At 46.1% G+C, this 144,179-nt stretch overlaps 1 protein-coding gene and 2 pseudogenes across 4 annotated transcripts; 1 reads left to right on the top strand and 2 right to left on the bottom strand.

The window, feature by feature from the left end:
* Nucleotides 1-46,936: 46,936 nt before the first annotated feature.
* LOC142365606 (activated RNA polymerase II transcriptional coactivator p15-like) lies at nucleotides 46,937-111,811 on the bottom strand. Of its 4 annotated transcripts, none has more exons than XM_075446535.1 (5): nucleotides 111,807-111,811; nucleotides 58,526-58,598; nucleotides 56,669-56,788; nucleotides 50,757-50,865; nucleotides 46,937-47,270 (listed from the first exon to the last, which is right to left on the bottom strand). In XM_075446535.1, the coding sequence occupies exons 2-5, from the start codon at nucleotides 58,595-58,597 to the stop codon at nucleotides 47,191-47,193; spliced, it is 381 nt and encodes a 126-aa protein (XP_075302650.1). In that variant the 5' UTR covers nucleotide 58,598; nucleotides 111,807-111,811; the 3' UTR covers nucleotides 46,937-47,190. The 4 variants fall into 4 exon arrangements, with proteins under 4 accessions (XP_075302650.1, XP_075302646.1, XP_075302647.1 ...); XM_075446531.1 differs by lacking the exon at nucleotides 111,807-111,811 and adding an exon at nucleotides 60,434-60,508; XM_075446532.1 differs by lacking the exon at nucleotides 111,807-111,811 and adding an exon at nucleotides 60,316-60,426.
* LOC142365510 (endogenous retrovirus group V member 1 Env polyprotein-like) lies at nucleotides 64,566-82,057 on the bottom strand (annotated as a pseudogene).
* Nucleotides 111,812-119,907: 8,096 nt separating the features above from the next.
* On the top strand, nucleotides 119,908-121,915 carry LOC142365509 (uncharacterized; annotated as a pseudogene).
* The last annotated feature ends 22,264 nt before the right edge of the window (nucleotides 121,916-144,179 follow it).

The following is a 144,179-nucleotide window of genomic DNA, read 5'->3' as shown; positions in this document are numbered from 1 at the left end:
GGCATGACTTTAACTGAAACCGTGATTAGGCCGCAAAAGTTGACTGTACGTGCTGACAACGTCAAAACCCTTAATGATGTCCAAAAGTTGGTGGGAGACCTTCAATGGATTCGGAACGTTTGTGGAAAAATCCAATACGAATTTACAGCCCCTGTATGAACTATTGCAGGATGGAAAGGATCCTTACGAACCATGCCAATTAACACAACCAGCAGAGGCAGCACTCCAAGTTATCGCGCAGAAGATTTCACACGGTTCTATCTCCCAGATACTTGAAGGCTCCCCGATCCGGTTATATATCTATGACTCTCGGGAAGAGATCATTGGGATATTGGCTCAATGGCGGGAGCAACAATCAGACCCATTATGCATCCCGGAATGGATTTTCGGTCCTAGCCATTTCAGACGAACTGTGACCACAAGGATTGAGGCTATTGCGGCTATAATCCATAAAGGATGCCAACGAGCAAAAATTATTGCTGGAGCTGTACCACACCAAGTAATAATGCCACTCACATCCCAATTGGTCGCACAGTTTTGTCAAACCAGTGATGAATTTGCGGCGGCCGTATTGAACCAACCGTTTGTAATAGATAATCACTACCCGTGTCACCCATTGTTTAAGACATGTTTACGGTTGTTGCCACGGAATACTGTGACTGATTGCCTGCTAGACGCATTGACAGTGTTTACGGATGCGAGCAGCAAATCGAAGCGTGCTGGGTTTGTGTGGCAACTACATGGCTACTGGTACTCGCACAGCCTTGTGGCGGAAAGATCTGCTCAAATTTTAGAACTTTTAGCAGTAGTGGAAGTACTGAAATGGTGGCCTCAACAACCTCTTAATATTGTGATTGACTCGCTATATGTTGTTGGTATTGTCCAAAGGTTACATTTTGCATTTATCGGTAAGATACAAAACCCATTGCTGTTCATTGTGATCACAGAATCACAGAATCACAGAATGGTAGGGGTTGAAAGGGACCTCTGTGGGTCATCTAGTCCAACCCTTCTGTCAAAGCAGGGTCACCTACAGTAGACTGCACAGGACCTTGTCCAGGCGGGTCTTGAATATCTCCAGAGAAGGAGACTCCACAACCTCCCTGGGCAGCCTGTTCCAGTGCTCCGTCACTCTCAGAGGGAAGAAATTCTTCCTCATGTTCAGACGGAACTTCCTCTGCTTCAGTTTGTGCCCATTGCCCCTTGTCCTGTTGCTGGGCACTACTGAAAAGAGCTTGGCCCCATCCTCCTGACACCTACCTTTGAGATATTTGTAAGTATATATTAGGTCCCCTCGCAGCCTTCTCTTCTTCAGGCTGAACAAGCCCAGCTCGCTCAGCCTCTCCTCGTAGGAGAGATGTTCCAGTCCCCTCATCATCCTTGTAGCCCTCCGCTGGACTCTCTCCAGTAGCTCCTCATCTTTCTTGCAGTGGGGAGCCCAGAACTGGACGCAATACTCCAGATGAGGCCTCACTAGGGCAGTGTAGAGGGGAACTCAGTTATGGTACGTGCTTCAACAGCGGCAAGAACCACTATTTGTAGCTCATATTAGAAGTCATACTTCCATTCCTGGGGGTCTAACAGAAGGTAAATACCGTGCGGACCAACTAGTGATGGCCACTCCCATACAACTGTCCACAAACTTTGATGCTGCACGAGCAGCGCATGATTTTTTCCATCAGTCTGCGGCGGCGCTGCAACGACAGTATGCGCGTGCTGTTGTTGCAGCCTGCCCTGACTGTGCGAGACTCACTCCTATACAGGATGGTGGTGTAAATCCTCGGGGTCTACAGCCCAGAAAAATTTGGCAAACCGACGTGACCGAGTTCCCCCAATTTGAGCCTTTGAAGTACATCCATGTCTCTGTCGATACGTGTTCGGTGGCCACATGGGCAACGGCAGCTACTTCTACCAATGCCAAAGCAACCCAACGACATTGGGCGCAAGCCTTTGCTGTGTTGGGAGTACCTGAACAAATTAAAACTGATAATGGCCCAGCCTACAGGTCTCAGGTGGTGGCCCGTTTCCTTCAGCGGTGGGGTGTTAAGCATGTACGGGGCATCCCATACAACTCCACCGGTCAAGCTATTGTTGAGCATTCCCATCGCTTACTAAAGGATCATTTAAATATTTTAAAAAAGGGGGGAGAGCAATCCCCGACAGACTGTCTACACAAAACCCTTTTTGTCCTGAATTGGTTGAATGTCTGAGGAGGTCATAGTGACCCCCCAGCTGTTCGGCACAGGGGAACAAACAAAAATGTCCATGACAATGATGTGGTGTTAGTAATGGTATTCCGCCCGGATAAAGGGGTTTGGGAAGGTCCAGTACGACTACTCACTTGGGGGAGGGGATATGCTTGTGTTTCTACAGATAACGGACAGACGGAGTGGGTGCCGGCAAAATGGATCAAGCCCATCTTGAATGAACAAGGAAGAAGAAGGGGAGGTGATAAAGAGACGGTGGGCCTGGTTAACAAAGATGCTAACCCCATGGTTGAAGGCGCTACACCCTAACAACGTACAGCTGTTATCAGTACTACCTGACGACACCGCCTTTTTCATAGGGTTACAACATAGACAGTTCACGACGCAGCAACAGCAGCAGTTGGAGAGCGCTTGTCCACGTCACGGGTACCAATGTAGACCGTGGATACGACTATGGTGCCCGTGGTGTGACAGTGGACATCGGAGGGTAGTTTTTCTTAGCGATAAGGACAATCATTGGTTATGCCCGAGATGTAGTACATATATTGACCGGTATTCATATCAGGACGGTTTCAAAGAACTATTGGGTTGTCCCACTGAATCCTTACCTGGTGCACGATTGTTTGGGCTGGAGAGAACCCGACAGCAATACAACTTAGAATTGGCAATAGGGCTAATTGAAAATTTGGAATCCCGTTCGACTGCCGCATTAGTATTCCGATTGTTGAAACTTTACTGTAAGAAACATAACAGAGAGGTCACTCGAATAATAGGCGTTGAGTGTGGTCTGGGAGTATTAGTCCCGCGAAGCTGGCAGCTAACAGATAAAGAATGGGAGGGTCAAAAGAAACGATGGCAGTGCTCTTGGTGTTGCTAATGATAGCTGTAGTAGGGGTACAGAGTCACCTCCTAACACCTTGGGACACCACCAATATTTGGGTCACTCTAATGAGAACGCTGAATCGAACAACCTTTTGTGCCTCTATGGCTACTCCAAAACAACCATTTCACACGTGTCTCGTAGGTGTCCCACTGGAAAATGTCTCAGTTGTCCTGGAAAAAATTAAATCTCCATTAATAAGGGGCAAGTGTTCTAATCTTTTGGCATGTGTGGATAGCTGGGACATTTGGGACGATTGTCTGCCTGTAGCATCACATGAGCCACAAGAACTGAGTATATTGGGAAGTGTCAACATGAGTGCCTGCTTGTTCTTTAAATTCAAAAACACAGCAGAGCGCCCAGAGTATTTCAAAAAATGGTACCAACACCATCGACCCGATGGCCCGATCTGCCGACCGGACCCATCCCACAGGGAAGTCTGCTGCCTCCCTGGGGCCCGGGTTAGGGATGTTGCGAAGAAACTCCCTGGTCTGGTGCGGCCTTCTGATTACTACCCCCTCTTGGTAATGCAGGTTGGCGGGGACGAGGTAGCAGAAAGAAGTCCCAAGGCCATCAAAAGGGACTTCAGGGCACTAGGGCGACTGGTTGCGGGATCAGGGGCGCAGGTGGTGTTTTCCTCCATCCCATCAGTGGCAGGGGACAGCACTGAAAGGGGCAGGAAAACTCACCTGGTTAACAGGTGGCTCAGGGACTGGTGCCATCGGTCAAATTTTGGCTTTTTTGATCATGGGGAGGTATACACAGCACCGGGCCTGCTGGCAACAAGTGGAGCTCAGCTATCACAAAGGGGGAAAAGAATTCTTGGCCACGAGCTGGCGGGGCTCATTGAGAGGGCTTTAAACTAGGTTCGAAGGGGGAAGGGGATATTGCCCAGCTCACTAGGGATGAGCCCAGGCTTGGAGTGCCAAGGCCAGGGGTGAGATTGACAGCCCAGCTCAAGTGTGTTTACACCAATGCACGTAGTATGGCCAATAAACAGGAGGAGCTGGAAGCCATTATACAGCAGGACGGCTATGACTTGGTCGCCATCACAGAAACGTGGTGGGACAACTCGCATGACTGGCATGCTGTCATAGATGGCTACAGACTCTTTAGGAAAGACAGGTCAACAAGGAGAGGTGGGGGAGTTGCTCTATATGTGAGGGAGCAACTGGAATGCATTGAGCTTGGCCTGGGGGCAAGTGAAGAAGGAGTTGAAAGCTTGTGGGTTAGAATTAAGGGACAGGCTCACACGGGTGACATTACGGTGGGTGTATACTACAGGCCACCTGACCAGGAGGAGGAGGTTGATGAAGCCTTATACAGGCAGCTGCAAGCAGCCTCACAGTCACAGGCTCTGGTTCTCATGGGGGACTTCAACCACCCTGACATCAGCTGGGAGGACCATACAGCTAGGCAGGCGCAATCCAGGAGGTTCCTACAGAGCATCGATGATAACTTTCTGATGCAAGTGGTGGAGGAACCAACAAGGAAAGGCGCGCTGCTGGACCTCGTGTTAACAAACAAGGAGGGACTGGTGGAGGACGTGAAGGTTGGAGGTAGACTCGGCTGCAGTGACCATGAAATGGTCGAGTTCAGGATCCTGCGTGGAGGAAGCAGGGCGATAAGCAGGATCAAAACCCTGGACCTCAGGAGGGCTGACTTTGCCCTCTTCAAGGAGCTACTGGGAGGAATCCCGTGGGCCAGGGCTCTCGAAGGCAGGGGGGTCCATGAGTGCTGGTCGCTCTTTAAACAACACTTCTTCCATGCACAGGAGCAATGCATCCCCCTGAGAAAGAAATTTAGCAAAGGAGGCAGGAGACCTGCATGGTTAAACAAGGAGCTTCTAGCGGAGATCAGGCAGAAGAGAAAGGTGCATAGAATGTGGAAAGAGGGACAGGCCACTTGGGAAGAGTACAGAAACGTAGTGAGAGCATGCAGGGATGCGACGAAGAAGGCCAAGGCTCACCTGGAATTGAAGCTGGCAAGGGATGTCAAAAACAACAAGAAGGGCTTCTTCAACTACATCAGCAGCAAAAGGAAGGCTAGGGACAACGTGGGGCCGCTGCTGAATGAGGCGGGTGTCCTGGTGACGGAGGATGCGGAGAAGGCAGAGCTAATGAATGCCTTCTTTGCTTCAGTCTTCAGTGCTAAGACTGGCCCTCAGGAATCCCAGGCCCGGGAGGTAAGAGAAGAAGCCTACAGAGAGGACGACTTTCCCTTGGTCGAGGAGGACTGTGTGAGGGATCGCTTAAGCGATCTGGATGTCCACAAATCCATGGGCCCCGATGGAATGCACCCACGAGTGCTGAGGGAGCTGGCGGATGTCATTGCTGAGCCACTCTCCATCATCTTTGAGAGGTCCTGGAGGACTGGAGAGGTGCCCGAGGACTGGAGAAAGGCCAATGTCACTCCAATCTTCAAAAAGGGCAAGAAGGAGGACCCAGGGAACTACAGGCCGGTCAGCCTCACCTCCATCCCGGGAAAGGTGATGGAGCAGCTTATCCTGGAGGCCATCATCAAGCAAGTGGAAGAAAAGAAGGTTATCAGGAGTAGTCAGCATGGATTCACCAAGGGGAAATCATGCCTGACCAATCTGATAGCTTTCTACGACGACATGACTGGCTGGGTAGACGAAGGGAGAGCTGTGGATGTTATCTACCTTGACTTCAGCAAGGCTTTCGACACAGTCTCCCATGATATCCTCCTGGGGAAGCTGAGGAAGTGTGGGCTGGATGAGTGGTCGGTGAAGTGGATAGAGAACTGGCTGAATGGCAGAACTCAGAGGGTTGTCATCAGCGGCGCTGAGTCTAGTTGGAGGCTGGTGATAAGTGGTGTCCCTCAGGGGTCAGTACTGGGCCCAGTCTTGTTTAACTTCTTCATCAACGACCTGGATGAAGAGTTAGAATGTACCCTCAGCAAGTTTGCTGACAACACCAAACTGGGAGGTGTGGTAGATACACCAGAAGGCTGTGCTGCCATTCAGCGTGACCTGGATAGGCTGGAGAGCTGGGCAGAGAGGAACCTGATGAGGTTCAACAAGGGCAAGTGCAGGGTCCTGCACCTGGGGAGGAACAACCTCATGCACCAGTACAGGCTTGGGGTGGACCTGCTGGAGAGCAGCTCTGCGGAGAGGGACCTGGGTGTCCTGGTGGACGACAGGTTAACTATGAGCCAGCAGTGTGCCCTTGCTGCCAAGAAGGCCAATGGGATCCTGGGGTGCATCAAGAAGAGTGTGGCCAGCAGGACGAGGGAGGTTCTCCTTCCCCTCTACACTACCCTGGTGAGGCCTCATCTGGAGTACTGTGTCCAGTTCTGGGCTCCCCAGTTCAAGAAGGATGAAGAGCTACTGGAGAGAGTCCAGCGGAGGGCTACAAGGATGGTGAGGGGACTGGAACATCTCCACTACGAGGAGAGGCTGAGGGAACTGGGCTTGTTCAGCCTGAAGAAGAGAAGGCTGCGAGGGGACCTTATAAATGCCTACAAATATCTGAAGGGTGGGTGTCAGGAGGATGGGGCCAAGCTCTTTTCAGTGGTGTCCAGTGACAGGACAAGGGGCAATGGGCACAAACCGAGGCACAGGAAGTTCCGTCTGAACATGAGGAGGAACTTCTTCTCTCTGAGGGTGACGGAGCACTGGAACAGGCTGCCCAGGGAGGTTGTGGAGTCTCCTTCTCTGGAGATATTCAAGACCCGCCTGGACAAGGTCCTGTGCAGCCTGCTGTAGGTGACCCTGCTTCGGCGGGGGGGTTGGACTAGATGACCCACAGAGGTCCCTTCCAACCCCTACTATTCTGTGATTCTGTGATTCTGTGATCGACGTCACTCCTACTAGTTTAATATTTCGAAATGAAACGTTATGGTGTAATGAGACGAAGCAAAATAGGACACATGGTGCCCCTGGGGTAGCGTTACCGCGCCAGTTACCCTCGGGTGTCTTTTTAATATGTGGAGATAGGGCATGGCAAGGCATTCCTTCCGGAGTGGTGGGAGGTCCCTGTTCGATCGGCAGATTAACGATACTAACCCCGAACGTCACCATGATACTAAATCATACTCACATGAAAGGATTTCGGAAAAAACGCAGCGTGGTGGGGAGCGATTGCTCAGACAATATTGAGTTATGGAACAGAGGAGAGATTATAGCCGTCAGTTTGTTCCTGCCCCAAGTTGCTAGTGCAAAGGCATTGGCAGAATTAAACAAAATGGCTTGATGGCTTGGCAAACAGACCAACTTGACAACTATGGTGTTAAGATGGCCACGGATTTAGATTCAGTAAGACACGCAACCCTACAAAATAGGGCAGTGATAGATTTCCTGTTATTGGCACAAGGACACGGGTGTCAAGATTTTGATGGGATGTGTTGTATGAATTTGAGCGATAATTCACAATCAATCCATAAAAGTATAAAAGAGCTGATGGAGCGTACTAAGTTACAGATTGATAACGGGTAGGGTTGGCTGAATAACCTTCTTGGTGGATGGGGAATTTCTGTACGGGTTTGCAACTACTGGATGAATATCCTGAACAATTTGATTAATAGACCTTAAATCCTGGACCAATTGATAAGTTTTCCCATCTGCCTTTTTAACTAGCAAGATGGGGGTGTTATATTCTGATTCACATTATCTTAACAGACCACATTTTACAAATTTCTCAAAAATTGGCATTAACCTAATTCTAGCTTCTAGTTTCAAAGGATATTGGTTTTGCCTTACAGGCTTTGCTCTTGCTTTGAGTTCAGGTTTTACCGGTTCAGCATTCTTAGCTTTACCAGGGACTTCTGCAGCCCATACGAGGGGTATTACTGCATTTTCCACTTCTTTTGGAATACCGGTTCCTAAAGTTTTGTCTTCCTGCAATAGGGACACAGTTGCTTGTACAAGTTTAGATTCAGGAATTAATACATCGACCTCCCCGTCTTTAAATTGTATTACCGCCTCCAATTTTTCTAACAAATCTCGCCCTAGCAAGGGTTTCGGAGCCCCTGGTAAATAGAAGAATTTATGTGTTCCCCACTGTTATTTTAATTTTAAATGTTAAAGGCTTGAAGAATGGCCTAGTTTCAGCATTACCAGTCACACCAACAACTTTGATTTTCTTGTTACTAAGTTCAAAATCTTTTTCATTCAAAACTGAATAAGCAGCTCCCGTGTCTACTAAGAATTCTATTGTTAGGGATTGATTATAGAGAAGATTGATTATGGCTATAGAATAGAATAAAATCATAGAACTAGAACATAGACTCTATTGTGTGAATACAGGTGTGCTAAGAAACCATATGATCAGCTCTCAATTGTCCCCTGTATAGGCCTTATCATGGTTGGGTTAAAAACCAACTGACCTAGCATAAGATAAAAATAAGAAGGTGTAACAAGATTAATGTCATTGGTCAATAGGTTAAATTTTAGAAACAGGAGTAAGTGTAATAGAACATCTTGAAGTCTCTCAAAGTCTTTCTCAGGAATGTACCAAACAGAATTCACAGAAGAAGATGGACAGACGACGACCCCGAGATGACCCTGAAACCAAGCGGGACCTGAAACCAGCAAGGGAGAATTCTACTAAGACAGAAGAATAGAGAGAACTTAATAAATGATGTACTTAAAGAAACGGAATGGTTTGTTGGGGAACCACGGCCATGTGGTGAGCCCTCCAGATACTCTGGGCCTGACTCTTGATAGCCGGTAATGGAGCAGGCATCAAGGTCACAATGAGGAACAATGAGGCCTGCATTAACCGCGATTAGCAAGAAAAACAAGATCCTGAGGAGGGGTTTGATGCGCGTGACTGATAGCATCGCACGAATCAGAGACTGAGAAGTACATGTGAACAGCGCATGGACAGTGCATGCATCCAATCATGTTAGAGCTATCGCGTGGCAAGGAACTACATAAACATGGGTTTGTAGCGCAATAAACTGGCTTTGTCTGATCATATTGATCCTATGACGAGTCCTTAATCCCACCGCGACACGGAATGGTTGCTTAGAAACTTATGAGGATTCTAGACTTGATGTAATCAGTTTAAGAAATGTATATAAACTGGTCTAGCGAGTTGAGCTTTGCCACTCACTGAGGTGACGGCCCAACTCTGAGTTGTGAATAAAGCAATACCTAGTGTAACCCACTCGTGTGACAGTAAAATCTTTAACATCTATTTCAGTTTGATCTTCCCCCAGCTGCATTTTAACCAGAAGTTCTGCTGGGGAAGATTCCTCCGGTCCCCTTCATTCCTGTGTTAACTGCATTTATTGTTAAAACGGAGTCGGCTCTTTCTATTCCCTGTCGGGAAGGGTAGTTTGCTTTCCAGTGTCCCTCCTTTTTACAATAAGCGCATTGATTTCTCCCCACTATAGGATTAGGAAGACCTCTACCTTGTCCTCTTCCTCGGAAACCACTTCTGCCTCCTTGAAAACCTCCTCTACTTGCTTGCCCTTCTTTGCTGTGGAAGACTACTCTGTCTTCCCCCCCCCCCCCCCCCCTTTCATTCCATCTTTCTGTCTCTTGACTTCTAAGTACTCCTCTGCTTTTTCCATTCAAAGCAGCAGGTAGCAAAGCAGCTTGTAACTTGATACCTTTCTGTCCTAATCACTTTACACAACTGTTTGTAAAATCCAGAGGGATTTTCCTCTGTTTTTTTTTTCCAATACTGGGCTAAACTTTTTATCTCCTATACTTTTCTGTCTACAAAACAGCATCAATTGTAACAGCATATCATAATTCTTAGTTCCTTTTTTAGGCTATTTCTTGCCATCATTTAAATCATACATCATTCACCAAACATTACAGAACAAATCAACATATGGTACTTCATTGGCCACCAATGATTACAATATTCAATTAATTCCGAAGCCCATGTTATAATAAAACAACCTCTCAACTTCTCCACCAATCGGTTAACACAACACACACACACATCCTAGAGGGGACCTTTTTTTAAAATCCCTCTGTCTACTGATGCCGTGAAAAGCCGGAATTGAAGACTCAATAGTTGGCAGACTATTAAGCAGGTATTCTTTATTACGGCGCCGGGCACACGGGGGATCTCTCCTCCAAACGTGTGCACCGAAGAGACACAGTTACTAGGTATTTATGCTATGTTAACATACATATTAATTACATTTCCAAGAAATGTTTATCATAGTAATGGCTTTTCTGAGAACTCATTAATATATGGTAATGTCTGTCGCACATGTTTGTTTGGCGTCTTCAGATTATCCTGCAGCCTCCTTATCTCTGTAGTTTGCATACCTGTTCTCCCAAGACCCAGGCGCCTAAAGGGATTATTCAGGAGTCCCTTGTCTTGCAACCATCCCAATTATTCACAAAGAACCAAGACTTGTTTTGGTTGTGCAATGATTCTGACCACCTGAAGTGATAACATCCCCTACATGTAACATTTATTACATTTACAGTTATCAATCCCTCCTTTTCTTTTGAGGATTTGTACCTAGAAAGCTACGAATCCTCACTATTGTGTTTTGTAGGTATTATTTTCAAATTCCTTTAGTCTTTCACGCCAAGGCTCTGGGAAAAGTATTTTCCAGATTCTATTTGGTGCCTAATCTTGTTCCTTTTCCAGTCACTGTATGTCTCAACTGAGCCCTGACAACACCAAAGGAAACATTTGAGAGACATGCAAACAAGTATTCCCCAAACCACCAGTGTGATCATTCCCATGAATAATTGTTTCAACCATTCTAAATTGGGGAGCCAAGAGGTTAATTTATCCCATAAATCTTGAAATCCCAAGGAAGTATCATCCAAAGATACTTCATGGAATACTCGTGTTTTCTCCCAGAGTGTGTTCAAATCTGCTTCTATCTGTCTGTCTTTATTGATATACGCACAGCAACTGGTATTGATGATCATACACACTCCCCCTTCTTTGGCAGTCAATAAATCTAATGCCATTCGGTTCTGTAGCACAACTTTACTAAGGGATGATATTTCTGTCTGTAAATTTTCCATAGTATGTATTGTTAGATTTTTATCTTTTTTTAAAACCGTGGAAATGTTTATTATGGCTTTTTCCAGTTCTCTTACTCCTAGCCATGGTAAGAACCATCTGACAAAGCTATGAAACTTTGTTCCCCTACTTACAAGTGGGTTGTCTTCCCGTTTGGCTCGTCTCCATGATGTTCTTAATATGCCTCTAGGTATTTGGGACTGGTTATATGTTCAGTCCTGGCTGACTAGGTGACCTATGGTACACATTCCCTTCCAACCCGCAGGGAGTCGCTTTCTGCTAATGCCATCGCCACATAGCCACCAATACCCATCGGGTATATTTACAGGGCCCGTCAGTGGCTGTGAGATTAGCTCCGTAAAATGTTTCGCAGTTTACCCAGCCAATTGGCACATTCTTAAAATAATCCCAGTTCGAGGGGCTATAGGTTTCTAATTGGGTTCTGCTACAAAAATCCATATATATCATGCCTGTCCCTTTCAAATCCCAAGTTCCTACTTCTACTGTAGTTTTGTTGATCCAATAATCATTCCACCCGTCCCTGCAAGTACAATTTTTGTGTGTATGGAAGGGGGGTCAGCACGAACAAGTGTTGGATCTTGCTTTCCATAGGCAACTATTATTGCTGACCAATATCTGGGTGTTGTTATCTAATATCTGTAGGTCAAATCTTGGTCCAGTCATGTAGTCCGAGTTGTCGTGATCGCAATATCCTCCATTGTGTCTTCTCCAAAACTCGGGCCAAGTATTATTATCACAATTCCAATGAGTGGATCCTACCCCATATAAAGGGAGTCTCATGTCACCTTTTGGTAAGGCAGTACAAATCCAACAATCCTTAGCTCTCGTGGCATTCGCTATCATCTGAATTGCTTTGTAATATAAGTTCTCACTCCAAGTGTTCACTAAAAAGCCTAGGTTTAACAAAGTTACCGCTGCAATCGTAGTTTCAATCTGCCAGCCTTCTCGACCATCTATCCTGGTTTTGGAGCCTTCTTCACTCGAGAATAATGGATCCAGGCCGATTGTTCTCTAATCTTGATTACAGTGAAGGTGGTCAGGGATACCTGGTAAGGTCCATTCCACTTCTCTCTCAGTGGATCACCTGAAAAATTCTCTTAACATAAACCCAATCTCCAGGGCTAAATGGATGGATCGAGTGATCTAACCCTTTAGCCCTGGTACCCAAAACATTTTTACTAATTTTTTCTAATTGTTTTCCCAAGGATATAACATAATTCTGTAGATACTGATTTCCCAGCTGGTTCAAATCTCCCCCCTGATATTTAGCCTGGTATGGTCTCCCATATACTGTCTCAAAAGGGCTCAAATTTTCTTTGGTCCTAGGTTTTATACGTATCCAAAGTAGTGCAATAGGCAGTGCTTGGTACCAATATAGGTTCGCTTCTTGGCATATTTTTGCTGTCTGTTGTTTTATCACGTGGTTCATCTTTTCTACTTGCCCACTGGCTTGTGGTCTGTAGGGCGTATGTAACTGCCAATCGATTCCTAATAGTTTGCTGACCTGTTGCACTACTTCTGCACAAAAATGTGTCCCCCTATCTGAGGAGATAATTGTTGGTGCCCCAAATCGAGGTATTATTTCATTTAATAATACCTTAGTTACTTCCCTTGCTTTATTTGTTCTATAAGGGAATGCTTCTGGCCAACCTGAAAAGGTATCCGTAAGTACTAATAAGTACCTGTACCCTCCTTTTCTTGGAAGTTCAGAGAAATCAATTTGCCAGTGTTCTCCCGGTACACTTCCCTTCCCAATACTTCCTAATTGTACCCAGTTACCTGTATTTGGGTTATTTTTTAAACATGTTTCACACTGTTGGGTTACTTGTCAGACTGTAGTATACAAATTTTTCCCTATTAATTTCTGATTTAAAAATTTATAGAGGGAGTCCGCTCCCCAGTGTGTCCTATTGTGTTCTTCTTTAACCACCCCCTATATCTGTTTAGCAGGGATTATGATTCTGCCATCACTTGAGTAGGCCCATCCCTGGGATGGAACTTGGCCCCCTAATCCCTCTATTAATTCCTCATCAGCTTTAGAATACTCAACATTTTCTTGGTCACTCAGGTTTCTATTTCTGTTATCTGGAATTAAGGCCAAAATCCCTTGCATTCTCTCTGCTGCCTGTTTAGCTTCATAGTCAGCCAACCTGTTACCTCTTTCCTGGTCAGTGTTACCCTTCAGGTGTCCTCGACAGTGCATGATGGCAACTTTTGCTGGTAGTTGAACAGCTTCTAATAGTCGAAGAATTTCCTCAGCATATTTAATCTGCTTCCCTTGTGCAGTTAGTAGTCCTCGCTCCTTCCAAATTGCCCCATGAGCATGCACAACTCCAAAAACATATTTGGAATCTGTCCATATATTTATCTTTTTTCCTTTTGCTAACTCCAGAGCCCTAGTTAGGGCAATAATTTCAGCCTTTTGAGCTGATGTTTCAACCTCTACGGAGGGAATCAGCAGTGTCTCAAGTCTCCACCCAACAGCAGCTGGTAGCGCCGGATTGGACCTGGCAACCTCCCACACAGTAACGTTGCTCGATTCCTCGGTTCACTTATTGTTAACAAATGTTTCGGGGCCCCTACCCCCAAAAACTCAAGCGCTTTTGTTAGGAAGATCATCTACCACCTTGTCAGGACTTTTTGTACTACCAGAGGTTATTGATTCTGACAGTACTGATGAAATTAAAATCATGGCATGGACCCCGTTTCCTCCTTGCACGGTACCAGAAGGCAGCCGTATAGCACAATTGATATTGATTCCCACAGTGACGGACTCCCCAGTTCCTAACCAGCCTCAACAAAGGCAGAGAGGGTTTAAATCTACGGGGGACCCACAAATTTTATGGGTGCAGTCTATTTCCCAAAAACGACCTGTGTACCAATGTACCCTTATTCGTGGGGGGCAGCAAGTAATATTAAATGGGATTATTGATACTGGAGCTGATGTCACAGTAATATCCCAGGCCAAGTGGCCTCCACAATGGCCTCTGGCTAATGTTCCCAGACATTAGCTGGAATTGGGGGAACTGGTAAAAGCCACCAAAGCGTAGAATTAATCCAAATCCAAGGTCCGGAAGGGCATACAGCTTCTGTTAAGCCTTTTGTGTTGCCTGTTCCTATGGTCCTGTGGGGGCGCGACGTACTGTCTCAGTGGGGAATGTCCATTCGGACCCATTTTTAGGTGGGGCCATTGAAGTGTGCGACACCCTGAAATTAACTTGGAAAACCAATGACCCTATTTGGGTAGATCAATGGCCCCTCCCTCTGGAAAAGCTTCGCGCCCTCCAGGAATTAGTCACGGAGCAGTTAACAAAAGGGCACATCGTGCCCTCCACTAGCCCTTGGAATTCACCTGTCTTTGTCATCAAGAAACAAACTGGCAAGTGGCGCTTACTCCATGACCTTAGAAAAATTAATGACGCTATGGAAGATATGGGAGCCCTTCAACCAGGACTCCCGTCCCCTACTATGATCCCTCGAGATTGGCACTTGACTGTTATTGACCTCAAAGACTGCTTTTTTAATATCCCACTGCATCCAGACGATGCTCCTAAATTTGCCTTTTCAGTTCCAAGCGTCAACATGCAAGCCCCATTGCAAAGATACCAGTGGGTTGTGCTGCCACAGGGAATGAAGAATAGTCCTACGATTTGTCAGTGGTACCTAGCTAAAGTACTTACCCCTGTTAGAACTACAATGCCTAGTGTCTTGTTGTATCACTATATGGATGACATCCTGGTGGCTGCACAACTCCATGAGGTCATGGAGGAAGCCGTAGCTCTTGTCATGGCTGCCGTTAACTCGGCAGGCCTCTGTATTGCGCCGAAAAAGGTTCAAAAAATATCTCCATGGAAATACTTAGGTTGGCGCATCAGGGCCCAGACTATAATTCCCCAACCTCTGCAGATACAGACAGACATACAGAATTTACATGATGTACAGAAATTGTTGGGAACAATCAATTTGGTTCGATCACTGTTGGGGATTTCTAATGCGGACCTAAGTCCTTTATTTAGACTGCTAAAAGGGGACACTGACTTACGCTCCCCCCGCAGTCTTGACCCTGAAGCCACTACTTCCCTGCAAAAGGTTGCTACAGCAATTAGTCTTCGACAAGCACATCAATGGGCTCCCGAGCTACCCTTTTTTCTGATTATTTTGAACCCCGCTCGACAACCTCATGAGCTAATATTTCAGTGGGATTCTCAGAAATCAGACCCACTGCTGATTATTGAATGGGTTTTCTTACCGAATCAGTCTTCAAAGACTATTTCAACACAGCACGAGATGTTTGCATCTTTAATCATTAGAGCCCGGCAACGTTTACTGACACTATCAGGGATGGACTTTGCCTGCATCTGTTTGCCTGTGGCAAGTACTTACTTACAGTGGCTCCACCAACAATCCGATGCCTTCAGTGTAGCAATAGCTGGCTACACAGGACAACTTACTTCTCACCCACCATCTCATAAGCTACTCAATGCTGACTTTCGTCTTCTGTCCAGGCCAAAAAGAAGCGACCAACCCTTGCAGGCCTTCACCGTGTTTACGGACGGCTCTGGAAAGTCGCATAAATTGGTCATCTTATGGTGGGATGACCAGCGTGGACAATGGGACTCGGATATAGACACTGTGCCTGGTTCTCCTCAGATAGTAGAACTGAACGCGGTTGTTCGAGTTTTCTGAAAGTGGTCCACACCGCTTAACATAATTACTGACTCAGCTTATGTTGCAGGAATTGTTGAACGGGCTGAAGCATCTGTGTTACGTGATGTCTCACATTCTGAATTGTTTGCTTTATTGCAGGAACTTATTTTCCTCCTGGACTCGCGCCCTCATCCCTATTTTGTCATGCACGTCAGGGCACATACTGTTTTACCTGGTTTTATTGCAGAAGGGAATCGACGAGCTGATATGCTTACGTTACCAGTGCAAGTATTACCGGATCGCGTAGCACAGGCTAAACTCAGCCATTCTTTTTTTCACCAGAATGCTGGAGGTCTTAAATGACAATTCGGCCTCACTACCCAGCAAGCAACTAACATTATCGCCGTGTGTCCTGACTGTCAAAAACACTCCTTTCCGTCAGTAGCGGGAAGAGTTAATCCTAAGGGACTGCAGAGCTTACAACTGTGGTAAACCGATGTAACCCACTTTTCAGAATTTGGTCATCTAAAATGTATTCACTCTTCCATTGATACCTTTTCTGGTGCCCTATTTGCCTCCTGCCACACAGGAGAAAAGATACGTGATGTTCAAAAACATTTAATGCGTGCCTTTGCCACTTTAGGTATACCCTCTCAAATCAAGACGGACAACGGCCCTGCCTACGTGTCGGCCGCAACAAAAGCCTTTTTTAACTCCTGGGGGATTACTCACGTTACAGGCATTCCTCACTCCCCTACAGGCCAATCCTTAATTGAACGCTCTCATCAATCTCTGAAACGTTTATTACAACAACAAAAAGGGGGAGTAGGGACTGCTACCCCTGAGGAGCGTCTACAGAAAGCCTTATATGTTTTTAATTTTTTGAATTGTTCTCTGTTAGACAGCAACCCTCCGATAGTTCGTCATTTTAATACAAATGCTTCGTTTGAAGCAACAATCAAGGCCCCAGTATTGATTCGAGATCCTGAAACAGGTAAGATCATGGGACCCTACCCCCTTATCACGTGGGGCAGAGGTTATGCTTGTGTTTCCACAGAAAGAGGCCCCCGATGGATTCCAGCGAAAAGCGTGCGGCCTTTCCGTGAATCGTTGCCACAACCGTCTGAGGACGAATCGGATCGCACCCGGGACCAACCTTCAGAGCAGCAAGTTGGTGAACCTCCTCCAGAGGACCGGGACAATCAGGACGGTTGAATCATAAAAATAGAAGGACTGTATGAACCAGCATATAGAAACACCAGTCACGAAAGTTTCGTGTCTTTTCTGTAACACTTGCAAACCATGGATTTTGTGTACATGCTATAAAGACAGCAGTGTATGCTTTAGCTGTTTTTATTTTTCTGTTATTACTTCTTCCATGCCTGTTGCAGTGTTTGCAAAAACTAATAACACGCTCAGTAAAAGGAATTCTTATTGTACAACAGGAAGGGGGAGATGTGGGCCTCAGCAGGGCCCCCAGCGTGGTGCAATTGATGAGGGAGGATGTGTTGGAACTTGTGGGCCATAAACCCTGGGAAGAAGGGAGTTAGTGCCCAGCCATCCTGACCCTGAGAAGAAGAGAGATAGTGCCGAGCCATCCTGAGGGAGGAAGCAAGGCCTTGGATAAGATAAGAATGTGTCTGCATGGCCTTAGTTTAGATGAGCTTAGGAAAAGAATGTGTCTGTATTAGCAACTGTGTTAACCAATCAATAGGTGCCTAGTTTGAAACTTAACCAATCAGTTTAAAACATGCTGCCTTCTGATCTGTATAAATGTATGTGTGTAAGAACAATAAAACAATCATCCTGCTTGCATCAAGCGGTGTCCCGTCTCTCAATCGCGGCACTGTCGGACCACTCAAAATCGATCCACAAGCAGTTAAGCGAGATACGAGAGAATTTGAACGCTATTAAGGTAGAGTCGGGGTTGACGGACTGGCTTAGTCACCTGAGCATCCAAGGGTGGTTGTCGGATCTGGTCAAACAGGGAATAGCAATGCTAGTTACGATTCTGATCATGCTATGCATTTTTGGATGTTTGATAAGTTGTGCCATAAAGGTGGTTAAGAAAACGTTTAACGGTATCTGGGTTGCTCAAAACCAAAAAGGAGTGTTTGTGTGGGGTTTCTGGAAGAACAGGGACATATTGTGAGCAACCCAGACACTCTGAATATGGACTTGATCAGTTTTTAGCAGCACAGGCTTCAAGCAGCACAGGCCTCAAGGCCATTCTCAGGCCGGCTGCGGGTAAACAGACATTTCTCAGACCAGCTGCAGGTAAACAGTCATTCTATGAATAATGACCAATCATAGTTGAGTACTGCTTATGTAACCCGGGTGTTTTATTGATAGATGTTTTATGCATAGTGACCAATCATAACTGAGTGCTGTATAGAGTGTTTATGTGTAGTGACTAATCATAATCGAGTGCTGTCTATATAATCCAGATTCTCTGCTAATGAAGTTGACTGTTATGGATCATATTGGTTGAGTCGTTGATCCCGCCGCAACACACCAGCACATCTAACCCCTGTTGCATCAAATGCTTGCAGAGTCCTGATAAATCAGAGTCCAAACACAAAAGTCCAAAGTCAAAAAAAAAAGAAAACCAGAAAATAATCAATACCTGCAGAACTTACCAAACCGTAAGACACAAAACCTGTTACTTAGTCCAGACAAATCTGTTAGGTCACAGAAACCAAATAAATCCATCAGATCACAGAAATACAAACACTATAACATAAAACCACACGTTCATGGTCGCGACCACACACACACACACAGGCACACCAAGTTTTCAACATAAATCCAAATACTGACTTATGAACAGACAAGGACTTACAATATTATTCTACATTTAGAGGACAAATTCCCAAGCCTCAGTTTCAGGAAGAGTACTCTCTTTTCAGTTCTGGTTTAGGAAGGGCATTTTCCATTCTCCTCAGGAATATAGCCTAATGTTGAAGCTTTCACTACGACTAACAGGCAGGCAACAAAAGACAATACCGGAAGCATGCCTTCGTTTTATTAGTGGTCCGTGCTCAGAACTTTTGGGTCCAGGGATCAGAGGTTCTCCCCGAGAATCCCTCGGTGCCGGCTGGAGGTCCTGCGATCCCTCGGCCCATTGATGTTCAAGAGCAGGGTCTTACCTGGGTACCCAAAATCTATTACTAGAAAGCAGCAAAATAATTAACTTCCTAAAACTTAATGTTGGAGTTCTAGAAAGCAGGCATTCTTTACTGCATACTGAACGCACAGGGAACAGTTCTACCCAAATGTGTGTACTGAAAAGACACTCCTACTAGATATTTATGCTATGTTAACATACATAATCATTACATTTCCGAGAAGTGGTTAATGATTTCGTGGCCGTATGATACCAAAAGATCCATTCCAGAGTCTTCAACTCCTGCGACGTAAAAGAGCATAAGGGTGGGAGAAAAAAAAGCAACCCATAAATTATATACAAGTTTGTTGGTAAATTGACATTAATTCTGGAGGTAAAGGCGATTGCTTTTAGCGTCGATGTTCGGGAAATTAACAAATCTGAGTCCTTTTTAACAAAGTACATAAAGGGGACAACTCTTCAGTCGTAATGTCAATATTTTCACCTTTCAACAGAGTGAACAACGTCATTTAGATAGACCATCTGCAGTAATTGAATTATACACACTTTTTCCCAACGAAGGCGTTGAATGTCAGAAAGATGGTTCTCGTCGCGCCGCTTCTGGGTTAGACTGGGCCAGACCGGCGCGCTGGGATCAAGAGGGGGGTAAGGGGGGGGGTGGGGGGTGGGGGCCGGGGGCCAGGCCTCGCGGGGGAAGGGGGGGGGAAATGGGGCCAGGCCGCGCCGCCGGGTGCCCGGGGGGGCTGTGTGCCCCACCAGGTGTAAGGTTCGCTGACCGGTCCAATGCGGTGGCTGCTGGCGCTGCGGGCTGTCAGGGTCAGGATGGCTGGGCACTAACTCCCTTCTTCCCAGGGTTTATGGCCCACAAGTTCCAACACATCCTCCCTCATCAATTGCACCGCGCTGGGGGCCCTGCTGAGGCCCACACGACAGATTCATGCAACACATTCCTTCAAAATCTTCACACCCATGTCCTTGTGCTAAAAGTAAAAATCAGTTGCCACATGATTTTGTAAAGTTGCGTGTTTAACCAAATCAACATCTAAAGACAAACTACTCAAGGCCTAAGAAGTAGCATTAGTCTTCTTGGTTAACCCATATCCCAATTTCTTCGGGGTAGCTAGAGCCTGAAAGGCTGCAATCCTGGGAGCTAAAAATGATGCAGTGATTATTTCACCACTATTCCAGAATTCGTTATTGTCTTTGCAATCTGAGGTAAAAGCATGAATTGTTCTTTTCCCTCGGTATTGTGTATTTCGGTGGCCAATTATCATGATCTAATTTGATGCTAAAAGCGTTTATCTCCCTAGACTACAGGGACCTTCCTTTATATAGGATGGGATGGACGGCTAAGCATGGTCCCTACAAATGATAAATATTCTATGGGGTAATGTCGGGGCGAAGTTCTACCCCGAGGGTTGCTGTCCTGGAGAAGCGGCGGAAGAATGCAGCCGACTCAATGTGAGTGATAAGCAAGCTTCGTTTATTGCAGTTTGGTTACACAATTTATAGAGTGATTAATTAGCTACTACATATTGCAAAGTTAGAGCTCATTATTGGCTAGCCAGCTAATTGTCAACTCCGCCCATACTCCCTCATTCTTCTCCAGCTGCATCCTGTTTTTCACATTCTTGCTAACCGCAAAGTTGATTTGTTAAATTCCTTGTTCTGTCAAGGACACCGTGTGCTAAGCTTAAAATGGATTTTCTACAACAAGCAATTCGGTCGAGCCTTGCCATCCCCCCACACTTCCCCCTTTTTCTTTTTAAATTGCGACAGGGCTCCTAATAGATGAGAATTTGTTAAAAATACACAAAAGTCAATAGGGAGGTCGGGGTCACGACGGTGAACGAAACGTGAGGCAATCTGGTCAGCAATTTGAGAGAGGATACGCTGCTGTTCCGACGTAAGTTGCACCGGTGTGGTTGGGTCTGTCCCACGTAGTAACGGTCGAAGGCTGTCCAGCTGTGCGTTGGATATTCCGACGACAGGACGGATCCATTGGATGTCTCCCATCAGCCTCTGGGCGTCATGCAGTGTCTTGATTGACGTGTTGAGTTGCAGTTTTTGTGGGTGGATCTGAGAGTCAGCAATCTTCCAGCCTAGATATAGCCATGGCGCTTTCGTTTGAATTTTTTCAACAGCTATTATTAAGCCATTCTCTCTCAGTGTCGTATGTAATAGCTGAACTTGTTCGGCGCTGAACTCCGACTCCCGCGCGAGCAGGATATCATCCATATAATGATAAATTAACGTGTGTGGCCATAATTTCCTTAAGGGTTGTAGTGCATTGTCCACATACAACTGGCACAGCGTGGGACTATTTTTCATTCCTTGTGGTAATACTGTCCATTCAAAACGCTGTGCTGGCGCCTCTTTGTTAACAGAGGGCAAAGTAAACGCGAAGCGTTGCATATCTTGCTCGTGTAATGCAATAGTAAAAAAGCAATCTTTTAAATCCACTATCAACAGTCTCCAATGCTCTGGTAACATAGCGGGGTTAGGTAGTCCTGGCTGCAGCGCTCCCATCGATTGCATTTGAGTGTTAACTGCCCTTAAGTCATGTACTAGCCTAAATTTTCCAGATTTTTTCTTAATTACAAAGATTGGAGTATTCCAAGGGCTTGTCGATAAACGCAGATGTTTTTGGTCTAGTTGTTCTTGCACTATTTGATGAGCGGCGGCGAGGCTTTCCTGCTTTAACGGCCACTGCTCGACCCACACTGGTTCGTTCGTTATCCACTGCAATGGGATCGGGAAAGCCCAGGTTGCAGTGACCGTTACTGAAAAACCTTCTCGGTGGTTAGCACCACCCCCAATTGGTCAAGAACATCTCTTCCAATTAGACCATTCACTCCAGTCGGGAGGGGCATGACAGTGACTGGCACGGTCGCATGTCTGTTGTCTATGATTATCAAAATACGGTCCACGCTCCGTTGTACCGGAGTGTATCCTCCCACTCCTTCAACTCCTCGCTCCATTGGTTTCGTAGGCCATGTTTGAGGCCAGACCCCTTCTTCTATAATAGTTAAGTCAGCACCTGTATCCAACAGCAGCGAGAGGTGGATCTGTTGACCCCGGGCCTCTAGCATAGCCATCGTAGTCGGTCGATGGTTCATAGACATGGTCAGAAATACTCCTGCTCCCGTTGAGCCAAATCCTCGGTCCTCCCGGGGGGTGGTGATTCTCGGGGAAATACCCGCAGTCAGGTGCGGCAGCGGTATCAATTGGGCAATTTTGCTGCCTGTTGGAATATGTATTGGTGGAAACGATGTCTGGACAATGATGCTAATAGTCCCGGTAAAATCGGCGCCAATGAGTCTTGGGATGACCGTCAAACCTTTTAGGCTTGTTGACGAGCGGCCGAGTAATAACGATTCACATGCTTGTTTATTAATAATCACTGGTCCCTTTACATTGCTTGGTACTCGTTGGGGTCTTCGATCCAATAGGGTGACAGCTACTGCCGTTGCCACATCCATTCCGAGGCTGCCGGCTGCAGCTGGTTGTAACTGGCTGCTGATGTCGCTGTGGGCGTTTATAAGTTGGCAGTCACTTGCTGCACTGCTGGAGCTGCTACTTGTGTCGGGGCGCGACGGCTCGACGCGCTCATCCGTCCGTTTCCCGACTTGAGACATATCTCAGTATTGTGATTGTTCGTACGGCAGTTCTCACACCACACCCTGGTGGCTTGACAATTACGTCTCATATGTCCTTCTCGCCCACATCGGTAACACTTAAAGTTTCGTGGCGGCTTCGGTCGTGCCTCCGCAGCATTAACTCGAAGGGGTTGCAGAGCGGCGAACACTTGCTGTTGGATTTGCTGTTGGGCTGTGAAGGCCTGTTGTTGGGCTTGAAGGATATCGCTTCCTAACTGTTTCATAGCCTCGACCAACATAGCTTGTGGTCCTACCGGTACCCTACTCATTCTATCCAACATTAGCTCTACTGTGGCATCAGCGGGTAAAGAACTTATGATGTTTCTAGTTTGAGTATTCGAATTCTGAATAACACACTGCCTCAGCAAAGCTGCCCTCATCCACTCCGGTACATCTGACTGTTCTATGGCACTAGTGAGGCGATCAATAAAGCGAGCAAAAGTTTCCTCCCTTCCTTGCTTAATGCCCATATAGGACGGCGAGGGCTGTGCAGTTTTAACGTGTTCAAGAGCAGCCCTAGCTGTACGCATAGCCTCCAAGCATCGCTGCGGCCCCATCTGCAGTTGTGCCCTCACGGTAACAAACGGCCCCGTTCCCGTTAACTGTTCCACCGTCACCCCCAACAACGGATCGCCTTGCTCCCGCGGCGTCTGCGCGGACGCTTCACAATATCGCTGCCAATGAGCCTGCCACAACAACACCTGTGACTGAGTCATAATCATTCGCATAATAACCTTAATATCCTCAGGACAAAGCACAGCACCCCCCCATATATAATTCAACATCTGCTTAGATGGCTCGCCGTGCAAACCTGATTCATTCACCGTGTTCCGTAACTGTGACAACAATTTCCAGCCTAACGGAGCATGATTACCATGATAATCCCCATGCGCATCTTCTTCAAACGCTACCGGAAAGGCCAAGGGGAGAAATTCCCCTGCCTCAGACGCTTCGTCTGCCACCTTCCTCCAATTAATACCCATCGGTCTCCTACAGGTCCCACTATCCTTTCCCGTTTCTTTATTCCCTTGCTCCCCCTTTCCTTGCTCCATCCCTTGCTGCTCCACCTTCCGCCCTATCCCTAACTCCTTTTCTTCCTCAGCCTCTTGATTGTTACTAGACCCTTCCATCGTCACCTTCACTTTTTCCCAGCACGGAGGCTCTGGGACCTTACTTGTACTAAATAATAAGGCATTGTCTCCAGGGGGTGCCGTGGTTCCACTAGAAAACAAGGAACATCCCGCCTCCGGCGGGGGGGCTGACGGCTCTACCTTTTCCAACTTCTGAGTAACAACAGCCGCAAGGTTTTTCTCAACTTTATACCTCTTAATGCAATTGATAACCTCCCGCCACGGCTTCATTAACTTTTTACCTATCTTGTCATCATCAATCACCATATCCCATAACACGTCTCCAAAATCCCTCCACTCCTTCTCCTCAAATAACGAATCTGGAGTCTTAAAAAACCCCTTGAGCTTACCGGTTGCCACTAGTCCCGCTAGCTGTTTAATACAACCAAGCTCTACTCCCCGCTTTTCTAAAAAGCGCTGTAATAACTCTAGGGCTACTTCCTTATCCATACCTTTAACAATAAGCCTTTATCCTTTAACAACAATTAAAAACATATACCTGCCGAAGCGATATCCTTGCAGCCCTTAACCTGTAGCCCTTGCGGTGGCGAGCGTACGCAAAATCGCGTAGTCAGGCTCCTAAGTCGACACACCACAGCGCAGTGTTCGGTCGCTTCTGCCCCCTGGTCGCTGCTCCCAGTGCCCCGCTCCTTGCCGCTGCTCCAGGTCGCTGTTCGGGCGCCAAATGTCGGGGCGATCGGCTAAGTCCTGCCCCGAGGGTCGCGAACCTGGAAAAGCGGCGGAAGAATGCAGCCGACTCAATGTGAGTGATAAGCAAGCTTCGTTTATTGCAGTTTGGTTACACAATTTATAGAGTGATTAATTAGCTACTACATATTGCAAAGTTAGAGCTCATTATTGGCTAGCCAGCTAATTGTCAACTCCGCCCATACTCCCTCATTCTTCTCCAGCTGCATCCTGTTTTTCACATTCTTGCTAACCGCAAAGTTGATTTGTTAAATTCCTTGTTCTGTCAAGGACACCGTGTGCTAAGCTTAAAATGGATTTTCTACAACAAGCAATTCGGTCGAGCCTTGCCATCCCCCCACAGGGTAAAGCAAGTGGTTGATTAATCGATTTAGATATGCTCAATGTATTAACGCTCCATGCATGTGTTTGATTTCTCCCTGTATAGTTAAAAAAACAAACAAAAGTCCATTTGTATGGAGTCAAGTAACTCTTTCTCCTGAGGCTCTAACTGGGCCAATGACAGTTGAACCGTCCATAGGTCCCACATATCAGTGACTGTGCCATCGTTCGGGGGGACCACACTGGTCAGTGCCGGTGGTATGGGCCATGCATCTAAAAGGATACCAACAAGGCATGTTGAAAAGGGAGTTCACTGGAGGTGCAATGGACAGGCAAATCGAATCTGGTCCTGTCAGGTCTGCTAGCGTGACCTACACATTCGTTTTTGGTGTGGTGGTACCCATACTGCTTGCATACACCCAATCAAGTTTAAGAGGATCGTTATCATTTCCATCTTATATACCGGTCTGTGTTACAGCAAAACAGCAGATTGAATAGATCTTACTTACGATATCGATTCTTTTACAGCAAATGCACAATGGTGTTAAGGTACGATTCAGATAAATGTGCTGCTTACCATTAAAATAAATCAAATGCTTTTTACAAAATATACCACGTGCAATAATATATCCACAACAGCGCTTACAGACTAAACATATAGACACCTGCGGCCTAGTGAGGCCTGATACACCACTCCTTACAGTCTCAAACGAATCACTTGCTATCAAAGAGTGTGTTATCACTCAAAATGTCTTCTGATGCTTCAGCAGGTGCTTCAGGGTCTTTTGTGGTTGTTTGTTGCTTGTCTAGCGCCGGCTTAATGCACTTTGCTGGGAACCATTTAGGTTCTACATCTGTGGAAACACAAGCATACCCATGCCCCCACATTAATAGTTCCCATGGGCCTGTCCAAGCTCCCGATTGCAAATCCCATGCCAGCACCTTTGCCTTAGGCCGTATATCAGCATTCTGTAATGACAGAAAATGAGTTAGGATAGGAGGCGATACTCAAGACGCCGGAAGCGTTAGGTGGTTCCAGCTGAACACGGTTTTGTGCAAACAGTTATGTACCCGGACGTTAGTTCCTGGGAACTTTCTATCCCAATCAGGCAGCTACTTGCACGAGGGTCTCTATTCTACTTCTGTCCAATCTATAGCCATATCACACGCCAGGTCAAGCGATGAGGTTGCTGCTGCTGCTGCTGATGTTGCGCTGCCCGTGCACTGGCTGACACTACACAACCGCTGTTTTTTTTATGCCCTGGTCATGTACTCGGCTCCTTCAGCACATCCACAAGTCCTGATCACTTCAGCATTTTCCTCTTCTGTTTGTTACAGCAATCTGCTTTTATCCCCTTCCTCTACATCTCCCCTGTTTTTATTTAATGAATTTAAAACAAGCACTAAATTGACATGCGTAAGCATCATTATTGGCATTATGGTTCAGTAACAGCCCTGTTACGGTGTAATACTAAAAACAAACATAACACAAATGTTAATAAAAGGACGTGTGATATGGGTTAGACTGGGCCAGACCGGCACGCTGGGATCGAGAGGGGGGTAAGCGGGGGTTGGGGGGTGGGGGCCAGGCCTCGCGGGGGAAGGGAGGGGGAAATGGGGCCGGGCCGTGCCGCCGGGTGTCCGGGGGGGTTGTGTGCCCCACCAGGTGTAAGGTTCGCTGACCCGTCCGGTGCGGTGGCTGCTGGCGCTGTGGGCTGTGCTGTGTCTGAGGGACTGCGCGGTTTTATGCTGGAATTCACCTTGCTTTGATCTTAGGTCGGGTATGCCAATTGCTGTAGAGGGACCCTGTTGTACACGTTCGGGGTGCCGGGTTTTGCACCCCACTTCCCATTTCTCTGGATTTAAAGGATCATCAGGTTCTGGCGGATTTACCTCCCGCATTTCTCGTGATGGGTTAGGAATTTCGTCGTAGGTGGGGTTAAATTTTAAAAAACTGCGGCTCTGTCCTTGCTTTTGAGATAACGGTGGAGGAGTAGCAGCCACTTCTAAGATAGTTTCTGCGGGTTTTAGAGCATTTAAAGCAGTATACACTGATTTCCAAGTAATGATTTCCTCAGGGATTTTAAGCTGCAAGACTTTATTCTTACAAAATTCACTGTAAAATCTTTTGATGGAGCTTTTGCTCTTTCTAGGTGACTATCCCATCCTTCAGCGAGCTGGAGGGGGGGGGGGGCAGACCCGATTCCTGTTCAGGGCCTGTTGGACCCAGCCCCTGCTCACGGCTTTCCTCAGGTGGTACATTGCCGAGTTTCAGCATCCATGCAGGGACAGGAATGACTCTCACACATTGATACAATGCACAGCCGATTCGATTTATTGGTCTGCTTGCGTGGTTATATACATTTTTCATATCTGCACACGCGATCACGCTTATTCGGATAGGCTACAGACGTAAATCACACACTGTTCACGCACCCCATATTCCCTTACGATTAGTAACTATGCACTAACGCCAATAGCAACAGACCGCCTCCATGTCCTTGAACACATCTTGTTTTTGCTAACCCACATCATGTGAACTATCAGAACTTTCTCAATGGCTCTTCTTAGCTGTCCTTTCCAGCGGCCTGTTCAGTTATGCTGTTTTGCTTAAGCGGCCTAGTCATGCTAACTCTCAAGCTACATCGACCCCAACAACTCCCCCTTTTTCTTTTCAAAAAAAGCTAAGCTATCTTATCATTGCCTTATAAACATTTGCTCAATTGGTGTTAGTTGCATCACAAAATTTTTTTTTACAGTTGTCTCTAGTGCCTTTTGTGTTATGCGTATTATACACGGAACCAATATAATCACTGCTTCCTCTACATCTCCCCCTTTTTTATTTAATGAATTTAAAGCAAGTGCTACATTGACACACCTAAGCATCACTATTGGCTTTATAGTCCAGTAACAGCCCCGCTACAGTGCAATACTAAAAAAAAACAGAAGAACACAAATGCTAATAAAAAGATATATGGATGTGAAGTGCATACCATAACCTGTATTCATATTAATCACCTAGGTTAAAATCAATGTATCTAAGGGTATAACTCATTAACTATATACAATACCTGCAGAACTCACCAAACCAAAGATGCAACGGCAGTTATTTAGTCCAGACAAATCCGTTAGATCACAGAAACCAAATCAGTCCATCAGGTCACATAAATACAAACACCATAACATAAAATCACACATTTATGGTCGCGACCACATACACACACACACGCACACTAAGTTTTTAACATAAATCCAAATATTACAAAGACTTATGAACAGACAGCAGGCAGGCAACAAAAGTAATACTGGAAGAATGCCTTTGTCTTATTACAGAATCACAGAATCACAGAATAGTAGGGGTTGGAAGGGACCTCTGTGGGTCATCTAGTCCAACCCTCCTGCCAAAGCAGGGTCACCTACAGCAGGTTGCACAGGACCTTGTCCAGGTGGGTCTTGTATATCTCCAGAGAAGGAGACTCCACAACCTCCCTGGGCAACCTGTTTCAGTGCTCCGTCACCCTCAGAGGGAAGAAGTTCTTCCTCATGTTCAGACAGAACTTCCTGTGCCTCAGTTTGTGCCCATTGCCCCTTGTCCTGTCACTGGGCACCACTGAAAAGAGCTTGGCCCCATCCTCCTGACACCTACCCTTCAGATATTTATAAGCATTTATTAGGTCCTCTCGCAGCCTTCACTTCTTCAGGCTGAACAAGCCCAGCTCCCTCAGCCTCTCCTCATAGGAGAGATGTTCCAGTCCCCTCACCATCCTTGTAGCCCTCTGCTGGACTCTCTCCAGTAGCTCTTCATATTTCTTGAACTGGGGAGCCCAGAACTGGACAGAGTACTCCAGATGAGGCCTCACCAGGGCAGTGTAGAGGGGAAGGAGAACCTCCCTTGTCCTGCTGGCCACACTCTTCTTGATGCACCCCAGGATCCCATTGGCTTTCTTGGCAGCCAGGGCACACTGCTGGCTCATGGTTAACCTGTCGTCCACCAGGACACCCAGGTCCCTCTCCGCAGAGCTGCACTCCAGCAGGTCCATCCCAAGCCTGTACTGGTGCATGAGGTTGTTCCTCCCCATGTGCAGGACCCTGCATTTGCCTTTGTTGAACCTCATCAGGTTCCTCTCTGCCCAGTTTTCCAGCCTATCCAGGTCACGCTGAATGGCAGCACAGCCTTTCGGTGTGTCTACCACACCTCCCAGTTTGGTGTCATCAGCAAACTTGCTGAGGGTACATTCTAACTCTTCATCCAGGTCGTTGATGAAGAAGTTGAACAAGACTGGGCCCAGTACTGACCCCTGGGGGACACCACTTGTTACCAGCCTCCAACTAGACTCAGAGCCGCTGATGACAACCCTCTGAGTTCTGCCATTCAGCCAGTTCTTTATCCACTTCACCGACCACTCATCCAGCCCACACTTCCTCAGCTTCCCTAGGAGGATATCATGGGAGACTGTGTCGAAAGCCTTGCTGAAGTCGAGGTAGACAACATCCACGGCTCTCCCTTCATCTACCCAGCCAGTCATGCCATCATAGAAAGCTATCAGATTGGTCAGGCATGATTTCCCCTTGGTGAATCCATGCTGACTACTCCTGATAACCTTCTTTTCTTCCTCTTGCTTGATGATGGCCTCCAGGATAAGCTGCTCCATCACCTTTCCCGGGATGGAGGTGAGGCTGACCGGCCTGTAGTTCCCTGGGTCCTCCTTCTTGCCCTTTATGAAGATTGGAGTGACACTGGCCTTTCTCCAGTCCTCGGGCACCTCTCCTGTCCTCCAGGACCTTTCAAAGATGATGGAGAGTGGCTCAGCAATGACATCCGCCAGCTCTCTCAGCACTCGTGGGTGCATTCCATCGGGGCCCATGGATTTGTGGATGTCCAGATCGCTTAAGTGATCCCTCACACAGTCCTCCTCGACCAAGGGAAAGTCGTCCTCTTTGTAGGCTTCTTCTCTTACCTCCGGGGCCTGGGATTCCTGAGGGCCAGTCTTAGCACTGAAGACTGAAGCAAAGAAGGCATTCAGTAGCTCTGCCTTCTCCGCATCCTCCGTCACCAGGACACCCGCCTCATTCAGCAGCGGCCCCACATTGTCCCTAGCCTTCCGTTTGCTGCTGATGTAGTTGAAGAAGCCCTTCTTGTTGTTTTTGACATCCCTTGCCAGCTTCAATTCCAGGTGGGCCTTGGCCTTCCTCGTCGCATCCCTGCATGCTCTGACCACGTTTCTGTACTCTTCCCAAGTGGCCTGCCCCTCTTTCCACATTCCATGGACCTTTCTCTTCCACCTGAGCTCCGCTAGAAGCTCCTTGTTTAACCATACAGGTCTCCTGCCTCCTTTGCTCGATTTCTTTCTCAGGGGGATGCATTGCTCCTGCGCATGGAAGAAGTGTTGTTTAAAGAGTGACCAGCACTCATGGAACCCCCTGCCTTCGAGAGCCCTGGCCCACGGGATTCCTCCAAGTAGCTCCTTGAAGAGGCCAAAGTCAGCCCTCCTGAGGTCCAGGGTTTTGATCCTGCTTATCGCCCTGCTTCCTCCACGCAGGATCCTGAACTCCACCATTTCATGGTCACTGCAGCCGAGTCTACCTCCAACCTTCACATCCTCCACCAGTCCCTCCTTGTTTGTTAACACAAGGTCCAGCAGCGCGCCTTTCCTTGTTGGTTCCTCCACCACTTGCATCAGAAAGTTATCATCGATGCTCTGTAGGAACCTCCTGGATTGCGCCTGCCTGGCTGTATGGTCTTCCCAGCTGATGTCAGGGTGGTTGAAGTCCCCCATGAGAACCAGGGCCTGTGACTGGGAGGCTGCTTGCAGCTGCCTGTAGAAGGCCTCATCAACTTCCTCCTCCTGGTCAGGTGGCCTGTAGTACACACCCACCGTAATGTCACCCTTATGAGCCTGTCCCTTAATTCTAACCCACAAGCTTTCAACTTGTTCCTCATTTGCCCCCAGGCCAAGCTTAATGCATTCTACTTGCTCCCTCACATATAGAGCAACTCCCCCACCTCTCCTTGTTGGTCTGTCTTTCCTAAAGAGTCTGTAGCCATCTATGACAGCATGCCAGTCATGCGAGTTGTCCCATCACGTTTCTGTGATGGCGACCAAGTCGTAGCCGTCCTGCTGTATAATGGCTTCCAGCTCCTCCTGTTTATTGCCCATGCTACGTGCATTGGTGTAAACACACTTGAGCTGGGCTGTCAATCTCACCCCTGGCCTTGGCACGCCAAGCCTATGCTCATCCCTAGTGAGCTGGGCAATATCCCCTTCCCCCTTCGAACCTAGTTTAAAGCCCTCTCAATGAGCCCCGCCAGCTCGTGGCCAAGAATTCTTTTTCCCCTTTGTGATAGCTGAGTTCCACCTGTTGCCAGCAGGCCCGGTGCTGTGTACACCTCCCCATGATCAAAGAAGCCAAAATTGGACCGATGACACCAGTCTCTGAGCCACCTGTTAACCAGGTGAGTTTTCCTGCCCCTTTCAGTGCTGTTCCCTGCCACTGATGGGATGGAGGAAAACACCACCTGCGCCCCTGATCCCTCAACCAGTCGCCCCAGTGCCCTGAAGTCCCTTTTGATGGCCTTGGGACTTCTCTCTGCTATCTCGTCCCTGCCAACCTGCATTACCAAGATGGGGTAGTAATCAGTAGGCCGCACCAGACCAGGGAGTTCCTTAGCAACATCCCTAACCCGGGCCCCAGGGAGGCAGCAGACTTCCCTGTGGGATGGGTCCGGTCGGCAGATCGGGCCCTCTGTTCCCCTCAGAAGGGAATCACCTATGACAATGACCCTCCTTTTTTTCTTAGTTGAGGCAGTTGTAATACGTGGGGCTGTCTGCCTCGTTCTAGGCAACCCCCTGGATGGAGCCTCACCTTCACCCACATCCTCTGTGGCCGGTCCCTCACATTCCAGAGCCCCATATCTGTTGCTTAAGGGCAACTGGGCAGGTGAGGGAGGCCGGGGGGAGATTCGCTTGCCACCCTGAGCAGGGACCCGTTTCCATTCTCCCCATCTCTTAGGCCCCCTCTTTCTGCTCGGTGGCAAGAGGGTAGGGGGTTTTCTGCTTTCTGTCGAGCCGCCTCCTGCTGCCTCTGCCTCAGGGAGGGCAGGGTGCTGCTCCACCAGTCGATCTCCCTCTCACACTCCCGGATGCTCCTCAGCTTCTCCACTTCCTCCTTCAGCTCTGCCACCAGGCTGAGCAGGTCATTCACCTGCTCACACCGAACACAGCAGTTGTCTCTGCTGTCCTCCGGTAAGAGTGCCAGGCTCAGGCACTCCCTGCAGCCAGAGACCTGGACACCCGCGTTCTTGTGTGGGGCCTCCGTCTGGGTCCCCACACTCCTTCGAGCAACAGCTTTACCACGGGTGGTAACCATGACTAGAATATCTCCTGGAAGAGCGATGCCCACTACTTGATTTGCCAGAAGGGGCGGCTGTACCCTACCAGTCGCCTTCCCCGCTCGCCCTGCCTGCGCGAACTGCCGCGCAAACTGCTGCGCCGCTCCCGGGCTGCTGCGCCGCCTCTGTTTGCCGGCTCTGTTCGCCCACACTCCTAGTCACTCGCGCTCCCTGGGGGCTGCTCTTATCCGTGAGGGTGTTTGGCCGCTGTCACACTCGACTCCGCCCCCGCTGAGTCAGAGCTGCCGCTCGTTGGCACCTCCCGCTTTCCCGCTCGGGGTGGGGCTGGGGTCTCCTCCCTCTCTCTCGGCGCTTTTTGCCGCCTCGCCGCTGCGGTTTTGCCACTGGAGAAAGGGTCCCTCGGTGCGAGCCTCTGCTTCAGAACCCTTCACCTTCAGTAGCTTCGCCGAAAAAAATAGTCCCTGCTCAGAACTTTTTGGTCCGGTGATCAGAGGTTCTCCACGAGAATCCCTCGGTGCTGGCTGGAGGTACTGCGATCCCTGGGACCGTTGATGTTCAAGAGCAGGGTCCTACCTGGGTACCCAAACTCTACTACCAGAAAGGAGCAAAATAATTAACTCTCCAAAACTTAACCCCGGAGCCCTAGAAAGCAGGCACTCATATTGACACTCGTCAGACAGTAGAGATAACAGCTATACATCGTTAGGATGTAGCGCCTTCAACCATGTGGTTAGCATCTTTGTTAACCAGGCCCACTGTCTTTTTATCACCTCCCCTTCTTCTTCCGTGTTCATTCAAGATGGGTTTGATCCATTTTGCCGGCACCCACTCCGTCTGTCCATTATCTGTAGAAACACAAGCATATCCCCTCCCCCAAGTGAGTAGTCGTACTGGACCTTCCCAAACCCCTTTATCCGGGCAGAATACCATTACTAACACCACATCATTGTCATAGACATTTTTGTTTGTTCCCCTGTGCCGAACAGCTGGGGGGTCACTATGACCTCCTCTAACATTCAACCAATTCAGGACAAAAAGGGTTTTGTGTAGACAGTCTGTCGGGGATTGCTCTCCCCCCTTTTTTAAAATATTTCAATGATCTTTTAGTAAGCGATGGGAATGCTCAACAATAGCTTGACCGGTGGAGTTGTATGGGATGCCCCGTACATGCTTAACACCCCACCGCTGAAGGAAACGGGCCACCACCTGAGACCTGTAGGCTGGGCCATTATCAGTTTTAATTTGTTCAGGTACTCCCAACATAGCAAAGGCTTGTGCCCAATGTCGTTGGGTTGCTTTGGCATTGGTAGAAGTAGCTGCTGTTGCCCAGATGGCAGCCGAACACGTATCGACAGAGATGTGGATGTGCTTCAAACGCCCAAACTGGGGGAACTCAGTCACATCGGTTTGCCAAAGTTGTCTGGGCTGTAGACCTCGAGGATTTACACCACCATCCTGTATAGGAGTGAGTCTCGCACAGTCAGGGCAGGCTGCAACAATAGCACGCGCATCTGCTTTAGATAATGAAAACTGTCCTTGCAGCGCCGCCGCAGACTGATGGAAAAAATCATGCGCTGCTCGTGCAGCATCAAAGCTTGTGGACAGTTGTACGGGAGTGGCCGTCACTAGTTGGTCCGCACGGTGGTTACCTTCTGTTAGGCCCCCAGGAATGGAAGTATGACTTCTAATATGAGCTACAAATAGTGGTTCTTGCCGCTGTTGAAGCATGTGCCATAACTGAGTTATGGCACTGAACAGCAATGGGTTTTGTATCTTACCGATAACTGCAAAATGTAACCTTTGGACGATACCAACGACATATAGTGAGTCAACCACAATATTAAGAGGTTGTTGAGGCCACCGTTTCAACACTTCCACTACTGCTAGAAGTTCTAAAATTTGAGCAGATCCTTCCGCCACAAGGCTGTGCGAGTACCAGTAGCCATGTAGTTGCCACACAAACCCAGCACGCTTCGATTTGCTGCTCGCATCCGTAAACACTGTCAATGCGTCTAGCGGGCAATCAGTCACAGTATTCCGTGGCAACAACCGTAAACATGTCTTAAACAATGGGTGACACGGGTAGTGATTATCTATTACAAACGGTTGGTTCAGTACGGCCGCTGCAAATTCATCATTGGTTTGACAAAACTGTGTGACCAATTGGGATGTGAGTGGCATTATTACTTGGTGTGGTACAGCTCCAGCAATAATTTTTGCTCGTTGGCATCCTTTATGGATTATAGCAGCAATAGCCTCAATCCTTGTGGTCACAGTTCGTTTGAAATGGCTAGGACCGAAAATCCATTCCAGGATGCATAATGGGTCTGATTGTTGCTCCCGCCATTGAGCTAATATCCCAATGACCTCTTCCAGAGAGTCATAGATATATAACTGGATCGGGGAGCCTTCAAGTATCCGGGAGATAGAACCGTGTGAAATCTTCTGCACGATAATTTGAAGTGCTGCCTCTGCTGGTTGTGTTAATTGGCGTGGTTCGTAAGGATCCTTTCCATCCTGCAATAGTTCATACAAGGGCTGTAAATCCGTACCTTGTGGTAGCACTACCCATTGGTACCGCATTGTGGGTGATACTCTGTTAATGGCGGATACTGTAAATGCAAACTTTTCACAATCATCCGGATGTAACAGGATGGTTAAAAATCAATCCTTCAAATCTAGAATCAGGATATCCCATCATAGCTGGCGACGGTAGTCCGGGTTGTAGCAGCCCCATATCCTGCATTACTGCATTAAGTGCTCTTAGCTCTTGTAAGAGTCTCCATTTTCCGGACTTTTTCTGAATGGTAAACACAGGAGTATTCCAAGGACTAGTGGACGGGACCAAGTGCCCCAACTTCACTTGTTCATCCACCAATTCTTGGAGATGGGCGAGCTTTTCGATAGACAGCAGCTATTGGTCCACCCAGATTGGCTTTTTTGTCAACCACGTGAGCTTCAGTGTAGGCCTGGATGCGCTCGCTTCAATGGTCGCTGTCAAAAAGGCATCTGAATGACACAACCCCATTGTGATAATACGTCTCTGCCTCAAAGCCAAATAGTAGTATTCAAGACATAAGGGCGTGCTTGTGCCAGCAACTTACCATCTTGGTCTACAAAGGTAATCAACGCAGTACTCATTTGTGTCGCTGTTGCACCACCGATTCCTGCCACCATGCCCGACACTACCATCAATGGCCATGACTCTGGCCATTGGGCCCTCGGGATTATAGTAACATCTGCTCCAGAGTCTAACAACATTTTCTGGTCTTTTAGTACAATGCCGTTCGGTCCTTTAATAGTGATCTTTCTTATGGGCTGTTCTGTGGAAAGACGTTGTACGAATGCCACCAAGGGGGGTCCACTTGAGCCAAAGGTGTCACTTCCCCTATAGTTAGGGTCAGTTAGGGGGACCTGAGCAATAAAAAGGAATCAGTTGGGCAACCTTGCTGCCTCGTTTGATGGTTAATGTTGGCGTGAATACCTTTAACATAATCCCTATTGGGCCTGTGAAATCTGCATCAATTACCCTTGGTAGGACAAAAATTCCCTGACTAGATGCAGAGGATCGCCCCACCAACAATGCACTCAGCCCATGACCTAAAGGTCCTGTGGCTACCGAGGGGACGACATGCACCTTATCATCTTCTATAGTGATGTCTTGTCCCACGGCCAGATCGACTCCTGCGGAGCCGCTTGTGGCGGCTGGGAGCTCGTCGAGACAGCCATAGCTGTGGGGAACTTTCTTGTCCTCGCGCCCCCCATCCTGGCGCTGCTCTGCCCGTTTCCCGACAGGGGGGTACCATCCTTTTTAAACTGCGACCTGTATTGAGCTGCTTTATGCCCGAACTTGTCACATCTATGGCATGTCCCTACAAATTCGTCAGCCACCACCTTTTGCTTCTTGATCTGGGGACAGTTTCTTTTGTAATGGTCTTCCTCTCCGCAAATAAGACAACCAGTTTTTGCTTTAACACCTCGATCCCCTTTCCCCGTTTGCATGGCAGGTCGTAAAGCAGCGGCCATAGCAGCCGCATGTATTCTGGCCTTCTCTCTTTCCTCCGCTAAGCGAGGTAATCGGGAACAAGCCTCCACGTACTGACTAAGAGTAGACCCACTAGGTAGGGATGCAATTATCTGTTGACATTGAGTGTTGGCATTTTGAAAAGCTAAATCCTTTCCTACTGCACTTTTTGCTTCACTTGGCAGATTTGGTGCTGCATCTAATGCTTCCTTTAATTGGTCTATAAAGTGCATGTACGGCTCATCAGGACCCTGATGAATCTGCGTATAAGGTAATACAGGGTTCCCAATCTGTGGTAACTCAGTTAAAGCGGCCGGGGCTAAGCTCTGTGACTGTTGCAGTATTCGAGGGTGTAGCGCTGCTTGAGCCACCCCATCGCGGAAAGCGCCAGTACCCATGAGCTGGTCTAGTGTAACTACACGTAAAGGATCATCGTCACCTAGGTGAAGGTTTTGCATCATTGCAACCTCACATTTATCCCGCCACTTATCCTTCCACAACATAAAGGCAGTGGGGGGCAACACCAATTCTAACAAGGCTTGGGCATCAGATGGCACTAATATCTGATTTTTGAAAAAGGTGGTAACCAGCGTCATAACTTGCTTGTTATCCAAACCATAGTTCATTACGGTTTTTTGTAACTGACTCACTGTTTTCCAATCAAAAGGAGCCCATATCCGCTGATTCCCCTGCGTAAACACCGGGAATGCTGTTAAACTGTTTGGTAGCATTTGTCCTTCAATTACAGCATTTTCTATTACCCTCCTCCATCGTTGTCCCATATTAAAATTAGGGTCGCGTATGGGGGGCGTCCCGTCTCCACTCCGACCTCCAGTGGCCACACCACCACCCTCTGTACCGCCGGGTCCCTGCAAACCACACCCACCGCGTGCGCAATCAAGCTTTTGAACACCAGATGCCCCCCCTCCTTGCTCTCTCCACTTCACGCCCCTCTTCCACGCCCCACGTTCGTCATCCCCCACCCCCTTACCGTATTTACTGTGTAGACAGTGATCAGGGTCAGCTAAGCTCATTTCCCCATCTTCCAGCATCAGCCTAACCCAGTGCCATTGCGAATGCTGTGCCGGCGCACTTTTGTTAATGCTTCCATTATTTGACCCCCCTGAAATCACCTCCCCCATCCCGTCCGACTCCCTACATATGTGCTGCTCGACCGCTCGCAAACCGTCCGTTATGGCCTGGTGAGCCTTTCGATATGCCTGTTTAATCGTGGCGTTACGGGATCCTTTATCTAGTCGTTGCATCTCGTCCAGCAGCTTTGTCATTTGATCCTGTTGCTTTCTCAATGTGTCCATAAGTTCACTTTTATGAATCTTTGGGTATAATAGCGATGTTGCTCCTTCGGGCAAATCAGTATCCGTTTCTTGAAAATCAGAGTCCGGGAGCGGCACATTCTCCGGCAGTGGTGGGGCTGTAGGTGGCGCTGGTGCCCAGTCTCCCAATTCAATACTCGGTCCTCCCCAGGACTCAGTTTCATTAGGATAGACGAGATACGCGGAAGGTGCCGTACAGGGATCTTGACACTCTCCCGCGGGTTGACTGATTGCATAAACAGCTCTCGCGGCGGCTGCAGCCACAGTAGCATCGTCCTTCATATCAGCAATCATATTTTTAACAGTTCGGAAAACAGGGGCTAATTGTCGTGCCTCTTTGTTTCTGACCTGCACAGAGTCCCACAAGTCCATCCCAACTCTGTGCTGCGCATCCGGATCGAACAGCTGATCCACTGTTATCAGCTTTCGGCGGCAGCACCATAATAATAGTCCCGATACGTCTCCTTTAGTTAACTTCGCGTCGGTTCAATCCGCCAATTCCAACAGGCTTTTCAGCGCCGTGTTTTTCAACGCTGATACAGTGGAACCCATGCTGCCGATGTTCACGCCCCCCCCAGCGTGCCTCGGATCCGCTCCTGCCTTTCTCGGGCAGCCCGGCTTATCTCGCCAGCTGGCAGTCCCCTGCCTTTTTTTTCTGGCTGCGATAAATCCTTAGGGTCACCACAATGCCGAGTTTCAGCATCCGTGAAAGGACGGGAACGACTCTCACACGCATTGGTAAGATACACAGTCGGATTCTTTATTCTCCCGCTTGTGCGGTTATATACATTTACCATATCTGTACACGCGATTACACTTATAGGCTACAGACATAAATCACACGCTGTTCACACGCCCCACATTCCCTTATGATTGGTAACTATGCACTAACGCCAATAGCAACAGACTGCCTCCACGTCCTTGAACACATCTTGTTTTTGCTAACCCACACCATGTGCACTCTCAGAACTTTCTCAATGGCTATTCTTAGCTGTCTTTTCCAGCGGCCTGTTCAGTTATGCTGTTTTGCTTAAGCGGCCTAGTCGTGCTAATTCTCAAGCTACATCGACCCCAACACCTTATCAATGCCACCATCTCTGGCCAGGGATCCTAACTGCATGGCTTCTCTGCCGTCTAAGTCAAAATCATCAGCCCCGTTATCCCAGCATCGAACCAACCAGGTGATAAGTGACTCACCTTCATGATGGCTAAAATCTTTCTTTATACCTCACAACTCCTCCAGGGATAAAGAGCAGATAATTGTCTCTGGTTCTAAGGATGATGATGCACCGACTCCCTGGTCTGGTTTTCCTCTGTATTTCCTCTTTGCCACAGGGGCGACTGATACCGCTGGCACCTGACTAATCACAGTACCTGCCATGGGGGTTTGAATGGCTGCAGGGGCAATTGCTAAGGTTGGTGTAGCTGCAGTGCCAGTCGTCAGGGTCAAAGTAGCTGCAGAGCCTGTTACCGGAGGTGGAGTGGCTGCAGGGGCTGTTGTTGGAGGTGGAGTGGCTGTAGTATCTGTCACTGGAGTTGGAGTGGCTGCAGGGGCTATTACTGGAGGTGGAGAGGCTACAGGGGCTGTTGTCACAGGTGGAATAGCTGCAGGGGCTGTTACTGGAGGTGGAGTGGCTGCAGTGACTGTAGCAGGAGCAACAACACTGTCAGTGCTTGACACAAATTTACTCCAATTCTTCAGGATGCATCCTAAGGGAGAGCAAAGGGAAGTCTCCTGAGAAGTAGCACTGCCCATATTGCTACCGAATCCAAAGTTTCTTACACACAAATTCAAACACAAAATGAGGGATGTCTCCCATCATTAAAACAACCTGTAAGAAACAATATAAAACAAGGGACAACTCCTGTCATAAAAACGTGTAAGAAACAATTAATCACAAACAAGGGACATCTCCCATCATGTAAGAAACAATACAACTATGCTACTGCTGCGTATCTCTCCCACTACATCTTAAGCAGAGCCCAAATGGGACAAAAATGTCCCCAAATGCTTGCTACTTCCCAAAATACTTTTCCTTTTTTGCTTACTTATTTATCAGAAAATACCTTTTCCAATAGCATTCCACTCTTGTGTCGCTTACCGCCTGACTGCAGGAGAGGGGCCAATGGAGTCCCCAGTCAACAGGTCGGCGTGCGCTGGAGTCCAGTCAGGCCGCCTCTCCCCATTTGGTATGGCAAGACGATCTGGGTAAGGTGGTCAGCGCAGTCCCACCTGGGACCCAAAAGTGGGATCATTTACCCGGTGTGCAGTACGCCAATATACACACACAGCAGAGGTATTGACTTTATTGCATATTTGCACAGACATGGGTGCTAGGTGATAATTCCACAAAGCTAGCACACCGCTTAGCAGAGTCACAAGGACTCTTACAAAACCAAAGAAATTACTCATTACATTCTGATTGATTCATCGCGTTATACACTCATGTTATAGTTTGGCTGTGGCTGGCAACAAAAGCGACAAGCGGCCGCCCCTCCCCCCACTGGGGTGCGGAGGAGAATGGAAAGAAACAGGCAGAAACTGGTGGGTCGGGATAAGGGCAGTTTAACAGCACAGCAAACAAAGGGAACAGTAACAACAACGATACCAATAAGGAGAATACACAAAACAAAACAGCAGTACACAGAGAGCAACTCTCACCGCCCACCCCTGCACATTCCCGAGCCGCGAGTGAGTTCCCACCGCCCAGCTCCCCCCCAACCGGAACCCAGCATGACAGCACATGGTATGGAATACCCTGCTCTGGCCAGGTTGGGTCAGCCTGCCCAGCTGTGTCCCTTCCTGGATTCTGGTGAAAATTAACCCTGTGCTGGCCAAACCCAGGAGAACTCATCTTAAAGGTATATTTATTTAACTATGCATGCTCGCAAGCTGGGGGGTGTATTCTTCCTGGTTCTAAATTGAGTTGGTGGACACAGTCTCCCCCTGCCGCCTTTACCTTTTTCCTAGTTACCCTAGATCTTTGTTAACTTCGTGCTTCTTTGGTATCCTGGGGTGCATTAAGAAGAGTGTGGCCAACAGGTCGAGGGAGGTTCTCCTCCCCCTCTACACTGCCCTAGTGAGGCCTCCTCTGGAGTACTGTGTCCAGTTCTGGGCTCCCCAGTTCAAGAAAGATGAAGAGCTACTGGAGAGAGTCCAGCGGAGGGCTACAAAGATGATTAGGGGACTGGAGCATCTCTCCAATGAGGAAAGGCTGAGGGAGCTGGGCTTGTTAAGCCTGAAGAAGAGAAGGCTGAGAGGGGACCTTATAAATGCCCATAAATATCTTAAGGGCGGGTGTCAAGGGGATGGGGCCAGACTCTTTTCAGTGATGCCTAAAAAAAAAAAAAAAAAGACATATGACCTTTAATTTGCCTGTGCTAGCACAGCAGCTATATCTGCTAAGTATCATTAGGATTCAATATTCCTTGTCTTGTAATAACGTGACTGTAGCCAGAGATGCTTGTGTTCTAAGAGACAGGAAGTTGCCTCCAGTCAGAATGCAAATAACAGATGAAATGCAAAGGGAGCTGTAGGTCTGTATCGAGTTTGCATGGCACAGTTTTGATAGCAGGAGGGCTACAGGGGTGGCTTCTGTGAGAAGATGCCAGAAGCTTCCCCCATGTCCAGAAGAGCCAATACCAGCTGGCTCCAAGATGGACCCAGTCCTGGACAAAGCCAAGCCAATCAGCAAGTGGTAGCACCTCTGGGATAACATATTTAAGAAGGGGAAAAAAGTTACTGTACAACAGCAATTGCAGCCAGCAGAGAGGAGTGAAACTATGTTAAAGAAACAACTCTGCAGACACCAAGGGCAGTGAAGGAGGAGGGGGAAGGAGGTGCTCCACATGCCAGAGCAGATTTCCCTGCAGTCTGTGGTGAGGCAGGCTGTCCCCCTGCAGCCCGTGGAGGTCCACAGTGGAGCAGACATCCACCTGTAGCCCGTGGAAGGGACCCCACGCCTGAGCAGGTGGATGCACCCCAAGGAGGCTGTGATGCCATGCGGAGCTCGCTCTGGAGCGGGCTCCTGCCAGGACCTGTGGAGAGAGGAGCCTATGCTGGAGCAGTCTGTTCCTGAAAAACTGCATCCCATGGAAGGGACCCACACTGGGGCAGTTTGTGAAGAACTGCAGCCTGGGGGAAGGACTCACATTGGAGAAGTTTGTGGAGAACTGTCTCTCCTGGGAGGGACCCCACACTGGCACAGGGGAAGAGTGGGAGGAGTCCTCCCCCTGAAGAGGAAGGAGGGGCAGAGACAACGTGTGATGAACTGACCATAACCCCCATTCCCATCCCCCTGTGATGCTCAGGGGGGAAGGAAGTAGAGTTAAGCCTGGGAAGAAGGGAGGGGGGGGGGGTGTGTGTTTTAAGTTTTGTTTTTATTTTCTTATTATCCTACTCTGATTTGATTTGGAATAAATTAAACAAGGTTACCCAAGTCAAGTCTGTTTTGCCTGCAATGGTAATTGGTGAGCGATCTCTCTCTGTCCTTATCTCAACCCACGAGCCTTTCGTTATATTTTCTCTCCCCTATCCAGCTGAGGAAGGGATTGATAGAACAGCTTTGGGGTCCAACCCAGCCAGGGTTAACTCATCACATGGTCTCAGGGAAGGGATGTCAAATGGAAAGCAGAAAAAACAGCAAAGCTCCCCGAGACCATTTCACATTGAGACAGCTAGCAAAAAGCCTTAAAGATTTACATAAAGTCAACACCACAACCAGACTGCAAAGTTTTATTGCTATATACAACCTAAGTTTCAATTTCAAGTAGTTAATTGTTAGGGTTGCCTCACTCAAGTTTGTTCTTAATATATCCAACATCATTCATCTCTCCCTCAGATATATTGCGCAATGATATTTTAGTGAACAGAACAACTTGGGTCTCTTAATTCCTAAGATGAAATGGACTTTATTTTTAACAGCCTGAAAATTATTCTGACACACTAGCCTATTAGTGAAAGCAGAAAACTTAAATTCTTAAGGTACAAAATAGTTCTTTAGATATTCTCTACGCAACACAAGTAACAGGGTTATGTAAAAATCTTAACATTTCTTTACTTCAGCAGTTTTTACCTCATTAACTTCTGCCAAAGTGAACTGATATCTAACAGTAGTCTACTAGGCATGCTGGCCAAAGAGGCATAAAATGTTTTTCTTATTTAGCCTTAGCAAATACACCTAGATTTCTAAGAACATTGTGCATTACACCAACTTTTGCAGTTTTGCATCAAACTTTATTCACCTTCAGGATTATGGAGAGTCCACCTCCTTCCAAAGGACAATAATGTTTTTAAAAACTTGACTCTGCAACCCAACCTCAGTTCCTACCTCATTCGCCATCCCATGTTACAAGCATATGGATTCATTCAAAGCAAGAAGTACATTGAAAACTGAATTAACCCGATCTTATAATAAAATTATAACATTTTTGTTCAGTGAAGTGCCATACCAAGAGAACAGCCTTGTCACCAAGTTCTCAGACTTTAAGTTATCCCCATGACTAATGGCATGTCCCTCTGCTCGCAAGACAGCACAATTTAAGCTTCCCTGATAAACCACTACTGAGCCAAAGAACATTTATTTCTGTTCTTCAGCAGGTGTCTTCACATTTTACATAATATTAAGTTGAGAGCATGGGACAATAAGCTTGATTCACAACAAGGAAAACATTGCCTATCAGATTGCTCTTCCATATGTAGTCACCAGAGGTACAGTTAAAGATGAATCCTACTAGTAAGTGGATGGCAGTAAATGGGAAATCAGTAGGACACAATGACCCTCCATCAACCCCAAACTGCATTTCTTCCCTTTGAGCCAAGGTAATTTCTGATTCTGTGGCTATAAATTGCTAAACTAATTAAAATTACTTGAAGAAAAAAAAAAAAACAACTGTTTGGCTCAAGGCTACAATCAGTTAATCCACTCCCTCTCTGCCTTCCTGAAGAAGCCTACACTAATGTAACTATGACCAATGATAAACAGGTGAAAAGCTTTTTTTCTGTCTAATCTATGGTTACATTTATTGTCAGATCAAAAAGAAACTCCATTCAAAATATAATCAGACACTTCCTTAACAGTAGCAACTTATCAGGCACGGCACTTCTGTTTAATGTTTGAAAGTGTGTTTATATCTGCTGCTTCCATGTTCACATGACACTTGTTCTTTTATCATAATGAAAAACTTCTGTCCCTCTGGGCTAACACAAGCAACCACCCACCCACAAACATGGACCAAGAATAAGATGATTAAGTTTTCAAATTTCCAAATTACAACAGCTGAAAGAAACAAACCGTTATGAAAATTGCTATTTAAGAAAAAAAAAAATAAGTTTTAGTGCAGTTAAATTTCTATTAAAAATAACACTATGTCAACAGAAGTCTTCATTTATTTCCAAGTGTTCAAATTGTTATTACACCTATGCCATTTAACTACTTTTTATTTTAACATTAAGATAATTACAGTTGGAGGGCACATATTTCCAGTAGCCTCTCTGCAGTAGATACCACCAGAACATGAAACATTCCACATGGTCAACAATATGACATGTGAGTTACCAGAATCACAATCATCAATTTTTTTTGCTAACAGATCACATAAGTAGTATAACTTGGGCATTTCCTTTAACAGAAACATCAAACTTAGTACTGCATTTGTTTAACTTCAACATGAACATCTCTATGCAAGAGCAACATTGTACATGAAAGTTTAATTTAGCATACATATAGTACTTTGGCAGCTCTAACTGTGATGTATTTTTCCTCCTAAGCTCCATATTAGGTTTAATTTATAAAATATATTGCTAATATGCCCAGCATGTATATCAAGAATCAAATGCAGCATCTTTCTTTTGCCACTTAAATCAGAAAAGGAGCAGTGTTTTTATCTCATGTTACACAGTCTTCATATATGCACAATTTTCTTCCATGGACACATCCACGTGTACCCTAATGATCATTTTGTCTGCAAGAAAATAATCTTTATTAAAAAAAAATCTGAATTTTCTTCTCAAATTAGCAAGACTACAGCCACAGATTATTACATGACAAATCACTACCAACTATTTATTTCAAAATAACATTGAATGTGGCAAACTTTTATCAAGTAACCAGCACATCAGTTATCTGAGGTACAATGGATTCCCTCACAATTAAACACATCCCATTTTGAGTTCATTTGTGAAACCGACTAGTTTATTATTTATTATTATTAGACCTTTTTTGTAGGACAGTCATGCAAATGTTAAGACTGGCTCAGGTAAAATATATGATATTTTATTATTACAGGCAGAAATAACTAGCAGATGGAAAAATTTTAAACACACAAGCTAAGTAAAATCAAAGTGCCCCAAGTTTTCTCAAGTAAAATGCGATAAACGGCTCCAGTAATTATCACCACAAATTCAGCAAGGGTGTTATCTATAAGAGGAACTAACAGTTCTTGGTTAACAAATACTAATTTCTTTGAACATCTCTACCATAATTTTGCACAAGAGAACTAATGACTATACTAAAACTTTTTCACTTACTTACCCAAAATGAATGAATTTAATTCTCCACCTTCTTGAACACAATTATATCGTACTCATACACAACTGCCATCCAACCACCTACTACCACAATAGTCCAAGTGAGGACGATGTTCCCTCTACTATGATAATCACACACTTTAAAGTAGCCACATGAAAGTTTTGAGATAAAATGGGTGAAGTCTGGTTGCAAAATTTCAGATTTAAAGGAAAAAAAAAAATCATATATACATACCGCAAATAAAAAAACACCTAGAACCTGTTGATAACGATCTGAAGCAATTTCACTCATCTGTGAAAATTTTACCAGATTTCATTTCATATTTATTCTATTTGGTCCAAATACCCCTACATGCCATTAAGAGTCACTCAAAAAAGAACATTGTGTCCAAAAATGCAGCTGATACCACAAAACATATATTCACCCTCAAGCAGTTCTTAAAAAAACTCAGATTTCCTGAGCTATACAAAAACAGATCTTAACTTTCTTTGAAATATGTCAACAATGGATAATTTAAAAAGCAGGTGGAGGTATTCAACATAATATTTAAATTAAATAATATATATTTAATTTGATTAAGTCAACCACCATTCAATCCCATTTGTACTGAATTATAAACTCTGCAGCACAGGAACAGTCTGTGTATGGCACTTAGCAGAACAAGATTTCCATGCATGTCTGCAATATAAAAAATTATATTAAGATACTCCAAAATTAAACAAATAGTAAATCCTGTTTACGTATACAAAATTTAAAAAAACCCATTAAATTTAACATCAATGTGAAAATTACATACAGCTGAACCAATAAATTGTACATTCACTACATAATCTTGAAATCTCAATTTTCATGAAGTTGTTTCAATCTTCTTCCTTCGATTAACCGAATTAAGTCAGAAAATAAACTCTTCTCCAATTCTGCTAACATACATTTCTTCACTGTAGTTATTATGTATCAGCTAACTTTGACCTTTCACCGTTAACTTCTGTAATGGCACGCCCCTTATCTCTCAAAGTTCTACTCAAACATCATATTCTCCCTTCTTCATTCCATAGTTTGTGACATCTACCAAGAAGCCCTTCAACTGGGGCAGCATCTAGTCTCATAGAGCTTCCACTGGGCAGAAGCTTCTCTTACCAGAATAGTACACTGGTAGACAAGCAAAGTTCACCAGAGACATGATCCTCTACGTACCAGCACTCCATTTTAAGCACTAAGTATCTTTTGTGCAAAAGATAACACACTTGAGCGTATGTAAGCCACAAAAGGCAAGCCAAGTTAAATGGTTTGGGCAGGCAGTGTGAACAGGGCAAAAGCATGATAGCCAGACACTTTGGGCTGAAGCAATTTTAACCCTGTTTGACTGTTGAACCTGTGTTACAGTCTAGTTTAAGCATTGTTTACACAATACTCTCAAACGAACAAAAGCCCTAAAGACAGGTTAACTGTTCTTTTCCATAGACTAACTTGTCAGTATGTGTTCAAGAATGAATTTAATGCAAAGCTTCAAAATGGTACCTAACTAATAACCACATGTGAAACTTTTAAATACTATCTTACTCTGAGGTATACGTATTACTGTAAAAGTTTATGCATCACATTCTAAAATCTAGGGTCCAAGAATAAAGGCTAATTGTCAAGCAAGCTATAGAAAAACAAGAAGAAATAACGTGCGGCTTGTGTTCAAGTGCTGTTTAGCATAACACTTCATGCAAGTAACGCAAAAAAGTCTGTGTACTCAGGACTGTTTACATCTGAATAAATATGGTAAATTAGCAAACACAGTATTTAAAATGATCTACTAAAATGAGTTTTACCAGGTATTCACTGTTTGTATCAAGTTTTAAACCAGAAAGCTGTCAGGGCAATACCAAAGAGTATGAAATAAAAGAAAAAAAAAAATTAAATGGAGACATTTTAAGAAAACAAATTAATATTAACGGTTAACTAAAACTAAAACAAAGACTGAAGCTATTAGGTTGCCTCATCAGCAAGCACCTTCAATCAAAAGGCCATAAACACCTATGCTTTACATATTATTTGATTTGTTTATTTTATACCAGGAGGTGAAAGCAACACATTTCCTTTTAGTAAAGCATACACAAAGCGCCTCACTGAGAATACACTTTTAATACACATAAAAAAGTAATCATCTTACAAATCGTTTTACAATCCAAATATACAATAACTTGGAAAACAATATTCTAGAAAACAAAAGCCAATGTAAAAAGACCACTTAAAACAACTAAAACGATAAAGGTTTCTGTATGGCTCTATATTTACAGTTTTCTTACTGCATCGTCAATATCAGAAATCTGTTCCTTCAGCTGGTTCCACTGTTCTGGATTTAAAGAAATACCTGAAAAAGCATTAAAAATAAATACTTAAGACAAAAAGAAAAATTGTAGTGGAGGATCTTACATAATTAATGTCAAGGCTGGTTTCATACACAAAGTCTATGTCATGACTATTAATGCTTAATCTATCTGAAGTGTAACAACCATCTCAGTTACAGAGTTAAACTACTCATTTGGAACACTTCAGTTTAACTTTAGACCTTAGCTTATCTCTGGCCAAGTTAAATTTATGAAAAAAAAAATGAGTGCAGTATAACAAATTCATTCACAAGTGTTAAGCTAAACACAGAAAATGAAATACAGTTCTGGCCTTGACAGAAGGCAACACAAAAAAAATGTAGGAAATAATCATATTCCTGTTGGCTCCTAAAAGCCATACCTCTGTGGACTGAACTCCTATGCACTTTTAAAGTACCATAATTCGGGGGGGGGGGGGTGTGTGTCCTCCTGTTTCTTAAAGCACTGTGAATAACACATACTATAAGTAAATTTTGGAGAGATTCTTTTCTACACCCTAACACTCACAAACCAACATGGAAGTTCTTTTTTCCACTTCAAGTTCACCATAGCTTCTAGTGACATTCAGTCAATAATTATTTAGTGCCCCAACAACCCATCTCCTCAGTTCTAAATTTGTACTTCCTCAAGTTCAAGTCCAGGCATATGCTTCCTTTGTGCTTTAGTCTCCTCATTCTTCCCCTAAAATCTCTATGCCAACTCTATCCAAGGACAGACTCACAGGCCTACCTCCCTGTTATGGGTTTGCATGGCAAGGTTTTGGTAGCGGGAGGGGCTATAGGGGTGGCTTCTGTGATAAGCTGCTAGAAGCTTTCCCCATGTCTGACAGAGCCAGTGCTAGCTGGCTCTAAGACAGACCCACCACTAGCCAAGGCCAAGCCAATCAGCGACAGTGGTAGTGCCTCAGTGACAACATATTTTAGAACAGAAAGAAAAACCTGCAGTGAAACGACAGTGAAGAGAGATGAGTTGAGACGATGGGAAAGAAACAACTCTGCAGACACCAAGGTCAATGAAGGAGGGGAGGAGGTGCTTGAGACGCCAGAACAGAGAGTCTTCCCTTGCAGCTCATGATGAAAGACCATGGTGAGGCAGGATGTCCCCCTGCAGTCCATGGAGGTCCACGGTGGAGCAGATATCCACCTGTAGCCCGTGGAAGGTACCCCACACCAGAGCAGGTGGATGCACCCGAAGGAGGCTGTGACCCCATGGGGAGCACACGCTGCAGCAGGCTCCTGCCAGGACCTGCAGAGACAGAAGCCCACACCGGAGCAGGTTTGCTGGCAGGGCTTGTGACCCTGTGGGGGACCCAAGCTGGAGCAGCCTGTTCCTGAAGGACTGCACTCTGTGGGAAGGACCCACGCTGGGGCAGTTTGTGAAGAACTGCAGCCTGGGGGAAGGACTCACATTGGAGAAGTTAGTGGAGGACTGCCTCCTGTGAGAGGGACCTCACGCTGGAGCAGGGGAAGAGTGTGAGGAGTCCTCCCCCTGAGGAGGAAGGAGCGGCACAGACAATGTGTGATGAACTGACCCCCCATTCCCCATCCCCCTGTGCTGCTTGGGGGGAGGAGGTAGAAAAACAGGAGTGAAGCTGAGCCCAGGAAGAAGGGAGGAGTGGGGGGAAGGTGTTTTTAAGATCGGGTTTTAATTTCTCATTATCCTACTCTGATTTGATTGGTTATGAATTAAACTCCCTTTTCTCCCCAAGTTCAGTCTGTTTTGTCCGTGACAGTAATTGGTGAGTGATCTCTCCCTGTCCTTATCTCGACCCTTTCATCATATTTCCTCTCTCCTGTCCAGCTGAGGACAGGGAGTGATAGAGCAGTTTTGGTGGGCACCTGGCATTTATCCAGGCTAAACCTAAACACTCTCATACTCTCTCCAGCAAGGGTCTTCTGCCGTTTACCTCCACTCTCCCCCCTCAGTGATCAGGCTTCCTTCATTGCTTTCTCCCTATAGGTGAAGCAGGACCTCAAAACAGGTGAAATTTTGAATTCCATTTCGAGGGCTCATCACCTTTTAGTGCAGCTAAACCTGAAGTCTGCACAGAGCTGTTCTAAGCAGTTTTCCATCAGTCTTCAGAGGGCAGGTTTCTTTTGAAAACAGTTAGGTCAGGTGTGCTAACCATTATTAGGGAACTAAATATCAAGATGCCTCTGAACAACATATGAGATAAACTGCACACAGTTCAGACCTGCTGTTGGAAGCAATCTGACACAACTCTAAACTGTTGGATTTTTTTTCTATATTTTATTACACAATTTTAACTGTTCATAGTGGTTTTAGCATAACTAGATAAGGGGATCATAAGTGCATCAATGGAACATTAAATACTATATCAAATTATTAATTTTATCCTAATAAAATTCAGATCCTTTTGCCACATCGATAAACGTTTCTACCTACATCATGTAATTTTTGTCACTTGGCATACCCATCAAGTTTCATTGTAGTTTACCACTCAAACTGTATATGCTTTTGATTTCCATCTCAAAACACAGCAATTCAAATAAGTTGAAGTAATCTTTTTTGTTAAGTAGCAGCAACACATCCAAACCAAGAAATTTTCCTGTACAGTACCGGTACACCTGATCACACAAACCTACTCTCAGTGGTTATTTAAGAGCCTTTGAAAACATTTCTCAAGCTTTCCAAACATCTATTTGCTCCTGGACACACTAGGAGAATGTAACAAACCTTATGCTGATTCTACATTAAATGTCTTCAATCTCCACGACAGGATGTTTCATACTTACCTCTTTCCTTGGCACAATATGAAAAATTATTAAAAGTAAGCTTTTCTAACTGAAGCAATGTGACATTAAGGAAAGCACTATTACTGCAGTTATCCTCACATCCCCATCTTGCAGGTGGCAAAGTTCTGAAAATTGTTCAGTGAAGGCATGCCATAAAAAGCAAGTATGGGAACAGCAATTAAAGGTACAATGGTTTATGCTGTGTTGCAGATTAGAAGCACAGTACCAAAACTTGAACACTTGAGGTATTGTCACCTGAACTAAAATCTTGAAATATTTTTTACAGAATTAGTCACATTAAATTTTAATTAATTTATTCTAAAACTTGATATGAATAACAAATCTTTCAGTGACTTTTGAAATAAGAAATCCAGTTGTAATAAAAGCAAGAAATAGAGTTCATTAAGTTAATCAGTGGGAAAATGTATGGCTATGTATAATTCCCATACCAAATTTGCTTTTATTTGATGCTGTTTTCCATAAATCATGGGGGATCCATTTAGGAAAACAGACTCAGGCCAATGAAACCACTTTGCTTTTGTTTATAATCTACAGATAAAACTAACCATTTGTTAAAATACAAATTATAAAAAAAGTAAAAATATTACTCTAAAAATACCAAGTAGTAACAAAGTATAAAAATCTGATCCACAAAGTTGTCCAACAAACTGCAGACAATGTTTTAATACAAAATAGCATGAAGCAGAACAATACCTTTTCTGCCAGGCTTCATTTCACCCTCTTGATCCATCCAATATTCTCTAATATCAATTAAGACTTTCCCTTTAAAGTCACGAACACTGACATACCTCATTTTGCCAATCTGTCAAAACACATATAAGGATATATTTTAGATATTTTACGTATTACAGCATTTACTTTTCCCAGAAGTATCAGACTTGGACATGTGACACTGCAGCTTATTTTAGACACCAGAGAAACAACTAGATCAAGCTTAATCCAGTGTAGTCAGTATGCAAATAAGTAATGACAATACAAATGGATGAACGATTTAAAAATCAGTTGAGCATTCAATGCAAAAGTGGCTCTCCTAGAATAAAAATACCTATATTCTTAACAAGCTTGCCTCTTACAAAACCCACTAATTTCACGTTTTCTGAAATAAAATTTTGCCTCTAATAATCATCTTTGTCAGTAGCAGTTGTAAACAAACAGGGAAGGGGAAGCTCTACTCCCAAATCTAAATTAGTCCACTCCATATGTACAGAAATAAAATTAAAGACTCGCATGAGATAAGCACAATTTCTAGAGGGGCTTTTCTCCCCCCCCCCTTTTTTTTTAAAAAAAAACAAACACAACACAGTAAACACAGATGGAAACAAAAGTAAGTCACCAACTGTCCCATGCCTGCTCCGAAGTCCTCATGGCACTTCATTGGAACTGTGGTTAAAAGACTATCACACTGTACCAGATGTTCAGAAAAAAGTTTACCAGCATGTAGCACAGTATGAAATGACTTTGGAATTTCATAATTTCACACCACCGTGGCTTAACTGAATTGAGGGCTTCTTTTTTCTTAGGACAAGAAAAATAAAAAAGGGGAGGGAGAGGAAGGGAAGAGACACAACAGGCACACTGACAGCTATGCATTACACTACATATTTAGGTTTTATCAAATTTTTCCAGATTTGATAAAAATCTATTCATTCACATAAATTCAAAGTATAATGCGAATTTGAAAATCAGAAATTCGATAATAAAAACACAATCAAACATAATTCACGTAAGAAATTCTTAGTATTCTGTATGTACCTCCTGGATACACTTTATGAAGAAAGAGCACATTATAAAGTAACCAATTCTAAAAATAGACTATTCCTTCCTGATAAAACATTAGTTTTAGTTTTCAACTTCCTTAATTTATGCATCTTGCACTTTGACATAGTTTAATAGGGGGACAAACACATCTTACTAGCATTAAGTCTGGAGAGTTGCTCATGGTTTCTTGTCAATCAACTAAAATCATCCACAGATGTTTAGTCGTAAAAGCTGTTATAGACAAAATATATATAAACAAGTATGCTTTACGTTTACTTAAATAATTTTTTCTTCTTATGCAGATCATGTTAAATTAACTCTAAAATTTATTTTAAAACAATTGGGACATCTTTAGATACCATAAGCCTGAAGGAGTTGTTTTCCTACTTCAAAGCATCCTTTAAAATTAACAAGTTTATAAGATAGTATTTTGTGATTGATTTATTAAATACTTTCACAGTACTACAAATTTAACATTCAAAAATAAAGTATGATGTCACAGTAGCAGAGTTCTTTCAGACTGAACTTGGTACCATGCCCAAGTCCATCAGCACTGCTGGCAAAGCATATCCTAAACAGCCTACATGAACAACATTTCTTGGTTTTACCCTATAATGCTTCAGCGACTTTTAAGGTCACCTCTAAAACCAGCTTCAAGTAGCAGTACTCCATACCATGTTTTTTTTCCCAGGTCTATCAAAGAATATTAGTACATTGCCAAGTAATTCCACATTTATTCTAAGAAATAAAATCTGATACAAATTAGCAAATTATAGCTGCAAATACAATAAAAGGGTTTAGGATTTTATATTAAAGATAAGAGTATGTGTCTTAATTCAACTACAGTAAGGTGAGGGGCAACAATACAAAGTACACATCATTTACACAGTAAGCCTACCTTAAATGTAAACAGTTCCATATGAAAAGGCTGAAAGTTAGGTTTTACACCATCTAGATTTCAGCCGAATGCTCACATTAAATTTCAGATGTTTAGTTGAACTCTATACAAAACAGTTGCCACTGCTAAAAGCTTTAAAGAGGCTTCTAAAGTACAGTTTAAAAACCTCAACAAAAATCTAGATTTATTTAAGTAAATTGATGTTTCTTGAAGCTCAGTTACCTGCAATTCTGGCACTGAGTCATTTCTGAACAATTCTTTGTTCACGCAGCAGCTGATAGTCCTAGAATAATTTCACTGATCTAAGACACCTTTGTATCTCTAACCTCATTAGTGTACCAAGGGCTGCATTGATTTATAGCAGGGTAGTTACTGCAGTTCAACATTCATAGACAAGTTCATATGCTTTTTATTAAATATCACAGCTCTGTGATATACTATTCTATTGAATTAAATAAATCAGAAGACATTAAAAACATTATTTCCAGATTTCCATTACTTAGAATAAAATGCACTGAACTGTGTCTAGGTTTCCTTCACAGCTATGCAACTGCCTTCCTGTGCAAGTTTCAGCAACCACCTTCTTCACCATTTTTCCTCCTATTTTCACTTTGCCTTGATTTAACTGCATACACTCTGTGGAAGTAGAAACAGCAAAAAAAGCATCCTTCTTTCTTATAACTATATGTATAGCATTAGAAGAAGCACAATAAGCTAATATAAACTCCTAGAATAAATAGAGTGTTCTGTAAACAGCTAAGATCTGCAACACAACAAATTGGTTTAGCACATTAATTGTGAAACTTAGGTGGTCACCAATGCATTTCACAATCAATCACCTTCTAGAGCATCACAAACATATTTATCTACTTCCATGAGCCTATGATAGGTAAAGGCATTACACTGTCAAAAACAAGTCAAAAGCAAATTCAACCCAAACTTTAATAAATAAATAAGGGTGGAACCAGACAACAGGCAAACTACTTCTGAAGTAACAATTTCTGTGAAATGCCTGGATAGTCATTAATACCGTATCCTGACAGCATTAACAAACCTTATCCAAATCGGGTATAGGTAGATGACAGGATTTATCAAACTAACAGAATCACAGAATGTCAGGGGTTGGAAGGGACCTCTGTGGGTCATCTAGTCCAACCCTCCTGCTGAAGCAGGGTCACCAAAGCACATGATGCAGAACTCACGTTGGCTCGAAGCCACAGACAGGAATCTAATGTATCACCACTAAACCCTTCCACATTAAAATAAATAATGCTTTTCCTTAGGGCTTCTAGTAATACAACACAAATGGGAGTAAATAAAATTTCCACACTCCAACTGCACTCAAATCCTTTAAGAAATTCCAAAGTATACTAGGCTACCTATAAAACCTAAAAAGGCCAAAACATGTAAATAAATAGCCATAGGATAGAACCATAGGATGGGTTTGGGTTGGAAGGGACCTTAAAGATCATCTAGTTCCAACCCCAGTGCCATGGGTAGGAACACCTTCCACTAGACCAGGTTGCTCAAAGCCTCATCCAACCTGGCCTTGAAGATATCCAGGGAGGGGGCAGCCACAGCTTCTCTGGGCAACCTCTGCCAGTGCCTCACCACCCTCACGGTAAAGAATTTCTTTCTCATATCTAGTCTAAATCAACCCTCTTTCAGTTTGAAGCCATTACCCCTTGTCCTATCACTACATGCCCTTGTAAAAGGCCCCTCTCCAGCTTTCTTGTAGGCCCCCTCTTGTTTATTCCTCAAGCTGCGTGTGCTTGCATATAAATAATTGGTCTCTTACGCTGAATTAATTCCCTGCTAAGAGTATTCAATTCTTCATAATTAGTTTCAAGAATACCATTACATCAACATTAGTTTCAAACAAAAATAATAAAAATGCTGAATCTTCTGAATAGAGCAGTCACAATGACCTCAATATTAAGGGAAGCTGTATACTTTAAGAACACAGCCCAATGGCGTAGAACAGCAAACCACTAAGTTTCACATTATTTGCTGCCACTCCCACACACAATATGGATGCCACAGAACTTTTGACTATCCTATGAATGCTTTACAGCCTGATTTCCATCAATTGAAGCCACACTTTTAAGTTATACTGCAAAGTCACTTGCAGAGAGATCATTTTACTACCATGGGGAAACAGAAAGGAGTGTTTCTAGTATTACTAATAGTCCTAGAACAAACAAAACCATACCTAAAAAATTAACACGCAACTAGATCTTCTAACATGCTCTCCTGGGTAGGAGGGAGAGAAAGGAAGTATCCTCAGACCTACAGTGCTATTTCTACACTGAAACAGTTGCATCTTAGTTAACACACAAACTGATGTAGCACAAAAAAACCCACGATGCTTCACATAACACAATAAGCAATCTAAAAAACTTTTGTTGTTGAGTGACTAAAAGAGAGGTAGAGACTAAGGAACACTGATGGTTTAGGTCAAGGTGATATAGAAATATTTTTTGTGTATTATACTCAACACTAGAAGAATCCTGCTCTTAGACTGAGTCCTCTACTGTCTGTTTTTAGGAACTTTTTATTATCTTAGGTCAAAAAGGTTGAAAGAAATCAGAGCGCACAATTTTCCTTTTATTTGAAAGAGTCTGGGGGTTTTGTTTGCTTTGTGGGCCTTTTTGGTTTTGTTTTTTTGTTTGTTTGTTTTTGGTTGTTTTGGTTTTTTTCCTCCATCGGAAGAGCATTAAAAATTGTAGCCGTTTTCCCCAAGGCTGGAATTTCTGAACCTATTACAACATAGCATAAAGCCTATATGCAGCTTTTTTGAGATCTAACTGCAGTTCACCTTAACAGGTGTAGAAGATACTATCTCATTTGTCCTACACAGATCAAAGCATGCCCCAACAGAACTAAAAATATTATATTCTTCCTTTGATGAGGAAGTCCAGGCATTGATGCCCAGTGTCTTAAATTGAAGCTCTCCCTCCAACTATATATGAATAGGAAAGTGAGAATTGATACATTAAAAATAACTGTCCTGCATTACAGTATCAGTTAAGCAGGTCTTCTCTCTAGAAAAACAAATAATTTTTTTCCATATTACTTTGCACAGCTACAGCTCAAAACCATTTCTTTTGCCTTAGTCAGTGTTGGGACCATCTTATTATGCACCTCTCCCATACTCTTTTCACAAACTTAAGAATCAAAGCCTCTAAGAATTTAAGTTCCTTTCCTATCTCCTGTCCCTTTCAAGCCAGCTAGTCACAAACATTTAATAAGTCTTGATCCATGCCCCTAAAACAGCTAATTCTGAGCTACGTATATTCTTGCACAGCTTTCAGCACACATTGCTACTGCCTCAGCTATCCCCAGGAACTGCAATACCCTGAATCCACAAATGTTTCTTGGTACTGAAAAATGTACATTCATCCCATCTTAAAAATAAGGACAATATAAAATAAAGCAATCTTTTTGGATGCTCAGTGAGAAAAACCTACATCATAAAGGAACAAGCAAAACTTATTCCAAGACACTATCTTATAAGATAGAAGCCAAGTTGCCCTTGACCTAGTTAAATAGGAATGAAGAGTCCATACTTTGGTTTCCAAGAACCCTTCTTTCAAGAGCCCTGATTAAAAAACATTTCCATGTAGAGACTGTCCTGATCTAATATTTACAGTATACTCATGGTAAGTGCTGCATTTACAGACAAAATGACTATCCAGAGAGTTACCACAGGCAAAAACAAGAGGGTTAGAATCAATTGCCACAACTCAGATTCTTTTACTCTTCTGAAACATGACAATGCTTTTTCTGAGCATCTTATCTGCATGCTAGCATCATAATCCCCTTTGGCCAAGGCTTCAGAAGACCAAGCACTATGCTACCAAGATATTCAGATGGCCTCATAAATTTTATACTGAATATGATATAAACGGTTACCTTAACCAGGCTCTAAGAGAGTCATCAATTTTACCTGAAACATATTGTCATCTCTGTTGCTGCTTTGCTTAGAAGAAGCTGCTCCTTTTGAACTTTCACCAGTCTTTTGTTTCTTTACAGGCTTTTCTGAAGCTGCTTGCTTTTTCCGCTTTGCCTTGGAGAAAGAATAAAAAAACGAAACGCATGAACCACAACTCATTTTATAAGTTACAAAAAAGTTTACGTTAGAGGTCACAAACTACTACTATGCAATATGCATTATCACTTTCCTTCTGTGAAGGCAGGAATCCAATACTGTACATTTAGACCAGAATTAAAAAAAAAAATAATCTTCAAATGAGCCTATTTCTGTTCCCAGTGAAGTTTACCATAATACTTTGGCTTTAAAGAGAATTGAATTAGATCAAAATATATTTCAAAAAGCCTACTCTTTTTGTGCAGTAATATTGCTGGTTCAGTAGTTTTAATTAAAATTTTTAAGTCTGACAGAAGTTTCACCTTCCTTTCCACTGAGTGCAATGAAAAATGCAGGACAGCTAACAACTCTTCTAAAAAAAAGAAAAAAATAATAGATGAGATTATGAAGAAAGGATCTGGAAATAAAATCCAACATAGGATTTTTTTTTTTTTTTAAATCAGAGTCCAATCTCCGTCCACAGCATGATAATATGTTTTTAAAACATTCAGACGATATCACCTGTAAATGAGATTACATTGCTAGCAGATGCTACAAAGTTACTATTTCTACTAATGGTTATACAGTAATCATGCCCACCCCAAGGAAATAGTAATACAAAGATACCAAAAATTAGTCTCACCTGCTAGAATCATATTGCAGATAACCTCTTTTAAAGAAAAACAGTTGCAATAAATATGGGAGGTTGTCATAGAAAAAAAAAAAAAAACAAAAAACAAACAAAAAACCAAAAACAACCCTTACTGTCCACTGAAGCAAACTGTTAGAGTATGTCTTTTCAGGAATACATTTCCCTAACAACAACAAAATCACCTGACCATTTTCTCTTATATTAAGATTTGACAAAACACCTAATTTGCCAAGTGCAACCTAGTCACATTTGAACCAATTCAGTAAAGCAGACCAAGTCTCTTCTCATACTGCACTAAAAGACCTGATGTCTGCATTGCCACCTAACATTTCTTAAAAAGATAAATTCACTGTTGTATTCATTTTTTGTTCATAATGACTGGTACATCTATACAAACTTATAAATTAAATAACTACTAAAAATAAATGAGGACACTAAATTTATGCATTTAAAACAGTTAACATTAAAATTATCAACTCAAAGACATTCAGGTTCGCTCAGCTTTTAAGTGAGAAACTAGCAGATAGTATTACAGTAAATGTAAGAACCTGAAACAGAGAAAAAAAAAAATATGTGAACAAGATAAGCAAGTGGCACATGGATGACAGGGCAAGTGGAGGTTTTTGTTTTGGACTTGCAAGTAATCCATATATCAAAATGAAGGGGGGGGCAGGGGGAGTGTCCTCAAAATTAGTCCAAATCCTCGCCACCAGGGTCAGCTTATACAGAAGCCTCCTATCACTTGCCACAAAGCAGCAAAGAATTCCAGGAAGCTCGTGGCTAGATATACCATACGGAAAATCCTGAAGAAAGCAAAATGCAACTTAAGAAAAAAGTTTACTGCAAAGCAAAAAGCATCCACTCAAACCCTAATCTTGGGGGGTTTTGGTTTTTTTTTGTTGTTTTGGGGTTAGGAGGGGTGTTTTGGGTTTGAGGTTTTTTTTTTGTCTGATAAATCATATGGAGTGACATGCATTTTGTGACACAATGCTCACCTAATTCCTTAACCCCAGCCTGAAATACAAGAGTTAATACAGTAGTTATAAACCGCATATAATGTTCACCTTTTTGTCAACTTCACTATCTGAATCACTGGCAGACGAGCTTGAAGACACAAGTTCCTTTGACTTCGGCATTCTAGGAAGAGAAAGATAACATGAGAACACTATACAATGAATATGTCCCATTATGGCTAGAAAGCCACCTTCAAATCTGTTTGTAAAGGCTTATCTTATTCAAATCCCTCATGAAGACTTTCCTACCTTTTCATATAAGCTTTAATACTCGTTGCAGATGTGATCTGAAACACCCTTCCCTCATATCTCTTCCTCTTTTTGCTGCAACTGCCTTAAATGCAGGGGTTTAGATTCCGAACTGTTTACAAAGGGACAATTTTTCACCAGTTTCATATATCCCAGAGTATGGTAGAAACCACAGTGTAAAAAATACAATACTGTCCCCCAGTTGAATTCTCAATATTACATTCATAAACGATTAATGCCCCAGTATTATGTATATTCTTACATGGGCATTTTGTCCAGTTGAATTTACAAGCAACAGTTGCGTAATTGTCATATACAAAGATAAAGTTCCCATCAATAATACAGAAGTCTGAAAAAACATCTTAGTTAGTGAACTACCGTATTGCAATTAATATTTTCACTGCAGCTTTACCACATCAGTCACTAGAATCTATTCATTTGCCAGACAAGCAGGCATTCAACTTTCCTTGAATGCATGCTGTCAGGTGTGCTTCTACATCTCTTTAGTACGCAAACACGTGGTTAGATATAACATTTGAACATCTTGCCTGCTACTAGAAACTCTTTTTAACAAATAAATAGCTCATCTGTTCTTTCAGAATAAAAATAAGCATCACATGGAGAAACGGTATAAAATAAACTACAGATAGAAAAGACTAATAAAAGATTAAAGCAGCATATCTCAGGGAAGAAAAAGAAATAGTGGTGTTTTTAAACTGGCAATGAAATAAACCATGTGCAAAGGAAAAAACGGAGTCTGAATAATGCTAATGCATCAACGTGACTCCAAAGAAGGGCAAATTCTGTCGGAAGGCAAACAAGAAAAATCTGATACGAAGGGGCATCAGCAGAGGATAACCCCAGAGTCCGCATCAGGATGAGGGAGTAACAATATGGAGGAAGGTAGGGGCGGAAACCGGAGGAAAAAGAAACGGCTTTTGGCCACGGCTCTAGATGAGAAATATGGGGTGGTGGGTGCCCCTCGAGAGAAGCTTGCAGGCAGAACGTAAGGAGGCACCGAAGCACCGGGGAGAGAGAGGGTGGAACGAGACGGGCTAAGCGAGGACAAGGGAAAGAAAGTTGAGAAAGACAAGCGAGTACGAGCTAGGAATACCAGGTAGGCAGATCGCAGCCGCCATTTTCCTCCCCTCTTCCTCTTTTATACAGCTCGCGTTGCCCCCCCAGGGGAAAGGAGCGAGGTACCGATAGGGGGGCGCGGGCAAGGACGCTCAGCTCCTCCTGGGGGAGGGCGGCAGCAAGAGAGGTGCAGGTAACCGGCGGCGAAGGAGAGAAAAGACAACACACACAAAAAAATAGGGGTCCGGGATCGTCAGCGGACAGGGTCAGATCCTGGCGTGGGGTGAACGGAGCTGGGCGGTTGGTTCCCCACCACCATTTTCTTCCTCGCTCAAATTCTCTTTGTCGTGTGTTGTTATCCCGTCGTGTCCGTATGTGTCGTCGTCCCGTCCCCCGTCCCCCCCCCCCCCCCGGCAACGACTCCTCCCGCCCCAGGCCCGCTCCACGGCGGGGCATTCCTCTCGCAGGGCACAGCGAACTCTCGAGGAAAAGGGGAAGCCTCGTCACACGATTACCCAGCGCGCCATTCCTGTGCCAGGCCGAGAGGTGCCGAGCCCCCGACAGGTGAGAGCGGGGAACGAAGAAAATAGCAGCAGCCCCAACTAAACACAAGATGGAACCCCCGATACTCACGTTCTACTCCTCTACGCTACGAGAGAAACAGAAATGACGCATCGCGGAATCCCCGCCCTTGCCCTGCACCACGTGGGAGGGGGCGGGGGGAGGTGCTTAAAGGGGACGCGTCGCTTTATTACTCGCTCCTACTTCTCTCGCCCTGACTGGGGTAGCAGCAAAAAAAAGTCTTTCATAGGGCTAGTTTCAGCATCTGCAACGCCATGCCAGTTGAGAGAGGCCTGTGGGGCTGACGGCAAGGCCCTGCCCGTAGCTTAGTCTGGAGCCAGGCCCCGTTGGGGCTGCGGCCCCGTTGAGGGGAGGTGCCGCCGAGGCCGGGCCTGTCACCAGCTGCCTGCCCTCCGCTGAGGAGCTGTGAGAGGGAGCCGGGAGGAGGACCCTTAATACCTAAAAGAAACCCTTAAAAAATAAGTCTGTAAATCGTTGTTTTCTTTTGCACGCTGTAGCGGTTCCTCGATCCCGTTTAGAGCCGCCCCGCCAGCAGCCGTGACCGAGGGAAGGAGAGGAAACGCTGTGAGGTGCCGTAGCAGAGTTGACTTTGCATATTGAAACCGCGGCGCCTGAGGCGCTGTTCAGGAAAGTCCCAGTTCCCCTTTCTTTCACCGGGTGACTTGCGTTTTGTTTTCTTCCTGACAGGCTTTGCGGTTGGGGGCCGGGTGAACCTTATGGCTCCCACTGTAACCAAGGTGATGGAATTAGTTAATCATAAAGCGCGAACAATGCTGCTATGTCCCTTGTACAGCCCTGCCCATCTGGACATTAGGTCTGGGAACAGAGGGTTTAGTCCCTAGGTAATCATTAATGTTAAACAATAATGGTGGAGGGGGATTTTTAAGAGAAATAGCGTTACCTAATAGTTGCAGGTGCATTTGTGGTATCTATCTATTGTGTAAATTAACTGAAGCAAAAAGTCATACATCTCCCCCCAAAGAAGTTAGTTTTAATTAAAACCAGCAGGTGCCTAGAACTGGTCAAGACGACCCGTGCCACAGGGACAAGAGCCAGAAGAGGACTGAGCTTGCGCAGAAACAGGGGTCAACCCGCGGACACTGTGATGAAGAGGATGAGCCTTCATCTTGCGACCCCCGACGACCACCACTAGGAGGCACTGCGCAAGCGCAACTGGGAGGAGTGTATGGAAATAGACTGATTTGACTATGAAAGGAAGAGCTTATGTAATCAGATGAATATGTATATTTTGATCTATATAAACTGCACGGAAGGGGTATGGGATATGCACGTTCAGTGGAATTATCCCCCGTGCATCCAGCGCTGCAATAAAGAATGCCTGCCTTTTAACACTACATTGGTGTTACGAGATTTTTGGCAACACCATCTTGGCAGTCACCTTGGGTGAAGTGCAGGTCTGAAGCGCTGGGGTCAGAAGGTTAAAAAAATATCTTAGCTTCTGTTCTAAATACTTATTTTTTAAAAGCCCTCCAAGAAAAAAAAAAACTTGAAAATATAATCTGACAATCTTGCCTATGTCTGTAGCATGTTTACACCAGAACGCTGCATCGTAAGTGCCCTGCTGATGCTGTTTCCTGTGTCAGGATTTGAGGGGCAGTAGGTTTAGTTCGTCTAAATAAGTGTGCAACAGCTTCTGAGATAAACCAAATTGACACCTCTTTGGAGGGGAGGTGGGGAAAGGGTCCACTGCCATTATCTTTGTGAAAGGAGACTTCTAGCAGTCTTTACAAACTGCAGTAGGCTAAGCATGCTGTTGTAGCATGAGTGGTTTCATGTTCTGTCTTCCCGTGTTACATATTTGAGCCTGTACTTTCAGTTTATGATTATATTTATTAACATTAAAGTATTATCGTAGTCAAAACAACTTCACACAAAACAGCAGCCTGTCATTATTTGCTTGTCACTGTGCCAACAGGTCATGTAGTTGAGCTGTAAGTGGCAGGATGTAAGTGCTTCAAATACCCATTATCAGTTTAGTTTAGTCTTTTTCTCATTGTTATTACCTCTAGACTTGTGCTTTTGCTACCATGATAATGCAAGCTTTTTGTAAAAAGTGTAAACAAACTATCAGAAATAGGAAGTGGACTCTAGTCCCAATTCGAGCTTCCAGATAAAGCTATTGTTGGTACAGATGGTAGTAGGGTGTGGCCTCTGTAGTTCCAAGAACAAACATCTCTTAATAAAGTGTTTAAAATGAAAAGTCATGGACTTTCTGAATTCCAAAGATCCCTGTTCATTAACATGGGCCAGGAAGATAAACATCATGTTTGAAGTGGGGATAATCCCCAAAAGTCAGCATGAGCAGCTGAATCAAAGCACAGTAATTAATATGTATGTAAATATAGCAATTATCACCACTGTGCAAATATCAAGTTTGTCAAGACGCATTGTTGTGTTTAAAGGGGGTAAGGGAGTCTGATAAGCGGCAAAAGGAGAGCCCTCCCATTGAATCACGAGGTTCAGAGCAGACCCCCTTGCATTCTAAACTCTCTCTCAGAGGAGAGTCTAGGTGTGGCTGGATCTACTCCTAGTCCCAGACTTGGTCAACAGTTTATGTCTAAAGGGTTAAGTGTGTAGCCACTTATCAGATTCAACATTTGCCTGTCAGAGCCCTTCCAAGGACTTTCACTGAAACAGTTTTGTAAAGTTGAAACAATAGGTTTCAAGGGACAGGTATCACAGATTCGGGATTGCCATTGATAAATGCACTGTCTACAAAAAATTGAGCTCAAAGTTAATGGTTTAGCGCTTTAGTTAACAGTGTGTTCCTGGGGATACGTCTGACAGAGTCAGAGGCACGACTCTTACCAAAAAGGCATCCTTTCTTGGGGGGGGGAAGAGAGGTTCAGGCCCGTCAACCCGCCCATCAGGTAAAGTTCTTGCTTGGCTCCTCCTCCCAAAGAGAGTTTTCAAGTGCCAATTTTTATATGTTTGGCAATCTTTTGGCGAGGTGGGACTAAGTCAATTATTGTGTATCGATTGGCTCTTGGCATGGAATGTTGTGTCGTCACAAGCAGGACTCAGCAGTGTGACACGCCTATGGAGCGAGCATCTTGGTATGTGCTTCTGGGGGCCATCTGTTCTTTATCCGAAGCAATCTCTGGCTGCGAAGCCTCCGCTGCACCCCACAGATCACTTGGTTTACAGTGATGGGCTATCCCCCCTTACTTCTGTCTGATAAGATAAGCACAAGTCAATTGCTCCATTTGTTAACTCTTTGGCTCTTGACGCATGAGTCCAAGCATGTCTTTCATCTTGCATTGACAAGTCCAGCAAGGCCATCGATTACATGCATAACTGTGGAAGATCTTTAATACTTAATGCTTAACTCAAAAAAAAAACCAACCAAAAAAACCCAAACCAACCTATTCCACACAAAATAGTCTCCACATATGGAATATTAATTTGAAAAAAAAAGTAGCTATTCTTTTCAAGGCTTTTACTAACTTTTCATATAATAATAGTAATGGCAGTTCAGGTCTTTGTAATCCCTATCTGCTTTGCTTTCTTATAGGTCAATACCTGGTACACAAAGAATGCTAAGGCTTTAGGAGCATCACATTCAAATCAACAATTCTTTATGCATTTTTAATCAAGTCCTTCTGACATGCGGAAACAAACTCCACAACTCACGGACAGTTATAAAGCAGGTTTATTACGGCACCGGGTGCAAGGGGGATCGCTCCTCCTAACTTGCACACCAAGGGAGCAGGTGACTATATATTTATTCTACATAAGCATACATATTCATTAGATTTCGAAGAATAGGCAGGGTTATTACAATTAGTTTCAGGAATTCATCATCATATGTTCCCTCCCACTTGTGCCTGTGTACTCCCATCTGGTGGTCATGGGGGGGGGGGCCTTGGGAGGAAGGCTCTTCACTTGGGAAGGAAGTCTTCACAGTAAACTTTTTATCTTTGGCTGAAACTGCTGAGTTGTCCTGGGCTGTTATCTACAAGGCCGTTTGGGTGAAGGACCTTGCTGACAAGATAGTTCCTCTTATCTTACTAAAACCCAGCTCTGTACTACCTAAAGTTAGAGCAAATATTTAAGCCTTTTGTTTCAAGTCCCCCCTTTTCTTTCTCCTTAGCAAATTCTTTTGCTAAATCACTATGTTTTGAAATCGCGTTTCCCTGAAGTATTGCCCGCTTTCTGCTTTTCATCTTAATTGGTGCCTTTTCCACTCCTCATAACTATCGCCAGAACGCATACTTATCCATACAAAACATCGTAACATACAACAAATCAATATTCCTAATGCTACAATAATTATACATGTAACAAACAATTGCTTTAGCCATGCTAAGTTAGGTAGCCAGGATGTGAGCTTTTCCCAAAGTTCAGTAAACCCAAAAGAGGTGTCATCTTCAGCCACTTGGTGTAAAACTTTAGTTTTTTCCCAGATCTGGTTTAGATCTGTTTCTACCCATTTTTCTTCGTTAACATAGGTACAACAAGTTTGATTAATAACCATACACAATCCTCCCTCTTTTGCTAAAAGCATATCTAGACCCATTCTGTTTTGACTTACCACCTTGCCTAATGAGGAAACTTCCTGTTGAATTCCCTGTATGGCATCTGCAGTAAGATTTTCTGTTTGTTCTATGGTGGCCGAAATCTTCACTATTGCTTTTTCCAATTCACTTACTCCTAAGTAGGGAAAGAGCCATCTAACAAAACTATGAAATCCTGTTCCTCATTCGATTAGGGGATTGTTAACTTCTCATTTAATGAGTTTCCATGGTGATCTTAAAATACCTGGTGGTGGATGTGATTGAATACTTTATCCTGGGGAGCTAGATATCCTAAAGTGCAAGTCCCATCCCAATAACGAGGTAAGGACTTCCTGGCATGACCATCTCCACATAGCCACCATAGCCCATCAGGTACACAATCATATGTATAATCAAGCTGTAGTCCTACTTTAACTGCAACGGGACATCCCGAGGAATCATCACCTTTTTTAGTACATTCAGTTCCATTAATAGTGCTCAGATTAAAGTTTCCAACCTTTGGAGCAGTTTCATTTACCTGTTTTATAAAGATCGGCTTTCCCAAAACTTGTAGATCAAATTTTAAAGGGTGGATGACACTACATCCACAAGAATAACTTAGACCTGTTTCCTTTTTCTTTGGTAATGGGAATTTAAAACCCCAACACATAGTTTCTCTGTTAGGGAGTATAGACATACGTTGACTCTCTGCACAAGGCCTGTCCAGTTTCCAAATCAAATTTTCTCCTGTGGGCAAAGTGGAATTATTTAGGTTATCATATGGCCAGCTTCAATTAGCATAAGACACCGGTATTCCAAAGAGAGGGAATTTCACATCACCTCTGGGAAGAGCAGCACATACCCAGCAATTGAACAAATTCAAAAGCCTCGAAATATTACTAGTTAACTGTAAATATACATTCTGGTCCCAGGAATGAGTTTCTACTATACAAAGTCCCATTAAGATATAGACGATCAGCAATCCTTTCATTGGAGATGGAATTTTAGAGGACTGGTCTGCTTGGCCTCCCATTGCTGTTTCAGCACTCTTTTGACTCTCGTATGGTGAATCCAGGAAGAGAATTCTTTCACCTTCATTGCCGTGTGTGTCGTTAGCAGAACTTGAAAAGGTCTATCCCATTTAGGCCCTAAAGGTGAGTCTGAAAGAGATCTGACATATATATATCACCTGGTACAACATTATGAATTGGTCCGTTGAGCCTGCGGGCACGAGTGCCCAGGACCAATTTTTCTACCTCTCGGAGTTGTTTCTATAAACTTATTACATAGTCAGTTAGCACCTCAGTACCGACATCTACCGTGTAGATGCTCCTGCCTGCACCATATAAGGTCTTCCATACAGTATTTCAAAAGGGCTTAGTCCCTCCTTAGCCTTAAGTTTGGTTCTAATTCTCAGAAGAGCCAGGGGTAGTGACTGAGGCCAGGTCAATCCAGCTTCCTGTCCTAGTTTTACAATTTGCAATTTAAGGAGTTGGTTCATTTTTTCCACTTGACCACCTGCCTGTGGCCTATAAGGGGTATATAACTGCCAATATATATACCCAGAAACCCACTAATTTGCTGAGTGACCTTTGCTACGAAGTGCGGTCCTCGATCTGAGGACATGACTGCCAGAACTCCGAACCTGGGTATAATTTCTTGCACCAATGCCTTAGTCACTTCCCTGGCTTTATTCGTTCGGCAGGGGAATGCTTCTGGCCAACTTGAAAAGGTGTCAGCCAAAACAAACAAGTATCAGAACTCCCCTTTTCTTGGAAGTTCCGAGAAATCAATTTGCCACCATTGCCCAGGAAGGTTCCCTTTTCCTATTTGTCCCAATGTAACCTTTCAAGTTGTTTGGGGGTTATTTTGTAGGCAAACCTCACATTGTTGTGTCACCTGTTTGATGGTTGTGTATAAATTCCGAGCAACAATGCATTTGCCTAGGTATTTGTATAGAGCTTCGGTTCCCCAATGAGTCTTTCTGTGCTCCGCCATAATTACAGCCCAAAGTAAGGTACAAGGTACTATTATTTTTCCTTGTGGTGTTTTAGCCCATCCATTTTCGCCTATTTTTCCATCTAGGTCATTAATTAGTTTCTAATCCTTCTCTGAGTATCTAGGCTCACTGTTAGTCTGATCAATTTGGATTTTACCGTCTGGGACCAAGCACTGCAATTCATAAATAGCTTTTGATTCTTGTATAACATTTTTTCATTTAAATTTTATAATCAGTGTACTCAATCATTTGAGGGTTTTTGGTTTGTTTTTTTTTTTTCTTTTTAGGGGTTGGAAGGGACCTCTGTGGGTCATCTAGTCCAACCCTCCTGCCGAAGCACAGTCACCTACAATAGGTTGTAGAGGACCTTGTCCAGGCAGGTCTTGAATATCTCCAGAGAAGGAGACTCCACAACCTCCCTGGGCAGCCTGTTCCAGTGCTCCGTCACCCTCAGAGGGAAGAAATTGTTCCTCATATTCAGACGGAACTTCCTGTGCTTCAGTTTGTGCCCATTGCCCCTTGTCCTGTCACTGGACAACACTGAAAAGAGCTTGGCCCCATCCTCCTGACACCCACCCTTCAGATATTTGTCAGCATTTATAATGTCCCCTCTCAGCCTTCTCTTCTTCAGGCTGAACAAGCCCAGCTCCCTCAGCCTCTCCTCGTAGGAGAGATGCTCCAGTCCCCTCATCATCCTCGTAGCCCTCTGCTGGACTCTCTCCAGTAGCTCCTCATCTTTCTTGAAGTGGGGAGCCCAGAACTGGACACAGTACTCCAGATGAGGCCTCACTAGGGCAGTGTAGAGGGGAAGGAGAACCTCCCTCGACCTACTGGCCACACTCCTCCTAATGCATCCCAGAATGCCATTGGCCTTCTTGGCAGCCAGGGCACACATGCTGGCTCATGGTTAACCTGTCGTCTACTAGGACACCCAGGTCCCTCTCCCCAGAGCTGCTCTCCAGCAGGTCCGCCCCAAGCCTGTACTGATGCATGGGGTTGTTCCTCCCCATGTGCAGGACCCTGCACTTGCCCTTGTTGAACCTCATCAGGTTCCTCTCTGCCCAGTTTTCCAGCCTGTCCAGGTCATGCTGAATGGCAGTACAGCCTGCTGGTGTATCCACCACACCTCCCAGTTTGGTGTCATCAGCAAACTTGCTGAGGGTACACTCTAACTCTTCATCCAGGTCGTTGATGAAGAAGTTGAACAAGGCTGGGCCCAGTACTGACCCCTGGGGGACACCACTAGTTACCGGCCTCCAACTAGACTCAGCGCCGCTGATGACAACCCTCTGAGTTCTGCCATTCAGCCAGTTCTCAATCCACCCCACCGACTACTCATCCAGCCCATACTTCCTCAGCTTCCCTAGGAGGATGTTATGGGAGACTGTGTCGAAAGCCTTGCTGAAGTCTAGGTAGACAACATCCATGGCTCTCACTTCATCTACCCAGCCAGTCATGTCATCGTAGAAAGCTATCAGATTGGTCAGGCATGATTTCCCCTTGGTGAATCCATGCTGACTACTCCTGATAACCTTCTTTTCCTCCACTTGCTTGATGATGACCTCCAGGATAAGCTGCTCCATCACCTTTCCCGGGATGGAGGTGAGGCTGTCCGGCCTGTAGTTCCCTGGGTCCACTATGCCCTCCTCAGCCACTCTCTTGGCCTCACGATCTGCCACGGAATTACCTATTTCTCGAGTCGTTATTCCCTTCTGATGAGGTTTACAGTGCATTATGACTGCCTTTCTGGTAGTTGAACTGCTTCCAACAACCTCAGGATTTCCTCAGCTTGTTTTATGTACTTCCCTTGGGTGGACAACAGTCCTCTCTTCTTCCAGACTGCTCCATGAGTGTGAACCACCCCAAATGCATATTTAGAATCAGTCCAGATGTTGATTTTATTTTCTTTTGCTAATTCCAGAGCTCGAGTTAGAGCGACGATTTCTGCCTTTTGAGCTGAGGTGTTAGGCAGGAGGGCCTTGGTCTCTCTTACCTGATCAGTAGTGGTTACTACGTATCCGGCCTTACGTTGACCTTGCCGAATAAAACTGCTGCCATCCACGTACCACGTATCTTCGGTGTCCTCCAACGGTTCCTCCTTCAAATCCGGTTGACTGGAGTATACAGATTCAATTGTCTCCAGACAATCACGGGACACTGGTTCTCCTATAGTTCTGCTGTGGAAAGATGCTGGATTGACGATATTAGTAACCACTACTTGTACATCATCATGATCTGTGGCAGCACGCCACAATAAGTCACGACAGTCACAAAGCAAGCAAAAGCAAGCAAAAGTAAAGCAGAAACAGCAGCAGTTTATTGGTTAATCATAACATTTTTATAACCCCTTGTCCCCCACCCCCAGAGTCTCATTGGTGAGGGTTTTTTGGCATGTAGCTCCTTTGTTCTTCTGATTCGTCATCATGTGTCCGTTCACACGACCTTCACGCTTATCAAAGAGTTGGATTTTCCCATCCTCTTTCTTTGTTCCTTTCCTCCTTGTTTTGGTTTCGGCTGCCGCCGGCAACAAAAGCGCCACGCGGCCGCCCCTCCCCCCGCCGGCGTGCGGAGGAGAATGAAAAGAAAGAGGCAGAAACTGGTGGGTCGGGATAAGGGCAGTTTAACAGAACAGCAAACAGAGGGAAAACAGGAACAAAAACGATACAAATAAGGAGAAAACACAACAACGAACCGTACAACTCAGACAGCCGCTCTCCCGAAACAGGATCGGCGCTGTGCCCCCCCAAGCCGCGAGTGCCTTCCTGCCGCGCCGCCCCCCCCACCGGAACCCAGCGTGACGTCACATGGTATGGAATACCAGGCTCTGTTTGGCCAGGTGGGGTCAGCCCCCACCACCCGGCTGTGCCCCTTCCTGGATTCCGGTGAAAATTAACCCTGTTCTGGCCAAACCCAGGACATTATCCACCCCTTATTCCATACCATCTACGTCATGCACAGGTCCCCCATTGTCCAGTTGATCACCACCACTTCTCCTGTCTCCAGATATCATTCCCTTAGTGTATGGATCATCACTCTAAAGTGTCCGTTGAGTTCATTTAATCCATGACTTCAGGCTCCCTCTGTCGTAATGATCTTCCGTGGCAGGAGAGGTGATGTGTGGTGATGGGCGGTCACTTGCTGCATCCGGAGCTCACGGCTGATGTATCTGGTGCAGCCCGTGCCCACAGTCTGCAGGAGATGTTGATCTTGATGAAGTTGCTGGGTGCCAGTTGTTGAAAACCAGGTCCAGTCCCATCATCGCTGTGCTCTGCTAGGTTTTCATCAAAAAAGTCCATCCTTCTTTAATCTGGACAATTCTTACTATGCTAATACTGGTACAAAATATAACAATTATAACAGTGATAACAGACAGTGACAGGGTTATTTAACAATTAACTTTATACAATTTATTTATGGACTATTCTCACCCAAAATTAAATCCCCATGAGGTACACATAGGACTTCCCCATCCTTCCGCATTACCCACCAGGTACACCCAGGTCCTTGAGCAAAGGCAATCCCGCGGACGGGCTTGCCTTTGCCCGAGGCAGGACTAACCCAAACCGTCTTCCCTAACATGTTCCGCATGTGCACTACAGGGACTTTATCCCCTTCTACTGGGCGCTGAGGTTTTGACTGGGCAGGACCAGCCCTGTTGGTGGACCCTCTGGTGTTCACCAACCAGGTGGCCTTTGCTAAATGGGTATCCCAATTTTTGAAAGTCCCACCCCCCATTGCCCTCAAAGTGTTTTTTAGCAGCCCATTGTAACGTTCGATCTTTCCAGAGGCTGGTGCATGGTAGGGGATGTGATACACCCACTCAATACTGTGTTCTTTGGCCCAGGTGTCTATGAGGCTGTTATGAAAGTGAGTCCCGTTGTCCGACTCGATTCTTTCGGGAGTGCCATGTCGCCACAGGACTTGTTTTTCCAGGCCCAGGATGGTATTCCGGGCGGTGGCATGGGGCACAGGGTAGGTTTCCAGCCATCCAGTGGTGGCCTCCACTATTGTGAGTACATAGCGCTTGCCTTGGCAGGTCTGTGGCAGTGTGATATAGTCAATCTGCCAAGCCTCCCCATATTTATATTTTAGCCATCGTCCTCCATACCACTGAGGCTTTACCCGCTTGGCTTGCTTGATTGCAGCGCATGTCTCACATTCATGGATAACCTGTGCGATAGTGTCCATGGTCAAGTCCACCCCTCGGTCACGAGCCCATCGGTATGTCGCGTCTCTTCCTTGGTGGCCCGAGGTGTCATGGGCCCACCGAGCTATAAACAGTTCACCCTTATGTTGCCAGTCCAGATCCACCTGAGCCACTTCAATCTTGGCAGCCTGATCCACCTGGTGGTTGTTTTGATGTTCTTCAGTGGCCCGATTCTAAGGGACGTGGGCGTCCACGTGACGGACTTTTACAACCAACTGCTCCAGACGGGCAGCAATATCTTGCCACAATGGGGCAGCCCAGATAGGTTTGCCTCTGCGCTGCCAGTTGCTCTTCTTCCATTGCTGCAGCCACCCCCACAAGGCATTGGCCACCATCCAAGTGTCGGTGTAAAGATAGAGCACTGGCCACTTCTCTCAAATGGCGATGTCTAAAGCCAGCTGGATGGCTTTCACCTCTGCAAACTGGCTGGACTCACCTTCTCCCTCGGCAGTTTCTGCGACTTGTCATGTAGGGCTCCATACAGCAGCCTTCCACCTCCGCTGCTTCCCCACAAAGCGACAGGACCCATCCGTGAACAGGGCATACTGTTTCTTATCTTCTGGCAGCTGGTTATACAGTGGGGCCTCTTCAGCACATGTCACCTCCTCCTCTGGTGATGCTCCAAAATCTTTGCCTTCTGGCCAGTCCATGATGACCTACAGAATTCCTGGGCAACTGGGGTTTCCCATTCGGGCGCGCTGGGTGATCAGAGCGACCCACTTACTCCACGTAGCATCGGTGGCATGATGCGTAGAGGGGACCCTCTCTTTGAACATCCAGCCCAGGACCGGCAATTGTGGTGCTAGGAGGAGCTGTGCTTCAGTGCCGACCACTTCTGAAGCAGCTCGAACGCCTTCATATGCTGCCAGAATCTCTTTTTCAGTGGGAGTATAGCGGACCTCGGATCCTTTGTATCCCCGGCTCCAAAACCCCAGGGGTCGACCTTGAGTCTCCCCTGGTGCTTTCTGCCAGAGACTCCAGGTTGGGCCATTCTCCCCAGCTGCGGTGTAGAGCACATTTTTAACATCTTGCCCTGACTGGACTGGACCAAGTGCTACGGCATGAACTATCTCCCGTTTAATCTGTTCAAATGCCTGTCGTTGCTCAGGGCCCCATTCAAAATCATTCTTCTTCCGGGTCACTTGATAGAGAGGACTCACAATCTGGCTGTAATTTGGGATGTGCATCCTCCAAAAACCCACAACACCCAGAAAGGCCTGTGCTTCCTTTTTGCTGGTTGGTGAAGACATAGCTGCTATTTTGTTGATGACATCCATTGGGATTTGACGGCACCCATCCTGCCATTTTATTCCCAAAAACTGGATCTCTTGCGCAGGTCCCTTGACTTTACTTCACTTAATGGCGAAACCGGCTTTCAGAAGGATCTGAATTATTTTCTCCCCTTTCTCAAAAACCTCCTCTGCTGTGTCGCCCCATATAATGATGTCGTCGATGTACTGCAGATGTTCTGGAGCTTCACCCTTTTCCATTGCAGTCTGGATTAGTCCATGGCAAATGGTGGGACTGTGTTTCCACCCCTGGGGCAGTCGATTCCAGGTGTACTGGATGCCCCTCCAGGTGAAAGCAAACTGTGGCCTGCACTCTGCTGCCAAAGGGATGGAGAAGAATGCATTAGCGATGTCAATTGTCGCATACCACTTGGCTGCCTTTGACTCCAGCTGATATTGAAGTTCTAGCATGTCTGGCACGGCAGCACTCAGCGGTGGTGTGACTTCATTCAGGCCACGGTAGTCTACTGTCAGTCTCCACTCTCCAGTAGATTTTCTCACTGGCCATATGGGACTATTAAAGGGTGAGCGAGTTTTGCTGATCACTCCTTGACTCTCCAGGTGGCGGATCAGCTGATGAATGGGGAGAAGGGAGTCTCGGTTGGTACGATACTGTCGCAGGTGCACCATTGTGGTTGCGATGGGCACCTGTTGTTCTTCAACCCTCAGCAACCCCACAACGGAAGGATCCTCCGAGAGACCAGGCAAAATGGACAGCTGTTCAATTTCTTCCGTCTCCAAAGCAGCTATGCCAAAAGCCCACCGATACCCCTTTGGGTCCTTGAAATACCCTCTCCTAAGATAGTCTATCCCAAGGATGCACGGAGCCTCGGGGCCTGTTACAATGGGGTGCTTCTGCCAGTCCTGCCCAGTGAGGCTCACTTCAGCCTCCAGTACACTCAGCTCTTGGGACCCCCCTGTCACTCCCAAAATGCAAATGGACTCTGACCCTTTGAACTCTGATGGCATTAAAGTACACTGTGCACCAGTGTCCACTAGAGCTTTATACTCTTGTGGATCTGACGTGCCAGGCCACCGAATCCACACCGTCCAATAGACACGGTTGTCCCTTTCCTCCACCTGGCTGGAGGCAGGGCCCCTCTAATCCTGGTCAGAGAATTTGCTGCTCACCTGCTGTAAAAATGACTTGGAGGTCCCCTCCAGAGGATTGGAATCAAGGTCAAACTGTCTACCTGGTCTGGAGAGCTGCCCGCTGGAAACTGGAGCGGCATTTTTCCTAACAGAATCCCCTTTCGTGATTGTTTTACCTCGCAACTCACGTACTCGTGCCTCTAGACTTGAGGTGGGTTTTCCATCCCACTTCCTCATGTCCTCTCTGTGGTCACGCAGGTAGAACCACAGGGTGCCCCGTGGTGTGTAGCCTCTGTATTCCCTCTCCTGAGGAGAGAAACGCTTGCCCCTAATAGCTGAGATGCGGGCCCGCACAGGTGGGGAGTAGGACATATTCCTGTCTAGTCGCTTGACCAGTTTCTCCATGGCTGAGACAAGGGAGGAAGAGAGACTTTTCTCATATTGGCGGAGTCTGACAGCCACCTCATCCATTGTTGGTGCGTCTTTACCTTTCCAGTTTACAACTGCCAGTGAGTTGGCATGTGAGGAGGGTGCGCTCCGCACAAACTTCCTCCACATGGATTGTGAGCACTGGAGTTCATCTGGGTCTGTGGGTACCTGCTCATCGTCTGTGTCACAGTAAACCAGCTCCCACACAGCTAATTCCCTCAAGTACTGAATACCCCTTTCCATATTGGTCCACTTGCCAGGATAGCATACAACATCCTCACTGAAGGGGTACCTCTCCCTCACGCCTGACAGAAGTCTCCTCCAGAGGCTGAGGATTTGTTCCTTTTTCCCAATGGCCTTGTCAATGCCCCCTTCCCTGGCCAGGGATCCCAGCTGCTTGGCTTCCTTGCCCTCTAATTCCAAGCTGCTGGCCCCGTTATCCCAGCACCGCAGCAGCCAGGTGGCAATGTGCTCACCAGGGTGGCGGCTGAAGTCTTTCCGCATGTCTCGCAGCTCGCCCAGGGACAGGGACCGGGTGATGATCTCTGTCTCTGTCTCCCGTGATGACCCTGGCTCATCGTCATCCCTCCCGGAGCGATCTGCTCTCTTTGCGTCTTTCTTTAATTTTACGGGGGCGACTGCAACCGGCACAGGTTGGTCATTGGGCTCAGTCACTGTGCCTGTGGCTGGGGCTGGAGCAGCTGCTGTGCCCTCTGGGGAAACCGAGGCAGACCCTGCAGCTGTGGCAGCGGTGGTGCTGGTCGGGGGGGCTGTGACTGCCTGCTGGGCTGGAGGGGCTGCAGGGCCGGCTGGGGGGGCAGCGCCAGTCACAGTGCCTGCCGCTTCGTTTCCCCCCTTTTCCTCTTTAGGGCACTGAACAGTGCTAAACAGGGCAGCTCGGTAGGCATGGGCCAGACCCCAGCACGTTGCTGTGATTTGTGTCTGTCTGGAGTTCCCAGGGTGGCAGCACTCTTTTTGCAGATATTTTACTAGTTTTTCTGGATTCTGTACTTGCTCAGGGGTGAGTTTAAAAAACATCGGGGGTGTCCACTGCCCTAGGTACTTGCCCATGCTGTCCCACACACCCAGCCACTCACAGCTATCCGGCCCCGGGGCAGGTCTCTGCACAATGTTCTTAACGACTTGCTTAATCCTAAACAAAACCTGCAACCCATTCAGGAGGCATAACAAAAGGAGAGTGCTGCCCTGAGCATCCCACGGGTACTCGAAATTCTCAAAAGCCGTTAGGACCAGCCTGAGGGAGAGAGGGGGGGCGAAAGAGTGGGGGAAGTTATCCCCTTCGGCTTTGCCCACAGACTGGGTTTGATTATTAACAAAATCTAAGACATAGGATCCGAGGTACGGAAATGACCGCAGAGCCGCATGCAAATACAAGCCTAATTTCATGCACAGTGATGTTATCATATCATAAGTCGATATCGTAAGGTAGATCAAAATTATCATCCTGATCTTTTTCCCAGCGATGATGAACAGCACGGCATTGAATACATACTGCAAATTAGGATTCAGAAACCACAGCCATCTGATCAAAGACAGAAACATTTTTACCGGCGACTATTTAACACAGAAAAATGCGTATAACAAAATTTAACAAAATCTAAGAAAGCTGTTTTAACACACGCTGCTCAGCCCTGCCGTTATCCCTGCCCCACGTTGGGCGCCAATTTAATGTTTTGGTTTCGGCTGCCGCCGGCAACAAAAGCGCCACGCAGCCGCCCCTCCCCCCGCCGGCATGCGGAGGAGAATGAAAAGAAAGAGGCAGAAACTGGTGGGTCGGGATAAGGGCAGTTTAACAGAACAGCAAACAGAGGGAAAACAGGAACAACAACGATACAAATAAGGAGAAAACACAACAACGAACCGTACAACTCAGACAGCCGCTCTCCCGAAACAGGACCGGCGCTGCGCCCCCCCCAAGCCGCGAGTGCCTTCCTGCCGCGCCGCCCCCCCCACCGGAACCCCGCGTGACGTCACATGGTATGGAATACCAGGCTCTGTTTGGCCAGGTGGGGTCAGCCCCCACCCCCCGGCTGTGCCCCTTCCTGGATTCCGGTGAAAATTAACCCTGTTCTGGCCAAACCCAGGACACTCCTGTTTTTCAACCACAGGTGCACAAAATAATTAGCTCATACATATGGCTCTATTCCATCAAGATCGTCAAGGCCGCCCGCGGCCCAGCCGATTCCCACATCTCCCCCTTTTTGTTTTTCTACCAAAAATGCAGTGTTTACCATCTTCTGCAGGGCCCTTTGCAGACAGGATAGCAAACACGAAATGATGAGAAGGAGACCACACGTAACACACAATAGAATTAACCCAATCTTTATCAAACTTATAAGCCAAGCACTAATTCCCCAATCATTAAAAAATCTTTTTATCCAGCCCCATCTGTTGGGGTCGATGTAGCTTGAGAATTAGCACGACTAGGCCGCTTAAGCAAAACAGCATAACTGAACAGGCCGCTGGAAAAGACAGCTAAGAATAGCCATTGAGAAAGTTCTGATAGTGCACATGGTGTGGGTTAGCAAAAACAAGATGTGTTCAAGGACGTGGAGGCAGTCTGTTGCTATTGGCGTTAGTGCATAGTTACCAATTATAAGGGAATGTGGGGCGTGTGAACAGCGTGTGATTTATGTCTGTAGCCTATCCGAATAAGCGTAATCGCGTGTACAGATATGGAAAATGTATATAACCGCATAAGCGGGAGAATAAAGAATCCGACTGTGTATCTTACCAATGCGTGTGAGAGTCGTTCCCGTCCTTTTACGGATGCTGAGACTCGGCATTGTGGTGACCCTGAAGATTTATCGCAGCCGAAGAACGCAGAGGAATGCCGGCTGGCGAGGTAAGCCGGGGTGCCCGAGAAAGGCAGGAGCGGATCCGCGGCACGTCGGGGGGTGCGTGAACATCGGCAGTATGGGTTCCACTGTATCAGCGTTGAAAAACACGGCGCTGAAAAGCCTGTTGGAATTGGCGGATCGAGCTGACGCTAAGTTAACTGAAGGAGACATATCGGGACTATTATTGCAACAGTCACAGAGCTTAGCCCTGGACGCTTTAACTGAGTTACCACGGATTGGGAAGCCTGTATTACCTTATACGCAGATTCGTCAGGGTCCTGATGAGCCGTACATGCACTTTATAGACCGATTAAAGGAAGCATTAGATGCGGCACCAAATCTGCCAAGTGAAGCAAAAGGTGCAGTAGGAAAGGATTTAGCTTTTCAAAATGCCAGCACTCAATGTCAACAGATAATTGCTTCCCTACCTAGTGGGTCTACCCTTAGTCGGTACGTGGAGGCTTGTTCCCGATTACCTCGCTTAGCGGAGGAAAGAGAGAAGGCCAGAATACATGCGACTGCTATGGCCACTGCTTTACGACCTGCCATGCAAACGGGGAAAGGGGATCGAGGTGTTAAAGCAAAAACTGGTTGTCTTATTTGCGGAGAGGAAGACCATTACAAAAGAAACTGTCCTCAGATCAAGAAGCAAAAGGTGGTGACTGACAAATTTGTAGAGACATGCCATGGATGTGACAAGTTCGGGCATAAAGCAGCTCAATGCAGGTCGCAGTTTAAAAAGGATGGTACCCCCCTGTCGGGAAACGGGCAGAGCAGCGCCAGGATGGGGGGCGCGAGGACAAGGAAGTTCCCCACAGCTATGGCTGTCTCGACGAGCTTCCAGCCGCCACCAGCGGCTCCGCAGGAGTCGATCTGGCCGTGGGACAAGACATCACTATAGAAGATGATAAGGTGCATGTTGTTCCCTCGGTAGCCACAGGACCTTTAGGTCATGGGCTGAGTGCATTGTTGGTGGGGCGATCCTCTGCATCTAGTCAGGGAATTTTTGTCCTACCAAGGGTAATTGATGCAGATTTCACAGGCCCAATAGGGATTATGTTAAAGGTATTCACGCCACCATTAACCATCAAACGAGGCAGCAAGGTTGCCCAACTGATTCCTTTTATTGCTCAGGTCCCCCCAGCTGACCCTAACTATAGGGGAACTGACGCCTTTGGCTCAAGTGGACCCCCCTTGGTGGCATTCGTACAACGTCTTTCCACAGAACAGCCCATAAGAAAGATCACTATTAAAGGACCGAACGGCATTGTACTAAAAGACCAGAAAATGTTGTTAGACTCCGGATCAGATGTTACTATAATCCCGAGGGCCCAATGGCCAGAGTCATGGCCATTGACGGTAGTGTCAGGCATGGTGACAGGAATCGGTGGTGCAACAGCGACACAAATGAGTACTGAGTGCATTACCTTTGTAGACCAAGATGGTAAGTTGCTGGCACAAGCACGCCCTTATGTCTTGAATACTACTATTTGGCTATTAGGCAGAGATGTACTATCACAATGGGGTTGTGTCATTCAGATGCCTTTTTGACAGCGGCCATTGAAGCGAGCGCATCCAGGCCTACACTGAAGCTCACGTGGTTGACAAAAAAGCCGATCTGGGTGGACCAATGGCCGCTGTCTATCGAAAAGCTCGCCCATCTCCAAGAACTGGTGGATGAACAAATGAAGTTGGGGCACTTGGTCCCGTCCACTAGTCCTTGGAATACTCCTGTGTTTACCATTCAGAAAAAGTCTGGAAAATGGAGACTCTTACAAGAGCTAAGAGCACTTAATGCAGTAATGCAGGATATGGGGCCGCTACAACCCAGACTACTGTCGCCAGCTATGATACCTGAACAATGGGATATCCTGATTCTAGAGTTGAAGGATTGCTTTTTAACCATCCCATTACATCCGGATCATTGTGAAAAGTTTGCATTTACAGTATCCGCCATTAACAGAGCATCACCCACAATGCGGTACCAATGGGTAGTGCTACCACAAGGTACGGATTTACAGCCCTTGTATGAACTGTTGCAGGATGGAAAGGATCCTTACGAACCACGCCAATTAACACAACCAGCAGAGGCAGCACTCCAAGTTATCGTGCAGAAGATTTCACATGGTTCTATCTCCCGGATACTTGAAGGCTCGCCGATCCAGTTATATATCTATGACTCTCGGGAAGAGATCATTGGGATATTGGCTCAATGGCGGGAGCAACAATCAGACCCATTATGCATCCTGGAATGGATTTTCGGTCCTAGCCATTTCAAACGAACTGTGACCACAAGGACTGAGGCTATTGCGGCTATAATCCATAAAGGATGCCAACGAGCAAAAATTATTGCTGGAGCTGTACCACACCAAGTAATAATGCCACTCACATCCCAATTGGTCACACAGTTTTGTCAAACCAATGATGAATTTGCAGTGGCCGTACTGAACCAACCGTTTGTAATAGATAATCACTACCCGTGTCACCCATTGTTTAAGACATGTTTACGGTTGTTGCCACGGAATACTGTGACTGATTGCCTGCTAGACACATTGACAGTGTTTACGGATGCGAGCAGCAAATCGAAGCGTGCTGGGTTTGTGTGGCAACTACATGGCTACTGGTACTCGTACAGCCTTGTGGCGGAAGGATCTGCTCAAATTTTAGAACTTCTAGCAGTAGTGGAAGTGTTGAAACGGTGGCCTCAACAACCTCTTAATATTGTGGTTGACTCACTATATGTCGTTGGTATCGTCCAAAGGTTACATTTTGCATTTATCGGTAAGATACAAAACCCATTGCTGTTCAGTGCCATAACTCAGTTATGGCACATGCTTCAACAGCGGCAAGAACCACTATTTGTAGCTCATATTAGAAGTCATACTTCCATTCCTGGGGGCCTAACAGAAGGTAACCACCGTGTGGACCAACTAGTGACGGCCACTCCCGTACAACTGTCCACAAGCTTTGATGCTGCACGAGCAGCGCATTATTTTTTCCATCAGTCTGCGGCGGCGCTGCAATGACAGTTTTCATTATCTAAAGCAGATGCGCGTGCTATTGTTGCAGCCTGCCCTGACTGTGCGAGACTCACTCCTATACAGGATGGTGGTGTAAATCCTCGAGGTCTACAGCCCAGACAACTTTGGCAAACCGATGTGACTGAGTTCCCCCAGTTTGGGCGTTTGAAGCACATCCACGTCTCTGTCGATACGTGTTCGGCTGCCATCTGGGCAACAGCAGCTACTTCTACCAATGCCAAAGCAACCCAACGACATTGGGCGCAAGCCTTTGCTGTGTTGGGAGTACCTGAACAAATTAAAACTGATAATGGCCCAGCCTACAGGTCTCAGGTGGTGGCCCGTTTCCTTCAACGGTGGGGTGTTAAGCATGTACGGGGCATCCCATACAACTCCACCGGTCAAGCTATTGTTGAGCATTCCCATCGCTTACTAAAAGATCATTGAAATATTTTAAAAAAGGGGAGAGAGCAATCCCTGATAGACTGTCTACACAAAACCTTTTTTGTCCTGAATTGGTTGAATGTTAGAGGAGGTCATAGTGACCCCCCCAGCTGTTCGGCACAGGGGAACAAACAAAAATGTCTATGACAATGATGTGGTGTTAGTAATGGTATTCTGCCCGGATAAAGGGGTTTGGGAAGGTCCAGTACGACTACTCACTTGGGGGAGGGGATATGCTTGTGTTTCTACAGATAATGGACAGACGGAGTGGGTACCGGCAAAATGGATCAAACCCATCTTGAATGAACACGGAAGAAGAAGGGGAGGTGATAAAAAGACAGTGGGCCTGGTTAACAAAGATGCTAACCACATGGTTGAAGGCGCTACATCCTAACGATGTATAGCTGTTATCTGTACTATCTGACGAGTGTCAATATGAGTGCCTGCTTTCTAGGGCTCCGGGGTTAAGTTTTGGAGAGTGAATTATTTTGCTCCTTTCTGGTAGTAGAGTTTGGGTACCCAGGTAGGACCCTGCTCTTGAACATCAACGGTCCCAGGGATCGCAGGACCTCCAGCCGGCACCGAGAGGTTCTCGGGGAGAACCTCTGATCACTGGACCAAAACGTTCTGAGCAGGGACTATTAATAAAAGGCATTCTTCCAGTATTACTTTTGTTGCCTGCCTGCTGTCTGTTCATCAGTCTTTGTAATATTTGGATTTATGTTGAAAACTTGGTGTGGCTGTGTGTGTGTGTGTGGTCGCGACCATAAATGTGCGATTTTATGTGTTTGTTGTCATAGTGTTTGTATTTCTGTGTTCTGATGGATTTATTTGGTTTTTGTCATCTAATGGATTTGTCTGGACTAAGTAACTGCCTTTGCGTCTTCTGGTTTGGTAAGTTTTCCGTGTTCTGCCTTTAGACTATTGTATCTGCATTCTGATTTATTGGGGCTGCGGAAGTATTTGATGCAGCAGGAAACAGATGGGGAATTTCTGGCTGGTTAATGTCACTAATCAAAATGTTATTGCTTATTGTTGTAATGATTATGGCAGTGATTATGTTGGTCCCGTGTATAATACGCATAACACAAAAGGCACTAGAGGTAACTGTGAAGAAAATTTTTGTGATGCAATTAACACAAATTGAGCAAATGTTTTTAAGGCAATGATAAGATAGCTTAGCTTTTTTGAAAAGAAAAAGGGGGAGATGTTGGGGTCGATGTAGCTTGAGAATTAGCACGACTAGGCCGCTTAAGCAAAACAGCATAATTGAAGAGTCTGTTGGTGAAGACAGCTAAGAACAGCCATTGAGAAAGTTCTGATAGTGCACATGGTGTGGGTTAGCAAAAACAAGATGTGTTCAAGGACGTGGAGGCAGTCTGTTGCTATTGGCGTTAGTGCATAGTTACCAATCATAAGGGAATGTGGGTGTGTGAACAGCGTGTGATTTATGTCTGTAGCCTATCCGATATAAGCGTAATCGCGTGTACAGATATGGTAAATGTATATAACCGCACAAGCGGGAGAATAAAGAATCCGACTGTGCATCATACCAATGCATGTGAGAGTCGTTCCCGTCCTTTTACGGATGCTGAAACTCGGCAATAAGGCTATTGAGGAAAGGGCAGAAAATCAAAGCCTCTGGAGGAGAATCTTGTGGGCAGTGAGGAGCAGTTATCCCTATAAGAGTGATATCATTTGCTGCCTAAGCAAATGGACCACCATGGAGAAAGGAATTAAGTACCTGAGAGAATTAGCTGTGCGAGAGAGAATTCACAGCGACCCACAGACAATTATAGATCCTGACAAAGCGCCATGCACCCGACCTTTATTGCAGAAGGTTGTACAGAGTGCACCCTCAACATATGTCCACTTATTGGTAGTAATTAATACAAGATGATGAGGAAGCAACTGTGGATGAAGTGGCTACCAAATTGCAGCGGTTAGAAGTCAGTGTCTCTTCCCCCCTACAGGCCTGCGTCTCAGCAGTGGAGAAGATGACTAAGACAGCTGAGAAAAATCAGAACATGTTACAAAAAATACTTGACAAACTTGAATTCCTATGTACAGGAGCCCATGTCGGAGCCGTTAGGAGAAGACACACTTTTTCGGCATTGGCTCAAGAGAAATGGAACACGTCACAGGGTAGCTTGTAGTTTTTCCTGCGTGACCAGGGGGAAGATATGAGGAAATGGGATGGAAAGCCTACTGCTGACCTAGAGGCAAGAGTATGTGAGTTAAAAAAGAAAATGCCCAAAAGAAAAGTTACCCTGGTTTCTAGTGGGCAGTTCTCCAGACGGGGTAGGTGGAATTCCCGTTCCTCCCTAACAGACTCGAATAAAAGAAATTGGGGTGGCCCTGTCTCCAGTCAGGTGGAGGAGAGGGACAACCGAGTTTACTGGACTGTGTGGATTCAATGGCCTGGTACGTCAGAACCTCGTGAGTATAAAGCTTTGGTAGACACTGGCGCACAGTGTACTATAATGCCATTGAATCATAAAGGAGCAGAGTCAATCAGTATTTATGGAGTGATGGGCGGATCTAAAGAGTTATCTGTATTGGAGGCCGAAGTGAGCCTAACTGGAAATGAATGAGAAAAGCACCCTGTAGTAACTGGCCCAGATGCTCCTTGCATCCTTGGCATAGACTACCTCAAGAGAGGTTATTTTAAGGAGCCAAAAGGGTATCGATGGGCCTTTGGTATAGCAGCTGTAGAGGCTGAGGACATTAAACAGCTGTCTACCTTGCCTGGCCTCTCAGAGGACACTTCTGTTATAGGGTTGCTTAAGGTCAAAGAACAACAGGTGCCAATTGCTACCACAACGGTGCACCGACGACAATATAGCACCAACCGAGACTCCCTGATCCCCATTCAAAAACTGGTTTCACCACAAGAGAATCAAGGAGTGATCAGTAAAACTCCTTCACCCTTTAACAGTCCAATAAGGCCAATGCAAAAACCTGACGGAGAATGGAGACTGACAGTAGACTATCGTGGCCTAAATGAAGTTATACCGCCATTAAGTGCTGCCATGCTGGACATGCTTGAACGTCAATACGAACTGGAATTGAAGGCAGCCAAATAGTATCACAGAATCACAGAATGTTAGGGGTTGGAAGGGACCTCTGTGGGTCCTCTAGTCCAACCCCCCTGCCAAAGCAAGGTCACCTAGAACAGGCTGCACAGGAACTTGTCCAGGTGGGTCTTGAATATCTCCAGAGAAGGAGAATACACAACCTCCCTGGGCAACCTGTTCCAGTGCTCTGTCACCCTCAGAGGGAAGAAGTTCTTCCTCATGTTCAGACGGAACATCCTATGCTTCAGTTTGTGCCCATTGCCCCTTGTCCTGTCACTGGGCACCACTGAAAAGAGTCTGGCCCCATCCTCCTGACACCCGCCCTTGAGATATTTATAAGCATTTATAAGGTCCTCTCACTCAGCCTTCTCTTCTTGAGGCTGAACAAGCCCAGCTCCCTCAGCCTTTCCTCATAGGAGAGATGCTCCAGTCCCCTCATCATCCTCGTAGCCCTTTGCTGGACTCTCTCCAGTAGCTCCTCATCTTTCTTGAAGTGGGGAGCCCAGAACTGGACACAGTACTCCAGATGGGGCCTTACTAGGGCAGAGTAGAGGGGGAGGAGAACCTCCCTCGACCTGCTGGCCACACTCTTCTTGATGCACTCCAGGATCCCATTGGCCTTCTTGGCAGCCAGGGCACACTGCTGGCTCATGGTTAACTTGTCATCCACCAGCACACCCAGGTCCCTCTCCCCAGAGCTGCTTTCCAGCAGGTCCACCCCAAGCCTGTACTGGTGCACGGGGTTGTTCCTCCCCAGGTGCAGGACCCTGCACTTGCCCTTGTTGAATTTCATCAGGTTCCTCTCTGCCCAACTTTCCAGCCTGTCCAGGTCTCGCTGAATGGCAGCACAGCCTGCTAGTGTATCCACCACTCCTCCCAGTTTGGTGTCATCAGCAAACTTGCTGAGGGTACATTTTAACTCTTCATCCAGGTCGTTGATGAAGAAGTTGAATAAGACTGGGCCCAGTACTGACCCCTGGGGGACACCACTAGTTACCGGCCTCCAACTAGACTCAGCGCCGCTGATGACAACCCTCTGAGTTCTGCCATTCAGCCAGTTCTCTATCCACTTCACCGACCACTCATCCAGCCCATACTTCCTCAGCTTCCCTATGAGGATGTTATGGGAGACAGTGTCAAAAGCCTTGCTGAACTCGAGGTAGACAACATCCACGGCTCTCCCCTCATCTACCCAGCCAGTCATGCCATCGTAGAAAGCTATCAGATTGGTCAGGCATGATTTCCCCTTGGTGAATCCATGCTGACTACTCCTGATAACCTTCTTTTCCTCCACTTGCTTGATGATGGCCTCCAGGATAAGCTGCTCCATCACCTTTCCTGGGATGGAGGTGAGGCTGACCGGCCTGTAGTTCCCTGGGTCCTCTTTCTTGCCCTTTTTGAAGATTGGAGTGACATTGGCCTTTCTCCAGTCCTCGGGCACCTCTCCTGTCCTCCAGGACCTCTCAAAGATGATGGAGAGTGGCTCAGCAATGACATCCGCCAGCTCCCTCAGCACTCGTGTGTGCATTCCATCGGGGCCCATGGATTTGTGGACGTCCAGATCGCTTAAGTGATCTCTCACGCAGTACTCCTCGACCAATGGAAAGTCATCCTCTCTGTAGGCTTCCTCTCTTGCTTCCAGGGCCTGGGATTCCTGAGGGCTTGCCTTGGCACTGAAGACTGAAGCAAAGGCGGCATTCAGTAGCTCTGCCTTCTCTGCATCCTCCGTCACCAGGACATCCACCTCATTCAGCAGCAGCCCCATGTTGACCCTAGCCTTCCTTTTGCTGCTGATGTAGTTGAAGAAGCCCTTCTTGTTGTTTTTGACATCCCTTGCCAGCTTCAGTTCCAGGTGGTCCTTAGCCTTCCTTGTTGCATCCGTGCATGCTTTGACAACATTCCTGTACTCCTCCCAAGTGGCCCATCCCTCTTTCCACATTCCATGGACCTTTCTCTTCCACCTGAGCTCCGCTGGAAGCTCCTTGTTCATCCATGCTGGTCTTCTGCCTCCTTTTCTAGATTTCTTTCTCAGGGGGATGCACCGATCCTGAGCATGGAGGAAGTGATGTTTAAAGAGCGACCAGCACTCTTGGACCCCCCTGCCTTCGAGCCCCCTGGCCCACGGGATTCCTCCAAGTAGCTCCTTGAAGAGGCCAAAGTTAGCCCTCCTGAGGTCCATGGTTTTGATCCTGCTTATCGCCCTGCTTCCTCCACGCAGGATCCTGAACTCGACCATTTCATGGTCACTGCAGCCGAGTCTACCTCCAACCTTCACATCCTCAACCGGTTCTCTTTGTTTGTTAATACAAGGTCCAGCAGCGTGCCTTTCGTTGTTGGTTCCTCCACCACTTGCATCAGAAAGTTATCATCGATGCTCTGTAGGAACCTCCTGGATTGCGCCTGCCTAGCTGTGTGGTCTTCCCAGCTGATGTCAGGGTGGTTGAAGTCCCCCATGAGAACCAGGGCCTGTGACTGTGAGGCTACTTGCAGCTGTCTGTAGAAGGCCTCATCAACTTCCTCCTCCTGGTCAGGTGGCCTGTAGTACACACCCACCGTAATGTCACCCATATGAGCCTGTCCCTTAATTCTAACCCATAAGCTTTCAACTTGTTCCTCATTTGCCCCCAGGCCGAGCTCAATGCATTCTACTTGCTCCCTCCCATATAGAGCAACTCCACCACCTCTCCTTGTTGGCTTGTCTTTCCTAAAGAGTCTGTAGCCATCCATGACAGCATTCCAGTCATGTATGCCACAGTTGACATTGCTAGTACTTTTTTCTCTGTTCCTTTAGCAGGAGAGTGCAGGCCACGGTTTGCTTTTACCTGGAGGGGTATCTAGTACGCCTGGAATCGATTACCCCGGGGTGGGAACACAGCCCTATCATCTGCCATGGACTCATTGAAACTGCATTGGAACAGAGTGAAGCTCCGGAACACAGCTGCCTTCTACAGGCAGCTGCAAGCAGCCTCACAGTCACAGGCTCTGGTTCTCATGGGGGACTTCAACCACCCTGACATCAGCTGGGAAGACCATACAGCTAGGCAGGCGCAATCCAGGAGGTTCCTACAGAGCATCGATGATAACTTTCTGATGCAAGTGGTGGAGGAACCAACAAGGAAAGGCGCGCTGCTGGACCTCGTGTTAACAAACAAGGAGGGACTGGTGGAGGACGTGAAGGTTGGAGGTAGACTCGGCTGCAGTGACCATGAAATGGTCGAGTTCAGGATCCTGCATGGAGGAAGCAGGGCGATAAGCAGGATCAAAACCCTGGACTTCAGGAGGGCTGACTTTGCCCTCTTCAAGGAGCTACTTGGAGGAATCCCGTGGGCCAGGGCTCTCGAAGGCAGGGGGGTCCATGAGTGCTGGTCGCTTTTTAAACAACACTTCTTCCATGCACAGGAGCAATGCATCCCCCTGAGAAAGAAATTTAGCAAAGGAGGCAGGAGACCTGCATGGTTAAACAAGGAGCTTCTAGCGGAGATCAGGCAGAAGAGAAAGGTGCATGGCATGTGGAAAGAGGGACAGGCCACTTGGGAAGAGTACAGAAACGTAGTGAGAGCATGCAGGGATGCGACGAGGAAGGCCAAGGCTCACCTGGAATTGAAGCTGGCAAGGGATGTCAAAAACAACAAGAAGGGCTTCTTCAACTACATCAGCAGCAAAAGGAAGGCTAGGGACAACGTGGGGCCTCTGCTGAATGAGGCGGGTGTCCTGGTGACGGAGGATGCGGAGAAGGCAGAGCTAATGAATGCCTTCTTTGCTTCAGTCTTCAGTGCTAAGACTGGCCCTCAGGAATCCCAGGCCCCGGAGGTAAGAGAAGAAGCCTACAGAGAGGACGACTTTCCCTTGGTCGAGGAGGACTGTGTGAGGGATCACTTAAGCGATCTGGATGTCCACAAATCCATGGGCCCCGATGGAATGCACCCACGAGTGCTGAGGGAGCTGGCGGATGTCATTGCTGAGCCACTCTCCATCATCTTTGAGAGGTCCTGGAGGACTGGAGAGGTGCCCGAGGACTGGAGAAAGGCCAATGTCACTCCAATCTTCAAAAAGGGCAAGAAGGAGGACCCAGGGAACTACAGGCCGGTCAGCCTCACCTCCATCCCGGGAAAGGTGATGGAGCAGCTTATCCTGGAGGCCATCATCAAGCAAGTGGAAGAAAAGAAGGTTATCAGGAGTAGTCAGCATGGATTCACCAAGGGGAAATCATGCCTGACCAATCTGATAGCTTTCTACGATGACATGACTGGCTGGGTAGACGAAGGGAGAGCTGTGGATGTTATCTACCTTGACTTCAGCAAGGCTTTCGACACAGTCTCCCATGATATCCTCCTGGGGAAGCTGAGGAAGTGTGGGCTGGATGAGTGGTCGGTGAAGTGGATAGAGAACTGGCTGAATGGCAGAACTCAGAGGGTTGTCATCAGCGGCGCTGAGTCTAGTTGGAGGCTGGTGACAAGTGGTGTCCCTCAGGGGTCAGTACTGGGCCCAGCCTTGTTTAACTTCTTCATCAACGACCTGGATGAAGAGTTAGAATGTACCCTCAGCAAGTTTGCTGACGACACCAAACTGGGAGGTGTGGTAGATACACCAGAAGGCTGTGCTGCCATTCAGCGTGACCTGGATAGGCTGGAGAGCTGGGCAGAGAGGAACCTGATGAGGTTCAACAAGGGCAAGTGCAGGGTCCTGCACCTGGGGAGGAACAACCTCATGCACCAGTACAGGCTTGGGGTGGACCTGCTGGAGAGCAGCTCTGCGGAGAGGGACCTGGGTGTCCTGGTGGACGACAGGTTAACTATGAGCCAGCAGTGTGCCCTGGCTGCCAAGAAGGCCAATGGGATCCTGGGGTGCATCAAGAAGAGTGTGGCCAGCAGGACAAGGGAGGTTCTCCTTCCCCTCTACACTACCCTGGTGAGGCCTCATCTGGAGTACTGTGTCCAGTTCTGGGCTCCCCAGTTCAAGAAGGATGAAGAGCTACTGGAGAGAGTCCAGCGGAGGGCTACAAGGATGGTGAGGGGACTGGAACATCTCCACTACGAGGAGAGGTTGAGGGAACTGGGCTTGTTCAGCCTGAAGAAGAGAAGGCTGCGAGGGGACCTTATAAATGCCTACAAATATCTGAAGGGTGGGTGTCAGGAGGATGGGGCCAAGCTCTTTTCAGTGGTGCCCAGTGACAGGACAAGGGGTAATGGGCACAAACTGAGGCACAGGAAGTTCCGTCTGAACATGAGGAGGAACTTCTTCTCTCTGAGGGTGACGGAGCACTGGAACAGGCTGCCCAGGGAGGTTGTGGAGTCTCCTTCTCTGGAGATATTCAAGACCCGCCTGGACAAGGTCCTGTGCAGCCTGCTGTAGGTGACCCTGCTTCGGCGGGGGGGTTGGACTAGATGACCCACAGAGGTCCCTTCCAACCCCTACTATTCTGTGATTCTGTGATTCTGTAACACATCATCATATGGGGTGACACAGCAGCAGCCGAAGTCTTTGAGAAAGGTGAGAGAATAATTAACATTCTTCTGAAAGCTGGTTTTGCCATAAGAAGAAGTAATGTCACAGGTCCTGCACGAGAGACCCAGTTTTTAGGAATTAAATGGCAAGATGGGTGTCGCCAGATCCCTGTAGAAGTGATTAACAAAATAACAGCTACGTCCCCACCAACTAACAAAAAAGAAACACAAGCTTTCTTGGGCGTTATAGGTTTTTGGAGAATGCACATTCCAGATTATAGTCACATAGTGAGCCCTCTCTATTGAGTAACTCGAAAAAAGAATGATTTCTAATCGGACCCTGAATATCGACAGGCCTTTGAACAAATTAAACAAGAAATAATGCATGCAGAAGTGCTTGGACCAGTCCAGTCAGACAAACATATTAAAAATGTGCTCTACACCGCAGCCGGAGACAGTGGTCCTACTTGGAGCCTCTGGCAAAAAGCACCAGGTGAGAGTTGGGGTCGACCCTTAGGTTTTTGGAGCCGAGGATATAAAGGCTCTGAGGACAACTATACTCCAACTGAAAAAGAAATATTACCAGCATATGAAGGAGTTTGAGCTGCTTCAGAGGTGATTGGTACTGAAGCACAGCTCCTCCTAGCACCCTGACTGCAAGTACTTGGCTGGATGTTCAAGGGAAAGGTTTCTGCTACTCACCATGCAGCCGATGCCACCTGGAATAAGTGGATTGCTTTAATCATACAGCAGGCTCAAATAGGTAGCTCCAGTCGCCCAGGAATCTTAGAAGTAATCATGGACTGGCCAGAAGGTAAAGATTTCACAGTGTCACCAGAAGAACAGGAGGTGACGCATGCTGAAGAAGCCCCACCATATAATGAACTACAGGAAAATGAAAAGCAGTATGCCCTGTTCACTGACAGATCCTGCCGTCTGGCAGGAAAACATCATAAGCAGAAAGCAGCAGTATGGAGTCCTACACAACAAATCATAGAGGCTGATGAGGGACAAGGTGAGTCAGGTCAGTTTGCGGAGGTAAGAGCCATCCAGCTGGCCTTAAACATCGCTGAACAGGAAAAGTGGCCAGTACTTTATACTGACTCATGGATGGTGGCAAATGCCTTGTGGGGGTGGTTAAAACACTGGAAGCGGAGTAACTGGCAGTGCAGAGGGAAGCCCATTTGGGCTGCCTCATTGTGGCAAGATATTGCTGCCTGGCTAGAGAACATGCCTGTGAAAGTACGTCATGTGGATGCTCATGTCCCTAAGAGTCAGTCCACTGAAGAACAACAAAACAATCAGCAGGCGGATCGGGCTGCCAAGATTAAAGTGGCTGAGGTGGATTTGGACTGGCAACACAAAGGTGAACTGTTTCTAGCTTGGTGGGCCCATGATGCTTCAGGTCATCAAGGAAGAGATGCAACATACAGATGGGCTCGTGACTGAGGGGTGCATTTAACCATGGACATTATTGCACAGGTTATCCACGATTGTGAAACATGCACCGCAATCAAACAAGCCAAACGACTAAAGCCTTTGTGGTACGGGGACCGGTGGTTGAAATATAAATATGGGGAGGCCTGGCAAATTGACTATATCACACTCCTTCAAACCCGCCAGGGTAAATGCTATGTGCTTACCATGGTGGAGGCCACCACCGGATGGCTGGAAACCTATCCTGTGCCTCATGCAACTGCCCAGAACACTATCCTGGGCCTTGAAAAGCAAGTTCTGTGGTGACACGGTACTCCAGAAAGAGTTGTCAGACAATGGCAGTCATTTTAAAAACAGCCTTGTAAACACCTGGGCTAAAGAACATGGCATTGAGTGGGTATATCACATCCCCTGTCATGCACCAGCCTCTGGGAAGACTGAACAACACAATAGGTTTCTAAAAACTACCCTGAAAGCAATGGGAGGTGGAACTTTCAAAAACTGGGATAAACATTTGGCAGAAGCCACCTGGTTAGTTAACACCAGGGGATCAACCAATCGAGCTGGCCCTGCTCACTCAGATCTTTTACATACAGTAAAAGGGGATAAAATCCCTGTGGTGCATGAAAGGAACATGTTGGGGAAAACTGTCTGGGTTATTCCTGCTTTGGGCAAAGGCAAACCCATTTATGGGATTGTTTTCGTTCAAGGGCCTGGATGTACTTGGTGGGTGACGCTGAAGGAGGGTGAAGCCCAATGCGTACCTGAAGGAGATCCGATTCTTGGTGAGAATACTCAATTTAGAACAGTATGATGTTAATTGCTACATAATACTAACAGTATTCAGTAAGTGTCTTCCAGGTTAACACAGAGGTGGTGAAACCTGAGCTAGCTTCATCGAATGACATCCAGTAACTTCCTCGAGACTGACATCTCTAACCTGCAATCCTTGGACACGAACCACACCAAAGTACATACCATCTCTCCTGCCCAGAAAGACTGCTGTAACAGATGAATACCCACAGTTATAAACTAATGAACTCAGTGAACCTTTTGTGTAAAAAGATGAATCATAACCTAATGATATGTATATATGTCTGTATATATGTATATATGTGTATATATTTCAAAACACAACAATGATTTAAGTATGACATAAATGGTATGGAATAAGGGGTGGAATGTCCTGGTTTTGATTAAAACAGAACTGACTCTCTTTTAGTGAATCTTCCTTACAGCTAAGGTCTTCTAAGTAACTCCATTTTTCTGAAGCTGGCTGCATATTTTACAGACAGTGTCCGCTCCAAAGCTGATAACACCTAATGTTTATAGTTACACTGAGCTAATGGTAGGAAAGGAATGCAGAAAAAGGCCCCTGTTTATAATTATTACTATAGCAGCCAAGGTCACCAACAGATCTCTGAGGTCCGGCAAGTGAGGAGTTGTAAAGGGTCACACTTGCAGGGAGGGGCAGAGAGAACAGGTGACCTGATATTGACCAATGAGGTATTCCATGCCATGCACGTCATACTCCGTTTAAAGCTGGGGGATCACAAGGGTCTCGCTCTCTGCGTCCATGGCCGGCTTCTGAAGAGGACCCTGCTTGCTGTCCTGCCTGCTATCCTGATCCAGATTCCTATCCATGCATCCCTGAGTCCAGTTCCTGCCCACTGCTGAGTCCAGTCTGGGACTTCCTGGTGCTGCCTGGCAGCTGCTGGCAGGACGCCAGCGCCCAGCACCCAACTCCAGGAAACTCAGTATCGGTTTTGTATATTTGGTTTTATTTCTCTTATTATTAATATTATTAGTATTGTTAGTGTTATTAGAAAAACTTTTAATATTCAATTTGCAAGTCTCTCTCCCTTTTCCTCCTTTTCCCTTCCCCTGGTGGGAGGGTGGGGGTTAATAGAGAGCATCTGTCACTCAGTTTATTGATGCCCTGCTTTAAACTGTGACAATTTGGAGGGGACCCCTGACTAGGGATAATTTAAAATGGTATTGTAATCAACTGGAGTATGGTGAAAGACGGCCTGAAATCAGATCCTTAAAATGTAGTACTATATTACAATTAATGCTATTGTGTTGTAGAATGGAAAAATGAGATGCGGTGCCATATGTTGATGCTTTTATGACTTTATGTAAAAATCCAGATATCCAAAAGAAATGCGATAAAATGAAAATATATTGAATGCAATGGTTGCCAAATTATGAATTGGGTGATGGGGTACGACAGCCGAAAAATGGGTTGTTGCAGTTTAATACTGTATTGCAGTTGATGTTTTGTCATCAACTTGGAAAATGTTGATGCTTTTATATGCTGATGCTTTTGTGACTTTGTATAGAAATCCAAGTATTCAGAAAAAGTGTAAATGAGAAGGAGATGTGTTGATGCCATATATTGAAGGGATATGCAAAGGCGTATGTCAGCAGTGGCAGCCTGCTTCTAAGATTGCTTTAATTTTGCCTCTTCAGCTGTTTTGATTTAGTTAAGCCAGGGAAGGTAAAGCATGATAAGAGTATATCAGGTAAGTTACTGTTCATTGCTGCTGTAGTAATTTGATCATTAGTCTGTCTTTATGGTCTGGTCCAAGGAATTTAAACTAGCCATGTGTTTTTCACTTTCTCCTAAGAGTAAACTTCAGTTTTGTTCTCTTGCTGCTTGTTGCGAGGAGGAGGAGGGAATTGGTAGTCTGTGGTGTTTGTACTCTGTGTACAGTAACAGAGCTAGGCTTTAAAAATTTGCAGCAGAGCTTGCTTTCAGTTTAGACCTTTGGTAGGAAAGTTGTGCAGTTTGTGTCCACAAGGCACCTCCTGGATAAATTTGGTATTTCTGTGTTGGGGGAAAAAAAATATAAAAAAAGCAAGTATCTGTATATTGTGCAGGGGATGAGCAGGAGAAAGAAATTGCAAAATGTGGATGGAGTAGGAGGAATGTCTATATCTTGACTGATAGAAATAGCTTAGTTGGGATGAAATAGAGAAAAGGGAAAAAAACCAAAAGGAGAAATTAAAAGATAGAAAGCTGCAGGCTCCATTACTAGCCGCAGCAACTGCAGGGAACTTGGCAAGAGGCAGAGGTAGAGGACGGGGTTGGAACCCTGGGTCTATCCCTGTTGTAAATCACCCATTAGGATCAAATTAGTGTGCATACTGTAGGGAGAAAGGACATTGGAAAAATGAATGCCCAAAGAAGAAACCGATTACCCAAGGGGGGTCTACACAGGAGGCTGATCTGATTATGTTGGGAACTTCAGATTCGGGCTGACGGGGACCGGGGAAGAACATTAAAATTCCCCAGCCGATCCCCTGGTTCCAGTTCAGCTGGGGAACGAAATTATAGATTTTCTGATAGGCACAGGGGGCCACCCATTCTGCACTGACTAGTTGTAAGGGATCTTTAAGTAATATGTATATGCCTGTTGTTGGGGTCACGGAAAAGCGAGCTTTGAAACAATTTCTGAAACCGATGGAATGTAAAATTGGAGGTAAAGTGGTATCTCATGAGTTTCTCTATATGCCAGAATACCCCATTCCTCCTTTAGGGCGAGATTTATTTTGTAAATTAAGAGCACAAATAACCTTTTCTGATAAATCGATACAGTTACATCTACCAAAAGAAACTGCCTGGAGAACACAATTTTGTTTATTGACTACGAACTAACAGGAGGATATCAACGTGCTCGAGTGGATCCTGGACGCTGTGATACCTACAATAGGAGCAACCAAGAGACCGGGAAGAGCAAAAAATGCTGTACCGGTAAAAATTGAACTGAAACCCAGAGAACAACCGGTAAGAAAAAGATAGTATCCTATTAAATTGGAAGACAGAATAGGTTTGGAGCTGTTGATAACCGACTTCACTCAGTATGGACTATTAACAGAATGTCAGTCTGAATATAATACTCCAGTATTTTTTGCCAGTCAAAAAGCCCTGGACACAGGAGTGTAGTATCAGTTAGTACAGGATTTAAGAGAAATTAACCGGATATCAGTTGATGTGCATCCTGTAGCTCCTAATCCATATACTTTATTGTCATCAGTACCTGAGAATAATGTTTATTTTGCAGTACCGGACCTGAAGGATGCTTTGTTTTGTATACCTCCGGAAGAAGAAAGCCAAAAATTGTTTGCATTTGAATGGAAAAGTCCAACTACATGAAGAAAAGTCTAACTCTGCTGTACCGTGCTGCCCCAGGGATTTAAGAACAGCCCTACCTTGACTGATAATGTACTTGCCAAAGAATTAGAAGACTGACAAGGTAAGCATCCTTCTGTTACTTTACTACACTCTATAGATGATATATTAATAAGGACCACTTCAGAACAAGAATGCAAAAGAGCCACTGTTGATCTGTTAAATTTCCTGGGACTTGCTGGATACAGAGTATCACAAAAGAAAGCCCAGATTGTACAAACAACTGTGAAATACCTAGGCTTTGAAATCTCACAGGGCGAAAAAAAATTTGGATTCGAATGGAAGGAAGCTGTATGTCGAATAGCCCCTCCTCAATCAAAGAAAAATTGAGGGGATTCCTAGGAATGGCTGGATGGTGTTGCCTTTGGATACCAAATTTCAGTTTAATTGCTAAACCATAGTATACTGCTATTAAAGGTCCTGAAGAGATACTAGAATGGACCCCTGAATGCCAAAAAAGCTTTGATACTATAAAGACTGAACTGATGCGAGCCCCAGCATTAGGGCTGCCGAACGTAAACAAACCTTTCATCTTATATTTCCATGAGAATCAGCATGTAGCCCTGGGAGTGCTGACCCAGTACTGGGAGACTGGAAAAGACCTGTAGCTTACTTCTCCAAACAACTAGATGAAATAAGTAAAGGATGGCCAGTGTGCCTTAGAGCAGTGGCAGCGATGGTGTTACTGATCACTGAAGCCCAAAAATTAAACTTGGGAAAACCCATTACCGTCTTCATACCTCATGTGGTTCTGACAGTGTTAGAACAACGTGGTCATTGTTGGTTGTCTCCAAGTAGACTAATCCAATACCAAGCATCCTTGGTTGAACAGGATGACGTCACTTTAAAGGTGACTTCGACCTTGAACCCTGCTACTTTACTCCTTGTCAGTGAAAATCATGAACTGGAGCATGACAGTTTACAGGTTATAGAACAGGTGTATTCCAGCTGAACGGATTTAAAAGATATGCCTTTAGAAAGTCCAGACTGGGAGTTGTTCACTGATGTCAGCAGCTTTGTGGATAAAGGAGAACGAAAAGCTGGATATGCTGTAGTGACGCTGAATAGAGAAACAGAGGCTAAACCGTTACCTGTTAATACATTGGCACAGAAAGCTGAAACCGTTGCACTAACCAGAGCGCTGGAATTGTCTGAAAATATGAGAGTAAACATATATATGTAGAGGAATGGGGAAAAAAAAGCAGATTGCTGTAATAAACAGAAGAGAAAAATGCTGAAGTAAACAGGACTTGTGGATGTGCTGAAGGAGCCGAGTACATGATCAGGAGTTAAAAAACAGCGCTTGTGTAGTGTCAGCCAACGCATAGACAGCGTGTGATCAGCAACCTTATTGGCTGACCTGGCGTGTGATACGACTACGGATTGGACAGAAGTTGAATAGAGAACCTCGTGCAAATAGCTGCCTTATCGGGATAGAAAGTTCCCAGGGAACTAACGTCCGGGTAAAGATGTATAAAGCACTGCCTGCAAAATAAACTTTGTCTCACTTGTACCACTGAAGGAAGGGGTTAAAAGGGATTTTAATAGAAGTGGCATTACCTAATAGTTGCTGTGCATCTAAAAAACTGATAGTGCCTATCTATTGTCTAAATTAACTGAAGCAGAGAGTCTTGCATCTCCATACAAAGGGGTTAGTTCCTGATAGGGGCTGGGAGTCGCCTAGAACTGGTCAAGACCGACCCTGCTGTATGGATGGGAGCCAGGAGAGAACTGAGTTTGCGCAGAAACAAAGGTCAATCAGCGGACACCGTGATGAAGAGGATGGGCCTTCATCTTGGGACCCCCGATGACCACGACTAGGAGGCACTGCGTGGGTGCAACTGGGAGGAGTCTATGGAAATTACTTCCTGGAACTAATTATAATATGGAAATTATTTCTCGGAACTGATTTTGATATGCAATGAGGATAGATGCATATGTATAGGTGTATTGGGAAATCTAATGCATATGTAATATTTGATTGTATAAATTGAAGAGACATGTTGCTGCTCGGCGCGCACGACTTTGGTGGGACTACCCCCTGTGCCGCCTGGCACCGAATAAACATACCTACTTTACAGTCTTACAGATTGTGGAGTCTGCTTTCCGCACGTCACCACAAGCTGAGTCCGTGCCGTCATATGCCACAAATGGCGCCTGAACAGGGACAAGAAAGGAGGCGGAAACAGAGCCCAGGACCGGTGGCATAGCTCAGCTGAACCAGGAACCGTGGATCAAGGAACAAATGCACTAATCACCTGATGACAGGTGAGCAGCTGGGAACGATGTGCGGGAAACTATCCTGGGAACAAAGGCTAAGCATTGATGTGCTTAAGAAGACGCTACAGCAGAACAGAAACATTACTCGCACGTGGTGGTGGCGGCAGGCAGGGGCCGGGGCAGAGGCCGGGGCGGGGCCGTCAGCAGAGGCCGGAGCAGAGGCCGGAGCAGAGGCCGGGGCCATGAGCAGGAGCTGTGAGCAGGGGCTGGGTCCAACAGACCCTGAGCGGGAATCGGGTCTGTCCCCTCCCTGGCTTGCTGAAGAATGGGACAGTCAGCTACAAAGGAGCAAAAGCTCCATTAAAAGATTTTACAGAGAATTTTGAAAGAACAAAGTCTTGCAGCTTAAAATCCCTGAGGACATCATTACTTGGAAATCAGTGCATACAGCTTTAAATGCTCTAAACCCCGCAGAAACTATCTTAGAAGCAGCTGCTACTCCTCCCCTGTTATCTCAACAGCAGGAACAGACCGAGACACAGTCTTTTGAAATATTTAACCCCACATGTGATGAAATTCCTAACCCAACACGAGAAATGCGGGAGGTAAATCTGCCAGAACCTGACGATCCTTTTAATCCAGAGAAACGGGAAGTGGGGTGCAAAACCCGGCACCCCGAAAATGTACAACAGGGTCCCTCTACAGCAATTGGCGTACCTGACCTGAGATCAAAGCATAGTGAATTCCAGCCTAAAACCATGCAATCCCTCCAACACAGCACAGCTGCAGCGCCGGGCTGGGTCTGGCCGCAGCGCCAACAGTCACCGCACCGGACGGGTCAGCGAACCGGACACTGCTGGGGCCTGTGACCCACCCTGGGCCTTGTCTGCCACGCGCCGCTCCTTCCCGCCGGCGGGCTCCCCTCGCTCGGTAACCGGCGGTGCGGCACGGCCCGGCCCCCCCCCCCTCCCGTCCCCGGCGTGCCCGCATGGTCCGGCCTGTCACAGAAGCGGCGCGGAGAGAACCGTTTTCCTCGCATTCAAGACCTTGGTTGGAAAAAGTGTGTACAGTTCAGTTACTGCGGCAGAATTCCTTGTGGACAAACAGCTGGACTTTATTATCTTTCCAGGGTTCAGATGACCTTTCTAGATGATGTTGTTCACTCTTTGTTGAAAGGTGAAGATATTGGCATCACGACTGAAGAGTTGTCCCTTCTATTTACCATGTTAAAAGGGGACTCAGATTTGTTGCTTTCCCGAAGATTGACGCCATAAGCAAAAACTATCTTACAAAAAGTTTCAGATGAAATTGCAACTGTCTTTACCTCCAGAATTAATGTCAATTTGCCAATAAATTTGTATACAATTTATGGTTTTTTTCCAGCCCTATGCTCTTTTAGGTCAGTGGTGTGTTTAACCCGCAGGAGTTGAAGACTCTGGAATGGATCTTTTTGTCTCATATGCCCATGAAAACATTAACTACAAAGATAGACATGATAGTGTCCTTAACAGCACAAGGTCGGAATCGTTGTCAGCAATTGACAGGACATGATCCTGATGCTATTTACCTGCTGCTGGCTACAGACGACTTTGTGGTATTAAATAGGGAATCCTGATCTCTGCAAGCCACTCTGATTATGATATTAATATATGCTAATGAGTTCTTAAAAAAAAAAAAAAAAGGAATTATATGATACACACATTTAGGCAGAACTGTCCCATGTGCATCTGGCACTGCAGTAGAGAGTGCCCGCTTTCTAGGGCTCCGGGGTTAAGTTTTGGAGAGTGAATTATTTTGCTGCTTTCTGGTAGTAGAGTTTGGGTACCCAGGTAGGACTCTGCTCTTGAACTGAACATCAATGGTCCGAGGGATCGCAGGACCTCCGGCCGGCACCGAGGGATTCTCAGGGAGAACCTCTGATCCCTGGACCGAAAAGTTCTGAGCAGGGACCATTAATAAGGTAAAGGCATTCTTCCAGTGTTGTTTCTTGCTGCCTGCCAGTTAGTTGTGGCAAAAGCTTTGTGGTGTTGGGCTGGGTCCCCAGGGACAGGGGAAAGTGCCCTTTCTAAAACAGAACTGAAAAGAGAGTACTCTTCCTGAAACCGAGGCTCGGGAATTTGTCTGTTAAATGTTGAATATTATTGTAAGTCCCTGTCTGTTTGTAAGTCTCTGTCTATTTGTAATGTTTGGATTTATGTTGACAACTCGGTGTGCCTGTGCGTGTGCAGTCGCGACTGTGATTGAGTGGTTTTATGTGTTTGTATTTATGTGATCTGATGGATTTATTTGGTTTCTGTGATCTAACGGATTTGTCTGGACTAAGTAACTGGTTTTGTGTCTTCCTGTTTGGTAAGTTCTGCAGGTATTGATTATTTCTGGTTTCTGACTTTGGACTGTTGTATTTGGACTCTGATTTATTGGGACTTCGGAAGCATTTGATGCAGCAGGGAAGAGATGTTCTGATGTTTGCAGATTTATGCTTTTATGTAAATTGAGTTTAGCCTATATATGTTAATGAGTCATGCTTTTAGATACATTGATCTTAGCCTAGGTGATTAATATGGATACCCAATACTGAATGTTATGGATGTTTGTATGTGTGATGAGTATACCTATAACCCAAGCGCAAATTTACTGAGCTTATATCATTGATCTGCCACTATTGTGACCCCTGACGTGGTGGGATGCATCCCCTCCAATTGGCAATAATGATATGTTGTGGTCAGGTGGTGCTTGGGTCCCACCATCCACACAGAAAGAAAAGTGGATGCAAGTTAATCAATCTGCGCCCATATGTTAGATAACAGATTTGCCATCAATATGTACCATTCTCAGGCTAATTTGACCCTTCTTTACACCTGGCAGGTTATGGTATGCACTTCACCTCTATATGTCTTTTTATTAGCCTTTGTGTTCTCTGTGGTTTTTTTTAGTGTTGCACTGTAGCGGTGCTGTTACTGGACCATAATGCCAATAGTGATGCTTATGCATGTCAATGTAGCGCTTGCTTTAAATTCATTAAGTAAAAGCAGGGGAGATGTAGAGGAACAGGAGAAAAGCAGATTGCTGTAATAAACAGAAGAGAAAAATGCTGAAGTAAACAGGACTTGTGGATGTGCTGAAGGAGCCGAGTACATGATCAGGAGTTAAAAAACAGCGCTTGTGTAGTGTCAGCCAACGCATAGACAGCGTGTGATCAGCAACCTTATTGGCTGACCTGGCGTGTGATACGACTACGGATTGGACAGAAGTTGAATAGAGAACCTCGTGCAAATAGCTGCCTTATCGGGATAGAAAGTTCCCAGGGAACTAACGTCCGGGTAAAGATGTATAAAGCACTGCCTGCAAAATAAACTTTGTCTCACTTGTACCACTGAAGGAAGGGGTTAAAAGGGATTTTAATAGAAGTGGCATTACCTAATAGTTGCTGTGCATCTAAAAAACTGATAGTGCCTATCTATTGTCTAAATTAACTGAAGCAGAGAGTCTTGCATCTCCATACAAAGGGGTTAGTTCCTGATAGGGGCTGGGAGTCGCCTAGAACTGGTCAAGACCGACCCTGCTGTATGGATGGGAGCCAGGAGAGAACTGAGTTTGCGCAGAAACAAAGGTCAATCAGCGGACACCGTGATGAAGAGGATGGGCCTTCATCTTGGGACCCCCGATGACCACCACTAGGAGGCACTGCGTGGGTGCAACTGGGAGGAGTCTATGGAAATTACTTCCTGGAACTAATTATAATATGGAAATTATTTCTCGGAACTGATTTTGATATGCAATGAGGATAGATGCATATGTATAGGTGTATTGGGAAATCTAATGCATATGTAATATTTGATTGTATAAATTGAAGAGACACGTTGCTGCTCGGCGCGCACGACTTTGGTGGGACTACCCCCTGTGCCGCCTGGCACCGAATAAACATACCTACTTTACAGTCTTACAGATTGTGGAGTCTGCTTTCCGCACGTCACCACAAGCTGAGTCCGTGCCGTCATATGCCACAAATGGCGCCTGAACAGGGACAAGAAAGGAGGCGGAAACAGAGCCCAGGACCGGTGGCATAGCTCAGCTGAACCAGGAACCGTGGATCAAGGAACAAATGCACTAATCACCTGATGACAGGTGAGCAGCTGGGAACGATGTGCGGGAAACTATCCTGGGAACAAAGGCTAAGCATTGATGTGCTTAAGAAGACGCTACAGCAGAACAGAAACATTACTCGCACGTGGTGGTGGCGGCAGGCAGGGGCCGGGGCAGAGGCCGGGGCGGGGCCGTCAGCAGAGGCCGGAGCAGAGGCCGGAGCAGAGGCCGGGGCCATGAGCAGGAGCTGTGAGCAGGGGCTGGGTCCAACAGACCCTGAGCGGGAATCGGGTCTGTCCCCTCCCTGGCTTGCTGAAGAATGGGACAGTCAGCTACAAAGGAGCAAAAGCTCCATTAAAAGATTTTACAGAGAATTTTGAAAGAACAAAGTCTTGCAGCTTAAAATCCCTGAGGACATCATTACTTGGAAATCAGTGCATACAGCTTTAAATGCTCTAAACCCCGCAGAAACTATCTTAGAAGCAGCTGCTACTCCTCCCCTGTTATCTCAACAGCAGGAACAGACCGAGACACAGTCTTTTGAAATATTTAACCCCACATGTGATGAAATTCCTAACCCAACACGAGAAATGCGGGAGGTAAATCTGCCAGAACCTGACGATCCTTTTAATCCAGAGAAACGGGAAGTGGGGTGCAAAACCCGGCACCCCGAAAATGTACAACAGGGTCCCTCTACAGCAATTGGCGTACCTGACCTGAGATCAAAGCATAGTGAATTCCAGCCTAAAACCATGCAATCCCTCCAACACAGCACAGCTGCAGCGCCGGGCTGGGTCTGGCCGCAGCGCCAACAGTCACCGCACCGGACGGGTCAGCGAACCGGACACTGCTGGGGCCTGTGACCCACCCTGGGCCTTGTCTGCCACGCGCCGCTCCTTCCCGCCGGCGGGCTCCCCTCGCTCGGTAACCGGCGGTGCGGCACGGCACGGCCCCCCCCCCCCTCCCGTCCCCGGCGTGCCCGCATGGTCCAGCCTGTCACAGAAGCGGCGCGGAGAGAACCGTTTTCCTCGCATTCAAGACCTTGGTTGGAAAAAGTGTGTACAGTTCAGTTACTGCGGCAGAATTCCTTGTGGACAAACAGCTGGACTTTATTATCTTTCCAGGGTTCAGATGACCTTTCTAGATGATGTTGTTCACTCTTTGTTGAAAGGTGAAGATATTGGCATCACGACTGAAGAGTTGTCCCTTCTATTTACCATGTTAAAAGGGGACTCAGATTTGTTGCTTTCCCGAAGATTGACGCCATAAGCAAAAACTATCTTACAAAAAGTTTCAGATGAAATTGCAACTGTCTTTACCTCCAGAATTAATGTCAATTTGCCAATAAATTTGTATACAATTTATGGTTTTTTTCCAGCCCTATGCTCTTTTAGGTCAGTGGTGTGTTTAACCCGCAGGAGTTGAAGACTCTGGAATGGATCTTTTTGTCTCATATGCCCATGAAAACATTAACTACAAAGATAGACATGATAGTGTCCTTAACAGCACAAGGTCGGAATCGTTGTCAGCAATTGACAGGACATGATCCTGATGCTATTTACCTGCTGCTGGCTACAGACGACTTTGTGGTATTAAATAGGGAATCCTGATCTCTGCAAGCCACTCTGATTATGATATTAATATATGCTAATGAGTTCTTAAAAAAAAAAAAAAAGGAATTATATGATACACACATTTAGGCAGAACTGTCCCATGTGCATCTGGCACTGCAGTAGAGAGTGCCCGCTTTCTAGGGCTCCGGGGTTAAGTTTTGGAGAGTGAATTATTTTGCTGCTTTCTGGTAGTAGAGTTTGGGTACCCAGGTAGGACTCTGCTCTTGAACTGAACATCAATGGTCCGAGGGATCGCAGGACCTCCGGCCGGCACCGAGGGATTCTCAGGGAGAACCTCTGATCCCTGGACCGAAAAGTTCTGAGCAGGGACCATTAATAAGGTAAAGGCATTCTTCCAGTGTTGTTTCTTGCTGCCTGCCAGTTAGTTGTGGCAAAAGCTTTGTGGTGTTGGGCTGGGTCCCCAGGGACAGGGGAAAGTGCCCTTTCTAAAACAGAACTGAAAAGAGAGTACTCTTCCTGAAACCGAGGCTCGGGAATTTGTCTGTTAAATGTTGAATATTATTGTAAGTCCCTGTCTGTTTGTAAGTCTCTGTCTATTTGTAATGTTTGGATTTATGTTGACAACTCGGTGTGCCTGTGCGTGTGCAGTCGCGACTGTGATTGAGTGGTTTTATGTGTTTGTATTTATGTGATCTGATGGATTTATTTGGTTTCTGTGATCTAACGGATTTGTCTGGACTAAGTAACTGGTTTTGTGTCTTCCTGTTTGGTAAGTTCTGCAGGTATTGATTATTTCTGGTTTCTGACTTTGGACTGTTGTATTTGGACTCTGATTTATTGGGACTTCGGAAGCATTTGATGCAGCAGGGAAGAGATGTTCTGATGTTTGCAGATTTATGCTTTTATGTAAATTGAGTTTAGCCTATATATGTTAATGAGTCATGCTTTTAGATACATTGATCTTAGCCTAGGTGATTAATATGGATACCCAATACTGAATGTTATGGATGTTTGTATGTGTGATGAGTATACCTATAACCCAAGCGCAAATTTACTGAGCTTATATCATTGATCTGCCACTATTGTGACCCCTGACGTGGTGGGATGCATCCCCTCCAATTGGCAATAATGATATGTTGTGGTCAGGTGGTGCTTGGGTCCCACCATCCACACAGAAAGAAAAGTGGATGCAAGTTAATCAATCTGCGCCCATATGTTAGATAACAGATTTGCCATCAATATGTACCATTCTCAGGCTAATTTGACCCTTCTTTACACCTGGCAGGTTATGGTATGCACTTCACCTCTATATGTCTTTTTATTAGCCTTTGTGTTCTCTGTGGTTTTTTTTAGTGTTGCACTGTAGCGGTGCTGTTACTGGACCATAATGCCAATAGTGATGCTTATGCATGTCAATGTAGCGCTTGCTTTAAATTCATTAAGTAAAAGCAGGGGAGATGTAGAGGAACAGGAGAAAAGCAGATTGCTGTAATAAACAGAAAAGAAAAATGCTGAAGAAAACAGGACTTGTGGATGTGCTGAAGGAGCCGAGTACATGATCAGGAGTTAAAAAACAGCGCTTGTGTAGTGTCAGCCAACGCATAGACAGCGTGTGATCAGCAACCTTATTGGCTGACCTGGCGTGTGATACGACTACGGATTGGACAGAAGTTGAATAGAGAACCTCGTGCAAATAGCTGCCTTATTGGGATAGAAAGTTCCCAGGGAACTAACGTCCGGGTAAAGATGTATAAAGCACTGCCTGCAAAATAAACTTTTTCTCACTTGCACCACAAGTTGAGTCCCTGCTATTATATGCCACAATTGAGGATTGTAGCGTATAAGCTACAAGCCCTCAAAAGAAAAGGAGGGACTGATACCTATGAATGTAACAAATGTAACAGATGTAGGGGATGTAGATGAAAGTTATCACTTTAGGTCGTCAGAATCATTGCACAACCAAAGCAAGTCTTGGTTCTTTTTGAATAATTGGGACGGTTGTAAGATGAGAGACTCCTGAATAATCCCTTCAGGTGGCTCGGCCTTTGGAGAGCAGATGTGCAAACTACGGAGATAAGGAGGCTGCAGGATGATGAAGAGTATGAGCCTTCATCTGAAGACCCCCAACGACCACCGAGAGATGCCAATGAACACGTGCGAAGGACAGTAATATATGCTAATGAGTTATTGGAAAAAACATGATAAGCATTTCTCAGAAATATAATGAATATGTATGTTAACATAGCATAAATACTTAGTAATTGTGTCTTTTCGGCATGCACATTTGGGCGGAGCTATCCCCTGTGCGTTCAGCACTGCAATAAAGAATGCCTGCTTTCTAGAACTCCAAAATTAAGTTTTAGAGAATTAATTATTTTGCCACTTTCCGGTAACACTCCCACCTGCAGTGTTTCCTCCAAAGCAAGCACCAAGTATTTTTACAGCTGAATTCCCAAATAACAGGTCAGTGAGGGAAGGGAGTATTTAGTAGGATTTTCTACAACGATGGGTTTCTTGTAATAACTATTCTGGTAGCTGAGTTTAGTGGCTGTTTGAGGTTTTTGGTAAATTACCCTTACTATATTTTATTCTGTTTAAAAACAAAAAAGAAGATACTAAGAAAAGATACTGGCTTTAGAAAAGTGGGAAAGGAGCCTTAATTTTCCAAGGTAAATTACTTCTTTTACCTTCTCAGTGAGTCATCTATCCACCCAAGGATTATAGTTCACTTTCTGAGCTCTTAAACTAGATTTTTGTAATGGGTTTGTTCCCTCATCAGACACTTTCCTTCTGTAGCTGTCCTAAAAGGACTTAAATTCTTCTAGTTACTGCCTGATTGCCTCATTTCATATCACACATGTCTATGGCCGAGAAGAATGTTGAAATATTAGCTTTTTCTTTAAAGATATTTTAGCACGCAGATTTGAATAGGAATGCTGAAAAATACAAGCTCATGCTTCTGGTCACATAGCAATTATTAACTGCAGTTGTTGACTCCTCTTGTTACAAATAGAGCTGGTAGGAAATAAATTTTGGGTCAGGCAGAAAGAGGGACAGCTCTTTAAGATAAAGTTTTAGTATTCAGTGCTTACTCGTTTAAAAGGTAGATGAAGAAATTGGCTGAGCAAGAGAAGGTTAGCCGATAATACAGAAACTAATTTCATTAAAGTGTCAGGAAAGAAAGTGTAAGGGATATTGCTAGGCAGTATTTTCGCTTGTGTACTGTAAACGGTTCATTTACCGTGTGCATATGATGTGTAATTTGAATTTGCATAAACACTTGCATAATTTTGTATTACACTTGAGTGTTGGGACATTGGGTTTGGGGGTTTCGTTGGTTGGGGTTTTTTTTTCTGTTGCAATTTGGTATTATAAACACTGATAACTTCATAGAATTATAGAATGCTTTGGGTTGGAAGGGTCCTTTAGAGGACATCTAGTCCAACTCCCCTGCAGTCAGCAGGAACATCTTCAACTAGACCAGGTTGCTCAGAGCCATGTCCAACCTGGCCTTGAATGTTTCCAGGGATGGGGCCTCCACTACCTCTCTGGACAACCTGTTCCAGTGTTTCATCACCCTCACTGTAAAAAATTTCTTCCTTATATCTAGTCAAAATCTACCCTCCCTTAGTTTAAAGCCATTACTCCTTGTCCTATCACAACAAGCCCTGTGGAAAACATTTTGCCCATCTTTCCTATAGGCCCCCTTCAGGTACTGAAAGACTGCTATAAGATCTCCCCACAGCCTTCTCTTCTCCAGGCTGAACAGCCACAACTCTCTCAGTCCTTCCTCTGATCATCTTTGTGGCCCTCTTCTGGACAAAAAAACAGCGGTTGTGTAGTGTCAGCCAGCGCATGGACAGCATGTGATCAGCAACCTCATTGGCTGAACTGGTGCATGATATGACTATGGACTGGACAGAAGCTGAATAGAGAACCTCGTGCAAATAGCTGCCTTATCGGGATAGAAAGTTCCCAGGAACTAACGTCCAGGTAAAGATATAAAAAGCACTGCTTGCAAAATAAACTTGGTCTCACTTGCACCACAAGCTGAGTCCATGCCGTCATATGCCACATTGTCCTGGGTTCGGCCAGGACAGGGTTAATTTTCACCAGAGGCCAGGAAGGGACACAGCCGGATGGGCTGACCCAACCTGGCCAAACAGTACAGGGTATTCCATACCATGTGCCATCATGCCGGATTCTGGTTGGGGGGCCGCTGGGTGGCGGGAAGTCAGTCGCGACTCAGGAGTGCGCGGCTCTCTGTGTTCTACTGTTTTGTTTTGTGTATTCTCCTTATCTGTATCGCTGTTGTTACTGTTCCTTTTGTTTGCTGTTCTGTTAAACTGCCCTTATCCCGACCCACCAGTTTCTGCCTGTATTCTTCTCATTCTCCTCCGCACCCCAGCGGGGGGCGAGGGGCGGCTGCATGGCGCTTTTGTTGCCGGCCGCAGCTAAACTATAACACACATATATACAGACTCAAAATATGCCTTTCGAGTGATACACGCCCATGGAGCCACATGGAAAGAAAGAGGACTGTTGTCCTCCCAAGGAACTCCAATTAAACATGGGAAAGCAATTTAAATTTATTACAGGCCATTCTCAAGCCAAATGAAGCATCTGTAATGCACTGTAAAGACAATCAGAAAGGACAGATATCATTAGTGGAAATCGAAAAGCTGATGAGACAGCAAAAAGTCAGCTTTGACTGAGTCTTTGGTGGGATCTTTAGCTCCAACTGGAAGAATTTTACTGGAGCCTCCAACATATTCAGAAAAGGACAATCATTTAGCAAAACTTCTGAATTGTACCAAAACCAAGGACGGATGGTGGACAACTGCTACTGTACAAATAATGGTCACAACCCCACTAATGAGGGAATTAACAAAAAAGACTCATCAAGAAACTCATATAGGGGCGATGCAGTAGTAGCAAACATCAGATGACATGCTATAGGGCCAAAAATGCAATCTAGTGCAGACGCAATAGTAAGGAAATGCCAGATCTGCTGTGTGAATAACCCTAAGATCCAAAGAAAGCCACCAATGGGTGAAGTGAAAAGCGGAATAGCCCCTGGGGAGTACTGGCAAATAGATTTTTTTTTTAGTACTGGCAAATAGAGTTTTGCCTTCTTTCCATTCTTCTCCCCAACCCAGCGGGGGGAGGGCCAATAGGGTGACTGCGTGGTTCTTTGTTGCCGGCCAGGGCTAAACCACGACAGTCCTATTTGGTGCTCAATGTGGGGCAGGGATAATGGCAGGGCTGAGCAGAGTGTGTTAAAACAACTTTGTTATGGTTTATTATACACATTTATTGTGTTAGTTAAATAGTTGCTGGTCAAAATGTTGCTGTCTGGTCATATAGTTGTGCTGTTTAAACCCTTACCTACTGTATACATTCACTGAGGTGATGTTCATCACCTCTGGGAAAAGGATCAGGATGACGATTTTGCTGTACTGTGTAATATTGACTTATGATAATATCACTGGGCATGAGTTTAGGCTTGTATCTGTATACAGCATTGTGGTCATTTCCACACCTCAAATGCTATCTCTCAGATTTTATTAATAATCAAACCCAATCTACGGGGAAAACCGGAGGGGATACTCTCCCACACTCCCTCCTCTCTCCTTCAGGCTAGTCATAACAGCTTTTGAGAATTTTGAGTATCCGTGGGATGCTCAATCCAGCATGCTCCTATTGCTGTGTCTCCTGAATGTGTTTCAGGTATTGTTTAGGATTAAACAACTAGTTAAAAACATCGCCCGGAGATCTGCCCCAAGACTGGATTGCTATGAGCGGCAGGCTGTGTGGGATAGCATGGGCAAATGCCTAGGACGGTGGGCACCCCCAGTATTTTGGAACTTCACCCCTGAGCAAGTGCAAAATCCTGACAAAATAGTAAAATATTTGGAAAAAGTATGCTGCCACCCTCGGAATTCCAGAGAGACACAAATTATTGCTATGTGCTGGGGTCTGGCCCATGCTTATGCTGTTCAACACTATTCAGTGCTCTAAAGGGGAAGGGGGGTGAAACAAAGCAACAGACACTGCGGTTGGTCCAGCCCTCACAAGCGGCTCTGCAGCCTCTTCAGCCCCCGAGGCTGCCCCAGCCCCTGCAACAGGTGCTGCGGCTGCTGCTGTCCCAACCCCTGCAGCTGCCTGTCCCAGCCCCCCCCGGCGGGCACGGCGGCTGCTCCAACCCCGGCGGCAGGCACTGCAGCTGAACCAGAAAACCAACCCGTGCTGGTATCAGTCCCCCCTATACAGAAAAAGAAATACAAAAAGAAATCAGTTCGCCCAGTAAGAGATGATGATGAACCCAGGTCATCACAACATCAGGAGAAGGAGGCAGAGCCAGAGATAATCAGCCGGTCCCTGTCCCTGAGTGAGCTGCGAGATAAGTGGAAAGACTTCAGCTGCCACCCAAGCGAGCACATTGTCACCTGGCTGCTGCGGTGCTGGGATAACGGGGCCAGTAGCTTGGAATTAGAGGACAGGGAAACCAAGCAGCTGGGATCCCTGGCCAGGGAAGGGGGTACTGACAAAGTGACTGGAAAAAAAGCACAAGCCCTCAGCCTCTGGAGGAGACTTCTGTCAGGCATGAGGGAAAGGTATTCCTTCAGTGAAGAACCAGGGAACCTGGTCATGGGTGTCTACTACAGGCCGTCTGATCAAGGGGAGCCTACTGATGAAGCCTTCTTCCTCCAGCTCCAGGAGGCTTCGCGCTCGCAGTCTCTCATCCTGCTGGGGGACTTCAACCACCCCAACATCTGCTGGAAAAGTAGCACGGCGAGCTCTAGGCAATCCAGGAGATTCCTAGAATGCATTGAGGGTAACTTTTTAAGCCAGGTAACAGACACCCCTACCCGAGCGGATGCAATACTGGACCTGATGGTCACCAATGCAAGGGAGCTAATCAGTGACGTCAAGACTGGAGGCAGCCTGGGCTGCAGTGATCATGCATTGGTGGAGTTCAGAGTCCTGAGGGACGTGGGGAAGGTGAGGAGTATAGTCAGGACCCTAAATTTTAGGAAAGCCAACTTCCAGCTCTTGAAGGAGTCAGTCAGTAGGACCCCCTGGGAAACGGTCCTCAGGGACAGGGGAGCACAACAGAGCTGGCAGATCTTTAAGGACACTTTCCATAGAGCGCAGGAGCTCTTAGTCCCCAGGTGTAAGAAGTCAGGCAAGGAAGGGAAGAGACCAGCATGGCTGAGTCGTGACCTGCTGGTCAAACTAAAGGGCAAGAGGGAACTGCACAGGCAGTGGAAGCAGGGACAGGTATCTTGGGAAGAGTATAGGGATGCTGCCCGGTTGTGTAGGGATGAGGTCAGGAGGGCCAAGGCGCGGCTGGAGCTGAACTTGGCAAGGGATGCAAAGAATATCAAGAAGGGCTTCTACAGGTATGTCAGCCGGAAAAGGAAGATTAAAGAAAGCGTAACTCCCCCGATGGGCAAGAATGGCAACCTCGTATCAACAGATGAGGAGAAGGCTGAGGTACTCAACAACATTTTTGCCTCAGTCTTCACTGGCAACCTCTCTCCTCGCCCCTCCCGAGTTGATGGACTGCAAGATGGGGTCCAGAGGGGCAAAGCCCCTCCCACGTTAAGGGAAGGCCAGATTTGGGACTACCTGAGGAACCTGAACATACATAAGTCTACGGGACCTGACGAGATGCATCCCAGAGTCCTGAGGGAATTGGCTGATGTCCTTGCCAAGCCACTCTCCATGATATTTGAAAGGTCGTGGCAGTCAGGCGAAGTCCCTGGTGACTGGAGGAAGGGAAACGTTGTGCCCATTTTTAAAAAGGGTAGGAAGGAGGACTCTGGGAACTACCGACCTGTCAGCCTCACCTCTGTGCCTGGGAAGATCAGGGAACAGATCCTCCTAGAAGCTCTGCTAAGGCATATGGAGGACAGGGAGGTGATTTGAGACAGCCAGCATGGCTTCACCAAGGGCAAGTTCTGCCTGACCAACCTAGTGGCTTTGTATGATGGCATGACTACATCAGTGGACAAGGGAAGAGCTATGGATGTGATTTATCTGGACTTCTGTAAAGCCTTCGACACAGTCCCTCACAACATCCTTCTCTCTAAATAGGGGAGATATGGATTTGATGGGTGGACTGTTCAGTGGCTAAGGAATTGGTTGGAAGGACGCAGCTAGAGAGTAGCGGTCAACGGCTCAATGTCCAGGTGGACGCCAGTGACGAGTGGTGTCCCTCAGGGGTCTATACTGGGACCAGTGCAGTTTAACATTTTCATCAATGACATAGCAAGATCGAGTGCACCCTCAACAAGTTTGCAGATGACACCAAGCTGAGTGGTGCAGTTGACACACCAGAAGGATGGGATGCCATCCAGAGGGACCTGGACAAGCTGGAGAAGTGGGCCTGTGTGAACCTCATGAGGTTCAACAAGGCCAAGTGCAAGGTCCTGCATCTGGGTTGGGGCAACCCCCGGTATCAATGCAGGCTAGGGGGATGAGGGGATTGAGAAAATCCCTGCCAAGAAGGATTTGGGGTACTGGCGGATGGAAAGCTTAGCATGAGCCACCAATGTGCGCTCACAGCCCAGAAGGCCAACTGTATCCTGGGCTGCATCAAGAGAAGCGTGGCCAGCAGGTCGAGGGAGGTGATTTTGCCCCTTTACTCCGCTCTGGTGAGACCCCACCTGGAGTTCTGCATCCAGCTCTGGAGCCCCCAGCACAAGAAGGACATGGATGTGTTGGAGCGGGTCCAGAGGATGCCACAAAGATGATCCAAGGGGCTGGAGCACCTCTCCTATGAGGAAAGGCTGAGAGAGTTGGGGCTGTTTATCCTGGAGAAGAGAAGGCTGTGGGGAGATCTTATAGCAGCCTTCCAGTACCTGAAGGGGGCCTATAGGAAAGATGGGCAACATATTTTCAGCAGGGCTTGTTGCGATAGGACAAGGAGTAATGGCTTTAAACTAAGGGAGGGTAGATTTTGACTAGATATAAGGAAGAAATTTTTTACAGTGAGGGTGGTGAAACACTGGAACAGGTTACCCAGAGAGGCAGTGGATGCCCCCTCCCTGGAAGTGTTCAAGGCCAGGTTGGACGTGGCTCTGAGCAACCTGGTCTAGTTGAAGATGTTCCTGCTGACTGCAGGGGAGTTGGACTAGATGACCACTAAAGGTCCCTTCCAACCCAAAGCATTCTATGATTCTGTGATTCTGTGATTATCCAGGCATGTGGACGAATATGGAGAGAGGTATCCAGTACCTGAGGGAATTATCTGTGCAGGAGCTGGTTTACTATGACCCAGACTATATGCATTTACCCACAGACCCAGATGAAGTCCAGTGCACACGACCCATGTGGAGGAAGTTTGTACGGAGCGCACCGTCCTCATATGCTAACTCATTGGCAGAAATGGACTGGAAAGATGAAGAGGCACCAACAGTGGATGAAGTGGCTGTCCGACTATGGCAATATGAAGAAAGCCTCTCTTCCTCCCTCATCTCATCCATGGAGAAATTGTCCCGGAAGTTCCAGCAACTCAAAGAGAATATGTTCTACTCCCTACCTGTACGGACCAGTATCTCAGCCATTAGGAGTAAGCGTTTGTCTGCTTGAGAGAGGATATAGAGGGTACACACCATGAGGCACCCTATGGTTTTACCTGCGTGCCCTGGGTTCAGCTGGGATAGAGTTAATTTTCACAAGAAGCTGGTTAGGCTGATCCAAATAGCCAATCAAATGGGATATACTATACCATGTGATGTCATGCTCAGTATTTAAGTGGGGAGCTGGCTGAAGGAGGGACTTTTTGCTACTCAGGAGCAAGTTGAGAACACTGCATGTTGTATATGCTTTTTATCAGTATTATTGTTTGTTGTTTTCTTCTCCCTTTGCCATTCTGTTAAACTGTTTCATCCCAACCCACCTTTTTTGCTTCTGATTATCCTCCCCATCCCACCAGGGAGGGGGAAGGAGTGAGAGAGTAACTGCGTGGTTCTTTGTTGCAAATTGAGGCAAAACCACAAGAGTTCCTGGCACCCAATGTGGGGCTCAAATACAATGGCAGTTTTGTACTAAATGTGCTATAGCTATAGTCCTTATTAAGTGGCAAGCTCCTGTGTGGGTCACGGAATTGGTTATTTATGCTGCTTATCTCTTTATTTTGCTGAGCTTTGGAGCATGTTAGTACAAACGATGGCTATGTGCTTTGTCCTAGTGCTGACAGCCTTGCTGTATTGTGGAAACTATCTTGTAGAGAGGATGGGGGAATACATCTCCCTCTCCCTACCTGGGATTTTGGTGGATGGTTTTATTATGTAGGCTCCCGAGGTCCTTGTTCACCCCCACGTAAGCTGTTTAATACTACTAGTTAATACTGTTGGCATATTATGGGGTTTGTGGAATGTTGTCTTGTCCTGGTGTAAGAGAAAACAGATTCTGGGTGAGGCGATACTGAACTGTGCCCTAAAACAGCCAGTCCCTGGGTGTCAGGGTGTGTGGAAGGATTTGGGCAGGTTCCTAGGACTGTTATCACCTCCCCTAGCCTGGGATTTTACACCTGAACAGGCAAACAATCCAGGCAAGTTGGTGCACCACCTGATAGAAGGGTGCCTTGTTTACCCCAATGAAAACCAGCAGCTTCTAGCACTATACTGGAGCCTGGCCCATGGCTATTGAGCCACAGTTCAGTACTCTCAGAAGACTGTGGCTGAGGCAGGGACCCAGACTGCATCTGAGGACAATATAGTTGAGGTAGGGACCCAAACAACAACAACAACTACAGTTATTGCCCCACTAGTGAAAAACAAAAAACAGTGGACAATGAGAGCAATGGGTCCATATCGTTGATTAGTAAGAGAGGAGGAAGAAAAGGAAAGATTTGATCAAGAAGCTGGTCCTTCGACAAGAGAATTGGAGGAAGAAGTCAGAGAGCTCAAATAGGAAGAGGAAATTACCCGGTCCCTTACCTCAGCAGAACTTCGAGACATGCGGAAAGATTACAGCTGCCAGCCAGGTGAGCAGATTGCTGCCTGGCTGCTCTGATGCTGGGATAATGGGGCTGATAGCCAGCAACTGGAAGGGAAAGAAGCCCAACAGCTGGGATCCCTTGCTAGAAACCGAGAGACTGAGAGAGGACTTTGAAAAGAGGCAGCAATTTGCAGTCTCTGGAGAAGGCACCTCTCAAGTGTTGAGGGCAAGATACCCATTCAAGGAAGATCTTGCAAACTCCCCAGAAAAGTGGACTACTGCAGATGAAGACATCCAGTACCTGAGAGAATTAGCGGTGCTGGAAGTCATCTACAGTGATCTTGATGATGATGAGGTCTCCAAAGATCCAGAGGATGTCCTGTGTACACAAGCCATGTGGAGGAAGGTGATTCAAGGTGCCCCAGCATCATATTCTATCAGCTTGGCAGCAATATATTGCCCAGATATGGATACACCAACTGTGGAGAGAGTATCTTCTTGGCTCCAAAACTCTGAAGAAAATCTCTGCACCTCCTTATTCCTACGGGACAGAGTCTCGGGTGTCAGGGATGCCCCAAGAAATCGATTCCCTCCTGGCCCGGTCAGAGGAAAAGGGAGCCCCAGGCACATGCTGCGTGGTGCACTCTGGTTCTTTCTCCATGACCAGGGGAGGATATGAGGAAGTGGAATGGTGAACCCACCTTTACGCTGGAAGCCTATGTATGCGAACTGAGAGGGAAGACAGCTGTTAAGAAAGGGCCACCCAAAAAGGCTGTCAGCGTAGTTGCTGCTGAGACACAAGAAGGCCATCATCGATCTCCCAGACACAGAAGAACTGAAATCACCTCCCTTGATCCTGGTGAGGGGCTTTCTGGTCTGACGCCACAAGGGTCAGATAGTGAATATTCTGACCATGAACAGGAATAGAGGGTCCCTGCCTTTGGCCAGGAGGAGGAAAGGGATGACTGGGTATACTGGACTGTGTGGATGCGATGGCCTGGCACATCAGACCCACAGAAGTATAAGGCTTTGGTAGACACTGGTGCACAGTGTACGTTGATACCATCAGGGTATAGGGGCACAGAACCCATCTGGATCTCTGGAGTGACAGTGGGATGCCAAGAATTGTCTGTACTGGAGGTCAAGGTGAGCTTGACAGGGGACAAGGGGGAAGAGCACCTCAGCATGACCAGCCCAGAGGCCCCTTGTATCCTTGGCATAGACTACCTCAGGAGAGGGTACTTCAAGGACCCAAAGGGGTACCGATAGGCGTTTGGTGTGGCCACTGTGAACACAGAGAAGATCAAACAGCTTTCTACTCTGCCTGGCCTCTCAGAAGTTCCCTTTGTTGTGGGATTGCTGTGAACTGAAGAACAGCAGATACCCATTGCTACCAGGATGGTGCACCGGCAGCAATATCGCACAAACTGAGACTCCTTGGCCCCCATTCATGAGTTTATTCATCAACTGGAGATTGAAGGAGTGATCAGCAAAATTCGCTCACCCTTTAATATCCCTATATAGCCAGTGCAAAAGTCTGATGGAGGGTGGAGGTTAACAGTAAAGTATCGTGGCCTGAATGAAGTCACACCACTGCTGAGTGCTGCCATGTCAGACGTGCTAGAACTTCAATATCAGCTGGAGTCAAAGGCAGCCAAGTGGTATGCTACAATTGACATCGCCAATGCATTCTTCTCCATCCCTTTGGCAGCAGAGTGCAGGCCACAGTTTGCTTTCACCTGGAGGGGCATCCAGTACACCTGGAATCGACTGCCCCAGGGGTGGAAACACAGTCCCACCATTTGCCATGGACTAATCCAGACTGCACTGGAAAAGGGTGAAGCTCCAGAACATCTGCAGTACATCGATGACATCATTGTATGGGGTGACACAGCAGAGGAGGTTTTTGAGAAAGGGGAGAAAATAGTTCAGATCCTTCTGAAAGCCCGTTTCACCATTAAGCGAAGTCAAGGGACCTGCACAAGAGATCCAGTTTTTGGGAATGAAATGGCAGGATGGGCACCGTCAAATCCCAATGGATGTCATCAACAAAATAGCAGCTATGTCTGCACCAACCAGCAAAAAGGAAGCACATGAAATTGTATGATATTAACTGCTAAATGACCCTGTCACTGTCTGTTGTCACTACTATAATTGTTATATGTTCTATCAAGGATATTACAGCCAGAATCACCCAGGCTAATGGAGGATGGACTTTGATGAAACCTAGCAAAGCACAGCAATGATGCAACTGGACTTGCCTTCAACAACTGGCACCCAATTACTTCATCAAGATTGACATCTTCAACCCACAGATCGTGGGTACAGGCTGCACCAGATACACCAGCCACAAGCTATGGATGAAGCATGCGACCGCCCATCACCACACATCACCTCTCCTGCCCTGAAAGACTGTTGCAACAGATGGACCCCAACATCATACACTAAACGAACTTAGATATTTTAGAGTGATGGCCTGTAAACAGAGGAAATGATATTTTTGTGTGTGTGTATTTATATATATACATATAAAATCAGAAGAAATTATAGTAAAGTGTGGACCTGGGGCATGGTATAGAACAAGGGTGGGATAATGTCCTGGGTTCAGCTGGGATAGAGTTAATTTTCACAAGAAGCTGGTTAGGCTGACCCAAATAGCTAGTCAAATGGGATATTCTATACCATGTGATGTCATGCTCAGTATTGAGAGACTTTTTGCTACTCAGGAGCAAGCTGAGCATCGGGTGGTGAGAACACTGCATGTTGTATATGCTTTTTATCAGTATTATTGTTTGTTGTTTTCTTCTCCCTTTGCCATTCTATTAAACTGTTCTCATCCTAACCCATGAGTTTTTGCCTTTTTTCCTTCTTATTCTCCTCCCCACACCACCAGGGAGGGAGAAGGAGTGAGAGAGTAACTGCGTGGTTCTTTGTTGCAAATTGAGGCAAAACCACAACACTGTGTGATCACAAAGAGGACATGAGGAAGTGGGATAGAAATCCTGCCTCAACCCTAGAGGCACAAGTGTGTGATTTGCAAGGAAAAACAATCACAAAAGGGGATTCTGTTAGGAAAAAATGCCACTCCAGTTTCTAGCAGCCAGCTCTCCAGACCAGGTAGAATGTGTGATCTTGCTTCCGATCCTCTGGGAGGGACCTCCAAGTCATTTTTATAGGAAGTGAGTAACAAATATTAGAAGGATTAGAGGGGCTCTGCCTCCAGCCAGGTGGAGGAAAGGAACAACTGCGTTTATTGGACGGTGTGGATTTGGTGGCCTGGCACGTCAGATCCACAAGAGTATAAAGCTCTAGTGGACACTGGTGCACAGTGTACTTCAATGCCATGAGATTTCAAAGGGTCAGAGTCCATTTGTATTTCTGGAGTGACAGGGGGGTCCCAAGAGCTGAGTGTATTGGAGGCTGAAGTGAGCCTCACTGGGCAGGAGTGGCAGAAGCCTCTGAACAAGTTAAACAGGAGATAGTTCATGCAGTAGCCTTTGGGCCCGTCCGGTCAGGACAGGATGTTAAAAACGTGCTCTATGCTGCAGCCGGGGAGAATGACCCAACCTGTTGTCTCTGTCAGAAAGCCCTGTAGATGAATTATATCACACTCCCACAAACCCACCAAGGCAAGTGCTATGTGCTCACAATAGTGGAAGCAACCACTGGATGGCTGGAAACGTATCCCATGCCCCATGCCACCACCCAGAACACCATCCTGGGCTTTGAAAAGCAAGTCCTGTGGAGACATGGCATCTCAGAAACAATGGAGTGAGACAATGGGACTTATTTCTGAAAAAGCCTCATAGACACCTGGGCCAAAGAACACGGTATTGAGTGGGTGTATCACATCCCCTACCATGCACCAGCCTCTGGGAAAATCAAGTGGTATAATGGACTGCTAAAAAACACTCTGAGATCAATGGGGGCATGGGACCTTCAAACTCTGGGATACTCATTTAGGAAAAGCCACATGGTTAGTTAACACCAGAGGATCCACCAATCGAGCTGGCCCTGCCCAATCAAAACTTCCATGCCCTGTAGAAGGGGATAAAGTCCCTGTAGTGCACATGAGGAATATGTTAGGGAAGACAGTCTGGATTAGTCCTGCCTCAGGCAAAGGTGAACCCATCCACGGATTGCTTTTGCTCAGGGACCTGGGTGTACCTGGTGGGTAATGTGGAAGGATGGGGAAGTCCAATGTGTACCTCACGAGGGTTTGATTTTGGGTGAGAAGAGCCAATAAATTAACTTGTATGATGTTAATTGCTAAATAAGCCTGTCACTGTCTGTCGTAACTATCATAGTTGTTATATGCCTTATCAATGGTATTTCAGTCAGGATCATCCAAATTAATGAAGGATGGGCTTTGATGAAACCGAGCAGAGTGCAGCAGCGATGGGACTGGACCTGGCTTCAACAACTGGCACCCAGCAACTTCATCAAGATCAACATCACCCCGCACACAGTGGGCACGGGCCGTACAAGATACACCAGCCGTGAGCTCCGGATGCAGCATGCGACCACCCATCACCACACATCATCTCTCCTGCTCTGAAAGACTGTTATGATAGATGGAGCCCGAAGTCATGGTTTAAATGAACTCAATAGACACTCTAGAGTGATGATCCATAGACTAAGGGAATGATATCTGTGTGTAATATTAAAGACAGGAGAACTGGTGGTGATTAACTGGAAAATGGGGGACCTGGGCATGACGTATATGGTATAGAATAAGGGGTGGATAATGTCCTGGGTTTGGCTGGGATAGGGTTATTTTTCCACAAGAAGCCAGGAGGGGACACAGCCCGGAAAGCTGACCCAAACTGGCCCAACAAACAGGGTATTTGATACTATGTGATATCATGCTCAGTTCTGAGTGGGGGAGGAGGTTAATTGCAGCTCAGGAGCACACTGGGGAGCGCGTTGGGCATCAGGTGGTGAGAGAGAGTTGCTATGTGTATTCTGTTGTTTTTGTATATTCTTATCAGTATTGGTTTTGTTACTGTTTGCTTCCTTTGCCATTCTGTTAAACTGTTCTCATCCCAACCCATGAGTTTTTCCTTTTCCTTCTGATTATCCTCCCCACCCCAGCAGAGGGAGGGGCGATAGAGTGACCTCATGGTCCCTTGTTTCCGGCTGGTGCTAAACCACAACATTAGATTACGTATTCTTCCAAGATATACTTCATTCCCAAAGGACAGTAGTTCCTGATTAGACGCTCCGGTATCAGCCACTCTTGTCAACATCTTGGCTTTCTGTTAATCCTAGACTACACAAACTACACATTCTAGCTAAATAATTAGGTCAGACTGACCTTCTTTGCACACTTGTATAATGTTGAGTTCAGTAGACTACAATGAGACTTCAAATGCAGAGACTCAAACACTGAAAAATATTAAATGGCAAAAGTTCTGTTGGCTTCAGTCCTGTTCACTTGGTCAGGCCATAATCTTTACTGGCAAGTTACCCAGGAGTAGTTGTTATCCGAACTAGGTTGTCCTGTGACACTGCTGCTAGAGTTGTCCATTGTGTATCCCTACCCCTGCTGGTTTAAAGCCAGACAACAAGTTAATCTTGTCTAAACAGTGTGCTTTTGTCTAACAAGCAGGAGGTGGCTGTCGAGAGCGAAAGTTTACCTGATGTATTACTAGCCCAGCTAGTAAACCATGAAGAAATTCTTAGACTTGCCAAAAGAAACAGGTAACTAGGGTAAAGGTAATTCCGACAGGGGGAGATCGCAACCATCGACTCATGGACTGCCTGCCCCATTTATACCACCGACTCAAATGATGAAGTTGAAGAAGAACAACTAAGCATTCGTACTAATTTACATGCTGGGCGAAGAGACTTTAGCCAATCGTTTAATAGAATAATAATGCATCTGTATTAGGAAGTTGAATATGGCTCTGGCTTGCTTTAGGTGACTAAGTGTTAGAAAGCCGATGGGTGAAATACAGTGCGACAGCTATTGTTTTGGTTCTCAAATCTACCTACTCCTGATGTTATCCAAAGTGATAATGGCTCACATTTTTCATGTAAGGAAGTACAAAATTGGGCAAAACAAGAGGGAATTAAATGGGTATTCCACACCCCATACTACCCTCAATCAAATGGGATGGTAGAAAGAGCTAATGGCTTATTGAAAAAGTATCTTGAACCACACGAGACTCAATGGGATACACGACTTCCCAAAGTACTCCATCAATTAAATAATCGATACGGGCCTACTGGAAGCCCTGTAAGCCGAGCATTCTTTGTGAAAGCTGAGCTTAGTGCTCTACCTATCAAGAAAAGAGAATGTCCAACAACATTACAGCCAGGACAGGCTGTGATGGTCATTCTACCATCCATTGTTACTGTGCCTATGACTTTAACTAAACCTTGTGGCTCATTTGCCTGGAAAGCTGCCGATAGCAGTGGCACAAAACATAGAATAAGTGCATGATGGATTTTTCCTTCTTTTTAATGGGGTAACCTGTTCAGACTCTCCCCACTGAAACAAGTCTTTATTTTCTCTTACAGCACCCCACAGGATGGTAAACGGAAATGCTGTGGTCACGTTACTATTCCAGACCCTAACAATGCTGCTTCTCCTAACCTGTGGTCAAAGAACCCTAGAGTGGCCGTGGTCTCAAGCTCATGTTAAGTATACTGGGAGTATGGGAATACACTCTAGTGGTCATGCACAAAACTGAAGTATACTTAGAAAACAAATGGAGCTGGGATAAAGATGAAGCTGGTAATAAAGTTCCCCGACTTTGGGGAACAACAGGGAATGAAATTAAAATAGGATGTCGAATGATCAATGAGTCTACCCATGAAAAAGCATCTCAGATTTCGGTGTACAACATTACATCAAACTCAACAGCAAAAGATATGAAACTTTGTACCTCTGAAAGACTGGGCTCTTGGTACGATTTTACCTTAGTACAAACTGATTTTGTAGTCTGCCTCTGGGCTCACTATAGCATGGGACTATCATTTAAGTTTAAAATAGATATTACTGAGCCTAGTACAATGGCATCTGCCCCATTTGTAAAGGATAAGAAAATTCTATCCCCACAAATTTCTGAAATTGGACCATATGTGATCAAAAAATACAGGCCAACAACAAGTGTTATTTAATCCATTGTGGTCTCTTAAGCGAGTAGAACTATTAATGCAAGTTAATATCTCTACAGTCAAACCGACCTGTTCACCATTCCTAAGTATGTCCTATGCAGGATGGTTAGCATGGCTACATGGGCAAACCCTCACCTCTCCAAGATGAACAGTGAGAGATGTGACCGGTATCATAGGGACAAGATTGGGAGTCTTAAATAGTATAGATGGCGAAGTATTTGTAAATAAAATGAGCACAACAACAAGTGATTTAAACAAATTAGAACACCTGTTGCGATCTTCTCTATTGGCATTGGGAACTAATCAGTGGCTCTTATCTGATATATTGCCTCAGTGGGAAAGAATTAATGAAAGGGGCCACCAATTGATTGTGGATGCACTTGGTATAGCCCAAAATAATGTTTCTCTGGCTCTTAGTTGTATCCAAGCTCAACTGTGGATGCAATCTATGGTAGCAGCAATTATAAGAGAAGGTGAAGAGGGCAGCTTACCCACAGAAATTCAAAAGGTAATTTGGGATAATGCAACTAAATTTAAAAAGATCCTCCAATCCTGATGGTACATAGTCAATTTTACTTATGACCCCATCAACAACAAGGTCACAGCTTTTGTCTTAACAATACACAATGCTTTGGTATACACCATATACCCAATCATTGTGTTAGGATTAAATCACAATGGAGATATACTCTACCCATTAGAACACAGAATATTGGCCCAACGAAATGGAAACAAATGGCAAACTACTGATGTTAATGCATGCATTGTACTGGTAAAACAAGGATTTGTTTGTGAGAGTAACACCATCAAAGCCGAAGACATTTGTCTTGACACTGAATAAAATGTAATTTTGAAATACATCCCAATGAAACCACTGAAACTGTGCTTGTATATATTGGAAAAGGATGTGTTTGTATGAGAACCCTTTGTGATTTTATATTCATAGATAATATTACTGTAGATACAATCACTCAAATATTTGTGTTTGTAACTTTACTAAATTATGGGATGTGACTTTAATTATCCAGCTCCTGTTACGTCTTATCAATTGTTACAATCTAATTATACATTGAGTCAAGATTTATTGCCCACCTCCATCAGAATGAATCTTACATTGGTGAAGAAACTACTACAGCACGATGACCTGTGTCAACTGCTAGAATGCACCTGAAAAAACAGGCAAAAAACTCCAATCACCGTTCATCATGATACAGAAGAGTTACACCATGTCTTTGAAAGAGTGAAGAAGAATGGAGAACACCGTTGGTGGGAAACTCTTCTTGAATGGTCACCAACAGCAACAGGAATGTTTAATCATATGCTTTACCCAGCTGTGTTTTTACTAACTTTAACTTTAATATATCTATTGCTTTTAGTTATATTGTATATAAAGATTTGGTACATGATAAAGCAAATAACCCAACTTCAGCCACCCAAAACATACAAATTAACGCATAACAAACAGCAGTGCTTCACTATCTACTTGCCGTGGATCTGTAAGTGCGTAAATTATCAATATACTGTTTATGGCACAGAGGCAAGAGGTGACCATATCACCACTTTGTGAAAAATAAGATGAGTTGACTATAGTCATGGGTGAAATGTGACAGTATGCTCCCCCCTACCCCCAACCTGACCTTTTCCCATAACCCTGCTCAAGCGATAACCACCAGTGGCAATTGTGATGGATACGTCTGGCCAGAGTGGATTTGGGGGAGACAGATAACAGCACAATAGCCAAGGGCTAATTTATGGCAATGCACCCACCTAACCACAGTGCTGGTCAATGTCCGACTCAAGACAAATTTGGAAGCTGTAGTCGGTATGCAAATATGACTATGAGTCAATCATCTTACCTCATAAATAGTGAGCAGCCCAAGAGCCCTTTGAGCTCTCCTGCATGCCAGTGGGATGCATGCCAGGATCTCCCCTTGAGTTTAGGGATGCTGCTCAAGGTTTACTCCTCGAGGTCGAGAGATTCCTTGCCAAAACAGATTCTCGGTAAGTGATTAATAAGCACGCTGAAACTTTGAAACCTTAGCTAAGTGATGTAACGGATTGACTGTGCCCATATAATCCTTTAGACATAAACCGTTGATCAAGTCTGGGCTAAGTCTGGATCCAGCCACACCTAGTCTTCTCTCTGAGAAGGAGTTTAGAAAGCAAGGGGGTCAATTCTGAACCTCATGACTCAATGGGAGGGTCTCCCTGACAATTTTGTCTGACCCTGTCCTCTATGCAGTAAATAATCCAGTGTACCTTGCCATTGAATCTTGTTAAACCACTGTTGCATTTACTATCACATTTTTGTTAACTCACTGTTTTATATCAATAAATTTATTGCTGCTTCTCTCTCATGAGTGAAGTGCATAACTCCATCTGTGACGATGACCAAGAGACCAAAAACCTAAGATGTGCTGCAATGCACTCTCCACTACTCACTCCTGTATAGGCTACCACACTTGCCTGGGGAGGGGCAGATCAGCTAGATCAGATTAGCAATGTGTGCACAGGAATCCTAGCTAATGGTAGAGACACAGTGAAAGCAATGCCAACAACAGTCATAAGTTTGCAGACACCCTTGCAGGTGTACTGACACAAGGCAGAGATTTTATTATACTTTTGTGGCATCCTTGGTAACTTTTTAATTCCCTTTTAAGTTTTAGTGTCTATCATATATCTGTTCCACCACAGCTGTTTCTGTCGTGGCAGCAGTATGCAAGCCATGCCCAACAGTGTCCTGTGAAGTAGTTTGTGATGAAAGCAGGGATCATTTTTGCCTTAATATATCAATTTGGGCATGCCTATGCTTGAAATTCAGCAGGGACACAACCTGTACCAATGCACAGGTGAGTGTAAGAGGGGGAATAGCGGAGCTGAGCTCCAGAAGCACTTGATGCAGCAGTGACATGGTGCCCTGAGCAGGGAGGATTACCCTGTGGCAGTGGCTGTGATCCCAGAGTGTGCAGAGATGCACCAAGACTGGTGGTCTTAAGTCCCTCAACACCCCTAAACCACGCAAATAAATTTCACAGTTGAGATTGTGTATGCACTGTGTTCAGCTTGCTTTTCTTTCCCTTCCCTTTCCTGCTGAATGATGGTGAGAGGAGAAGGGTCCTGCTTCATCTTTTCAAATTCAGCAAAAGAATAAACTGGAGCAACTGATGAAACATCTTTTTGGTGGGACACCTTTGTGTAGGAAAGTTCGGTCAGTTCAACAGCTCTCCCACCATCTCCTCCAGCTGTTCCCCCTTCAGTGCCTCCCACCAGTGAGGAGGAGGAAGGAGGGAGTGCAGAAGAAGCAGAGAAGAAGGAATGGGATTTGGGAGGATAATTTAGAAGCACAAGAAGCTTCCCTGGAAATCTGCGGCTTCACAAATCTTCCCACTGCCCTCTCGTTCAGTGTGCCAGGCAGTTCCCACCATGTATCTTGTCTGTAGGCAGCTCAAGGATTTTCTGATACTTGAAAGAGGAGACACAGCCTGGCTTGAGTCATATTAGAAAAAATCAGTTTTAGGGGTGGGGGGAGGCATCTGCTTGTCCCCCAGATTTATGGCTGCAGTGGAAGCTCCCGTCATCCCTCACTCTGCACCTTGGTCTCCAGATGCTTCTCCATTGCTATTTCCAAGTGATGGTTGATTTAATTTCTCTCCTTAATGCAGTGTGTGCAGGCTGGGGCTCCTCCAGGTGCACGCTCCAACTCTATGAGATGTCCACTGGCCACAGAGGGCCCTCTGTCTGCAGACCTAGATACATTTGATTAAGAAGGACCTGCCAAAAAGTATATTGTTCTGTACTGTTGGAGTGTTTATGTTCTATTTTTTTTCAAGAGGTCCTGCCAAATAGCTAGATAGCAGTAGATAGCATATGCAATGTGTTTATTACTGATGTGAAGGGGGCCAAACAGAGAGCTGAGTCCCGAATTCTGGCTACTGCAGAGGTTGTGGAGGGGGAGGTTGTTTCTTGGCTCCCCCCTTCAGTTGTAGCTTTACAGATGGTTCCCTTTCCCTGACATCTCCCTCAGTCCGAATTCGGTTAGAGTGTGAATTTTACTGGAACTGGAGTGTTGCAGCAGCACAACTCTTGTGTGTCTGGATATAATTACAGCTGCCTGCAATTTTGGGTTAATGCAGTGCTCACCACCCTGTGAAGGTTATATTACTGTCCTATAACTTGCCAGCTAAAGCAATTAAATTCGCAGTGAAAATCAACCTCTGGTGAACCCTTTACCTAGTTCTGCCGTAGTGTAACCTTTTGCTTTGATACAACTAATCATCACCTGAGCAAGATGCCTTTGCTCTTGGTTAGTTTTTCAAGCCCCAGAGCTCTGTCCTGTGCTCATTGGCACTAGAGGGTTACCAGCACAGCTTCTACAGCTTGATGGCCAATTTGAACTTGTGTGAGGGAGGTCAGAGCCAGACTCTGAGTGCCTTGTAACTCAGGTCAGCTTTGAACATACACCCAGAGAAAGCCACCGTGTCTCCTGAAGGACAATTTAGTAGCAATCCCATGGCAGAGCACTTGCTGCCCATTTTTGTGGTTAATGAAAGAGCTACAGCTCCTTAAATATTCTGATAAATCTGCCACTCTCTACACAGTTCATCTAAGTTTACAATTGCCTTTTACTTTGTAATACTGTTTCCACTTCAATTTGTTTGCCACTTTATGTTAATGGTCGCTCCCACCATCTAAGTAAGGGTTTAGCCAAGGCTGAGCCCTGGCATTCCAGGACAACCCAGGTGCAGAGCAGGCTGAAGTTAAGCGTGCTACTGAATCCCTTCACTATGTGTACATCTGCCATGCAGCAAAGAACAAATAAAAGGAGAGAATTTGGGAACACCATAGAATTCAATGAATTGTTAAGACCCTATTAACAAAATACGATAGAAATGCATTGTGCAAAGCAAAACTCTTTACAGCCTGTGCCAAAGGGCTAGTACATAGATACAAGAAGGCAAATCTGAGATTTAGGAGATGATAAACGCTTCAAATTTTGTATAACAGTTAAAATCTTAACTTAGCTTTAAATGTTCACTATAGTGTGCTGTAAAACCCTGGAGAATGGTTCTGCTCTTGTATTTCGGGAAACCAAATAGTAAATAAACTAACCTAGCTGGATCAATCTAAGGTTGCTCAATAACCTGCAGGAGGTGCTTAGTTCGTCAAAGGATAAAGCACATTAGAGACAGAGTTAGGCTTTTAAATGTCCTTAAAAATAAGAACCAAAGTGCCTGATTATTTGGGTAGCACTGGGGTTCAGCCTCTCTGGAAGTCAGAGTCATGCTAGCAAGAATTTCTAATTTATGTGTGTATTTACATACTTTCACACAGAGACATGTACTTGAACTAGGCCTGGCAGAGGAGACAAGACTGAACTGTATAACCAAGGCATTATAACATTATAACCTGCTAATTTCCCTCTATCTGAGATGGGGGACTGTCATGGTTTAACCCCAGCTGGCAACTAAGCACCACACAGCCACTCACTCACTCCCCACTGATGGGATGGGAGAGAGAATCAGAAGGGTAAAAGTGAGAAAACTCACAGGTTGAGATAAAGACGGTTCAATAGGTAAAGCAAAAGCTGTGTAAGCAAGCAAAGCAAAAGAAGGAGTTCATTCACTACTTCCCATCGGCAGGTAGCTGTTCAGCCATCTCCAGGAAAGCGGGGCTCCATCACACGTAACAGATACTTGGGAAGACAAAATGCCATCAGTCCAAACGTCCCCCCGTTCTTTCTTCTTCCCCCAGCTTTATATGCTGATCATGATGTCATACGGAATAGAATAACCCTTTGGTCAGTTGGGGTCAGCTGTCCTAGCTGTATCCCCTCCCAGCTTCCCATGCACCTGGCAGGCCAGGCCAGCATAAGAAGCTGAAAAGTCCTTGTTCTGGTTTGGCTGCAGCTGGCAACAAAAGCGCTACGCGGCCGCCCATCCCCTCGTCGGGATGCGGAGGAGAATGGAAAGAAACAGGCAGAAAACTGGTGGGTCGGGATAAGGGCAGTATAACAGAACAGCAAACAAAGGGAACAGTAACAACGACGATACAGATAAGGAGAAAACACGACACAAACCGCACGACCCAGAGAGCCGTTCTCCCGGACTGGACCGGCGACTGCGTTTCCGAGCTGCGAGTGAGTTCCCGCGGCAGCAGTGCGGGAGAGTGGCTCTCTGGGTCGTGCGGTTTGTGTCGTGTTTTCTCCTTATCTGTATCATTGTTGTTCTTGTTCCCTTTGTTTGCTGTTCTGTTAAACTGCCCTTATCCCGACCCACCAGTTTTCTGCCTGTTTCTTTCCATTCTCCTCCGCACCACGGCAGGGGGAAGGGCGACCGCGTGGCGCTTTTGTTGCCGGCTGCAGCCAAACCAGAACATTTATTTGGTGCCCAAGCCTGGGGTGGGGATAACGGCACGGCTGAGCAGCAGATGTTAAAACGGCTTTCTTAGACTTTTGTTAATTTTTTTTGTTATACGCATTTACTGTGTTAGTTAAATAGTCGCCGGTAAAAATGTTGCTGACTTTGATCATATGGTTGTGATATTTGAATCCTTATTTGCTATATCTGTTTGTTGCCATGGTGTTCATTACGTCGGGGAAAAGGATCAGGATGATGATTTTACTGTACTGTATGATATCGACTTATGATATGATAACATCACTGGGCATGAAATTAGGCTTGTATTTGCATGCAGCATTGCGGTCATTTCCATACCTCGGATCCTATGTCTTAGAATTTGTTAATAATCGAACCCAGCCTGTGGGGAAAACCGAAGGGGATACCTTCCCCCACTCTTTCGCCCCCCCTCTCTCCTTCAGGCTAGTCCTAAGGGCTTTTGAGAATTTCGAGTACCCGTGGGATGCTCAGGCCAGCACACTCCTATTGTTATGACTCCTGAATGGGTTGCAGGTTTTGTTTAGGGTTAAACAAGTAGTTAAGAACATTGTGCAGAGACCTGCCCTGGGGCCGGATAGCTCTGAGTGGCTGGGTGTGTGGGACAGCATGGGCAAGTACCTAGGGCAGTGGACACCCCCAGTGTTTTTTAAAATCATCCCTGAACAAGTGCAGAATCCCAACAAACTAGTAAAATATATGCAAAAAGCGTGCTGCCACCCTGGGAACTCGAGAGAGACACAAATCACCGCAATGTGCTGGGGTCTGGCCCACGCCTACCGAGCTTCCCTGTTCAACAGTGTTCAGTGCCCTAAAGAGGAAAAGGGGGGAAACGAAGCGGCAGGCACTGTGACTGGCGCTGCTCCCCCAGCCGTCCCTGCAGACCCTCCAGCCCAGCAGGCAGTCACAGCCCCCCCGACCGGCACCACCGCTGCCGCTGCCACAGCCGCAGGGGCGGCCTCGGTTTCCCCGGTGGGCACAGCAGTGGCTCCAGCCCCAGCTCCAGCAGCAGGCATCGCAGCTGAGCCCAATAACCAACCTGTGCTGGTAGCAGTTGCCCCCGTAAAACTAAAGAAAGATGCAAAGAGAGCAGATCGCTCCGGGAGGGATGACGATGAGCCAGGGTCATCACGGGAGACAGACACGGAGATCATCACCCGGTCCCTGTCCCTGGGTGAGCTGCAAGACATGCGGAAAGACTTCAGCCGCCACCCTGGTGAGCACATTGTCACCTGGCTGCTGCGGTGCTGGGATAACGGGGCCAGCAGCTTGGAGTTAGAGGGCAAGGAAGCCAAGCAGCTGGGATCCCTGGCCAGGGAAGGGGGCATTGACAAGGCCATTGGGAAGAAGGAACAAGCCCTCAGCCTCTGGAGGAGACTTCTGTCAGGCGTGAGGAAGAGGTACCCCTTTAGTGATAATTTTGTATGCTATCCTGGCAAGTGGACCAATATGGAAAGGGGTATTCAGTACTTGAGGGAATTAGCTGTGCGGGAGCTGGTTTACTATGACCCAGACGATGAGCAGTTACCCACAGACCCAGATGAAGTCCAGTGCATATTGCACATGTGGAGGAAGTTTGTGCGGAGCACACCAGCCTCATATGCCAACTCACTGGCAGTAGTAGACGGGAAAGGTAAAGACGCACCAACAGTGGATGAGGTGGCTGTCAGACTCCGGCAATATGAGAAAAGTCTCTCTTCCTCCCTTGTCTCAGCCATGGAGAAACTGGTCAAGTGACTAGAAAAGAATATGTCCTACTCCCCACCTGTACGGGCCAGTGTCTCAGCTATTAGGGGCAGGCGTTTCTCTGCTCCGGAGAGGGAATACAGAGGCTATACACCACGGGGCACCCTGTGGTTCTACCTGCGTGACCACAGAGAGGACATGAGGAAGTGGGATGGAAAACCAACCTCAAGTCTAGAGGCACGAGTGCGTGAGTTGCAAGGTAAAACAATCACAAAAGGGGATTCTGTAAGGAAAAATGCCACTCCAGTTTCCAGCAGCCAGCTCACGAGACCAGGTAGACAGATTGACCTCGATTCCGATCCTTTGGAAGGGACCTCCAAGTCGTTTTTACAGCAGGTGAGCAGCAAATTCTCTGACCAGGATTAGAGGGGCCCTGCCTCCAGCCAGGTGGAGGAAAGGAACAACTGCGTTTATTGGATGGTGTGGATTCAGTGGCCTGGCACGTCAGATCCACAAGAACATAAAGCTCTAGTGGACACTGGTGCACAGTGTACTTTAATGCCATCAGATTTCCAAGGGTCAGAGTCCATCTGTATTTTGGGAGTGACAGGGGGGTCCCAAGAGCTGAGTGTATTGGAGGCTGAAGTGAGCCTCAATGGGAAACAGTGGCAGAAGCACCCCATTGTAACAGGCCCCGAGGCTCCGTGCATCCTTGGGATAGACTATCTTAGGAGAGGGTATTTCAAGGACCCAAAGGGGTATCGGTGGGCTTTTGGCATAGCTGCTTTGGAGACGGAAGAAATTGAACAGCTGTCCATTTTGCCTGGTCTCTCAGAGGATCCTTCCGTTGTGGGGTTGCTGAGGGTTGAAGAACAACAGGTACCCATCACGACCACAACAGTGCACCGGCGACAATATCGTACCAACTGAGACACCCTTCTCCCCATTCATCAGCTGATCCGCCAGCTGGAGAGTCAAGGAGTGATCAGCAAAACTCGCTCACCCTTTAATAGTCCCATATGGCCAGTGAGAAAATCTACTGGAGAGTGGAGACTGACAATAGACTACCGTGGCCTGAATGAAGTCACACCACCGCTGAGTGCTGCCGTGCCAGAGATGCTAGAACTTCAATATCAGCTGGAGTCAAAGGCAGCCAAGTGGTATGCGACAATTGACATCGCTAATGCATTCTTCTCCATCCCTTTGGCAGCAGAGTGCAGGCCACAGTTTGCTTTCACCTGGAGGGGCGTCCAGTACACCTGGAATTGACTGCCCCAGGGGTGGAAACACAGTCCCACCATTTGCCATGGACTGATCCAGACTGCACTGGAAAAGGGTGAAGCTCCAGAACATCTGCAGTACATCGATGACATCATTGTATGGGGTGACACGGCGGAGGAAAGGGGAGAAAATAGTTCAGATCCTTCTGAAAGCCGGTTTCGCCATTAAGCGAAGTGAAGTCAAGAGACCTGCACAAGAGATTCCAGTTTTTGGGGATAAAATGGCAGGATGGGCGCCATCAAATCCCAATGGATGTCATCAACAAAATAGCAGCTATGTCTCCACCAACCAGCAAAAAGGAAGCACAGGCCTTCTTAGGTGTTGTGGGTTTTTGGAGGATGCACATCCCAAATTACAGCCAGATTGTAAGTCCTCTGTACCATGTGACCCGGAAGAAGAATGATTTTGAATGGGGCCCTGAGCAACGACAAGCCTTTGAACAAATTAAACGGGAGATAGTTCATGCCGTAGCCCTTGGTCCAGTCCGGTCAGGGCAAGATGTTAAAAACGTGCTCTACACGGCAGCCGGGGAGAATGGCCCAACCTGGAGTCTCTGGCAGAAAGCACCAGGGGAAACTCGAGGTCGACCCCTGGGGTTTTGGAGCCGGGGATACAAAGGATCCGAGGCCCGCTATACTCACACTGAAAAAGAGATTCTGGCAGCATATGAAGGCGTTCGAGCTGCTTCAGAAGTGGTCGGCACTGAAGCACAGCTCCTCCTAGCACCAAGATTGCCGGTCCTGGGCTGGATGTTCAAAGAGAGGGTCCCCTCTATGCATCATAACACTGATGCTACGTGGAGTAAGTGGGTCACGCTGATCACCCAGCGCGCCCGAATGGGAAACCCCAGTTGCCCAGGAATTCTGGAGGTCATCATGGACTGGCCAGAGGCAAAGATTTTGGAGCATCGCCAGAGGAGGAGGTGACAAGTGCTGAAGAGGCCCCACTGTACAACCAGCTGCGAGAAGATAAGAAGCAGTATGCCCTGTTCACGGATGGGTCCTGTTGCATTGTGGGGAAGCCGCGGAGTTGGAAGACTGCTGTATGGAGCCCTACACGACAAGTCGCGGAAACTGCCGAGGGAGAAGGTGAGTCCAGCCAGTTTGCAGAGGTGAAAGCCATCCAGCTGGCTTTAGACATTGTCATTTGAGAGAAGTGGCCAGTGCTCTATCTTGACACCGACTCCTGGATCGTGGCCAATGCCTTGTGGGGGTGGCTGCAGCAATGGAAGAAGAACAACTGGCAGCGCAGAGGCAAACCTATCTGGGCTGCCCCATTGTGGCAAGATATTGCTGCCCGGCTGGAGCAGTTGGTTGTAAAAGTCCGTCACGTGGACGCCCACGTCCCTAAGAGTCGGGCCACTGAAGAATATCAAAACAACCACCAGGTGGATCAGGCTGCCAAGATTGAAGTGGCTCAGGTGGATCTGGACTGGCAACATAAGGGTGAACTCTTTATAGCTCGGTGGGCCGATGACACCTCGGGCCACCAAGGAATAGACGCGACATACAGATGGGCTCGTGACCGAGGGGTGGACTTGACCATGGACACCATCACACAGGTTATCCATGAATGTGAAACATGCGCTGCAATCAAGCAAGCCAAGCGGGTAAAGCCTCAGTGGTATGGAGGACGATGGCTGAAATATAATTATGGGGAGGCTTGGCAGATTGACTACATCACACTGCCACAAACCCGCCAAGGCAAGCGCTATGTGCTCACAATGGTGGAGACCACCACCGGATGGCTGGAAACCTACCCTGTGCCCCATACCACCGCCTGGAATACCATCCTGTGTAGGCGTGGGTAACGGACCGTTGTAACGATGTGACCCCAATATGAGTATGATCGTACAGCTTTATTAGTCAGCAAAACAAGGTTTATATAGCAAAACTATTACAGCATCTGAATGGTTAAAACCCCAACCCATATATAGGCAAAACTACTGCAACTCGTTGTGATTGGTGCAGAGCTGCATCTCGAAGTGAAAACAGTACTGTGGCAGGAAACAGCAACGTGGCAGGAAGGAAGTGACAGTGTGGCAGGAAACGGTGACGTTCCCCATGCTCCAGTGTCCCGTGCTCGTCGCTCTGCCTTCCCAGCAGGGTTCCGTGTCAGCCGCTCCCAAGGCTCACCTCCGGATCAGAACCTGGGTTGCTCAGCGCACCAAACTATGTCCCCTCTCGTCCAGCCAGGACTCCACAATTCCCCCTTTTTGTTTTTTGAGCAAGCCAGGTTTGCTTCGTCATCTTGGAGAGAGCCTTTTTAAGACAGCTAAAGCAAATACATATTATAACTCCAACAGCAAGTAACACGATACATATGCGCAAAATTTCTATAATTAAACCGTTAAGCCAAGCGGGCAGATTACCAAAGAGCGAGGTGAGAAATCCATCAAAAAATCCCTGGCTTTGTTGTATTTGATTGGCGTGCTGTTCAAGCCATTATAATTGCTTGTGGATGGACTTACTACGATCGGACAAGTTCATACAGCACATGCCTTCGAAATCCTCACAACCATGTCCCTGGGCCAGCAGTAAAAAATCAATTGCGGCTCTATTCTGCAATACTGCATGTCGTAGACTACTCTGATCTTCTAGCAGGGATTGCAAGACTTTTGTGGTAACACTGGCTTGCTTCTCTGCCCAGCGTTCCGTGTTCACCAATCTACTTCTGTAGCAGTGTTCCGTGTTCGCTACTTTCAAGGTCTATCTCCATTACCAAGCCTGGGTTGCTCAACAGCACCAAACTATGTCCCCTCTCATCCAGCCCGGACTCCACAATTCCCCCTTTTTGTTTTTTGAGCAAGCCAGGTATAGTTGATGAGGTTGTTGATGATGAGAGCTGACATAATTTTGGTCTTCAGCTTGCTACCACTCTTTCAGAGGCCCACACAAACTACAACACTAACAGTATAAGAACACAAATGCTAATTGAAGACATAGAGATGTGAAGTGCATACCACAACCTGCTGGATATAAAGAAAGATTAAATTAACTTGAGAATGATACATACTGATGGTAAATATGTTACCTAGCATATGGGTGTAGATTGATTTACTTGTATTCAATTTTCTTGCTGGATTTACTTGTATCCAATTTTCTTCCTGTGTGGATGGTGGGACTAAAGTACCGCTTGACCACAACATATCATTATTGTCAATGGGAGGGAATGCATCTCACCACGTCAGGCATCGAAATAGCAGTGTATCAATAATATGAGCTCAGTAAATTTGCACTTGGGTTATAGGTATACTTATCATATATACAAACATCCATAACATTTAGTATTGGCTATCGATATTAATTACCTAGGTTAAGATCAATGTACCTAGAACTATGACTCATTAACTATATAGGCTAAAATTAATGTACATAAAAGCATAAAGCTGCAAACATCACCACATCTATTCCCTGCTGCATCAAATGCTTCCGAAGTTTTGATAAATCAGAGTCCAAATACAACAATCTAAAGTCAAAAACCAGAAATAGTCAATACCTGCAGAACTTACCAAACCAAAAGACACAAAACAGTTACTTAGTCCAGACAAATCCGTTAGATCACAGAAACCAAATAAATCCATCAGATCACAGAAATACAAACACGGTAACATAAAATCACACGTTCATGGTCGCGACCACACACACACACAGGCACACCAAGTTTTTAGCATAAATCCAAATATTGCAAAGACAGGACTTACAATAATATTCAACATTTAACAGACAAATTCCCAAGCTTCAGTTTCAGGAAGAGTACTCTCTTTTCAATTCAGGATTAGAAAGGACACTTTCCCTTCTCGTCAGGGATATAGCTCAATGCTGTGAAGCTTTTACTATGACTAACAAATAGGCAACAAGAAACAATACTGGAAGACTGCCTTTGCCTTATTAATGGTTCACGCTCAGAACTTTTTGGCCCAGTGATCAGAGGTTCTCCCCGAGAATCCCTCGGTGCCGGCTGGAGGTCCTGCAATCCCTCGGACCATTGAAGTTCAAGAGCAGCGTCCTACCTGGGTACCCAAAATCTATTACTAGAAAGCAGCAAAATAATTAACTTCCTAAAACTTAATGTTGGAGTTCTAGAAAGCAGGCATTCTTTACTGCAGTACTGAACGCACAGGGAATAGTTCTACTCAAATGTGTGTACCGAAAAGACACTCTTACTAGATATTTATGCCATGTTAACATACATAATCATTACATTTCTGCAAAGTACTTATCATTCTCCATTTCTCCCCCCCCCTTTTTTTTTTTTTTTTTTTTTTAATGTCTTTTGTACATGCATATTGGCACCTCTAGGCAGTTGTCAGGAGCCCTCAGGTGAAGGTTTATACTTTTCCTCACGGTGTCTGCTAGTTGACCTTTGCTCTTGTGCAGACGCAGTTCTAAAATCACGTATACCGTGTCCTCCAAGATTGCTTCGTTATACAAAAGCTGTTGTGGGAGATAATTGCCAAATATGCAAGGAATGTATTAATTGGTGTGGGTGGTGCACCCACTGCAGTCATCAGAGTACTTGCGTTTGCTGTAATTTTTTCAGTGTTCCCTGTGTAATAGGATCATCCAGAGTGGGTCTCTTCTGCTTCCATGTCAGAGGTTGCTCCCTGAGAGTGAGTGTGGTCACCTCTGGCATCGGATTCTGCGTTACGTTCTTTCAGCTCATGATATAGCTTCACATATTTTGCTGGTAACCATCAAGGGCCTGTTGAAAGAAGAACACACGCATACCCTCTTCCCCACGTTATTAGTTCTATAGGACTTGTCCATTGTGATTCCCCAAATTCTTTATACCATACTTTTGGTCGAACCACAAATGGAGGGACCATCCCGAATTGACGGTCAGCTGCTATTGTAAATAATTGATCATCAGAACGATTTTAAAAATTAAGTATATTAACTGTTCCTGTGGGGTAACACTGCCCATAGGATTCCCCCTTTTTTGTTTATTTAGCATAGCTTTGAGGGTCCCGTGGACACTTTCGACAATGGCTTGTGCAGTAGAAGAATGTTGTATACCTGTAACATGTTGTATACTCCAGTCCTGTAAGAAAACAGAAATTGTCCGTGAAACGTTCCTTTTCTCCCGTATGTGCCGTGGCTACCAGAAATCCTGAGAAAGTATCCACATTAACATGTACACAACGCAGTCGACCAAATGTTGATATATGTGTAACATCACTTTGCCACAACTCACCAGCTCGTAAACCACGAGGGTTCCCTCCTGCACACGATGGTACGGGTGTAATACATTGACAATCAGGGCATGCATGAACATTTTTTGTGGCTTGCCCCTGGGGCAAAGCAAATTGTTTATGCAAGGAAGAAGCATTTTGATGAAAGAAGTCATGAGATAATCGGGCTTGCTTGAAACGGTGTGGCAGTACTGCTGCCATTGTCAATTGATCTGCTACAACTTTTTCTTCAGTTATTGGTTTTAGTAGAGTAGTATGTAACTATATATGCATTATAAAATATACACGTACACGGTTTTCTAATTTCAATAGCAATTGCATCTGCAATGCGTTGAACAATATTCACAACATGCAGAATCTGTGACAACATTGAGTGGTTCAGTCGAAAACAATTCAAAAAACGTGCAAGGCCGCTGATAGCTTAAAAATTTGTGTGGATCCTTCAACGACTAAAATAGATGATTGCTAATCTGATGAATTTGTTTGTTTCCGAAACACTGTTCATGCTCCTTTAATAGGAACAGAAACACGTTGGTTTTTTGGCTGCAATGAAATTTGAGAGAGGGAATGTAACAGCTTATGTTGTGGAAGGGTATAACGTATGTTATTTAAATAATCAGCTAGAGCGGCTTGCAGTGATAAGGATTCACTGTTTAAAGCCACAAAGTCATCTTTAGCCAGCAGCAGGCAAATAGTATCAACTTGCTGACAGTGATTCCAACCTTGTGCTATTAAGGACACTATGATGTGTACCTTTGAAGTCAATGTTTTCATGGGCGTATGAGACAAAAAGATTCATTCCAGAGTCTTCAACTTCTGCGTGTTAACACACCACTGATCGAAAAGAGGGTAAGGCTGTAAAACAAAACCTTCATAAATGATATACAAATTTGTTGGCAATTCGACATTAATTCTGAAGGTAAAGGCAATTGCAATTCTATCTGAAATCTTTTGTAAAACAGTTTTTGCTTTTGGCATTGATCTTCAGGAAAATAATAAATCTGAGTCCTTTTTGACAAAGTAAATAGAGGGGACAAATCTTCAGCTGTAAAGTCAATATTTTCACTTTTCAGCAGAGTGAATAACATCATCTAGGTAGACTATCTGAACCTTGGAAAGATAATAAAGTCCAGCTGTTTGTTCACAAGGAATTCTACTGCAGTAATTGAATTGTATACATTTTTGTAACCAAGTCCTTGAATGTTAGAAATGATGGTTCTCGCCGCGCCGCTTCTGGGCTGGCCAGGGCGGGCCGGTGCGCTGGGATCGAGGGAAGGGGGGGGGAAAAAAGGGGGTGGGTGGGGGAGGAACCGTGCCGCCGGTTGCCCGGGGGGGGCCATGTGCCCCACCAGGTGTAAGGTTTGCTGACCCATTCGATGCGGTGACTGCTGGCGCGGCGGCTGTACAGCGTCTGAGGGACTGTGCAGTTTTATGTTGGAATTCACCTCGTTTTGATCTCAGGTCGGGTACGCCAATTGCTGTCGAGAGACCCTGTTGTACACTTTCGGGATGCCGGATTTTTACACCCCACTTCCCGTTTCTCTGGATTCAAAGGATCGTCAGGTTTTGGCAGATTTACTTCCCGCACTTCTCATGTTCGGTAGGAATTTCGTCGTATGTAGGGTTAAATTTCAGCAGACTGCTGCTCTGTCCTTGCTTTTGAGATAAGGACAGAGCTATAGCAGCTGCTTCTGAGATAGTCTCTGTAAGTTTTAGAGCATTTAAAGCTGTATGCACTGATTTCCAAGTAATGATTTCCTCAGGTATTTTAAACTGCAAGACTTTGTTCTTTCAAACTTCACTGTAAAAAAATTCTTTAATGGAGCCTTCGCTCCTTTTCTCAGTGACTGTCCCATTCTCCAGGGAGCCGGGGGGGGGCGGGGAAAACAGACCTGATTCCTGCTCAGGGTCTGTTAGACCCAGCCCCTGCTCACGGCTTTCTTCACGTGGTAACTTAGTGGCCACTCCTCCGGCCAAACACCTGTACTTACGATTGTCATCCATTGACCTGTTCCACAGGACAGGCTGAGGCTTGTGTACCTCAGATAATGGTGGCAATGTTCCACTGTCCATCTAGGATGGCATCTCTTGTAACACCGCTCCAGCGGGTAGGTGTGATCCGTGCCAGAGGCCCAGCTAAACATCTCGGAGAAGAAGCCTCATTTTCCCGGTGGGGGGGTTGGTAACGATTGACATATGCTGGAACTGCGAGCTCTTGTCTTGAAGATGCTGCAAAACTGACTGCAACAGATCGCACGGTTTTTGAGTTTGGTTTTTTTTTTTTTTTTTGGTTTTTTTTGGTTTTTTTTTTTTTGTGAGTAATTCGTTCTGGCCGGCATCAGAGGGCGTCGGGAGTGGAGACGCCTCGCTGGAATGTGGCAGGGGTGAATAGAGAGGAGGGGCCGATGTTGCAGGCCGCGCCCCAGGAGGGGCCGATGTCGTAAGCCGCACCCCTTCTCCCTCCCCCTCTGGGGGTGGTACTAGCCGCTCCTCCCCTCTTCCGAAAGACAGTCGCAGTTCCGCGCCCGACTCCTCCCCGCTCCCTGGGGGCGGTTGTACTACCGTGTCTGGCTGGCATTTCGAGTTGATGTCTCTGGCAGCAACTTCCGGTGGGCCAGCCCCCTCTGCGCCAAGACCGGAACCGCACTCTGCACTCGCTCGAATCTCGGCAATTGTGTTACAAGTAATCCCAATCATCCCTCTAACGGCAGGTAGCCCGAAAACCCGTGCTAATGTCCCAGGCTTAGGCGCGTGATCTTTCCCGGGCTCCGGAGCTAGCATCTGAGCTGCAGCACACGCCACCTCTCGTTCAGCTTTCATGGCTTTTAAAGTGTGTAATACTGTTCGCCAGAGCTCGCGGACGGCTTTTATCTCCTTTTCCTCCTTGTCCTCCCCCGTTATTGTCCTTTCCCACATCATCTCTCCTAACTCTTGCCATTCCGAGACGGAAATCAGTACCGGGGTATCCGCAAAGTGACCCCATCGTTGCCCCAGTTTAATCAACTTCATGAGTTGGTTTGCCATTGCGTCTATTCCTCTCTTAGAGAGAATACCGACTAGCAACATTGCCGCAGCATCCACCTCCATGCCTGCGACCACGGCCTCCACGTTAAAATTTAGCTGCGCCAGGCAGCCCCAGTGTGGCTCAAAAATCCCTGGGAGTCGGCCGTCCATACCTGCCCTGCGCGTTCGCACCCAGGCAGGACCCTCCCAGCCGTTACTCCCACGCCCCCCTCTCTAACTGCTCACCGCAGACCGAGGGCCTCCTGCAGGGAAACCGTCCATCCTCTGCTACCAAATGTAGGCGTGGGTAATGGACCGTTGTAACGATGTGACCCCAATATGAGTATGATCGTACAGCTTTATTAGTCAGCAAAACAAGGTTTATATAGCAAAACTATTACAGCATCTGAATGGTTAAAACCCCAACCCATATATAGGCAAAACTACTGCAACTCGTTGTGATTGGTGCAGAGCTGCATCTCGAAGTGAAAACAGTACTGTGGCAGGAAACAGCAACGTGGCAGGAAGGAAGTGACAGTGTGGCAGGAAACGGTGACGTTCCCCCTGCTCCAGTGTCCCGTGCTCGTCGCTCTGCCTTCCCAGCAGGGTTCCGTGTCAGCCGCTCCCAAGGCTCACCTCCGGATCAGAACCTGGGTTGCTCAGCGCACCAAACTATGTCCCCTCTCGTCCAGCCAGGACTCCACAGTCCTGGGCCTGGAAAACAAGTCCTGTAGCGACATGGCACTCCCGAAAGAATTGAGTCGGACAATGGGACTCACTTTCATAACAGCCTCATAGACACCTGGGCCAAAGAACACAGTATCGAGTGGGTGTATCACATCCCCTACCATGCACCAGCCTCTGGAAAGATCGAACGGTACAATGGGCTGCTAAAAACCACTTTGAGTGTAATGGAGGGTGGGACTTTCAAAAACAGGGATACGCATTTAGCAAAGGCCACCTGGTTGGTGAACACCAGAGGGTCCACCAACCGGGCTGGTCCTGCCCAGTCAAAACCTCAGCACCCCATAGAAGGGGACAAAGTCCCCATAGTGCACATGCGGAACATGTTAGGGAAGACAGTCTGGGTTAGTTCTGCCTCGGGCAAAGGCAAGCCCGTCCGCGGGATTGCTTTTGCTCAAGGACCTGGGTGTACCTGGTGGGTAATGCAGAAGGATGGGGAAGTCCGATGTGTACCTCATGGGGATTTGATTTTGGGGGAGAATAGTCCATAAATGAATTGTATAAAGTTAATTGTTAAATAACCCTGTCACTGTCTGTTATCACTGTTATAATTGTTATATGTTATACCAGTAGTAGTATAGTAAGAATCGTCCAGATTGAAGTATGGACTTTTTGATGAAACCTAGCAGAGCACAGCGATGATGGGAATGGCACCCAGCAACTTCATCGAGATCAACATCTCCTGCAGACTGTGGGCATGGGTGGCACCAGATACATCAGCCGTGAGCTCCGGATGCAGCAAGTGACCGCCCATCACCACACATCACCTCTCCTGCCACGGAAGACCATTACAACAGATGGAGCCTGAAGTCATGGATTAAATGAACTCAACGGACACTTTAGAGGGATGATCCATAGACTAAGGGAATGATATCTGGAGACAGGAGAAGTGGTGGTGATCAACTGGACAATGGGGGACCTGGGCATGACGTAGATGGTATGGAATAAGGGGTGGATAATGTCCTGGGTTTGGCCAGGAGAGGGTTAATTTTCACCGGAATCCAGGAAGGGGCACAGCTGGGTGGGCTGGTCCCACCTGGCCAAACAGAGCAGGGTATTCCCTACCATGTGCCGTCATACTGGGTTCCGGTGGGGGCGAGCTGAGCGGCGGGAACTCACTTGCAGGTCGGGATCGCGCGGCAGCAGTGTGGGAGAGCGGCTCTCTGGGTTGTGCGGTTTGTGTTGTGTTTTCTCCTTATCTGTATTGTTGTTGTTACTGTTCCCTTTGTTTGCTGTTCTGTTAAACTGCCCTTATCCTGACCCACTGGTTTCTGCCTGTTTCTTTCCATTCTCCACCGCACCCCGGCGGGGGGAGGTGCGGTTGCGTGGCGTTTTTGTTCCCGGCCGCAGACAAACCATTACACATTACAATCCCTGATTTTTTTGAGTCAAATGATACATTCCAGTCTTTGTAGGACAGTTTGCTTCAGCTGAGATGGCATTCAGCTGTAGTTACTATGACAAACAGAGAAGAATTGGCATGTGATGTGCTTGGATGAATATGCAATCACGTTTTGTAAGAAAAATATCTGTAAAAATGAATCAGATACTGCCTTGTCATCTATTGCATGTTCAGTGGTCCATGGTACTGAAAATAAAAAATATTTATAAACATTTTATGAGTCATTATAAAAACACACTGCATATTTCTTTGTAACTTTATAGGATGCTTTTCAGCTTGTGTTCCTTTACAAAATGTTTCTATACTAATTATTTTTTTTTAGTGTGGAAAATGGTTTCAGGTTCACCAAAGATGAGAATACAATAAAATATTTGATTAATATTTTTTATTATTTTATCTCGCTTCTCCGAGATGAAAAATGTACTGTTATTCTCAGAACTTGGTTAGAATAGGAAACCAGTCTCTGCAGGGTAACCCTGAATCAAGCACCTTCTTTCATATGTCATCAGTCAAAAGGAGAAGAAGAGATATTGTCAGCACATGAAGGAATTGGAGCTGATTCAGAAATGATTTGTAATGAAGCACAGCTCCTCTTAGCATCTCTTAGCAGCTATCTAGTGCTTGTCTGCTGCTGCCGGGTTAAACTATGACAATAACACAGTTCATTTAACGCCTGCAGATCCTCTTCACATCCTTTTTGGTTCACACTGATGTCCCTCAGCCATTCTGGTCAATACAGTATATACAGGGTGTCCAGGCTCTCCTGATACCTGTGAATGTAACGAATGTAGTAGATGCAGCAGATCAGAGAATCATAGAATCATAGAAAGCTTTGGGTCGGAAGGGACCCCTAGAGGTCATCTAGTCCAACCCCCCCGCAGCGAGCAGGGACACCGCTAACTAGATCAGGTTGCTCAGAGCCCTGTCCAACCTGGTCTTGAATGTTTCCAGGGATGGGGCCTCCACTACCTCTCTGGGCAACCCGTTCCAGTGTTTCACCACCCTCATTGTAAAGAATTTCTTCCTTATATCCAGCCTAAACCTACCCTGTTTTAGTTTAAAACCACTACCCCTCGTCCTGTCACTGTTGTCTCTACTAAAAAGATTGTCCCCATCTTTCCTATAGGCTCCCTTTAAGTACTGAAAGGCTGCAATCAGGTCTCCCCACAGCCTTCTCTTCTCCAGGCTGAACAGCCCCAACTCTCTCAGCCTGTCCTCACAGGAGAGGTGCTCCAGCCCTCGGATCATTTTTGTAGCCCTCCTTTGGACCCGCTCCAACAGGTCCATGTCCTTCTTGTGCTGAGGGCTCCAGAGCTGAACGCGGTACTCCAGGTGAGGTCTCACCAGAGCAGAGTAGAGGGGCAGAATCACCTCTCTCGACCTGCTGGCCACGCTTCTCCTGATGCAGCCCAGGACACGGTTGGCCCTCTGGGCTGCCAGCGCACATTGCCGGCTCATGTCCAGCCTTTCGTCTATCAGTACCCCCAAGTCCCTCTCGGCAGGGCTACTCTCGATCCTTTCATCCCCCAGCCTGTACTGATAGCGGGGATTACCCCGACCCAGGTGTAGGACCTTGCACTTGGCCTTGTTGAACCTCATGAGGTTCACACAGGCCCACCTCTCCAGCTTGTCCAGGTCCCTCTGGATGGCATCCCATCCTTCGGGTGTGTCAACTGCACCACTCAGCTTGGTGTCATCTGCAAACTTGCTGAGGGTACACTCGATGTCGCTGTCCATGTCATTGATAAATATATTGAACAGCACCGGTCCCAGTACGGACCCCTGAGGGACTCCACTCGTCACTGGTCTCCATCCACGCATTGAGCCGTTGACCACTACCCTTTGGCTGCAACCATCCAACCAATTCCTTATCCACCAAACAGTCCACCCATCAAATCCATGGCTCTCCAATTTAGAGAGAAGGATGTTGTGGGGGACCGTGTCAAAGATGTAGATAAAGTTATCGCTTTAAGTCATCAGAATCATTGCACAACGGATGTAATTAAACAAAAGCAAGTCTTGGTTCTTTGTGAATAATTGGGAAGGTCATAACATAAGAGACTCCCAAATAATCCCACTCTAGACAGCTCGGCCTTGAGAGAGCAGATGCGTGGAACTATAGAGATAAGGAAGCTGCAAGATGACTACAAGATTGGAACAAAACAACCTTGAAGGACATGGTATATGTAATCTTAGAACTGAGTTTGCGCAGAAGCAAAGGTCAACCAGTGGACACCATGATGAAGAGTAGGAACCTTCATCTGAAGACCCCCAATGACCACCCGGAGGCGCCAACAGACACGTGCAAAGAATATTAACCTATGCTAATGAGTTCTTGGAAAAAACCATGAATATGATAAGCATGTCTTAGAAATCTAATGAATACGTATGTTAACATAGCATAAATACCTAGTAGTTGTGTCTTTTTGGCACGCGCATTTGGCCGGAGCTAGCCCCTGTGCGTCCAGCGCTGCAACAAAGAATGCCTGCTTTCTAAAACTCCAAACTTTAGTTTTGGAGAGTGAATTATTTTGCTACTTCCTGGTAACCCTCCTATCCCTCAAATTCAAGCATTAGAATCTGTCCTCCTTGACAGAGATTTGCCTGGGACGAAGGGCAAAGGGAGGGACACTTACCTTGCTGAATCTGTGACTAGTAACAAAGGACACCTCCAGGTCACATATTGCAGTGCCTGATAATTTTAGGCACTTGCATAGTCAAGCAGCTACTAAAAAGGCTTTGGGGGACTTGAGCTTTGCTCTTAGGCACCTATGGTCAACCTGTTTCAGACCTCTGTGTCTTTTTCTGGATCCTTAACTCTTCTTTCCTGCATATTTTCTCCTTTACTCAGTCCAAAATTATTCAGAGACTGTCTTTTATTTAATGTAAGGAACGTGTCTACTGTGCCCTCACCCCATTATCTAGCTTGAGGCCTCTAGACACTGGGGTGGGGAGGAGAATAGAATGAAAAAGGCAAAACTCATGGATCAGGATGAGGACAGTTTAACAGAACAGCAAAGGAAGTGAACAGTAACAACAATATTGACAGAAAGAATATACAAAACAAACAGTGGAATGCACGGAGCAACTCTCACCGCCTGATGCCCAACGACCTGCAATTAACTCTCCCCCCTCCTACCCCGGCCAGCTCCCCCACTCAGAAGTAACAATATTTTTATTTCTTTATCACAGAATCACAGAATCGCAGAATGTTAGGGGTTGAAAGGGACCTCTGTGGGTCATCCAATCCAACCCCCTTGCCAAAGCAGGGTCACCTACAGCAGGCTGCACAGGACCTTGTCCAGGTGGGTCTTGAATATCTCCAGAGAAGGAGACTCCACAACACAGAATCACAGAACGGTAGGGGTTGGAAGGGACCTCTGTGGGTCATCTAGTCCAACCCTCCTGCCAAAGCAGGGTCACCTACAGCAGGCTGCACAGGACCTTGTCCAGGCGGGTCTTGAATATCTCCAGAGAAGGAGACTCCACAACCTCCCTGGGCAGCCTGTTCCAGGGCTCCGTCACCCTCAGAGGGAAGAAATTCTTCCTCATGTTCAGACGGAACTTCCTGTGCTTCAGTTTGTGCCCATTGCCCCTTGTCCTGTCACTGGGCACCACTGAAAAGAGCTTGGCCCCATCCTCCTGACACCCACCCTTCAGATATTTGTAAGCATTTATTAGGTCCCCTCGCAGCCTTCTCTTCTTGAGGCTGAACAAGCCCAGCTCCCTCAGCCTCTCCTCATAGGACAGATGCTCCAGTCCCCTCACCATCCTCATAGCCCTCCGCTGGACTCTCTCCAGTAGTTCTTCATCTTTCTTGAACTGGGGAGCCCAGAACTGGACACAGTACTCCAGATGAGGCCTCACTAGGGCAGTGTAGAGGGGAAGGAGAACCTCCCTCGACCTGCTGGCCACACTCTTCTTGATGCACCCCAGGATCCCATTGGCCTTCTTGGTAGCCAGGGCACACTGCTGGCTCATGATTAACTTGTCATCCACTAGGACACCCAGGTCCCTCTCCGCAGAGCTGCTCTCCAGCAGGTCCGCCCCAAGCCTGTACTGATGCATGGGGTTTTTCCTCCCCAGGTGCAGGACCCTGCATTTGCCTTTGTTGAACCTCATCAGGTTC

This window comes from Opisthocomus hoazin, chromosome W (genome assembly GCF_030867145.1).
Source record: "Opisthocomus hoazin isolate bOpiHoa1 chromosome W, bOpiHoa1.hap1, whole genome shotgun sequence".
NCBI classification, from domain to species: Eukaryota; Metazoa; Chordata; class Aves; order Opisthocomiformes; family Opisthocomidae; genus Opisthocomus; species Opisthocomus hoazin.
This window is presented reverse-complemented; position numbering and strand designations above follow the sequence as displayed.

What these genes read in the sequence shown, in the direction of transcription:
- LOC142365606 (XM_075446535.1), bottom strand. Translation starts at nt 58,597, where the DNA reads ATGCCGAAGTCAAAGGAACTTGTGTCTTCAAGCTCGTCTGCCAGTGAT. An exon ending in ATAGTGAAGTTGACAAAAAG is followed by an intron (nt 56,789 to 58,525) that starts GTGAACATTATA and finishes TCTTTCTCCAAG; the next exon opens with GCAAAGCGGAAAAAGCAAGC. An exon ending in AATGAAGCCTGGCAGAAAAG is followed by an intron (nt 47,271 to 50,756) that starts GTATTGTTCTGC and finishes ATGCTTTTTCAG; the next exon opens with GTATTTCTTTAAATCCAGAA.